Source organism: Thunnus albacares, chromosome 3 (genome assembly GCF_914725855.1).
Source record: "Thunnus albacares chromosome 3, fThuAlb1.1, whole genome shotgun sequence".
NCBI classification, from domain to species: domain Eukaryota; kingdom Metazoa; phylum Chordata; class Actinopteri; order Scombriformes; family Scombridae; genus Thunnus; species Thunnus albacares.
The window spans coordinates 33,192,066-33,305,875 of NC_058108.1; the positions used below are offsets into that span (position 1 = coordinate 33,192,066).

The 113,810-nt window shown below is 40.3% G+C and overlaps 5 protein-coding genes and 3 long non-coding RNA genes across 17 annotated transcripts; 5 read left to right on the forward strand and 3 right to left on the reverse strand.

Annotated features, from left to right (window-relative positions):
- The first annotated feature begins 1,030 nt into the window (after positions 1-1,030).
- atpv0e2 (ATPase H+ transporting V0 subunit e2) lies at positions 1,031-11,314 on the forward strand. Of its 2 annotated transcripts, XM_044340983.1 has the most exons (5): positions 1,031-1,265; positions 2,961-3,008; positions 6,566-6,664; positions 7,328-7,343; positions 7,735-11,314. In XM_044340983.1, exons 1-3 carry the CDS (start codon positions 1,162-1,164, stop codon positions 6,657-6,659), a joined length of 246 nt encoding a protein of 81 aa, XP_044196918.1. In that variant the 5' UTR covers positions 1,031-1,161; the 3' UTR covers positions 6,660-6,664; positions 7,328-7,343; positions 7,735-11,314. The 2 variants fall into 2 exon arrangements, with proteins under 2 accessions (XP_044196918.1, XP_044196911.1); XM_044340976.1 differs by lacking the exon at positions 7,328-7,343 and having other exon boundaries at positions 1,033-1,265.
- A 129-nt stretch (positions 11,315-11,443) lies between these two features.
- On the reverse strand, positions 11,444-17,284 carry LOC122973526. Of its 2 annotated transcripts, XR_006400064.1 has the most exons (5): positions 17,046-17,284; positions 14,148-14,334; positions 13,016-13,094; positions 12,633-12,696; positions 11,444-12,491 (listed from the first exon to the last, which is right to left on the reverse strand). It is a non-coding gene; the product is annotated as an uncharacterized LOC122973526 (long non-coding RNA). The 2 variants fall into 2 exon arrangements; XR_006400062.1 differs by having other exon boundaries at positions 13,016-14,334.
- A 1,812-nt stretch (positions 17,285-19,096) lies between these two features.
- Positions 19,097-48,576, forward strand: LOC122972971 (CREB3 regulatory factor-like). Of its 7 annotated transcripts, XM_044340429.1 has the most exons (12): positions 19,097-19,212; positions 19,768-19,938; positions 23,611-23,811; positions 26,337-26,418; positions 26,538-26,601; positions 26,736-26,852; positions 27,649-28,471; positions 34,962-35,135; positions 35,907-36,096; positions 40,622-40,695; positions 45,769-45,897; positions 46,250-48,576. In XM_044340429.1, exons 5-12 carry the CDS (start codon positions 26,593-26,595, stop codon positions 46,363-46,365), a joined length of 1,632 nt encoding a protein of 543 aa, XP_044196364.1. In that variant the 5' UTR covers positions 19,097-19,212; positions 19,768-19,938; positions 23,611-23,811; positions 26,337-26,418; positions 26,538-26,592; the 3' UTR covers positions 46,366-48,576. The 7 variants fall into 7 exon arrangements, with proteins under 7 accessions (XP_044196364.1, XP_044196351.1, XP_044196383.1 ...); XM_044340416.1 differs by lacking the exon at positions 23,611-23,811; XM_044340448.1 differs by lacking the exon at positions 23,611-23,811 and having other exon boundaries at positions 26,541-26,601.
- An 8,357-nt stretch (positions 48,577-56,933) lies between these two features.
- On the reverse strand, positions 56,934-73,590 carry LOC122972959 (ectonucleoside triphosphate diphosphohydrolase 7-like). 2 transcript variants are annotated; one of them, XM_044340394.1, is made up of 14 exons: positions 73,370-73,587; positions 72,562-72,652; positions 72,260-72,439; positions 70,714-70,919; positions 67,972-68,122; positions 67,690-67,793; positions 67,459-67,518; positions 67,215-67,363; positions 66,971-67,137; positions 66,260-66,461; positions 65,886-66,005; positions 65,657-65,742; positions 62,769-62,930; positions 56,934-61,671 (listed from the first exon to the last, which is right to left on the reverse strand). In XM_044340394.1, the coding sequence occupies exons 2-14, from the start codon at positions 72,567-72,569 to the stop codon at positions 61,455-61,457; spliced, it is 1,812 nt and encodes a 603-aa protein (XP_044196329.1). In that variant the 5' UTR covers positions 72,570-72,652; positions 73,370-73,587; the 3' UTR covers positions 56,934-61,454. The 2 variants fall into 2 exon arrangements, with proteins under 2 accessions (XP_044196329.1, XP_044196338.1); XM_044340403.1 differs by lacking the exons at positions 56,934-61,671; positions 62,769-62,930 and adding an exon at positions 62,944-65,124 and having other exon boundaries at positions 73,370-73,590.
- Positions 73,591-75,806: 2,216 nt separating this feature from the next.
- On the forward strand, positions 75,807-86,345 carry LOC122973119 (mitoferrin-2-like). Its single transcript, XM_044340490.1, has 4 exons — positions 75,807-76,332; positions 80,761-80,989; positions 81,190-81,246; positions 81,986-86,345. Exons 1-4 carry the CDS (start codon positions 75,991-75,993, stop codon positions 82,585-82,587), a joined length of 1,230 nt encoding a protein of 409 aa, XP_044196425.1. The 5' UTR covers positions 75,807-75,990; the 3' UTR covers positions 82,588-86,345.
- A 4,550-nt stretch (positions 86,346-90,895) lies between these two features.
- On the forward strand, positions 90,896-102,617 carry LOC122973594. The gene is made up of 2 exons (XR_006400093.1): positions 90,896-90,941; positions 102,489-102,617. It is a non-coding gene; the product is annotated as an uncharacterized LOC122973594 (long non-coding RNA).
- Positions 93,266-98,580, forward strand: LOC122973565. Its single transcript, XR_006400084.1, has 3 exons — positions 93,266-93,601; positions 95,690-95,774; positions 97,589-98,580. It is a non-coding gene; the product is annotated as an uncharacterized LOC122973565 (long non-coding RNA).
- Positions 100,090-103,418, reverse strand: LOC122973135 (homeobox protein Nkx-2.5-like). Its single transcript, XM_044340491.1, has 2 exons — positions 102,509-103,418; positions 100,090-101,103 (listed from the first exon to the last, which is right to left on the reverse strand). The coding sequence occupies exons 1-2, from the start codon at positions 102,954-102,956 to the stop codon at positions 100,463-100,465; spliced, it is 1,089 nt and encodes a 362-aa protein (XP_044196426.1). The 5' UTR covers positions 102,957-103,418; the 3' UTR covers positions 100,090-100,462.
- Positions 103,419-113,810: the final 10,392 nt, after the last annotated feature.

Consider the following 113,810-nt stretch of genomic DNA (forward strand, 5'->3'; position numbering starts at 1 on the left):
ATTTGAGTTCTTTTCTGTGATATGAGAATGTTAACTTTATGAAACACAGGATTTGAGTTTTTGTCTGAGATATGTAAATATTAACTTGTATTTCTCTCCACAAGCTATTTGGACTCTTAGGGAGAGATGAGCCACTAGGTCTCCTGGCACTCACCCTTACCATTTAGTGATGTAGAGGGACAGCTGTAGGACCTGTAGTCCATTCTGCTCATCCTATTCAGTCAGTTGTTTACGGGATGTAATGAAGTTTAATTATATAAAATGGTGTAATCCTTGTAACTTTGTGCAACATTAATCACGTCATGTTTTTTGTAATATGTATATTTTAATTTTCGTGCCCTTTGTAAAATGTTTGAGAAAATGAAGACTGTGATAATTAGTCATGTGACTCAGATGTATTTATCACACCTGTGAGTACTCAGCAGTTGTACTGAGCGAACCTGAAGAAGCTACAGGCGAAACCCGTTGTTCGCTCTTAATAAAGTCACAGTAAAGTCATTACAGTGCAAGGTGGTTAATTTTGATTTTCACCTTTATATGTTACTGCGACCGACCAGCACCTGTCTGAAAATACTGGCTGTGCATGAGGAGTTCTGTCCCTTTAATATATATCAGTCTTAATGTTGTGTTATTGTGAACTATCCAAATCGTTGGACTAATTGTACTTGATGCTTTGGCAACATTGTTCTTGAAACCTTCAAGCCAATTAAGCCTCACTGAATTGAATTGAATTTAATTTAATAAAACTGAATTGAATTGAAATGACTTGGTTAGAGTTAAGGTAAGAATATCAGGGTCAGAGCCAATCAGAGGCAGAGGTAGGGGCGATTAAAAGACAAAAATAACGCAATAACATCAAAAGATGATGGATCAAAGTATTTGAAATGAAGATGAGGAAAAAAAACAAAAACACTAGCCTGCAATCCGCTGGCACGAGCACCCGTCCAATCCCTCCTGCTGTAATACTGAAAGGCAGCCTGCTGCACCAATCAGAAACAGCTATCTCCCGAGCCTTGACCAATCACGTACCGCGTCAGTTTAGTTGGGCGGGGACATAGTGGAAGCGACGGGCTGGCTCAGCAGCCATTGATGCGCTTTATCTCGAACAGGACAAATCGAGATTAATTCCTTCATATCTGCGGTTTTCTGCGGACTGGAGCCATGGTGTCTCACTCTCTCGCCCTGCCGATGATCTGCTTCACCACGCTGTGGGCGCTGGTGGGGGTCGTTGCTCCGTTTTTAGTGCCCAAAGGACCCAACCGGGGGTAGGTGGACAAGCTACCGTTAATTGGCTGCAATTAACGGCGACGATTTGGTGTTTGCTCTCATTTTATACACTTATAGCCAAATGCAGATACTAGACGACTTATTTATTATTCAAAGTCAGTCTGTAGTCGGTCGTATAGCGGCTCCACAAACACACGAGTGTCCGCTGCTCATGTGATGGGAGGCCGCCGTGCGCGTCATCCTGCGTCCACCCCATCCATCCTTTAGCCTACATACAGCAGCAGTAAGGTTAAAAGGTCAAATCTATAAGAAATAAACATGAAAAGATCATTAAGACTCCAGTGCGGGGATACATTTGTTGTATTGGGTGTTAAAATGTCCAAATTGTGAGTCCTGTACTACGTGGGAATAACAGTGATGCTGAGTCCGTTATCACAGGCAGCTCACAGGCAGTCAAGCTTTTAGATAACAGTCAGGTTAATTAATTCATTTAATCAGAAGTGCCTGTCTCAAGTAAACTAGTAATGAGATACTAGTAAATTTCTTGTAATATTTGTTTTGTGAGACACTTCCTCTAGATGCTTTATTTCAGAGGGAAATATTGTGTCTTTTACCACACTGCATTTGTTTTGATAACCGGAGTTTCCAATTGCTTTCTAGATTAAATTTGTTGCATTATCAATTTGGAAAGCAGATTATACTATTATACGTGCATTGTTTTATGTTGTGATATTGATATACAGGTATTGTGATACAGTAATTTTTCTGAAAATCTAATCGCAAAACTGTTAATGGACGCAACAATCACAGTAATGTAAGTTTTTGGCTTATTCATTAAAGTAAGTACTAGCAATCCAATGATTAGTTGATCAACAGGAAATGACTCTGCAACTATTCCAATAATCGATTAATCGTCTCAGTCGTTTTTCAAGCTAGGATGCCAAATGTTGTCTGGTTTCACCTCCTCAAATGTGAGGTTTTGCTGCTCTTCTTTGTATAAATGTCAGTAATTTGAATATCTTTGGGTTTTGGACTGTTGGTTGGACTAAACAAGCAAACTCAAAACGCATTTTTTACTATTTTTTAACATTTTACAGACGGAATGATTAATCAAGAGAATAATTGGCAGATTAATTGGTAATAAAAATAGCTAATAGTTAGTTGCAGCCCCAGTAAATACCTGAAAAATCAAGGTACCTCGTCACATTCAGGCAACAGTTCTTTAAATGCAATATTTCCATAAACTGGTCCTGCTGAATAATTTGCAACGTTGCCCTCAAATGCCTCACACAACCAATGATATAAGGGATAACTACCTTGGTATAAATGACATTTGGTGAAAAATGTGGTGCATTGCTTCTTTAAATTAGGCGTGAGACATGTAGACTAAATAATAAGTAAACTAATATTAACTATCATGGCACTATCTTCATACAAGTATGTATTGATGTTCATTAAAGTATTCAAAAGGCAAACAGAAACTCAATTAATTCCATTGAGTTAAATGGTTTTTTCTAATGTTTTATTCAAACAAAATCATATATTTCCTGAACAATATGTTTTATTAAGTATATGAGATCTGATGAACTTAAGTCATGAGAACTGTGAACACTATATCTCAATATTAATAATGTTGTTATGATACGAGATGATTGATTGTTATATTGAATTGCTGTTGTGTATGTTTGGACAGAGCTGTGTGATTGTGACTCTCTATCTGCTCTCTTTGACAGTGTGATCGTCACCAGTCTGATCCTCACAGCTGTCTGCTGCTACCTGTTGTGAGTATAAACTCTTATTCTCTTCATCTGTGGTGTAAAGCTGTTGTTGTTGCTGTCGTGAACCTGTAGCTTTGATTATTGCTGCTCAACGATACAAAACGCCACAAGTTCAGAGCGTTTCCTCTGTCCGTTATGAATCAATGTAGTTTTTCCACTGCTTTTGTATAAAATGGAAGCGTATAGCGGTTACAAGCTGTGCTCCAGCTGGTTTCTACAAATGTTCCTCACAGTTCAGTAACTATGCATGATAGAAATGATAAGGGAAGATCAAGAACAAGTCACATGGCTTGAAGAAAGCCGAAAAATTAGAATTTAACAGCCGAGAGACATGAGACGGAGGCCTGAGAAAATGAAATAGTTTCTTGCAAGACAACATTCAGAGGAGAGAGAGAGACATTGCTGGAGAGTTACTCCATTAAATAACGTCAATCCTGAAGAATCTCCAAGATTTCAAACAAGACTCTTGCACATTTCCAAGTGGATGTTGGAAGAGACATGAAGGAAAAATGAAAACTAGTTGCAGATGCTAATCAGAGGCGAAGACTGCGACATCCTCGCAAGCTCAAGGCCAGACTGTCAGCAAGGCGGAGGACCATAAATTACAAACCAACATCATGGTGACAAAACAGAGAAAGAAACAACTAAAAGACTAAATTACAGATCAGAACAGTTGATCCTGGAGAAATCATATCCAGTTTAATTCATTACCAGAAGGCAGTCTGAGGATCATGAGCCGCTCGGATCGGTAGTTAACGCTTGAGGTCCAATGGGCTCATCAAGCCTTGACACAAAAAGTCTGGTGTTAATACAATTTGCAATTTAAAATCAAATAAATGGCCTGAGAAACTCCAACCAGACTTTCTTTAAACATGACAGGTGGTAATGGTGGTGGAGGAATACAGAGTACTTAAGGAGAAAGGAGTTTATTTCCAGGATTTGCATAGAACAGATGAAGAACGAGGAAGAGCACTAAACCTCAGGCAGAGAGGAACCCAGAACTGAGAGATGTGATAATGAGGGGTTAAGCAGGACAGTCAGTGACATGATGATGCCTGATCACAGAAGAGGTAGGCTTAATAAACACCTAAACGGTTTCCTAACTAATCCATGAAGATACTTTGGGTATACGTGTGTCTTCACAGAAAAAACTGACCACTGTGCTATAAACAATCAGTCTTCAGTGAACACTAATACAACCAATTTCTTGGGAAAATACTAAAACATATCCTGGACATTCTGTATCTTGGAAAAAGGATGTGCATAATGGGTTATATTTTCACCACTAGATGGAGCCCCAACTCAAATGATGATGATTGGATTGATTTTACTGCGTAGGATATATAGAAAAGGAAGGATTACTTAATTGAGACCCTTAGGGCGACACAGTTGATGAATTGATAAAATCACTTGTTATATCAGACCACGCTTTTATGTAACACACATTCTGGCCCTATCAACATACCTTTCAGTTGTTCCTTTGTAGCTCCTTTCTAGTGTCTTTCATGTTGTGTATGAGTTCTTTTTCTTGCTGTGTCAATTTTATGTTCCTTTAAATACTAATAAAGTCATAATAGATCAATAACAAGCTGTGTGAACATCCAGGTATCTGCAGGTCTTGGAAAGTCTTAAAAAACATTGAATTTACGTCCCTCAAAAAAAGGCCTTCGAAGGTATTAAAATCTGAATTTCATTTACAAGATTCTTGAATATTTTTTCAGCCATTAAACTATGAGTGAGACTGGTGGGACAGTGGATTGAGCTGCAGGAAGCTGTTAAATCCTTTTTTGTGGTGTTTCAGTCAGACCTGTAGAAAACACTGTCACTACTGCTAGCTACAGTAACTAGGAAGCTCATCCACTCAGACTGGGCGAGTGTAAAATTAAGCAAAAAAATTCTATTTTTTTTTTAAATTGTTTAATCCATAGTTTTTCATGTGATTAACTATATTACAAGGAATTATTGTTATATACAGATGAGAAGAACAGACAGCAATGTGATACATGTTAACAGATTCATGCACTGTACAAATAATTGCAGGCTTTGTTGTCATGACTGGTTTTCTATCATTCTTTGACCAGTATGTCAGCGAAAAAAGCATTTAATTACATTCTATGTGGTGTTAAATATGTCTTAATTCTCATTTGGTGAACACTGTAGAAGCCCTATAACATGCATCATATTTCATCAATATTACTGCTGCTACTTCAACTGATACAATTATGACAACAAATGTTGCTTTTCTTATTACTATTACTTGTGTTGGTGTGCAATCTTGTTAAAGGAAAACCAGTACCACCAGTATTTTACAATCTGGGTGCTGATTTAATGAACTTTAACCAATTACTGAGTAGTATCACTCCTACAGATTCTCCGGTCGCAATTAAAATATCCAACAAAATGTGATAATTATTGCTGACATCTTTGTCTTTGTCTACACACCCACCTTATGCACTACTCAAACTAGCTTTATTCCAGAAATCTCCCTGTGCTGAGTTTGTGGTTCTAGACAACAAAGACAAGGAATTAACAAACATGAAATATAACAAAATGATGAGTAAAAGACATCAATCAGGCAATCAATAAGTTCAACCCATAATGTAGTAATGTCTCTTTAGTGTGGGGCATTAGCATTTAGCATTTAGCCTATTAATTAGCTTGAATTAACACACAAATAATCAGATTAGCTTTCATTAACAAACGTATACCATATACTACATCAAGCTAGCATGTCGGTTGCTATCAGCTACTAGCTGAGTCATCACTGCTAAAAGCATGAATCAAAACACTAAAATGAACCCTTCTGACCATCAGTAAATAAAGAAACAGGTCAAAGCATTTGCAATTTTCTGAACAGAAGAAAAAAGCATTTATTCATGGCTAATGCCAATGAAGGCCACAGCACAATGGGCCAAAACTTTACCTGAAAAACACATGGAGCAGGTGATCCAAAGGTGCTATTTAGGTGGCTGATGATTTGTCTAACTTAAACTCCACTAAATATACAAGGAACTCATCATTTCTACACTTACTTGTTGTCATTTTAGTTAATACCTATACCTATAGATACTGTATATTAGCATTGTATTCACTTCCATGACTGTAGAGATCGTGGACATGAGTGCTCCAGTGGAAACTGTTTTACTAGAGAGTCCAAAGGAGCCAAGGAACTCTTGGCCTTAAAAATGCTTGATTTATCCATCTACATTACTTTTCGTCGTCAGTGTGTGACTTCTCCAGGTCAGCCTGCAAGTTGAACTCAGATGTAGCTTTGCATTGCAATCGCCAAGCATCAATAAATTGATGTTCACCTTTAGACCTCCTTTTGTAGTTAGTTGAGTCTATGGACTTGTTATAAATATGTTTTCTTGTGTAGTGTTCTTGTCTTCTATCTCTACATCGATAGTGAATAATATTAGGATAACTTTTTGAAATATTGTCCCAAACTACAGCAACAAAATCTGATTTAATTTTTAAAAGGATATTAATAATAGAATGTGACTATATATTAACATAACAGATCATTCTTGTTGATAACCTTTCCCTCTCTGTCTCCTCAGTTGGTTGATAGCGATTCTGGCGCAGGCCAACCCTCTGTTCGGCCCTCAACTGAAGAATGAAACTATATGGTACCTGCGCTACTTCTGGGAGTAAACAAGGTGAGGTTTGTCAGAATAAAACTTAACGATACAAACTGTGATCTAAATGTAAACAAAAGAGGCAGAAGCCAACGTCTGTGTGGCCATCACTGAGGTACTTTCTCTGTAACCAGTAGTTGAATTGGGTTCACAACACGGAGAAAGCTTGATAGTGTGTAGCAGTGTCCCAGAACCACTCACTTTTTTACACGTACCTATTGAGTTTGATTAACATAGACAAACCTGACTTACTGTCACATTCCCTACACTAGACAATGTAACATAATTTATTCTTTTTATGTCATTTTTAGTGCTGATTAAGGTTTGTTTACATCAGCAATACCAGGCCCGTACTTTAAATTATGATGACAATAATAAAACTAAATGCTAATTTTACTTAAATGTGTAGAATTTTAAAATGTCAGTCTTTGGTGCCCCCCAGTGGTTATATAATCACATAAAAATTCTACACATAGCGGCTTTAAACTCTTACTTTATGTGTCTGGAAAGACCTTAAATCCTAATTGGACCTTTAAGGTGAGGTTCGAACTAAAATAATACTAGCAGCTATTTCACAAAAAAGGGGAGCAAATAGTAAGAAAAAAATGCAGATATTTTAAAGATAATGAGAAACCATTTTATTTTTGTGTTTTTCATATTCTGCTTGCTGCTCTGCACCAACAGTTTCTGCTCTTTCACGGTACGTACTGTACTTGACTGTTTGCAAATCAAAAACAGCTCCATTTGTCTCTCTCAGACTGCAGTGGAAAAAGAATGCGTGCCACTAACTCAGGCGTGAATATTTATCAACCCCATGAAAAGAAATGAGCTCAATGATATGCAAAAATCACTGAGCTTTTCACTTTTGTGAATTTTCAAAGGTGTGTTTGCCCCGAGCCCCTGATGCTTTTGTACCACACAGTACTCTGAGCTTTCTGAAAGGGGCTTCTGTTTGCATTCACAAATGTGCTTTTTCTCATTTTTTCTTTTACCCTCACAGCCGATGGTCAATGTTCACGGTCAAGAAAATTTAAGATAATTCTGCCTATGCTGAAATTCACTTTCTCTTTCTCTCTTTCCATTTGTTTCAGGACTACGTGACGTGATGCCTCTCATCATTCCTATCCCCTGGTTTGGTGGACTTAATTTCAACGTAATGCCTAACCATTAAACACACCCACACCCACACACACACACCTCCAATCTGCATAATTTATGGAACATTTCATATGTGGCAGTTTTTTTGTAACTCAAAAGTCAGTGTCGGTTTTCTTTGCAACCTTACAGAATATTAAGAATCATGCCGAGTATCTGGAATTTAAGATTTAGATTTTATTAAGACATGTGTTGTGGGTTTTAAAATGTGTAACTGAACGCAGTGCACGCAGTTTCAAGTTATATGTGGCAGGATTTATGATCAAATCAAAAATGATGAAAACATTGAGTGTTCTTTTTATGTTCAATGATTACCAGTGAAACCATGACATTATCTGTTAGGAGTAGATATTAATCTCCCATCTTTGAAATGTGCAATCCTTCAGTACTTTAGTTTACTCCGTGTTTGTTTACATTTTTTTTTTTTTGGTTTTGTGTTGCTGTCTTCAGGGAACATACATTTTTAAGTGTTTGTATTTATTTTGGTCCGCAGACACTGATGTAAGCTCATTGTAATTACATCAGTGTCCACACGGTCTTGTTATATAACTGTTATTATCTGTGATGTAATCGTGTGTGTGTGCGTGAGTGCGCGTGTGTGTGTGTGAAGAGTTCATTACTGTGAGTGCTTGGACCGAGGCCATGAGAATCTCCCAAAACCGTAGAAGTGAAGAGCGATTCCCTCCACTTTAGACCACTTCAGCATGAAACTCCCTCCCACATTCCCCTCATGCTCTACACCGTGGAGGTCCTCGTTGCCATGGTGATCTCATCGCCCAATTCAGTCCTTTACCACTCAACCCCTTTTGATGAGAGCTCGCCCATTCTTGCCTGCTCGGGTACAGATGTACTGTAGGTTGTACAGTGGGGATATGCTTTTGGATTGAAGATGTTGATAGATTTGGAGTTAATGTCAAGTATCTTTTAAATTTTACCATTTTTATTCCCCCCCCCAAAAAATGATGCTTCAGGACACAATCAAAATATTAGTTTCAAATCCCAAAAGTGCGGTGATTCAAATGAAGACTAATCATTGTAGTAAATAACTGTGACTGGGCTGGACTGTTGTTACAGTCATAGCTGAGCTTCCCTGTATTGTGCAGTACATTGTGTTAATCTGTGCACATGCGTTTGAGTGTGGGGGAAGGTAATGTCTTTTCATATTGACTTCACCTGGAAAGGTCAGTTGCCAGACGTCATGGTTATCTCTGTGGACCGCTGTGGCCTCCGTCAGAGCGACAGGTGTTGCTGATCACAAACAGTAGTTCCATCACCCTGTCTGTCACTGAAATGCCATTGGCTTAGCAGTCTGAAAGCACAATGATGATGCTTGGGCAATGTTTTCAAGGCCAGAAATTTCGTTAATCTCTTGAAAGTGTTGGACAGGAAGTCGCCAACACTGCCAAAGTTAGAGGTTCTTCTTGGGTACCAATGAACACCCACATAATAAAGTGTTACGTTCCTTCCACCTTCTAAGATAAACCGAACTTGCCTCGAAAAAGTAACCTGTTTCATCATTAACAACTTTTTTTTTTTTTTTAAATCTGCCTTGAATAAGATGCTGGTTTGACACACATGCGTCCTCCCGATTCATCAGAGAGCATTTAGTCTCAGCTGCCAGCCACTACCACAACTATACCTCCCTCCTCCACTTCTAATCTCCAACCCTGAGAACCTCCCCCCTCCCCCCACTCCTCCCTCGCACTCTCCCTCCCCGCCCTCCTTTCTAAAACCACTTTGCTTCAGCCAAAAAGAATCAAAATCAATATACAGCTACTTTTTAGAAAGACCAAATTGCGTTGTATCTTTTCCTCCAGCCCTCTTCGGTAGTTGTGGTAGTGGCACGCAGATTCACACCCTGTGTACTCTGTTACACAAATGGGGACGCATGTTAAAAAGGATGTGATCACACCTACAAAGTCAGTTTTTCCATCCGAGAAAAGCATTGTGATATTAAATTTGACTTTGACCAATTTCAAGTGAACCAGAGCTTGTAAACAGAAGTCACAAGGTCTCACTTATTGGACAGTTTTGGTATTCGATCAACCTGCCAGGTTAGAGATGTTGGTGTTGGCGGAGAGTCAAAATAAATCTGATACCAAGTCTTGTAACTTAAGCTCAGTGTTGTGTTTTCCTCTCTTGTGTTCATACCAGAATACATGAGGAAAAAGCTCAATATGAGCATCAGTCCACACAGTGGTTTTGCTCTCACTTCAGGCTATGCAATCATTTACTGCTTGCTATTAGATGTACCCATAAATCATTTTGTTTTGGGTTTGTTTCCTGTAGTTGGTTTGAATTATACCCATGATTCAATAATAAGGCTTGCCCGATTGCCTGGAGCAAGTAAAACGCCACATTGGGCTAGTAAATCTCACTAGTAACTCACTTGCTCGATCAGGCAAGTGGTAAAAACAAAAACTGAAAAAATAATAGTATAAAAAATGTTTCAATCATTTTTTTTTCCATCATCGTGGTATCATTAATTATGTTCTCGTTCTCTGGCACACAGCTGAGCCCCCTCCTCTTGCAGGCATTGGAGAATATTGCCGTGCACCATTGGTCAATCAAGGATCGAGTAGGCTAGTAGTGTGATGCGTGAAACAAAAAACATCCCTCAGGATCGTGTGAGCACTGTCAAATAGAGGAACCAGTGGTGCATGTCATTTTTAAATGCTTTCCAGAAATATTAAAGAGAGAAATCAAGAAGCTTGGAGGTAAAGAAATGAGCCTAAAAAATGTATTTGCCGTCATGTTAGGGAGTCCGTTCCATTATTTGAAAGAAACTGGGCTGATCTGAGGAATTGAGTATTCAGTGAAGTATAGGGGATGGGTCATACCATTGCTTTATAGAGTGTCATAGCATTGCTTCACATCTATGACACTCTGTGTCCTTGTTCTGTTTCATTTACTTAAATAAAGATTAAACATGACAATTAACTTTAGTCTTTGTTGTTATTTGATAACCACTACTAAATAAAACCATTTGTATAGGCGCAAGTAAAAACTGCCTTCAAGCAAATAGATTTCTAACCCAGTTGAACCCTGACATTCCCAATCCAACTCAAAATGAAACGTGCTATAGTTTGCAAAAGTCACATTTTTCAGTGTCATTGAACCATCGGGCAGCAAATGGCATTGTTCTCAGTTCTTAGTAATCCAAACAAACTGAGGCAGTGAACACTCCACCCTAATCCCTTCCAAACATGCCCTAAAATGACAAATTCTTGGTTTTATTTTCCTTTTCTGATTTTTCTGTGTTCAGTTATTTTAATAACTGTCTGCAGTTTATCCATTAAATATTCCTGGCACCATAGATGGAGATGGGGATAGATTTTTTTTTTTTTTTTTAGTGTGGTAAGAGTCACCATGGTAACAAAAGTCCTAATCACAGATTTAATTGTTGGTGAGGATGAGATTGTACATGTAACCTTGTATTAGTGTAAAGTAAATGCTTCTATGTGAGTGGCATTGTATGTGAAACACTGAATAAAAAAAACATTTTGTCTCATACAATCCTGCTACGCTGTTGACATTATTAACATTCTTCCGGAGCAAACTGGAATGCATGTTTCAATTGAAAATGAATGAACACCCCATAAAATGATCCTTTCTGGTGAACATCAGTGGTATGGAGAAGGTTTATTGGAGGTTAACTGTATCACTTAGAGTCCAAATGAGAACATTTTAAATGGTGGTAAAAAAAAAGGAAAAATTGTTGACCTTCCTGACGTATCCCTGTTGATTTTAGAAAGACAGAGAGGCCGCTGGTGAAGGACTAAGTTACCTTGGCAATCAAGGACAAGGTCAACGTCCTCACACGAGACATGGATGATTCATACATACTTCTGTCAGGTGCAGGCATTTAGCTGAAACTTTTCCTAAGGAAAACCTAACAGGACTAAAGGCTGGTTTATATTCCGTCAGAACTGCTTGTTGGATGGTCAAATAGCTTCGGAAACTTCCTCCCCCTTTCCTGTGATTGACTTCCTGTACTTTTTGAAACCAACGATTCAACATGAACACCCACTTCATGCTGTGCAAAGGTGAGAAAGAAGAAAAGGTTTTAACTTCTCTCCCAAGCTCTCTTTTTTCATTCTTGACACAACTATTTCTGTCATTTTTCACATGGAAAACCAAGTGCAACACTATAAATGCCTTCTATGAGAATATTTACATGATGTTGCATCGGCTTTTCACTCTGCCTTCGAGTGTGGCGCTTCAGAACAGCTATAAAAACATTTGATTTCTGACATTATAAGACATCATGTCATATAAACTATTCTTTTTGAGCATAACCTGGCCCTAACAGTCTACAGCCATGCTATTGGCCTCTGTGAGGCTATACTTGAGTTACATGTTCACATCAGCATGCGAACATACTCACAATGATAATGCTAGCATCATGTTTAGGTATAATGTTTACCATCTTCACCAATTAGCACTAAATACAAAGTAGAGACAAGGCTAATGGGAATGTCAACAGTTTTGCAGTTGTCTGGTTTTAAACTAAACTATTGAACAAAATTAATTTTGACTATACCTTTTGACCAGATGATGGTGCTAGATGTCATTAAGTTATTATAATTCATGAATGTGTGCACCAATTTTCACAGCATCTAATCTAATAGTTCCATCTAATAGTTGTTGAGATATTTCAGCAAAGAGCTCAAAAATCAACCTCATGGTGACACTAGAAGAAAAGTCAGAGAAAAAGAGAAAAAGTCATTAGAATACATGGTCTGGGAACCATGAATGTGCAAACCAAATTTTGTGCCATCCTGTCAGATAGATGTTGCAATATATTACAGTACAAGTGAAAACTTTGACCTACTGGTGGCACTGGAGTAAAAGTCAGTGGATCACGTGTCGTCGTGTCCTCTGGAGAGCTTGAATATCTGTTGTAAATTTCAGGGCAATCCATCTCGTAGTCAAGATATTTCACTCTGAACCACAAATGTCAACTTCATGGTGGCGCCAGAGGAAAGATCAGAGGATCACCAAAGGCAGTAGGGTTCATGCTCTGGGGACCATGAATGTCAATGTACAAAATATCATGGCAATCTAACTAATAGTTGTCGAGACATTTCAGTCTGTGGACTGAAAAGTGGTGGACCGACTGACATTGCCATCCCAATAGCTGTGCCATTAGCATGGTTAAAAATCCAAGACTGCATAAGGGACCATTTAAAATGTTTGGCCAAAATATTTACTCACTTGTCAAATTGAGGAATGAGCTTTAGGAAGCTTTTCCCTCAATAAATCAACTTCCTTTCAAAGTGGAAAGCTGGAAGAGCTGGATAGAAAAATACTGAAAGGTAAGACACCTTTACCTGCTCGTAAAAAAGTTGATTTGCTCTTAAAGACTGCTCTTATAGCTCATAATCTGTGCATATATTCGTCATTAAATTTGACTACTTTCATTGCAAACAAAAAATGATTTCACATTTGTTCAGAATTTTGTCAAGGCAGAAAAGCAGAAAAGACTCACAAACATCATTTACACCTCAAGATCTCTACTGAAACTTGTCATATTAAAAAAAGAGGAACTGATTTGCACACAAATTTAAATACATCAAATTTGGAAATAGAATTCCATTGCAGGGTTTATAGACTCCCCCATCATAACTGACCGTATGGTATCTAACAAGAACACATTGTCACTATTGTGAAACACTAGAAACCAGGCCCAAACAATATAATCAGAGGGGACTCCCTAAAAACTTGGTATTTCACCTGGCAGCAGTGTTTTATGTCCTCCGTCACAAAGAGTGTTGTTTGCCTGATGCACGTTCTCGATGGCTCTCATTGGGTCGTCTTGTCACTTTTTGGATAAGCTAGCAAAACCGTAATGTAAAAAATTGTTCATCTTCGCCTTAACCCCAAGATTAAACCTACAGGAGAACTCACCTCTAATTGTAACTTCAAACTGAGATAATTTATGTTTTTTTGTGATCATTGATTTACGAAAATACACTTAGATTTTTGTTCCCACGTGTGAGGCTTGTTGACAAAGGAAACCTTTTAACATTAAGTTAGCTTGTTAACAGTTCGCTAATGTTAGCTAGCCAGTAAATTTCATCCAATATTTTCATGGCACATGATTGATTTACGAAGATACACTTGGATTTTTGCTCCTCCACGTGAGGCTTGTTTACAAAGGAAACCTTTTAACGTAAAGTTAGCTTGTTAACAGTTAGCTAACGTTAGCTAGCCAGTAAATTTCATCCAATATTTTCATGGCACATGATGTGGGGGACATGTTATGACGATCTAATGTTAGCGTCACTGGATAGTGCAAATTAAAAGTAGTAACCTACATTATTTGTACAAAACTAATGTTACTCACCCTGCATCATGGAAAACTCATAAACGTGCACTCAGAGCACATGCTGAGACGGTTGCGGAGCTCGCCGAAGCATGCACTGCGACATTCTGCAAAGCCACACCCATCCAGGTGAAATACCAAGTTTTTAGGGAGTCCCATAATCAAAGCTGCAGTTCTGGACCTGAAGTTCCAGTCCAACCTGCACCACCTACAGACAAGAAAAGTAGGAGCAGCAATTCAGACCTACAGAGTTAAAGATGCAAATGTGCACAGTGGACAAGCAAAGAAAGTAAGAAGTATGGATACTGTACCTGCAACACACAACCATTTGTACTGAGCCTGTGGTTAGCATTAAGGTGTTTTATATAATTACTCTTATTTCATTACCATCTAGGAGGACAAACATCCATCTATAATTTACAGCTGCAAATGAGTGAGTGATGGTGCGGCACGGCAGCCTCACTATGAATGCACACTAATGAGTAAACAACCCATTAATTCTACATGACATTTTAAAAAAGACACACTTTTTAGAGAGACATAATGGATTATGCTAGCCTCTAGTCACACGGGAGGAAGAAAGATGATAAAGTGATAACACTGTTATATTCATCCAGTGTTTGTATGATCTATCCAAGCCTTGACCCACATTTCTGTTAGATGAATGCCAAATTAATATACACTGTTCAATGACACACACAAACAGCCTACAGGCCAACACATATGGGCTTTACGATGGACAGACTCAGATGAACACAAACACCACACAGCTTATCCTCTGTAATATTCATAAATGGGGCTTAATGTTCTCATGCGTCATGTCAACCTACTTTACTCCAGCAGTGCATTAAGATTTAACTATCCTTATGCAAACAGCTATATGAGCTGGCCTAAATAACATTGCTATAGATGGCTGTTTCTATTCATCACAAGGGAGCAGCTGCAAGACTGTTGATGCATATTTTAATCCGTCTTCATGCTGCCAAAACAATTTAATGTAAACATTTTTGATAAGGATTCCTCACATTTGGTTATTGAAGGATTGCGAGTAAGATATAAACATAAATGCAAATATTTATTATCATTAACTACTAGGAGTGGGCAATATGGATAAAATAATTTATGATGGTATACTGAATTTTATATTACAGTATCAATATACAGGTATGTCATTATATGTATGTTTTCTGGGAAATTAAGTGTCTGTTTTGGCTCACTCAGCAAATATACCTGACAATTCGAAATACTTGGCAAATACAACCAGATATTGAAGAGGTAACTACGATGAGTATAAATGGTATGACTTAAGAAAGATATATTGAAGTTTAGATGAGATAAAAGACTCAAGTGTATGTAAAAATAGATAATACTTGATAATAAGGGTACAAATAATATACTTAAGGATCATTTCATGCTTTAATTGACAGCTTTTATACCCACAGTTGCTGTAGGTATAAAAGCTGTGTGGGTCTTAAAGCATGATACAACCTGATCATCCGTCTAGTGTTGCTAGCTTGTAAATGTGGCATAAAGATCGTTGGGTCATGCAGCAACATGTAGATGTTTGCATCTGACTGCAAGTTTGATCAAAGAAAAAAGCAGCTTCATAGAGGCTCATCAAACACATCGGTGTAAAATAACTGGAATTCAGCTATCAGATTTATAACTGAACATTAAATTAAGTGCCTGCTGTAGCCATGCCTTTATAAACATATGAACACTGAATTACTTCAAACATATATCTTGGATTCCTGTACTACAATTTTAGTCTAAATTAAAATTAACTAAATCAATTATTATAATTGATATATTTAAAGTCTGCTCTATATTTAAAGTAAAAGTACCATTACAGCGATGTAAAAATACTCCATTACAAGTAAAAGTCCTGCATGAAAAGTCCTCCTGAAGTAATAGTACTCATTTTGTCCCTCTGACTGATATATTATTATATATGACATCATTAGATTATCAATACTGAATCATCAGTGTTAGAGCAGCATGTTACTGTTGTAGCTGCTGGAGGTGGAGCTAGTTTCAACTACTTTATATACAGTTAGCTAGTTTAGTCCAGTGGTTCCCAACCTAGGGGTCGGGGCCCCTCCAAAGGGTCAGCAGATAAATCTGAGGGGTTGTGAGATGATTAATGGGAGAGGAAAGAAGAAAAAACAAAGTTCTGATACACAAATCTGTTTTCAGTTTTTGGACTTTTTCTCTGGTCTTTGATTTTTGGTGAAATATTGGATCATTTGGACATTTATTGAAATGAAAGCATGTGAGAAGTTTAGAGGGAAAAATCACGATTTGGTGCAGCTGTTAACAACTCATAGACATGTGAAATGTGACCCCGACTACACACTGCTTTTTGTAAGACGTCAAAAGAAAGAAAGGTTGGAAACCACTGGTTTCATCTTTAACAATGTGTTGTATTTTAAAAGCTTGTTATATTATCCATTGTGTCAAATCTTCATCTGAAAAGTAACTAAAGCTGTCAAATAAATGTAGTGGAGTGGAAGTATCAAGTAGCATCACATGGAAATACTCAATAAAGTACAAGTACCCCAAAATTGTACTTGAGTAAATGTACTTAGTTACTTTCCACCACTCGTGTCCACTTTAAAACTGATAGTTTGAGCTAACCCTAACCCTGAATGTTACATTGCTTTTTTCATATAATCAACTTTATGGTCATTTTGGAGGCTGCTTTGATTTAAATGGTCCACTGAGAAGAGTTTCTAATATTTTGTTCACCCCACTTTTACCAATGAGTCACTTTTATTCATCACAATGAAAAGTTTGCTTCTTCAGGTGCTTCACACAGGAAGAGTAGAGTAGCTGTGCAGCGGCTGCTGTGTTGTGGTAAAGCCGCTGTGGAGGCCGTCCTGCCGGCTCGGCTCAGTGTTAAACATGTCGGTAACTTACGGAGGGGGAGCGGTTTGAACGGGGGTCGGAGCCCTACTGGGGTCACCAGGTTCATACAGTCCTCCCGGTGTCCTTAAGCGACAGGTCGAGTGACCCCGCCCCTCTGACGAAGCCGCGGCGTAGATACAAACCATATCCGTTTTCACTGGTTTCAAAATAAGTCAAGTTACCAACGATGAGCTAAAACACCGGAAATGCGATGATGTGCTCTTCGCAATAAAAGAGGAGCGGTCCAAGGTGTCAGGACTTTATAAAATACACAAGATAAATCACATCATAGACATAGACATCATATTTACAAGAGTAGATATGATTTCCTACATTTGGTATCATTAGTTTAATTCATATTATAAAAACACAATTGTTATGACGCCTCTTTGGATCAGGTTTTCAGGATTACTACATTATGTTTTTTTATATTGTTCAAAGAGTTAAGGTGAGGTTTTGGTCATGATTTACCATCATTTTAAACAAATTAATGGTCTCTTTGGTTCCATTTTAATCCTAAATTGCTATAAAATGAGGCTCATTCAATTATTTCTGACAGCAAGGCTACTCTGTATGCCAGTACGTCATTTACAAACATTCTGACAACCAACCAGTAACGTTTCTAATGAAGTAAGGATGAGGACTGTGATATAATATAAATGTTACATTATTAAATTACATTGTATTTACATAATTCTATAACGTTACTGTAATGTTGCGGAACAGTATCCATGAGAACTGGTTATTTTGCAACCACAGAGCAATGTTGTCACAACACCGCCTGTTGGAAAAGTACAACGTTGGCATTACGTAATGTGTTTGTAGGGTAAACACTGAAAGTAATGATAGACTGATTGTAACCACAGTCATCAATATTTCAATACTCAAATTGTTGTTATTTGTAACCGATACCGTACCATACATAGCCTATAAAAAACATACATTTCCAAATGGATCTTTCTGCAATTTAGCAGTTTTCAAATACTATTTCAAGTGTAAAATAACTTTTAAATGCATCTTTTTTATCGTAGCCTGTGCTGATGGAAGATACAGTATGTGGTGGAAGGTGGTATGTATAGTGTATGTATGATGGGAAAACTAATAAAAAATATCCTTTAAAGAAAAAGAAACCAAATAAGGAGTGGAGCAAATAAAACACTGAAGATTAATATTAGACTCAAATATTTTTTTAATATTATTACTGAGTTTATAGTAGTGTATGGTGCAGAACAGCAAAAAAAGCCTAGAGCTTACAAATAATTTCCTTATTGGGATCACTTAACACAAATTGCTAAAACATTCTTACAAACAATCATTTGTATCAGCAACATTGTAATTTACACAATGATGGAAAGTAACTAAGGACATTTACTCAATTACTGTACTTAAGTACAATTTTGAGGTATTTGTACCTTGTACTACACTTGAGTATTTCCATGTGATGCTACTTTATACTTCCACTCCACCACATTTCAGAGGGAAATATTGTACTTTCTACTCCACTACATTTATTTGACAGCTTTAGTTACTTTTCAGATGAAGATTTGACACAATGGATAATATAACAAGCTTTTAAAATACAATTTCCTCTCCCATTAATCATCTCACGACCCCTCAGATTTATCTGCTGACCCTTTGGAGGGGCCCCGACCCCTAGGTTGAGACCCACTGGATTAAACTAGCTAACTGTATATAAAGTAGTTGAAACTAGCTCCACCTCCAGCAGCTACAACAGTAACATGGTGCTCTAACACTGATGCTTCACTATTAATAATCTAATGATGTCACATATAATAATATATCAGTCAGAGGAACCAAACCACTACTTTTACTGCAATACTTTATCTACATCAAGCTCATAATACTTATACTTTTACTTAAGTAGGATTTTTCATGCAGGACTTTTACTTGTAATGAAGTATTTTTACATTGTTGTATTAGTATTTTTACTGAAGTAAAGGATTTGAGTACTTCCACCTTAAATATACATAATATTCAACATTTCAAGTCTTTTCCTTAACGCTTCTTTTATTTTGAACCCCCGGCCAGAAGTCACATACACTAATCTCTGGAGATTGACAGTTTCTCTGCGGGATTATTCGTGATCTCAAGTGCCCCCCAATCCACCGATGAGAGCTGCAACTGTTTTTACAGCTGACACACTTCCCATTTCGACCAGGTCAGTCACTCACAACTCCTTTATCTACCTTTACGCTCCGCTCAGCCCTGAAATATGTAGCTAACCCTAACCGCGTAAACAACAACAACACTGACTCACAACAACAACAACAAAGAGGAACCATAACACATCCAGCCGCGCGGATCCACGCCCTCCTTGTCTATTTGCATTGTAATCTCTCTATCGACCCAGAAAAGTGGTTTTTAAACCGCGGCGTCGGTTGTTAAAGTGTCTTGTTTTGTGCGCCCCGCGGAACGGCACCATGTCCAACAAGGAGGAGGGAGGGGGGGCGCTGTACACGCTTGCAAAACTTTATTAATAAAAGGAATTAGCTTCAGGGGACAGATGACTGGTTTTATTCTCCCACCCTCTCATCTCCAAAACGGTAGGCTTGTGCACCAATGGAGGGGAAGGAGAGACAGGAGGAGGAGGAGGTGGTGGAGGAGGAGAGGGGGGTGTTTAACAGTCCTAAAAACCATCGTTTCTGTCCAGTTTATCCGCCATACAGGCCAGCGCGATACTACTGTAAACTAACTTCCTGCATGTGGGCTTTAGGTGAAACGGGATTTCTGGGCTGAGCGGCCGCTGCTGCTGCTGTCCATGCGCGCTCCCTCTCCTCCTCTCCGTGGATGGTGCGTAATAATATCATCTGGAGAGGCCGAGGCCGACATTTTACCCCGGTCCGGAGGAGCCTTAACTCCGAGGGGACATCCGAGGACACATAAGGTAAAAAAAAGCCTACCTCACAGCCTTCACACAAAGCAAATAAATGCACATTTACATCAAGTTCAACGACTGAGAAGTTACTGACAAACAGGGGGGGACATGCAGATGGAATATATGTAGGCTTTTCACGGTCTTCTAAGAAAAACATGGCCACTTTCACATGGATTTACATACAGTAAATGCATGTGCATGGCACTGGAGTACACTTTGGATGTTTTAATTGCACCCTTTTCCAAATATTATTCATCAGATGTAAGCTTTAATCCTATTCGCCAATATCTGTAACGTGTGTATTTTAAAACTTGTAGCTTAATTACATTTCTACAGCCCTTCTTTCATGATAGGAAATCATACAAATACTTATTATGAGATTTTTTCATATATTTACCAAAAATTCTTGCGCACACTTTGGCTGATAAAATTGCGTCCGCTGTATTTTTTTTTTTTTTTACTTGAAATGTATACACTTTATAGCTTTCTGCTTCTAAAGCCTGGATTTTAATATATACCGAGTACAGTAGGCCTAAATGACTTGCCTGGGCCTGTAACATTACCTACCTCACCACCACTCGGCAGCAGCACCTGCAGGTGGACAAACAGCAGCCAAAACTTGTTGTGTGATTTAAGCTTCTCTAACTTTACACAAGTCCGAGGCTGTGTACACAGAGAACAGACTTTTTTATATCTGCATGTGGCTGCAGCTGTTAAAACGCTGAAGCCGACCCACATGCTCAGAAATCGGCCGTATTAACAATTAATATTGGACATCCGGTGGCACTGCCAGCTGCGCCCCATTTTTATTGTTGTCTGTGCGCTGAAAGGATCCCTGTTGTCTGGGCTGGAGACTCTGCGACGCGCGTTCGGCTGGTGTGTTTTTTTTTTTTTGTGGGGTAGGAGTTTATGCTTTATATTTTTTAATAAATAAGATTGCATTTAATGTGAATGTGCAGTTTGAGATAGGAGAGCGGGTCTGGATGTGGGAAGCGCGGCTCTTCGGCTCGCCGTGCCATGCGGGACACTGGCTGCCACCATGGCACCTCTTCCCTGCTCTGGCTCTCTGTGTGCTGCTGCTGCTGCCGCCGCCGCTGCTGCTGCCGCTGCTGCTGCTGCTGTTGTTCTGTCCAGCTGTGCGGACACACAGCACCGTCATGTCCCATCAGCTCTGTTGCACCGATCGCTTCGTCGGTAGATTTTTTACAGGTTTTTTTTCCGGGGGAGAGTTTGTGGACGCGCACCGGAGGGACAGAGAGAGAGCGAGGCGAAGGGGCGGCAGACCGGGCCACTTTGGCTCTCCATCGTTACGGGAAACGGAGCTCCAAGGACACGGAGAGGAGAGACTAGGGGCGCATCCATGTCGTTTATGGTCTTTGATCTTTTTTTTTTTTTTCTTCCTACGCTTGGATTGAAGTTTTTTTTCTATTAAATTTAATTAGAAGAGAAAGGGAGATTCCCCAGGCGAGACGAAGCTTTGTCCGCCGCTCAGATTTTGGGGGCTTTAATTTGGCAAATTGGCTTCCCAGACAGCCAGACCGTCCCCCCCCCCCTCCTCCACCACCCCCCCCACACCCCCCCCTCCTCCCCCTCCAACCCCCATCCCCCCGCTCTCTCCCGTCTCCTCCGCGCTGTTTTCGGTCACACTCTCTGCCATCACAGCCTCTTTATGGACTCATTTTACTATTTACGCCACCATTCTCGTATCTCCGTGCGTAACCTCCATCCATCCATCCGTTGCCGAGCTGTTTCTCTGTCATACTGGAGGGCTCTTTTTCCCTTTTTCCTTTTTTTTTTTTTCCTGAAGAGGCCTCCAGCTGCTAAAGGTTCATTGTCTGGTCAGACTGCTCATGCTCTAAATATGCCTCATGGTCCGCTGTCATAATGACTTGCTGAAACTCTCAGATGTGTGTGTGTTTGGCACATGTTTGGGTTGAAGGAGCTGCGCGTTAAAACATCCATAGTCATCCTGACATGCATTTATTTTAAAAGTTATTATAGTGAAACAGATTTTTACTGGGAAACAAGTGATACAGTATGGAACAAAACACCTACCGTAAGGTTATTATTAAAACATTAACTTAGGAAGCATAATAACTCACTTTTATACATGTTTTACCACCATATGTATGAACAATATTTCCACCCAAAACATGTTGTAATACCGTGAAAGTTAGTCGATTATTCAATTTGCAACTTTTTTGATAATTGATGATACGTTTAAGTCCATTTTTTCAGGCAAAAACTCTCAACATTGTCTAGTTCCAGCTTCTCAGTTGTGAAGAATTGCTGCATCTCTTTGTCTTGATTCAGTAAACTGAATATATTTATTAATAATTGAAGCTGTTGGTCAGACAAACAAGCAGTTTAAAGATGTCACCTTGGGCTTTAGGGAGTTGGGAATTTTTTTTTAACCATTTTTGGACATTTTATAGATCAAACAATGAATCAGTCATTGGAGAAAATAAACAGCATCTTAATCAGTCATAAAATAACTATAGCAGTGTTTTGCTAGGATACATTATGACATGATACGAATACATTTGATTATCCTGCCCTGTGTTACATAACAAGCTGCTGCAAGGATACGGGGTCGTTTTTTTTTATTTCTCATTTTCTGTGCCCGCACAGTGTTGGGGGGGGGATAATTGCTCCTGTGTATTACTAATATATTCTAATACAAAAGTCATGTGTGTGTTTGTGTACGGCTGGAAGTCGCCTGCGTTGTCGTAAGGTTGACATTTCTGTTGATTTGTGTTGTATAACAAGAGAAAGTAAGGTATAGCATGCACAGACTGCACTACATGTAGCACGTGTTTTGTTCTGTCAGTATGTATATGGGGGGGGGGGGGGGGGGGGGGTAGTTGTTACATAAACCGCAGTAGCGTTGGCATCCGCTTTGCTTGAGAAGTCTTGTTTACAAAAGCATAAACGGATCGTTATCTGAAGGTAAAGCCGACGGTTATTGGTGGTTATTGACCCACATGGCGTTTGCGACGGAGCAATTTCCTTTGTTTCCCTGTCGCCTTACCATGAACTCCTGCCTGTCAAGAGTGTGGTTATGAGCACAGAGACCTTTGGACCGACTTCTATGTTGAACCAACACACCAATAAACAATCGCGGGGTTTGTTATTCCACGGAGAGATACGCCTGACTCCTATATCAGCCGGAATATGACCAAATATAAATAATAATCCGCGAGCGCGTCGTGTAAATTTACCTTGTATCAACAGCAAATACCTAGAAGAGCACTGTAGCCAAACAAAGCAGATTAAAGGGAAAGGGTGAGAGTACGTCATTGAGGTGAATGAGTTTGCATATGTGTGTCGTCCTGATTTGAAGTATGAAACATAATATAATATAGCTGCATGAATGTGGCTCCTTCTCGGACAGAGTTGAAACTTATACGGCACTAAAAGTCACCGGGATTTATCTTATTTGCAACTAAAAGAGTCATTTGTGTCATATTTTGAGCAACTGTCGGTACAAGCGGACAAAGGCGTAACCCTCGTGCGTTCTCACAGAGTTTGTGCTACTGCTGTAAATTAAAGATAAAAAAAAAAAAAAAAAAAGTATATTCTTTGTGTGTTTGTAGCTTGCTGGGATTATTCCGTTCATTCCACTAGTTTGTTATCTACTTCAAAACGCTGTATGTGTCTGATAAGTGTTTGTGTACACAGTATGTCGGTAGCTGGCTGCCTCAGTGTGCCAAATACCAGTTTTCCATGTGGCGTGCCAAGGCAGTGTCATAACCGCCCAGCCAATCCTCATTTCCTCATTCTTGTGTGCCTGAGGTCAATCCACAGAGAATGTGTTATGGCATTGTTCTCGAATCACTGAACCCGGGTCAGTGTGAGCTGCTTTCTCCTGGTTTCCTACAGGTACTGAACAGTAGGTCTGCATTGTTTCTGCAGTGGTGTGTGTTTGTGTGTGTGTGTGTGTGAGAGTGTGTGTTGCTCGGTGTTTCATCATGCCCCCCCCCCCCCCACCCCCCCACCCCCCCCCCGTCTGAAAGAAGCTTGGTCTGATCAGTACTTTGCATTGTGGCCTCCTCTTGTCTGAGGAAGAATCGGGAGTTTTAGTTTCACACGCATTAGCTGATGCGGAGCGGCTCGGCGGGCAGAAACGATCTGATTGGTTGAGTTTAACCGTATTAGGCGGAGTCAGAGAAGCAGTTTTTTTTTTTTAGAGGACGAGTTAGCTAGGTTAAAGGATAAAGCTGACTGTGTTTTGCTTGTTGTGAAATAAAATCCCATTAAAAAAAAAAGACCAAAACCAACAAAGAATTGTTCTACTAATAAGTTTCCAAAGCCTGATACATCTTATCCCTCCGTTCCACAGAGCTCCATTGTGTTCTAAAAACGATTAAAAACACATCAGTCACACCGCTGCACTGGGTGATATGTTCCTTCAACACCATGAAAACACACACTGTAGTTTATTTTGACTCAATGCCACACACACACACACACACACACACACACCGTCCTGCTGCCGGAAATACCCACAAGAGCACAAGAGCACCAAACGTGGATTCATCCACCGCTGAAAATAGTCCTTGAAAAATGCAGTTTTTCTTCCTGTTTGAGCAACATTTGCTGAAAACTATAAAATCTCTGAACCTTGTTTAAAAATTAAACAATATATTTTTGAAAGATTTAGGTCTTCAGTAGGAGCTACGACTGCAATTAATCTTCCAATTTTCTCGATGAATCATTTTGTTTATAAAATGTTACTTCTTAGAGCTCATGGTGGCGACTTCAAAGGTCAACAGTCCAAAATCTAAAGATAGTCACTTTACTATCATGTATGACACGTAACACCTTCAAATCGACACAGCTCTAGTAGGAACCAGTGTTTTTTGATAATCGAATAACCGTTGTAGTCATTTTTTTAAGCAAAAAAACTAAAAGATTTTCTGGTTGCAGCTTCTCAGATGTGAGGATTTTTATGGTTTTCTTTGTCTTCTGTGAGGTTAAAACTGCATATATTTGGGTGTTGGACTGATGGTTGGGCTGTGGGATATTAAAAAGGGCATTTTTCACTATTTTCTGACATATCATAGACAAAACGACTAATTGAAAAACATTGGACGGATTAATTGATAATGAAAATAATCATTTGTTGCAGCCCCAAACGTCACAGACAGGATACAGAAATCAGAGTTTGTTTTGGTCTTTTCATTGGATTTGTTGACAATGAGAAAAATATAGAATAATTAGATCCTTATCATGTAAAACTGTGTTGTAAAGAAGGAATTAGGTCAAAATATGAACATAATAACTTCTCTTGTTCATTCATGACCCTGGCTAGCATGATAAGCTAACAGTGCTAACTTCAGCTCGTCAGCTCTGCTAACCTAGCTAGCTTAGTACATTTTCCAGGTATTAGCCTCCTCCTCCTCCTCCTCCTCCTCATCTCCTGGCCTTTACTCACTGAACTCTTCTTGCTTCTCCCAGTGAGCTTTTAACTCGATCAGTTAGATGATTTCTGCCTCTGAGAGGTGTTAAACTTTCGCTCTAATTCATCTTTCACTATTTCAGCTCATTTATTTCTTCATTTCCTCCTGCATATGTTGTGTAATCTTTAACAAATTAACATCAGAGATATCGTTTGATGCAGCTTGTGATACTAACAGCGCATAGTACCGAAATAACAAATGCTTGTTGGTGATTATCTACATGTTCATCTACAAATGCTACACAAATACTTTGCTGCTACGCCTTTATCTGGTGCATGAAAGCTTTTTGCATTTGCTGTTTTAAATACTCATTGTTGGCAGGTTTTTTTTTTTTTTTCTTAGGAAGTGATATGTCCTACATTTTCTGGCAGTTTCACTGTGTTTTTTTTTTCTTTTCATGTGGAATGAATAGATGTATTAATAGAAAAACTAGCCGGCTAATGTGACCAACAATAGCCAGCACATCTGAGCAGATAAAAAAGATATAAATGTTTTAACTTCATAGACAGGAAAATGCAAGGAAAAAAAAAAAAAACACATCACAACAAAAGAAGATTCACAACAGATTACAGAGTTGAAAGGTTTTTTTTCTGAAAGGTTTCAAAAAAAAAAAAAAAAGCGCACCAATCTGAGAAAGACTCACAGGTTTGTTATTATAAAATGACACATTTAAAGCCTGTGTTTTTCCTTCGTTTCTGTTGTCAGCTCTTCTTATTGTGCAGACCAAACAAACTGAATATGAAAACAATATACTGTAACTGTTAAACTCTGGCAGTGTCCACTTTATACTTAAGCGTGACACAAATACACATTACGTCCTCATACAGTACATCTTAAAGCTGTAACGATGTGTTTGCTTACTGTATAATTTGCGTTGTGGCCTCTGTTGAACCCGTGTCTGATTTCCTGCTTCCCCGTACCTGCTTTGTTTTTTTCCTCCTCCAGTCGGGGAGGCCGAGAGCTGCAGGCAGGGCTGCGTCATGTGAAAAGGGCTCGACCTCTTGACCCTTTCAACTCTCAACTTAAGGTAACTCGCCTCCTCTTCTCTTATGAACTCTCCTCTCCCGTCTCCTCCTATGTCACGTCTCAATGTTCTGATTTGAGCTTGGTTGTGTTTTTTTTTTTTTTTTTTTTTCTTTTTTGCAGCAGAACTCACTTGACTGACGTTGTGACCGCGGACTGACACCCTCCCGCCTCGGGCATGCCTCAGGTAAAGTAGGAACACCGCGCAAACTGAAGCGGCTCTCACCCATCACCTATCAGTGATCCTGCTTGTGGTAGATTTGTATCTGACTCTGTGTGTGTGTGTGTGTGTGTGTGTGTGTTTCCTCTCCCCCTCCTCAGCCGGGTATGAATGGGATGGAGCCGGCATTTGGCGAGGCCTACGGGGGCCACAGGGGTCTGCTGAGCCCCTACCCTCTGGCCATGTCGCCACAAGGGGGCAGGACCGAGTACGACCAGGTGAGGCGACATGATGTAGAGAGACGCGAATTCGATTGGGAAGTTATAGCGGCTCATGATGAGGCTTCTCCAAGGGCTTTGAAAATCCTTGTAAATGTTTGTTGGTTTGAAAACAATAAAATAAGGTTGTTTTTTTTATGGGAAATGAGTGGATGACCTTTAAAGTGATTTTCTTTTTTATTAAATTTTAAATTAAAAAATATGCCTCAGCCTTCTGAGAGTTGTCGCTCAACCCCGAGATCAACACACCTCCTTTTAGAACTACTTCCTCACAATAATGAACAACAATAAAGGTCTGCGTTATGTCTAGATTGTGGAAGTTAGTGAAGCAGAAGTGGGTTTTTTTTTTTTTTGCAGTTGATTGCATTCACCTGGCATCTCAGGTGCATATGGGGAAAAATTGTCTGTAGTTGTAGAAGAGGTTGCGCAAACACCTGATAAATTGCTTCATGTGGTGTCACTTGAGGGTTGGGGGGGTTAGATTGAATTTGAGTTGCATTGTGGATAATGTAGGTGCCAGGTTTGCCAGGCATGGGATGAAAAAGATGATATCTGTAGTTCTGCTGCATCGATATTGATGCGCCAAGTCGTTGGAGGCTTCTACACATGATTCTGTCTTGGCTAGTCTGTCTTTGTATGGTGTAAATAATTCAAAATTGATAATAATATTAAGTTAAATACTTGATATAATTAATAATATTCTTATCAGAGTTTAAAATGTTGTCCAGAACAATGAGGATAATTACTGAGGATCCCCCCCCCCCCCCCACTTAAACATATCTCTGGCCTCTTTTAGAGCGTGCTCCTCATGCTGGGCTCCCCGGCATCGCCAAGGAAACGGCCCTTTGAGTTGCTAAGCGACCTGGTGGACGACGGCGGCTTCGGCGAGGACCTGCACCCGGAGCGCTGGGATGTTTCGGCGCTGGACGAGATGGCTCGCTACACCAAGCTGGGCCTTGGTGTAGGGGGGGAGCTGCTGGCCTGCTCGGAGGAGGCCGTCCTGATGGGCCGCTGGGGGAGGAGCCGGGAGGAGGAGCAGCAGGAGGAGGAAGAGGAGGAGGAGAGGAGGAGGAAGAGCAGCAAAGCGCCGACATCGCACACAGCACCTCCCGTCACCCAGGAGGTCCAGGCCACCGCTGCAGGGAGGCAGGAGGGGCATATCTGCGTTACCACGACAACCGAGAGGGAGTTGAGTGTCGCGGGAAGAGCGGCGGGGGGAGGACAGGATGGGGGGATGTCGAGGGAGCGTACCGTGGAGGTGTATCAGGTGGCACAGGAGGAAGAGGAGGTGGTGACGGCGGCGGCAGCGGCGGCGGCGGGTTTGGCTCTGGAGCACTGCAGCGAGGAGCACAACTACTCCCTGAGCCAAGGCGGGGAGCTGGGAGCGGGGGCCGGTCACAACTCCCAGACAGAGGAGGTGCAGGTGGGGGAGACTCAGCAGGAGGTGCGGGACAGGCAGGAGAGCCAGGCCAAGGGGTCTGAGCTGGAGTTGGAGGAAAAGGACGAGGAGCTGGAGGAAGAGGAGGAGGAGGATGACGAAGAGGACGAAGGGGAGGAGGAAGGAGCGGAGGAGACGGCGGTGGAAGCTGAACTCTCCAGTTCCTCGGAAACTGAATGTGGTGAGTTCTGCTTTCAGTTTGTCCGTATCTGTGTGGCGAGGACATCTCAGCTCATCACAGCTCTGCCAGCAGCCTGTCTGCCCACACGGAAACCATTTTAATCTGTCTCGGGTCCAGACGAGACCTCAGACCGCCTTGTACATCTTGGTTGGCTGAGTAGAGGCACATAAATACCAAAGTTGCGGGTGTAATTCCCGGACAACATACCGCTTCATTGGCTACAGTTTTACTGTTCTGAAATGGCTTTGAGGGTTGGAGCCTCTTCATCCATTCAAATACCATCTGTAACAGCCACACACTGTCTTTCTTAAGTGAGGGGGTGGGGTTGTAGTTTAACATGCTAAATAGAGTATGAAAGTTGGAACAGATTGTTAAACAACCGTCGCAGTAGAACTAGATTTTAAAGAAGCTTCAAAAGCTGCACAGACAAGCACAAACATTCAGCCGGTGGCTCATGATCAAAAACATTTCTGTCTTTGCCTCGTTATTTCAAGGGTTGGGAACCGAAAACCGGTTCCAAATTATAGCCAAATCCACAACGCCAAAACCAGGTACCTGTTAAAAGATTTGAATTTCGGTGCTGCTTATCAGTTCCTGAACACAGTGACCCTTTATTGTTGCAAACAAAGGCCACATATCTGCCAGGACCTGTTTACGTCACGCATCAACACAACAGCGTGTTGATTTGTTTTTTTTTTTTTAGATAGGAACATGCACGGCTAATGTCACAAAGATGGAGCGCAGTAAACACTCCAAAAATGTGGCTTCACTTCATCAAAAGGAAACAACAAGGCAAAGTGCGACGCATGTGGGAAGCTAATTAGCAGTAAGTCAAGTAACACATCAGATTTGACCAAAACATTTAAGGCAGCACGGCGTCGATCTCAAAGAATGTTCAGCGTTTGATGTCTTGCGGTCTCTTAGCCCGAGTGTGTCATCAGCCAGCGTTAGCACCTCGCTAGCACCTCTAGCAGAGCCAGGAATAACAAGCCACAACACACCGTTTCTCTTTGGCAATAAAGGGAAACATAACCAAAGAGAAAACTAAGGAGTGTTAAATACCACAGCATCAACAAGAATATATGTGTTGACTGTGGATCATAAGTTTTTATTGTATGTATTTACTTTGTGAATGTTCAGTGAAAAAGACTTTGAATTTATTTATTTTGATGAAACAATAAAAGTCAAAGTAAGATATATATATAACCGGAATAAGCAGAGTCAGAATCAGTGAAATTCAAACAATACCCAACCCTAATTATTTCTTTACACCTCATTTATCTCTCCTTCACAACTATCGTGGGTTGACAGTATTATCTAGCTATGATCCCTACTCACTGTACTATACAGTCAGATGCTGCATAGAAAAAATAATAATAAATTGTTGCAAAATCAAATCTTGAAGATGACTGGGACGTCCTTTTGAACTTGTGGTCTCTGACACATACATAGAACCACAATGTTTGTTTTTATTCTCACTGGGTGTTGGTCTCTCTTGTCCCACGTCTTGACTGTCAGATATTAAAATAAAGGAAAAAATGTTAAAAATAAATCAGTGAATAACAGACACTCTGCATCTTTTCATGCTAATTTAATAAAGTTCAACTGAACTCATGTTTAGGACGGTTAACATGTAGTAAAGCTGTGACTTATCGGCTCAGCTATATACTGACAAACTTATTGTATTGCCCACATTTGTACCACAAACACAGTCTACAGTGAATTCTAAATTTATGTAATTTTTATAGTAAAAAATATTTAGACATTTGTAATTGGCCTTTGAATCTTTATATGAATCAAAACAGTCACAATGACCAATAAAAATCAGGTGATACATACACTCACCAATCACTTTATTAGGAACACCTGTGCAATATAACGCCCCTCTCATGTATGTTATTAATGGCGTGGACAAAATATTAGGAACACTTTTCAATATAATGCACTCCAGTACACCACCACCACCGCCCACTATGACCTCAATAATAAACATAAAGCAGAATTATCACCTTTCTGACAATATCAACAAAAACTTAAAACGTATAAGCTTCGTAAAAGTAGAATTAAAGCAGAGCTGTTGTATCGGATTGCATTAGATTGTGCAGGTGTTCCTAATAAAGTGCAGGATGAGTGTACATGTCATACATGATGATGAAATAAACTTCAGTACTTGATGAAAAAATACTGAAAATGTTAAACAAAATGCAAGATATATCATAGATTTCCAGTATCTACACCATATAAGACTTAAACCGTATTTAACTAAAGGGGAATTCCGTCAATTTTCGACGACATCACCTGTGAAAACGGTAAACTGTCTTCTGTGAGAAAATAACCTCGATGATTGTTTGGTAATGGAGTCAACAGATTCACAGAAACAGAAAGCCTGTGTTGTAAACTGAAGGTGTGGAGTTGATGGAGGTGGGCGTTTACCAGGCAGGAAGGGTCTAATGAAAGACGCTATTGAGTTGCATTATGGGAAGTGTAGGATCCAGCATTTTTGGACCTTGATTCATACCGGAGAGAACAAAGAGTCTGGATTTTTCGGCTTCTGCTGCTTTGATTTTGACCATTCTTTTCCTCCACAACTTACAATACAATAATAAATATTAGATGTTTTAATAGATATAGAAGCTGCTGGTTGCTGTGAGCTTAGAGCAGCAGCTAAACATGAAAAATTCACAAGGTCATTTCTTGTCCAGACTACAGGACATGAAATATAAACATGTATATTAGATAACATACATGCAAACTGACTTCACTTCAGATTACCATCTTTTTCCCAGGCCCTTTCTCCCTCTGAACGTCCTCGCGTTAGATAAACAAATCTCAGGCGTCTTGTTGCAAGGTAATGGAGAGGTCGCTGGCTCGCTCTCAAAGACAGGTCCTGGGTCATATTTCGACCGTCGCGAGACACCATTGTTGCCCTCCATTGTTGTGGCAATGTGTGTGTGTATGTGTGTGTTTGCATGGTCGAGCAATTCTTACCATTTGCCCCTGGCGATCATAAAGAGCTGCATGATGGATGGAAAAGTGTGTGTGTGTGTGTGTGTGTGTATATAAAACGGAGAGCTGTGGAGCAAAAGATCGAGTTGAGGGGAGAGTACAGACAATGGCGCTATCTGCAGACCACTGGACCAGACGACATGATGTTACATAAGCCATCTGTGTGTGTGTGTGTGTGTGTGTGTGTGTGTGTGTGTGGACTGGCCAGCCCCTGGTTAATGGCAAGGATAGGACTTCATGGTGATTAACTTTCAGTCTGATTTAATCCTGCTAGAAATTATTATTTCCATTATTGCGCTGTGTCCTTTTTATTTATTTTTTTAAATATTTTGAACTCAGCTCTGATGGATTTGAAGAAGCATCTCTTCTCTCCTCTCCTGCTGCTGGAGCTTTTTGCATGTTGTATTATTTATGATGCCATTATTCATGGCTCCGTGCGCCTGTGGCTAATCTTCTGTGACGTCTGTGCGCTCGTGTAGGTGTCTGTGGCTCTGAAACAGCATACATGCACACAGTTTGAGCCGGGTGGTGGCTTTGTTATTAGGACATACAGCATGTGTTTGTGGATTAGGGTTCTCAGCATGATTTCATGCCAGGCATATGTAAACATTAATACCTGTCAGTTATGATTAAGGTTCAATCTTCTTATTAAGTTGCAGGGTATTTTTCTTCCATGAAATATCTTATGTGTGGCTGTCAATGTTGCCCACCTCCATAGGGATGGATGAGATTCTGTTTTCTTCATAGTATATTAATAAAATGGCTTTGAGATTACTGCATCATTGGTTGTCAATGGGAGGCTGAGATACAACATCTGGACCAGATTACACTGAAGAATTGTTATTTCTTTCTTTATACAAATGGAGACTGTATATTTTGAGTATTTTATTTTTAAAACGCAGGTTCTCGTGCTTTTAAACTCCCCCTCCGCTCAAAAATGTGTTTTTTTTTCTTCTTCTTGTTCCTTCACTTTGATGTTTGAGCTTCACCGTTACAGGATGATGTATGTTTGACACTAGAAGGCTGTTTTGATCTGCTGAAGAAAGAACGTTTCTCTGTGCTCACCTGAAAATCTCAGTTCATGGCAGGTACCTACTAGCAGGATTTGTGACATCACAAGTAGTTTGAAGCCAATCGTGGCCCAGTATTCAACTTACACGAATGTGATGTGGAAGCTTGAAGCCTCCAGTGCACAAACACTGACAATGGACTTTTCAATGAGGGAGGAGATATCGTATGTCAAACAGTTAAACATTTAAACACTGTTTAAAATATTTGCATATTCATAGATAGATTTTTTTAATGAGGGAGGAGGAGTAATGTCATTTTAAGCATTTTTAACTAGTTAACTGAGCTTTTTTGTGGAAAAACCATGTTAAACACACTTTATTAGTAATGTGTAGAAATGACAAAGTAGAATATTTTTCATATAATATAAAACATGTCTGCTGGGGCTCTTTAAATTTCTGCCATGCTAAGAATACATTTTTGGAAAAATAGTAAGGATCTGTAATTTTTTTGGCAGGAAAACGCTAGATTTTTAAGATACTGAATATTGGCAGATTTTGTTCAAAAATATGAGTAGTTAACTCCCAGTTTGTTGGACTCAAACTGTGCTGCTGAAATGACAAAGCTTTCTGCAGATGAAACCGAAAACTGTGCACCAGAGTATCTCTGCTGTGATAAATTTGAAGGAGATAAAAAAGGCTACGTTACCCACGATATCTTAAACTGTGCAAATGTTATGAAATGTGCTATCTACAGGTCTATCGGAGTTTAAACAAACTTTTGGACAGTTCAGGAGTTTTGTCAGTTACATGTGTAGTTTCACATAATTCCATGTACGCAGTGCACTTCACTGTGGAATGAAAACAGAAGATAATATCAGACAAGATAAGAGAAACAGAGCAAAACAGTAAACTGCTGACAAAAAGCTGTTTGAGGATGAGAGTCACAGGGTTGAGTCACAGTACCTTTTACTTTTTAGTCACACTGATGTTGGTCCACTTGGATTTTCTATATTTCTGTTATTGTCAGCAAATCTCAAGTGCAGAGCCAAACCAACAATGAATTGATCATGTGTATGTATCCAAAGCCTGATATACCCTATTTCTCTGCGCCATAGACCTCCATTGTTGTCCAAGAACATCAGTACAAAGTAAAGAAAGCAAGAGGTTGGGATATGTAGCTCAACAAGCTAGTGAAGCTGTGAATGGAACCGTGTTACTCAGGAGTATCTGCCTTAAACAGAACTACTCTCCAGAGACTGAAAACGTGATCACTGCTTTTAGACTTTGGAGCCGTTTCTAAACAAACTAGCGTGACCAAACTCTTTGTGGTGAAGGAACATGCCACCCACTTCAGCGGTGTGGCTAACTGACAACAACGGAGGTCTATGTCACAGAGGAATAAGCTTTGGATACAAACAAAATACTTGTTAGCAGATGAGTTCATTGCTGGTTTGGCTCTGACCATGAGATTTGTTGACAATAACAACAATAACTAACCCTAAACCTAATAACCCTAACCCTAATAACCTAACCCTAACCCTAATAACCCTAACCCTAACCCTAATAACCCTAATAACCCTAATAACCCTAACCCTAACCCTAATAACCCTAACCCTAACCCTAATAACCCTAACCCTAACCCTAACCCTAATAACCCTAACCCTAACCATAATAACCCTAACCCTAACCCTAATAACCCTAACCCTAACCCTAACCATAATAACCCTAACCCTAATAACCCTAACCCTAACCCTAACCCTAACCCTAATAACCCTAACCCTAACCCTAATAACCCTAACCCTAACCCTAACCCTAACCATAATAACCCTAACCCTAACCCTAATAACCCTAACCCTAACCCTAACCCTAACCCTAATAACCCTAACCCTAACCCTAATAACCTCACCCTAACCCTAATAACCCTAACCCTAACCCTAACCCTCACCAGACATATCCTTTACCATAACTGTTTGTCACCCTAATGTTTTGCTGGGCTCCCAACAAATTTGTCCAACACTTTTGCTTCTTGAGAATGTACTGTGAGAAGTAATCGCTGGATTTCCATTAATTTTTTTTCGGGTTAATTAGAATTCCAGGAGAATGAATCCTAATGATTTTCACCCTCAAGCCAAAATTATTTTTTGCCCCAATAGTGGTGAAGATCTAAAAATAGTAAAGTTGTCTCTATTTTTCATTTATCCAACTGTTTGGTTTTCTAGTACCAGGCTGTACCAGGCTTCTAGTATAGATATAGACTCTTAGTCTTGTGTCATTGATTGCCCATGTTTCAAATTTCTCATCAGCTATTTTCACATCAGTCGTCATATCAGCATGGATGTCAAATTTCTAGTTGATTGCTGGGATGCTTGTTAGACAACTGCAAAGCCTTTACATTACTTGCATAAGGGCACAAATTCAAAATCCTGTGTGTGTGTGTGTGTGTGTGTGTGTGTGTGTGTGTTTCGTACCTCCAGAGGTGGAGGCAGAACCAGCGAGGCAGCCGGGTGAGCGGCCGTCAAAACGGCGCTGTTTCTGGGAGTACAGACGCGCTCGAGAGTCGGCAACAAAGAAGAAGCTGGGCGGAGACGTCCACTGGTCTCTGTCCTGGAGCTCCAGCACTCTGCCCAGCACACTGTACCGCAGAGAGGGTGAGAACATCCACATCATTTATTTAGTAAAAATGTTTGTATACAGTTGTTTTTTTTTGTTTTTTTTTTGACTGTTGGCTCAACAGAATAAATAAATGGACACTCTGACTAAGAAATGAAATAAAATGATGTGGTAATTACAGCCTGAATCACACAAAGAAGTGAAAGTGGAAACGAAAGTGTAAAGATCGACTACACGAGAGCCTTTTAACAGCAGGAGTCATTAAAATGACATTCACACTGCAGCTGAAAGTGTCCCATTTCTTTTCTCTCATGTGACACAAATCGGACCCTCAGGCATGTGCCCTACATACAACTTTTATGTCAAAATCTGAATTTTTCAGCATTTCCCTGATTAGTAAATCTTGCGTCAGGCACAACTTTGGCTGTGCTGCAGTTTGGCAGCCTGCAGTACAGTCCAATCCATTGCAGTTCATTAATGTAACCCGATAAAACAAAATCACAAACCACTGCCTCAATAATTACCATTCAACAGTGTCATGTATATATATCTTCTGATATTTCACTGTCATATTAAAACCTTGGAAGCCAATTTTGTGGCTTCACTATCCAGAAAAATCTTGTGAGTCATTTTAACAGAACAAGGCTTATTTCTTGCTTTGGAAGATTTGTGATCTGTTTGAGCACAGCATGAGTTAGGAATTATGAACACACTGCTGGGCTCGTGGATGTTAAAAAGATTGAACCCAAAGAGGATTGAAAGACTCTTACAGGAAGGTATTAATTTATTCTGATTCTTGTTCTGTCCAGGCAAAAAAGGGCGCCGCAAAGCCCGCAAGACGGACGCCAGCGACCTGACGCCAAACCCCCAGAAGCTCCACAACATCGGGGAGCAACTGCAGAAGCTCAACGCTGCCATCGATGGCATGGGTCCAGTCAACGACCTGCCCGCCGTGGCCCGAGCCCGGTCCCGCAAGGAGAAGAACAAGCTAGCCTCCAGGTATCAGACTCCACTTACTGCCCTCCTACGTCTTCTGTGCCGAGTCAGAGCCCCGGAGACTTTGTGTATTGATTTATTTGGCACGAGCGGGCATTCGGAGAGGTTTTCAGTATTTGTTAATCATTTGCAGAAAGAAATGGAAGAAGAGACCTTCAGGGCTCTGTGGTTTGGTATCTGCAGTCTTTAGCCTTGTCAAGACCGGATTAGATAGTTGACCTTCTAATACTGTTTCTGGAGGACAGAAAATGAAAAAAACCTCACCGATCTCAGTAGAATTTAAAGGAAAAATTCACTTCTGTGAATACGATGATTTCTTGAAACTAAGCTCACCTATGTAGTAGAAATGTGCAGTTATTCTTGGAATTGGTGCCCTATGACTAGATGAAACTGTGAAAAAGGCTGTGGATTCCCTATACCACTCTTAAGGGGGATTCCTACAACAACCAGAATGCATTGCGTGCGTCTCATCCAATGAGCTTCCATTGAGCTACTCATGGTGTGTTGAGGGCCAGATTAGCACCAAAGACAAAGTTAGTGCAGCATTATATCTCTTTACTGAGGCTTATTTTCATTTACAAAATGTTTTTCCTCATGGAGTCTGGATATATTGAAACGCTGTGCAAGCAAACAGTTTCTTTTACCTTTTTTTGGATGACGATGAGCCGGACCAGAATGTGGTCAAAGCTGAATTCAGTCAAAGTTTCAGGTTGTAACACACAGTCGATGTTGCTCTGTTCTGTATTCAGAGTCGGCAAAGTCCGATATAATATTTTGAAAGAAAACAAAGTCATGTTTACCAAAGTTTGTTCCAGTTTTCTGTTCTTTTCCCATCCTCTCTGACGATCCTATCATCACCGTGCAGGCACCGGTCGATGCTACAAGGCTACCCCAGCTGCAACGCCTCTATTTCAGTTGCAGCTGTACTGTAGCTCCAATGGTCGCTTTCTACTCCATAATCTGTTTTGTCTGATTCCACAGCACGATATTCGGCCTCATGAGTTGTGATGGTGGCGCCACATCTCTGCTCTGACATTATTTTATAAAGCTAGTTGTTTGTTTTTGTTAGTGTTATCATGGAGAAACTCAGCAGCTGAAGTCAGGCTGTAACGTCGCTCTGGTGGTCGCTTTCCTCTCCCAGACTCTAGTTTCATGATACGAGGCTGAATATCATGCTGATGAATCAGACAACAGTTTTCTTCCAAATATGCCGGTATGATATTTTGGTGACGGCTTTTCCCCATCGCTAGCGTAGCATGGGATGGGAGTGTTTTGGGAGAGCCACGTTTTACCATCCTTGAAGGCACCGCTACAGAAAATGTGGAAACATAGTTTGTAGTCTAAGGCAGATCTCCAAAGTCCACCGGATGACGGGTTTTGCATCACATGGTGGCAAATGAGCTCTGGGTGCAGGCAACATGGAGGGAAGTTACACATTGTTGGTTGAAAATCGGCAAAGTTTCTCTTTAAGGCATCCATTGATTTGACTCGATGGAAAGTCATAAAATATGAGGAAATGTGTGTCTTTTCAAACATCTTGCATCTTTATTTTGAAGTGTCGGGAAGCATTTGATTTCAACTCTCTCCAAGTGGAACACATGGTACAATTAAAACTCAACCCTTGAGGAAACTGCTGTAACAAGCTTTCATACTTTTTTGAATTCACATTTTAACTCATTTAAAAGACATCCCTGAGGATGATATACACAACACAATTTATTTGAAAATGTAGGTCACAAGTGTATTTTTGTGTTGACTGCCCTTTTTTTTTTTTTTTTTTTTTTTTTTTAATGAGTATACATCGGACACTACTATGATAAAAAAAAGAAGGATGGAAGGAAGCGGAAGAAAACAACAGAGGAGATGTGATGGAGAAGCGCAGGATGAGAGGATGAATGGGAGGAAATCAGGGCAGGATTGAAGAGGCACACAAGGAGTTAGATGAGGAGGGAGAGGGTCATGTAAAGTTCATCTGCGGAGGGAGGGAGGGAGGGAGGGAGGGAGGGAGGGGGAGAATTCAGAGGAAAGGACATTGTTACAGGCAGTTTAAAGAGGAGGGGGACAGTGGGAATATCTTATTATTCCAAACATACTGTATATTAAACACAACACAAACACATCATCAGATAGAAAGTTTGGGGGAAGATAAATGAAATTCTGGAGGACGCGATGGTGAAAGTTTTCTGTTAAAATCGCTGTGTACTGTTTGGTGTGACTGAGTTCATGTTTTAATTTAATATGCAGGAATTTCATCTGTGAAGATTCATTTCTTTTTACATTGTCATACTTGTGGCAGGCTGGGACCCCGGTCAGAGTTAGCAGTGGGACTATCCTGACCGCCTCTGAACTCTCCCTCTCATTCTTTTTCACAATAATTGTTAAAAACAGCCTGCCCGGGGCGTTCAGGCGGCGCAGAGGACAAACACTCGCCCAGTTCCCCCGCCTGGAGCTTGGTCGTACACTCCAACAAACACAGTTAATGGTGGAAAGATCATGTCCTGGCCACTGACCTAGTGACATATTTTCTTTAGATAAACTTTAAAATACATTGTTGCTCAAAACAAGGACTGTGGATTTTGGCCCCTATCATGTACATTGTTAGTGCAAAACTTGTTTCAGGTCATTTGGGCTCCTGACTGTTGGACAGACTTGAACAAATGTGAACCTACCCTTTAATTTGAAGTTGTTGAATTTAATTGTCTGTCAGAGTCCCCAACGGAATTGTCGAATTGCCATTTTTAAACATTTTCCTCTGCAACATTGTTCACAGCACATGATAACCAGTGAAACTGCTGTGCGCCTGCTGAGCCATTATATTCTTAAAGACACAGTAACCACCCATCATGTGATTGGCTGCTTGGGTGGTCTCAAAAATCGGTAAAGCCTTAGGTTTGGATACACTTCTGAGTATCTTAACGACAACCCATAGTGCCCTTTTTCTAAAACCATCCAAGCACCGAAAGCTTTTAATTGGCTCCGCAGGTCTTCATTGGGGTTATTTTTGGTATTGCAGTAGGGACTGTTAGGAAAACTCTGTACTGATGTTGTGTTCAGAGGCTTGTGGGTCTAAATTATGATGATTAGGGGCAGCTAGATTGTTGTATGGTTGTCTATATCCTCTCCAATCAGCAGGGACTGTGGTACAAAAACACGTCTGACACATAATCCGACCTCTCAACATGCAGAGAAACAAAAAAGAAATATTCTGTCCACCACCACTGACCTCCAAGTGTTTTGTATCCTAAAGTTTCATTCAGCTGACTCACAGATACAAGAAAAGAAAAGAAAAGAGGAGAAATTCTCTGCACGCTGTTCAGAATAGTTCCCATGAGATGCATTAGTATTTAATGTGTATTGATTGATTCATTCTCTGCTGCTTTATTACAACTCCAAATACTGAGAAACCAAACCGGCCGTATCCCCTTGGAGTCATAGTGTCAAATGGTACTGGAGGAGTGGAGTGACGAGGGATGATTGCAGTCTTTCTTCCACACAGTTTGGAAATACACCGATCAGCCATAAAACCACTTGCCTAATATTGTGGTCCCCCTTATGCCATCAAAACAGCTCTGATCAGTCAATGCATGGACTCCAAAAGACCTCTGAAGGTGTCCTCTGGTATCTGGCACCAAGACGTTAGCAGCAGATCCTTTAAGTCCTGTAAGTTGTGAGGTGGGGCCTCCGTAGATCGGACTTATTTTTCCACCACATCCCACAGATGCTCAGTCGGATTGAGATCAGGGGAATTCGGAGTCCAAGGCAATGACCTTGAACTCTTTGTCATGGTCCTCAAACAATTCCTGGACAATTTTTGCAGAACATGTGATTCATCAGACCAGCCCACCTTCTTCCTTTGCTCCAAGGTTCAGCCGTCCAATGCTCACGTGCCCATTGTAGGCACTTCCGGCGGAGGAAAGTGGTCAGCATGGGCACTCTGACCGGTCTATGACTATGCAGTCCCATACGCAGAAAGCTGTAATGCACTGTGTGTTCTGACACCTGTCTATCACAGCCAGCATTAACTTTTCTCAGCAATTTGTGCTACAGTAGCTCTTCTGTGGGATCGGGCCAGATGGGCTAGTTTTTGCTTCCCATGTGCATCAGTGAGCCTTTGGTGCCCATGACCCTGTCGCAGGTTCACCAGTTGTCCTTCCTTGGAACACTTTTGGTAGACATTGACCACTGCATACCGGGAAGACCCCACAAGACCTGCCATCACAATTTGGCCCTTGTTAAAATGACTCAGATCCTTACGCTTGCCCATTTTTCCTGCTTCCATTACATCAGCTTTAAGAACTGACTGTTTACTCGCTGCCTAATGTATCCCACCCCTTGACAGGTGCCATTTTAACGAGATAATCAATGTTATTCACTTTGGCTGATCAGTGTACATCCTCCACCATCGCCATCCAGCTGGTCTCAGTTTGAGCCAGCTGACTCAGTAACAGGGTCATGTGGAGAATGGAAATACCAGAGCAGAGTATCCTGTTCCAGAGGATGATAACGCTGTATTTTCCTCTGTTTGCAGGGCCTGCCGGCTGAAGAAGAAGGCCCAGCACGAAGCCAACAAGATCAAGCTGTGGGGGCTCAACCAGGAGTATGGTCAGTACTGCAGACTGGACACATACTGTCATATAGGAACACCTCATAACTCTTCTTCTGGTGATTTTCATTTTTCAGCTTGAATTGAAGGATTGGGTTCCAATTAGTTTTTTTTTACCTTGCAGCAAGGATTTCTAAAATATGACAGATTCAGTGTTATCACAGAGATTATGCATTATGCATTTTTACATTTGCATTTTTTTCCCAGCAGTGTAGTATATGTGAGTTGTGTCACCTTGCTTGAAATAAGTCGCATCCCCTCTAACATCAGAAGAAATGATTACACTTTTATGAAATGAATCATTAACCTTCATGGAAAATGATCAGTGGCGCTTCATAACACAGCAAGAGCATAAAGTATATTGAATAAATCAGGTTCTTTTTATCCCTCTCATCTTGTAACTTGATTGATCATGAGACAAGATGTGTCGGATTCAGCTCAACGACTGACAATCACGTTGTTCATTTATCAGAGCAGCACCGTGCCGACAGTCACCACGTTGGGGAACAGTAAACCCTTCATCTTTTGAGAGGGAAAAGTAGAGGCAACCAGTATCATCCTCCCTAACCAATGTCATGAGGAAATCCCTGATCAGTAAATAATAATACTGTAGACTCTATCATCACATAGCAATACTAGCTATTCTATTCTTCACCCTCATCCTGTTAACCCATAACTGCCAAATTTTAGGTTAACCTGGCAACCAAAACCTACCAGTCACCGGTGTGAATGTCCAAACCTGTCTGCTCCCAGCCAGACCTGCCAACCCAAAGCCATCTGATTATCCCCAAAAGCACTTGTTTTTATTTGAGCAATTTCCTGTTCCCCACAGAAAACTGGAAATTAGTTGATTAGACTAACTTGATGCAGACTCTCTTGGATAAGATTCGTGTCCAGCTGGTGACAATTGAACTAACTTCAGCCTGATGTTTGACGGGCAGCGCTCCTTGTGCTTCTCTGCTTGTGCAGTGATTTTTTTTTTTTTTCCCCTCGCACATCCCAAACGGATAGTGACTGATTTAGCCGTTTGCCACTACTGTCCTGAGACATGCTGTTCTGATTATTAACGCCATGTGAACATCCAATGTGTTTGATCAACCGCTGTCATCTCCTGAGCTGACTCAGACAGATCTTGAAGCATCTCCTCTCATTATCAATTTAGATGGCAGTTAATGTTACATTTCATAAAAGTGTAATAATTCTTCTGCCGTTAACAGGGGTTCTCTTTATTTCATGTGAGATGGTATCCAACGATTATAATACACTGTGGAATCGTACAAAAAGCTACTGTTAAGCTTTGGAAATGAATCTTATTTAGACTTATAATTTATTTATCAGGAATCAGATGTCTTTGGCAGAAGACCAGCTGTGTTAATGGGGTTTCCAATACCAGGTTTACATGTTTTATTTGACTGATCATGGATCATGAATCAGTCATGGAGGATAAAATCACAACAAAGCCTAATGGTTTATTTCCACGTTGGTGATCCAACATACAACAAGGCATCACAACACACCAGTTAGATACAAACACCTCAAACCTCTCTTTAAAATAAAATACATTTTAAAAAATCATGTAAGGGCTGCAAAAAACAATTATTTTCATTATTGATTAATCTGCAGGGGTTTTTTTTCAATTAATTGGTTGATTGTTAGTAATTTGTCAGTAAATAGTACAAAAATGCCTGTTATAACTCCCCAGAGTCAAAGGTGATGTTCAGTTAGTTCGATATTCAGTTTAATGTCATGTATGACAAAGAAAAGCATTAAATCTTCACATTTGAGAAGCTCAAATCAGCAGATTTCTTGTATTTTCTTTCTTAAAAAATTACTAAAACGATTATCAGAATAGTTGCCGGTTAATGTTCTGTTTATAGATGAATCAACTAATCATTGCAGCTCTAAATCATGCTACATATTTCTTAGAAACCATCTTTTCAAGGCCATAGAAATCAAGTTACTGCAGAAAGCTGGTAGTTACAGGCTTACTGAAGGGCATATTGTATAAACACACCGATTGAGGAAAAAGCTGAGCCGGGTGACTTCACCTTGCTCATAATCAACACCTCATCTCTGCCAAATCTAGCAGCCCAGTCCTGTCTGCTCCTCCTCCTCCTCCTCGTCTCCTCTACTGGTGTGGTTCTTTGAATTAAACCTCAAACCAGCATCCAACTTCCTTTGTCCTTTTTCTCTTCCTCTCATTTTTTTTAACATTCCGATCATTCCTGATCCTGGCCCGGCATTTCATTGCGAGGGTTTTATTTGTGGCTCCCGTGAATTTTTGTTCTCCTGGCAGGAAGCCAAAACACATAAGGCTTACCCTCACACATCCCCTCGCTTCCTCTCTCCCTCCTCTCCTCCTTCCCTCCTGGGACTCTTTCTTCTTCTTTTTTTTCATCTTCTCTCATTCACTTGCTCTGTCCGTCCTCTATCACTGTAATTTGCATCTATACAAAACGCGCTTTACAGCAGATTCAACAGGAGACTTCAAACTAGAAGGACTTTGGCGCCATGCCAGTACTGCCAACTCTGGCTATAATTACAGTGTGTGTGAGAAAGTTTTGGGGTGTCAAACAAAAAAAGAAAGAAAGGTGGCGTCAAACTCACTGTGGTCCTTCACTTGCACACCTGTCAAGATCAATGCTGGACCAAAGAGGAATCAAATGCATGAGGTGTGTCACTTCTGTTGGTCCTTTTATTAAAAGGACCAGTGTGTAAGATTTAGTGGGATCTATTGGCAGAAATGGAATATAATATTCATAAGTATGTTTTTATAAGCGTATAATCACCTGAAAATAAGAATCGTTGTGTTTTCGTTACTTTAGAATGAGCCCTTTATATCTACACAGGGAGCGGGTCCTCTTCCATGGAGCCCGCAATGTTGCACCGCCATGTTTCTAGAGTAGCCCAGAGTGGACAAACCAAACACTGGCTCTAGAGAGGGCCCTTCGCATTTTTCTGCAAGTTTCGCTGCCACTGTAGGTTCTCCTACACGCTACTAAATGCCACTAAATCCTACACAATGGTCCTCTAAATGTTTGGTCACATTTCTCTGCTTAAGAGAGTTAACGTTATTTTTTTGTCAGGTCAAAAAGGTTGCTAAATATTCTTTCTTGTTGTGTGTTAGGTGTGAAAGAAAAGCTACAGTAAATTACAGAAAAAAGACGTAAGATAAGGTTCAGGTGACGTTAGCCTGTTGGAGAAGCTAACATTTGTGTTAGCAATGCTATAAAGCCAAACAGATTGTTAATATTATGTATCCACTGGAATGAAACTGAAAATATAAACGTTATGTGCTGTTAGCGACAGTGTTTGATTTTAGCGACCTACAGTACAGGTCAAAAGTTCTCCCTTGAAGGAGAAAGTGTGTCCAAACTTTTGACTGTTACTGTATGTTTGCCTTAACTCATATTCCTTTAAAACCTACAATTAAGAAAATAAAAAACATCATTTTCCAGTATTTTTTCCCTCTCAGGGTAATAGCACATAAGCTGACTGTTTAATGTTTGCATAAATTTGGATGCTAATGTCAAAATACTAATGTTAGCTACAAAGGTCTTTATAAAAGTCTGAAAATACAGCCCAGTATACCTGGAAATGTCTCTTTGTGTGGCTAATTTCTAATGTAGCATAATGTTTTACACAGAAGATACTGTTACTTTCACATTCTGAGCAAAAATTTATTTGATTAACCATAAAAGAAGTAGCCTGTTAGCTTAGATACGTTTGTGGCAGAAAAGGAAGTGACGCACCTCACGTCTGTCGACCCTTCTCTCTTCCCATCTCTCTTGTCTTGTACTACATACTAGAATAATGTACGCCAGCAGGAATTTTATTTAGCCAGGGGAGCTGTGGTGTCTCTTTCAGGAACATGCACTCTCATCATCCAAAACTGGAAGCTAACCGGAGCAGTTGGCAATTAATGGTCTTGCTCAAATGCTGCTTTTTTTTTTTTTTTTTACTCACTTCACCTAAGTTAATCCTGCTTTCTGACCACAAACCCACTTCTCTAAACTTAAGGCCACCGCTGCCATCATTTAACTGTCACTACTCTTATTGCACAGTTTCGACATGACTTAAGTTGACTTAAGTTCCTCTTCCTTTTCCTCTACATTCCCTTTTGCTCTTAAAAACAAACATCACATGAAGCTGTTGACTTATTCTTGGACCAGGCAGTGTGTTTTGTTCTTTATTTTGTAAGTTCTTGTGGAGCTGATTGTGTTTAAACAGACATGTTTGACAAGTTTGGTTTATCTTATTAACCGAGTAAAGGTTTTTTTTTTTTATGTTCCTCAAAGTATTAATAAAAATATGTAATTGCGATAATTTTAACTGATGATGTAATTGCGATATGATTGCAACATTAGAGGGAATGATGATTTTTACATCATTGTTCTCATTTTCATTGAAAAACATATTTAAATGATTATGGTGTGATTTTTGCAGGGATCTGCACCAAACAAAGATGTTCATATTGCGATTTGTATAAAAATTTTGATCTATTGTTCAGCCCTAACTGGTATCAAAACAGATGATACCTGCACCCACACATAGTTCCTGGTATGTTGCTGTGGCGCTGCTCTCTACAAGCTGAAACCTTCAATCTGTGACTTCTCAGCAGGTGTTTTCCCTCAGCTTTGAAGTTTAACCAGAAAACTGCTTCTTCTGGTGTCAGTAGGGCTGCAACTAATGATTATTTTCATTAGTTATTAATCTGCCAATTAGTTTCTCGATTAATCGATTAGTTTTTTTGCCCAAAAAATGTCAGAAAACGGTGAAAAATGTTTCCCAGAGCCCAAGGTGACATCCTCAAATGTCCTCTCTCGTCCCGACCAACAACCCAAAGATATTTAGTTCGCTATCATAGAGGAATCTGCACTAAAGAAACCATAAAATATTTACATTTGAGAAACTGGAATCAGAGAATTTTCCTTTTAAAAATGACTCAAAACGATTAATAGTTAATAGTTGGCAACTAATCGATTATTGGACTAATCGTTGCAGCTCTATGTCTCAGCGCTCTGTTCTTTATTACTGATTTAAATTTTTGAATGGTTGTTTTTGTTGCACAGAAAACCTGTTGGGAGCTCTGCTGCGGATCAAGGAGGTGATCCGACAGAGAGTGGAGAGCAGCGAGGAAGAGGACACGGACGAGCGAGGGATGACCCAACGCCTGGAAGACATCCTTCGAGAGTCCAGCGGTGAGAAATTTTAAAGTGAAGACACCCCAAATCACTCTTGTCAACGGCTGCGAAGCTTAATGCTAACATGTCAGCTGTCAACATGTCAAGTTCTTAATCTTGTCACTATTTGTGTTTTTTTTTTTCTATTGATGCTCATATAAACTAATTTGTGACAAAGCAACATTACAATCAATAAAACATCGTCTTTGTTAGGTTTTTATGTCTTTAATCTTAAGAATTTGATATAATCTGCTATGTTTACCCTCACATTTTGTTTTGATTTTCACTGAAAGAGCTATTTCTGTCTTCTCTGTGTCTCCACTTTTTTTTTTTTTTTTTTTTTCCTAATGTATTTCCATGACAACTGCAGGCCCTTTAGTTGCCGGGCGGACCAAAGACTTTGTGCAGAGGATTTTGGCGGCCAGCGCGGACGGTCAGAGCCAGCGCAAAGAGCCCCCGCAGGGAGGAGACGAGGCAGCGGGCTAAACTCACCCGGCGTCCCCCTTCTTCCTCTCCTCTCCCCCATCTCCCACGCCCTCCTCCCCCTCCTAGCACCACCGACCTGACGGGGGCTTCTCCACGCCACACGGCCTCCGCACTCTCTCTCACAGCTTCCAAGTAAGAGCAAAGAGGTGAAGTAGAGGTGGAGAGGATGTGAAAGAAGAGGAGGAGGAGGAGGAGGAGGAGGAAGGAGGAGGAAGGAGTAGCCTAAACAAAATGGGAGTAAATTGCCACCCTGTTCCTGATCCTCTCTTGTTGGCCCTCCAAACAGCAGTCCTCTTCACTGCTCTGTCTCTGCAGGCTGCACCACAACCACCACCAGGCCAGAGCTGCTGCTGCTGCTGCTGACGTCTCTGTATTCTGTGTTCTGTCTGTGTGTGCGTGTGTGTGCGTGTGTGTGTGCGCGCGTATGTGTGCGTGTGTTGGACATGTAACATACTGTATGAGCGTGTATAGTGTTCCTCTCTCCCTCTGTGTGCTGTATTTGTATCCCATTGTGCCTATGAATAGACATTGCACTGTTTTGTAGATGGTCGTAGTTGTCGGCAGGGGACCGGTAGTGAGCCGAGGGCGAGGGGGCATTTGAGGATAGAGGAAGCGCTAAAATAAGGAAGTGGGAGGAGCCCAGGCCTGGAAAACAAAGAAGCGGGTGTATGTTTTTTGTTTTTTTTTTTTTATTTGGCTGGGCTCCTATAGAAGCACTGCATACCATTTGGATTGCATCGGCATCTGAAATATCAGTAAGCGCTGTGACACACAGCAAGAGATGGAGTCCTAATGCCAGGCCAGCTGTTAATGGAAACAACAGCATGCTTGTTGTGGAAAAGTCCTTGGAGCTTTAATACCCCCCCTCCACCCCCCACTCCCCCTTCCTCCCGCCCTCCCTTCCTCTTTAACACCCCTTCACCCCCATCAAAATGTAAGCAAAGTCAAAACCGAAAGAGAAAACTGCACCTTAATTCAAACTGACCAAAGATAACTGATACTGCTGAACCACTGGGACACCAAAACCTCTCACTGCTTCAGATGCTGCCAACCATTAACACGTCATTTTGTTTTGGGAAATGAGGGATAAGAAACACTCTTGATTGTTGTCATGTTTACCAGCATGCATCCTTTAAAGGATGACGTTACTGAAACGGACTTTTCACCTTAAATGCACTACCATTGTGGATCTGTGAGATTGCGGTTTGACACACACAGGAAATGACTGACAGTTCATAATTCGGTCAGCCTTTTAGCTCTGCAGCCTGGTGCTCCTTTAGCTTATCTGCAGTGGCTTTTATTTTTACCCACAAAAGGGAAGTGTCCTCAATGCCTTCCCCAAGCCCTCTCCTCAACCCCTGACTTGATTATGTAGCGCACCTTCCTGAATTGCAATGAGAAATAGAGAAAAAACACTTGTAGATCTAGAAAGCAAATAAGTTTAATTTGTTTTTTTGTTTTTTTTTTTTTTTATATTATTTTGTTGTTATCTGACAATGCCACAGCCCACATAGTGGGCGTCAGTCTTGAGAGTTTTGAAATCTGCCTTTCTTCTGTGGTCTTTGCTGAAGCTGTAGACCAACCTGTCCAAGGTCTCTAAATGTTGTTGGACATAAAAAAAAAAAAAAAAAAACATCAAGGACCCTTTGATTTGCACTGTGGTAAGAGCAACTAAGCACCTTCGAAGAGGGCGTCAGATCCTCCAAAAGAAAAAAAAAAAAAAAAAAGACTCTTGGCACCTTTTTCTAAGGACAGATATTGATTGAGAGACTTGTCGTGGGCGCTCGGCGCTTTGTGACCAACTGGTGGTCTCGGTTTGTCTCAGTATGGTGCTACTGTATGATGAGAAAGAAATAAAAAAAGCAATGCAAACCTGAGCGGAGGCATCAGGCAGTAACTGCTGACTGGGTTTTGGCTTGCGAGCATGTTCTGTTGTAATAGGCAGTTTGTTTGCATAATGACGCCTTTCTGAAGTGCCTGGAGCTTAAAGCCACAGGGACCTGTGTTATTATGCCTGATCTTAAAACCCTATTACAAAGTAAAACGTAACCCATGACTACTGCTCTGAGCCCGGCCTCACTTGACTTTACATGGAAGAATAAAAAAGTGCAGGCCTGTGTCAGGTCCCATCACATGTTCAGCCAAAAAAAAAAAAAAAAAAAAAAAAAAGTCAGCCAAAATATTTTCCTTTCCAGATTAAAACCTATACATGGAAACAGTAGCTGGCACCGGTTTCTGTGAACATCATCTCTGGGAAATATAAGTAGAGGAGCGGCTGTTAGCTAAGCAGTCCCCCCTTTTGTTTTCCAACCTTGATGAGCTCCCGTCTGGGCTGCGTTCCAAAGCTGCTGCTCTATAACACACTGCTCCTCTCCTATGGAAACTCAATTTCCTGTCTCAACCAGGAAAGGAGCAGTTAACCTTTTAACTCTTCGCCTCCTTGAGGTCTCGCTCGTGGTCATTTTGAAAGCTGTGGATTAGGGACGTGCATTTCTAACAATCAGGCCGCATCTCGATGCATTGCCGACCATCCGATACATTAAAAATACATATGAAGCAACCACCAATATGATACGATTCACCCCTGTTGCAGTGCGGTGCGATTTGATTCACACACAATGCGATTCAAGGCGATGCAAAAGAACGATGCTATGCAATTCAATGTGGTACAGAGAGTTTGATTTCATTTCTTCAGCATTCAGCAAATCATAAATTAACTTCAAAAGTGCCATTTTTACTTTACATATTTGTTTCTCTAGTACTGCAACTCAGTAAGCATCTCCTCTGTCTCCAGTTTACATGCATATGCTCCTCGACTCAAACAGTTACTGTCAAAATAGTTTCATAATCCACTTACTCCGACGTGTGGAACAATAATTGTAGAGCGCGAGTTCCAATCTGGGACGTTTTTGGCAGCGCGCCACTTAGCTTTAGCATGCTAGCGCGCTTGAGAAACAGTTTATAGAGGAGGAATCAATCTAAATATCACATTATTGGTCACAAATTATTGGTCACATTGCTAAATAATAAAGGAATAGGGCCTCTACTTATAATTATATATTAATAAATCGGATTTTACTGATGCAAAGATCTTAGAAACAATGCATTGTGAGTTCATCTCAAATTGCATCCAGTGCACACTTTTTTTTTTTTTAATCAAGGCAATTGCATCGTGAATGTTTATGCCGGTGCACCGATGCAGTGAATCTTTCCATCCTTACTGTGGATACAAGAGTTCAGGGTGTTTTTGTCTCGCCCCTGTTTTAGTTTCTGTATCCTTTTGATTTCTGGGAAATGTTTCTCATGGTCGTATAGTACTGTACTGTAAACAGCGGATTCCTGTTGCTCAGCTGGAAAGGTTTCATCATGGAGCTCTGCAGCTGGTGAACAGAGCTCTACAGCTCTGATGCCAAAGACTGATAGTCTGTGGCGTTGCAAGAAAAGATTCCTGATGCAGCAGCAGGAGATCCTGATGTCACTGAGGCTCACCACAGAAACCTGGTCCGCCTGGTCAGAGTTTCTGTGTGATAATTTTACTGTAAAAAAAAAAAAAAAGACTGATGATCGAGGACAAGGTCATTGAAGCCAGTAGAAGAAAACCCTTCTGTCTGTTTGGTTAAAGGTGCACTCTGCACTGGTTCTGCTGCTGAGAAGTGCGTTCCTCCCTCCTCCCACTTCTCCCGAGCCTTGGGAAGCTGACGACGCTGCCAGCAGAGTCACAGGATCTCATGCTGGCAGCGGCTTCCTTCACATGCCCTCATGCAACAACAAACAAAAAGAGAGGAGGCCGCAGAAAACAACTGTACAAATCACAAAAGTTTAAAAGGTTGGACAGCCCATCTGTCACGTTGGAGGACGGCGAGGTCTTTGGGTTTATGGAGGGATTCCACTTTGAATGCACAAGTTTGTCCTGATGTTTTTCTTCCTCCAAAGAGGTGTTACGTAACACAAAACACCATCTGCTGTGTACATTCATCTATATGCCAAAAACTGAACTGATGAGAAAACTGTTGTAACACAGTGAATTCTTGCCACAGATTCAAACAACAAACAAGACGTAGCATCTTTCCTCTTTTAAAAAAAAAAAAACAACAACATTTTGACATTTTTTGTATCACGGCATATCCCTTTAACTGTAAAGCTTTAATGGGGAGTGGCCAGTCTTGGCAAGGCCACTTGTCTCTGCTCACATTCCTGACTCAGTTTCCCAGAAAGTGTCTGTTTATGTGTACCTGGAAACAGGAGGCAGATATGTGGGGTAAACCTGAATGACCCAAAGATTTCTGCTGTTTGATCATGTTTCTGTAGCTGTTTGCAGGACGGTCATGACAGGGAGAGCTCAGCCCGGGTCAAGAGAGGAACAGCCAGGATTTAAAGACTACAGCCCTGGTGCTCTCAGCTTACAGATTTAGCCAGCTCTGACCTAATATGGACAATGACTTTGCATAAACTGGACAATTTCTATCTGAGTTACTTCCTCACTGGGTGTCACCGTCTGCCAGAGAGAGAGACAGAGAGAGAGAGAGAGCGAGAGAGAGAGAGAGAAGTAAACAGTCATGAAACTTGTCTGACACTGATGTGCTTTTCTGAGAAAGAGAAAGTTTCAAATTGACCTTTGTCCTCACAGTGAAAGCTGAGTCCACCTCAGCTGTTAAGGGTGTTTTTGAAACTCCTAAGAGCAAATGTACACAGACAGGGGAGACTGAGCTCAAGTTCCTCAGATGTCTAATGTATTAGTAGGGCTGCTAATGAAGAAATCTGTCTTTATTTTAATTCATTTAAGTCTGGTAACATTTGGCTGCAGCCTGTAAGACTCTGCTGTGCACCAGCCTTCTTCCATAATTGACTGTCGTGCTGAAACCAGTAGTCGAATAACTGATTAACCCCTGATGTTCACCGAACGCAGCTGTGTTGCGTTCTGTCATAGCTATGGTTGCCTCCCACGGAAACCTGGTTCTGAATTGGGTCTAAAATGTTAAGAATTTTAATTTTTATTGAGTTTAAATAGTAAGTTTGCTGTTGTAAACATTACTTTTGCTGCTCTGGAAATAATAGTTCTGAATTTACTCTTTTTTAAAACAATATATTTTTAAAAAAACAATTCTTTAGTAATGAAAAAGAACCGATAATAGTAGTAATATTGATAAAATCCTAAATATATCCATCCTGAGTTGTAGCCGTGTGCCGATGTCCACTGGACCTGAGTGAAGCAGCAGTTCACATCTATAAAACAGTAAAATTCACTTGTGAATGTGTATAAATGCTGATATTTATTATCAATCAACATGACTTTAATATTTAAAGGAGTAGTTCCTCATTTTGGGAAATACTTTATTAATGAGAGTGAGATGAAAAGTTTGATACCACTCTCATTTTGGTCCGTTAAATTTTAAGCTACAGGCAGCAGCTAGCTTAGCGTAGCTTAGCATAAAGACTGGAAACAGCTAGCTTAGCTCTGTCCGAAAGTTAAAAAAAAAACTGCACCTACCAGCAACATTTAAAGCTCACTAATTAACACGTTTTAATTAATCATTTCTTGAAGAATAAAAATGACACCTTGTGGTTTTACAAGGGATTATGTGCGAGAGTTTGTCATGGAAACAGTGTGTGTGTGTGTGTGTGTGTTTGTGTGTGTGTGTGTGTGCTGAATAACAAACTGCTTGAAGATGCTCTGCTTTAAAAACCTTCCAGCGGACGTTTGAAACGCGACGAGGGCGTGACACCGGACATCTGGGGTTAATCAGTCGTCAGTAAATTAATCAACAACTAATTTGGTTGATTAACTGTTGGAAGTTTAGCAAGCAAAAATACCAAACACTCACTGCTTCCAGCCTCTGCTAAGTTTGAATTTGCTGCTTTTTCTCTATTTTGTATCATAATAAATAGAATATCCTTTGTTTTTGGACTGTTGGTCAGACAAAGCAAGCAGTCTGAAAACCTCAACTTGAGCTCTGAGAACTTGTTATAAACGTTTTATAGACTAAATGATGAATTGGTAGATGAATTGATTATTAAAGCTGGCAAGGTTTGAGGTTCAACAGCTACCCGTGTCAAATCCTGCCTTGCCCGGAAACATTTCCCTCCATTTCTGCCATGCGTGCCGGCATGCTTGGGTTTAAATGTCCAAATTCTAAAATTATCCCTGTTTAGAAAACACTAAGTCAAGGTGGACAAATGGAGTAGTAGTGACATACACCTTTTATGTGACTGCAGTGGGTTTTTGGACCAGGCATGGAGGTGTTGTGGACCGGCGGGCTGAATAGACCCATCAGTAAGCCTACACTGGTGGGACGCTGCTGACCTCCGGGTGCCCGTCCCCACTCTGCTCCAGCGCTCGCATTGTTGGAGACACTCAGGCTTCTCCTGTTTCAAAGGCGACAGGCCTCCGGGCAGAGGAGGCTGAGGGAAACAGCACTTAGCCGGGGCCTCGGAGTAGTTTATCCAAAACCTTTTAATCCCCCTCCACCTCCACCTCCACCTCCACCTCCACCTCGGCCCCCTGTCACATTCTGGCAGTTGCAGAGGAGGGCTTCAGTTGAATTGCTGCCCCTTGCTGTGGCTGCCTGCATCTCGATGCCCCTGTCTAGTTTGTCACTGACCTGGAAACCTCCTTCTGGGAAGGAGCCAGATAGGGGGGGCGGGGGGGGGTGTCAGTTTAGACCTGTGGGTCCACGTGGAGTTTTTCTTATCAGTGAAGCTGAGGTGGAGATAGCTGGCTGAAGCTAGCTCCAGTTTGTGCCTCTCATATTTTATCACTACATTCAAATCACAGAGCTAAGCATCTTTCATCCTGATACATAAATCTGTGGCGATCTTTCAAAAAGCCCAGAAGATTATTTAAAGACCGTGAAAGTTTTATTATTATCTTATTCAGCTACATGTGATGACACTTTTTGTTTTGTTTTGACAATCTGATCAAACTGCACCCACAGAGTCCTGAAGAAGCAGATTAACTGAGTTTTTCAGTGTTAAACTCAACTCATGAGGTTTTCATGTTAAAGAGAAATACTCAATATTTAAATCTTAGTTTTTTTTATAAACACTCAACACTATTTTAAAGGTATTTCTAGGATCTTTAAAGAATCTTTGCAGATCAAAAAATCCAAATTTTAACCTGTTTCCCAAGTTGCACCTCTAACTAATCCAAAAAAAAAAAAAGCCGGAAGTGACACATCTTGATTATTCTCTATATTGCAAGAAAAATATGAACATGTTATGTATGAAAATGTAAAATAATGAGAAACTGTAGGGATGCAACGATCCAATCAGTGGATAGGAATCAGCACTGATACCGGCATCCACCAGGTGTGAGCGAACCGCAGTTCCTTCGTTGGTGTAATTAGGAAACTCAGTACTATCAGTATCATTCATTCTTTGAATCAGTTTTTAGTTTCCACAGCGATGTCTGGCCTCATGTTTCCTCCCATAAACATAATTCCAGTTAGTTCCAGTAAGTGAAGTTTACATATTTTGGATTTAGGAGAAAGAGAGTTAAGATAAAGTCATCCTTAGGAAATAGCATTAATGTTGATAAATGCACCTAATAAAACATTTTAATCTTATTGATGCTTCATACAAACTAAGGAAGCATATATATATATATAATATCACTTTTGGCAAACGTCTTTGTTTAGATTTGGAAATAGAGCCCCAACTTGGGAAATGGGATGATTCTGTTATCTTCAAAACTGTGTAGGAAGAGTTGTTGACCTTTTAAAACACCCTCTTTTTGAAGGGTGGTCGGCCTATATTAAAACCGTTTTTTACTATTTTTGACCCTTTGCAATAAATTTGGAAGTTCAAGTACAGGGATGCTATATTTTTTAAAGTTTAAAGGAGTAGTTTGACATTTTGGGAAATAATCTACAACTCTAATCACTAATTTATATGTTATATCTCAGTCGTATCTATCAACACGTATATTAAAAGTATATATTTAAGTAACTTTTCTTTGTACTAGCAGTCTGTTAAAGTTCTCCACAGTGTCCCGCAGAGGTTAAACAACCTCCTTAGTTTTTTGAAACATGGCCAGTGATGTGAAATACAGATGCTCAGCTCTGTGTCTTAAATGTACCGAAAATATAAGAGATGCAGCTAAGACACACCTTGTGGCTTTAACCAAAACCGAGTCAGTCGTTTCTGTCGAGATCGATGATAAGTCGAGATCAAAGACCCGGTTGTGGATGTGAGCAGGAAATGTTGGAAGGGGGGGGTGGGGGGGGGGGGATGGGGGGGGGAAACATGCTATCTGATTAGAAAAGAAAAGGTAGTTTGTTATCCAACAAAGACATCCTGTGGAGAGAGAGAGAGAGAGAGAGAGAAAAAAAAAAGACTTGACTAATCACATCCTTGATGGTTCTTTAATCTCTCTGAAAACATGCTGAATGATGGGAGGAAAGGAAAACCAAGAGACTAGCAAACATTCCACAATGCCATGTCATATAATGTACAGCAACCCTCCCCCTGACTTCTCTCCCCCCAACCCCACCTCCCTCCCTCCCTCTTCCCTTTTCCTCCCCCTCCTCACCCTCCCCCCCCTCCTCCTCCTCCTCTTCCTCCTCTTCCTCCCTCCGTCTGTCTTTCAGTAACCCAGTAATCACAATACTTCAGTAATACTTTGGACCTGTTAACACATTAACACATCTTTATGTACAGCTCCTTCGTCAGTAAGTAACCTTTAAGAAAATAGTACAAAAAAACGAAACAAAAAAAACAAAAAAAAAAAAAATACAAGAAGTGCCGTACAAATAGAAGCCTAATATTTTTTGTTTTGGTTTTGTGTGAGTGTACTGTAAACCTGTATAATGTATATTTTAATATTTATATGCAGCTGTTGTATTAAAGTATATTTTTAAAATAAAAAAATGTGTCTGTGTTCCTTTTTAATGTATAATTAAGTAGAGATGGAGCTAATTGAATGTTATCAAAATCAGCCTTTTTAAGTCATTCTCTAACTAAGAAAGTTGTTAATTGTTCCTTGAAAATTTTAACGAGGGTTATCTGTGAAGCAGCAAGGTGACACTGAGGCTAATTAAAGGTGTTGCTTTCTCTGTTTTGTTTTTTTTTTTGTTCGTTTCACCTTGTCGCACCATGTGGTAACAGGAGTAAAAGATTTTGCATTTCCTTTGTTGGGGGGGGGGGGGGGGTCACCTGGTTCTTAAACGCCTCACAGCACCACCACCAGGTCACACGAGGTTCCAGCATCAGTTCATGAAAGTAGCTTTGTAACTATAACTTCATCTCGGAGGAATGAAGGCAAAACTAGCAGTTTGTGAGTTTTGGCATGTACTGGCAATGATTGTTTTACACGTTGGCAAAGACTCTCACCGCAGCATCCAACTCATACCAGGTTTGTGTACACAAGTGCCAACTGCCCATCAGTCTCCTCCTTTAGCTCTTGTAGTATTTAAGCCCTCAGTGTTGTCTTACAGAGGGAGACTGGCAGCTGTTATACTTGCAGTTTGTGGATTATTGGTGACACCAATCAAAATCTCATCAAATGTCTAATCCCACATTTTATTTTAACTCACCAAACCTGATTTAAAGGTTCCACCTACTTTAAATGGCATCAAACTATACAGATAGTTCTCTATTTGTCTCTGAAATAGTCCCTATAGTGGCAGAAATCTCAAGGTGTCAGTACGCTTGAAAGTAACAAGTTTGTACAATTTGTTTTTCAAGCCACGCACGAAGGCAAAAGTGTTTCTAGCTCCTCCGAAACAGGGGTTGAGATGTAAATGAATCATACAAACGGGGGATAACGGTGCTCTGTTGTTCACATGACAGAAGACAGAAGAAAATGTGTAAAGAATGAAAAAAGATAGCTTGAGGGAGAAGTTCAAACACCGCTTAGTTTCTCACCTCAGCACAGCTGGAAAAACACAGCGTGAGGTGAGTGTTTGTCAGGATTGTCGGTTTTTTTGGAAAGTTACAGACGTTGTTGGATGCAAGGGTAGAAAGGTGTTTAGGGGAAGGGGGGAGGAGGGGGGTTTCAGGTGCTGCTCAGCTCCTCCGACAAGCATCCTGGCCTTATAAAATATAAACTATCTGCATGGTTGCATACTGCTAGAGGTAAGAGAGAAAATACCTCATCTCTATCCTAATATCTAAACACAGCCACTTCTAAACAAGTCATATTACTGATGCTGACTTTAAGAGAGATCAATCTTGCCATAGAGTCTATTTTGTGGCTTTCAATCATAATACATGATCTTCATCAGCAGTCTGAGTATGCCTAGTTGTTATGGAGCTCCAGATTCAAAGGGCTTCTCATTCATGTTGTGTCATAAAGCTGAGATCATGTCATATGATCTGGAAAAGCTCCAGAATAACTACTAAATGGATGTTTCCACCAAGAACCCACCAGTTTCTACCCTCTAATCTTCTTACAGGTGGAAGCAGTTGATTGATAGGGGGTGTACAGGCTGCTGTATGCCTGTAAGACAGTGCAGAGGGCATACACGCCTCAAAGTGCTGCACCCATTTCATTAGTCAGCCAGCAAACAATCCTGCCTGCACTGAAATACAACATAAGCAGCACACAGAACTGACAAGACGAGGAAAACTGATTTTCATTGAAAAAGATTTATTGGATTAGAATTGTTTCTATTCACATTGATGTCATAGGTCCCGTAATTAAGAACATAGAAGTCAAGTTTTCCCCCCTTGAGTGAATTATTGTTCAACATTGCACAATGCCCAGCTCTGCAAAGAAACACTCACAACGATTGGTCCTTCGTCAGAAATCGAAACATCAGAGGAAAAAAAAAAGCAGAAATCTTTAAAATCCATGTCAGGATGAATCAGAAACAGCTGCACAGTTTTTTTTTTTTTGATCCTTTTCTTTCTCTCGGGTATGTGAAGGAATCAGAAATAAAACAGAAATTACTCTGTCAGCGATCAAATTTCAGACCTTTTTGTCTGCTCCCTCAGAAGCTCCTGTTACAGAGAGTTCAGGATCAGCGAGTAGAAAAGTATTTTTTGAAGTACAGATGAGGGGAGACACAGGTTACAAACACAGGCTGACAGTTTGACAAGGACGTGTCAGGATTCATCTGTGTCAGGGTGAAAGAAAAGGAGAACGTAGGTGTGTATCGAACACGTTTAGTACACTTGGAATCACATTATTAAACCGTAGAAAGCTTTCAAACAGTACGGCTTACAAAACAGCATTACTTTTTAAAACAATGGAGTCCTCATCATTCAGTTTGATGAATCATGTCTCAGACTTCCTGAAAAGCAATAAAAATTAATAGCTCATTTATCATTTCGGACATAAAAATCTCCCACTGTGGGATCGACACATTATTCAACTTCTCAGGAAGTTTCATCAGGTGCTACTCAGACACACATTAGAATCAACACTGTCGTCATTGTTAGCACATAATACAACACCAAGAAAAAAACAAAACAGCGGCTGTAAAAACAGAATAAAACAACCTTTTTTTTTTTTTTCTCAGGGAAGGGTTTTTTCTTCCCTCAAAAATGGCTTTAAAAGAGTTCATTTTGATGTTTCATACATTTTAAAGGTGACATATAATGCACATTTTCAGATCTATATTTTTTAGTATGGGGCTCTACTGGAATATCTTTGCATGATTTACAGTTCAAAAACTCCTTATTTATCTTTTACTGGTCCTTTATGCAGCCCCTCAGTTCAGCCTCTGTCTGAAACAGGCCGTTTTATTTAAGGCGCCCCTTCGTCCATCAGGAGACTCCTGCCAGCTCCGGAGCGTGGTTGTAATATCAGAACTGGATATCAGACGTTTCTTTTATAACAGTGGTCTATGAGGATAATGCTTTTTGGGCCACGGGGGATTTTTTTTCGCTGCAATACCACAAGTGGCCACTGGGCAAAGTTGGCTATGCTCCAGAGGCTACATCAACAACCATGAAACAAACTACTTTTTCTCGTCCTTCGCTTGAAATGTCAACTTCTCAAATACATCTGTACATGTTCGAGCAAATACGATCTGAAATATGAGAGTGAATGACGCAACAACATGTTGTTGCTATACAACCCTAGCAACAAAGGCTAGGAAACAGATGACTGTTTATGGGCATGCACAACAAGCTAACGTCGGGTAAAAAAAAAAACATTGCAAACGAAGCGCCCAGAGCAGGTTGAAGCCCTGGATTTTGACTTGCAAGGAGTATTTCTATGTTTAACATAGACATCTGACATTATAACAGTTTATAAATAACAGAAAAGCACAAACAGCATAATATGGTCCCTTTAAGGTGTTTTTTTCCACATTTTACTACGACTGGCCTTTTCATGGAGTTACTGCGATGAGAAATCAGCCTCCAGGGTCTTTGCTTTCACCGCCTTCATCCAAACACTGAGCAGATCTGTCAGCTTATTCCAGCTAAATTGCCTCTCGGCTCTGTCTTTTCTCTGATAGAAATCTGTGCTGGACGGGGGTCTTGGCAAGACAACAGTGGCATTCAAGTATCAAAGCACAATCTGAGGCCAGAGCTCTGTGGCTGACATCATCGGTCTGCAGGATTGCTTTCGAGGAAATCATCCCATCAGGGATGAATAGAGGTGTAGATGAAACACTATCTTTGAAGGCAGAAAAGTACCGCTACACTCATGACAATAACCCACCGTGATATCACCTCACACTGAGGTGCAAGGCTAAATCACTTTTTGGGGTGTGAACATTTCAGCTGCTAGATGGTGGTTTTGTAGCTGGTGTTTCGTCACCGACATTTTATTTTAATTTGGGGTGAAAGAAAATCAGTTCCCGACGGAGTCACAGCTCCTTCACGTTTGCTCTCCTTGCACACGGCGATGTCACGTTCAAATCTGTTACCCGTCGCCAGATGATACTACAGAGTCACATACATGTTAAAGGGAAGTACACACTTTGCTATAAAGGAACTGATCTGGACGCACAAGAGATGTAGGAGGACGTACAGGGAAGCATGGGAAATTATACGTTTGACAAATAATGATATATTTTCGCTATAACCAGCCTTTGTGTCAATTTAAGGTTGTTTTTTTTTAGTTATTTCAGATTCTTACCAGTAATTAAGCAGCAAAGGTAAAGTTTGTCCTAAGGGTGGCGCCAGAGGAAAGGCCGTGTTGTTACCTGAATCAAAATTTATCCTCTGAACGGTGGCCATTTTAGGTCATATCAGCTTGTCAGGTTCAGCTCTGCTTTATCGGTCTTGATTAAACTTTCCTCGGTCTACGTTGGGCTTCGTCCAACTTAAAACTGAATTCTGCAGAGACACTGAAGTCATAAAAGATAATATATTTTTATCTTGTGTGCCCAAGTTATTATCTTGTTTGCACAAGATTTAAAAAACTATATCTTTCAGGATGCTAACGTTTAGCATGCTAACAGTCCCATTTAGAGCTGCAACATTTAGTCTATTAAGTATTATACTATCATTTTTTTTCACTTACTATTTTATACTTATCATTTTTCAGGCAAAAATGCCGAAAATTCTCATGTCAAGATTTGCTGCTTTTGTTTGTCATATATGACAGTAAACTGAATCTATTTGAGTTTTGGACTGTTTGTCGGACTAAACCTTGAGCTAATGGGGAATAATAACACATTTTAATACTGAAAATTCATAGACTAAGCAATTAATCAATTAATCATGAAAATAATCAGCAGATTAATCGATAATGAAAATAATCGTTAGTTTCAGCCCTAGTCTGATTACAGTCTTACAGCCTATCCGAATGCTGAAATGCTAACGTTAGCATGCTAACGTTTAGCATGTTAATATGTGTACAGCTGGCATCATAACAAGACAATGTTTGGTATGTAATGTGACGTCACATATTAGTCGATCATGTCATATCAGGAGTTACTGTAATTACCAGGTTTTCAACTTCTAAAAAGGTTTTCCATCAAAATTACAATTAACTTTTTTCTTTCCTGAGAGCTGTGATATATGCAACGTGGCACCAAATAATATGGAAGTGCCTGAAAAGGAAACAAATAAAGTCCATCACTCAAGGTAATTAAACCAAAATGTAATGGAGAAAGTGCTGTCTTGTCATTATTTGTAACCTTCACACGACCAACGCTGCAAACATACAACCGTCATGAGTTGACCGTTAACCTTGCAAGTCATATAAAATATCAAATCTCCTCTACCATCCGTCAACACGGCATGAGTGTAACATGCTAACACTAGCATGGTAGCCTGGACTTAATCAGAGAGTACAGCTGAGGCTGATTTACAGGATTAGTTTTAGAGATATCCTGTCATGAACTAAAGTGTTGGACAGGTGGAAATTTAGTGGCGCGAGATGAAACAGAGGATCACCAAAGAACACTGAGGTTCATTCTGTGATGTTGAATGTCTGTGCCGACTTCAATGGCGGCTGCATTGATTGAATTGCAGTTGAAATGTTTCGTCTTGGACAGCGCAGATGAACACAGCCTTCAATAAAGCCACACAAATAGCGCGTGTTAAATCGCCTGCTCTCACATGAATAATTCTTCACGGAGAGAAAAAAATATGAATCCTAATACGATCACAGGTGAAGGAGTTCCATCGCCATCATGTTGATTCAGACAGCTTCTCCTCAATAGATGTTACAAGCTCTTAAAAGTCTTCAACAGACCGTATTCCTATTCCGAACTTACCACCTTTTGGAGTGACGCCAAATTCAGGTTCACCGTACACGTCTCTGGATCTCAGAAGATAGAAAACTACTGATAGTGGTTTAATCCTGTTATGACAAGTTGATTCTTTTCTTCTAAAGTTGTCTTGAAAAGAACATGAACTCATAGAACAAGTTTCCAGTCTGAGCTCTGGGCTTTGTGTTTAAAGCTGCACGATCAAAGAGTACACAGAGGAGTTTGTTTTCAGGCTCATTAAACTGTCTGTACCGTGATGTTATTCCATGCAAAGCCTCTCGGGTCTTCCAATAATTCCTCCTTAGCCAACTCACACCCTTAGCCTGTGAGAAGGATCTTCATCTGTCCTCCATGTTCAAATACTTTAGCTTTATTGTTGTGGTTTAGATACAGTAAGTCAAACGTGTCTCGGAGGTCGTGAGAACATCTGGAGAAAAAGACCCTGCATGGTTATCGTGGATGTTGTGGTCGCGGCTCTCAGGGGAGGAGAGCCTCTCCCTCCTCCACCCAGAGGAGGTTCAGGGCCTCGGCCTGCCGCAGCTCGCGCTGGTGGATCCTCCGCAAGCGCAGGATGTAGAGCAGGATGGCCAGCACCACTACCAGGATGCAGAGAGAGAACAGGTGGTGGTTGTAGACGAAGGAGGAGCGCAGCCAGCTGGGGTGGTTCTGCCGCAACGTTTCCTGCTGCAGGTCCCTAGAGACGACACGAGAGGCAGGAAGCCACATGAACAGACTGGCTGACACGTGTTTTATGCAAGGAAAAAAATGAACCTTAACCTTACTGATGAACATAAAAATACCGACAGATTTCTGTATGTGTGGAACCTATCCTTTCCTCCATTTAAAAAACAAACATATATGCATTTTCTGTGATGCTCCGAGGCAAAAACGACCATCAGAGATCTGAAAATGGATCAGAGATTTCATGTCAAAGCAAGATTCGGAGAAACTGGTGCATGCTTTTGTGTTTGGCAGGTTGGATTACTGTAATGGACTTTTCTCAGGTCTCTGTAAGAAAGCAGTCAGACAGATCCAGTCCTAACAAAGACTAAAAGAAAGTAGTTCTTAAATCACTACAAAGGCTGCCAACGTGTCAAAGAATTGACTTTAAAATATTACTGCTTGGTCATAAATCTCTGCATGGTTCATGTCAGATCACCTCATACAGTATGAAGCTTCCAGAGCTCTCACGTCAGCTGCTTCTGCTCTACTTGCAGCTCTTTAAATGCACACTAACCATGGTGAGGCTGCTTTTAGCCTTTTATGCTGCTCACATCTGGAACAAACTACCTGAAGATCTCAGAGCGGAGTCTAAACTGAAGACTCATCAATTTGTCATGACTTTTAATTACACTTTAAAAAAAGGTGCATTTCATGATTTTTATCCTTCACGCTGCCTTTTTAATGCTCTTTTTTATCTAATTTTACTTGCTTCCTTTGTTCTTGTTTTTATTTTTATTGTTGTTGCTCCTGTTCTTATATTCTTTTGCATCATGTAAAGTTTGAATTTCTTTGTATACAAAATGTGCCAGGTCATCTTCTTCATTGGAGTCATAACTGCATGTGACCAGCCATATCCAGACTGTTTTTGGGAACATACCATCGAGCATTTGTTCTATGATAGGATATGGAGGGATATTATGTTTTCTTTCATTATGTCAGACTTAATGTCTTCCTCTGAGAAACTGCTCATATTGTTTTTACCTGAAGGTAAAAAAGGTTTCAGTGTTATGAGCTGACTGATAATGAGCTTTATCACAGATGTTTTCCTTGTCTGTGTGTTGGAGTTACCTGAGAGGCAGGAAGCGGGTTTTGTACAGGATGGCTCCCAGAGTCCACTGGACCTCCTTGTCATAAACCAGTTTAACCGTTTTCAGACTCGGGTAGTCGCTGGGGAACCGGAAACCAGAGTGCAACACCTCGTACATCCAGGCCGACTTGAAGCACTGATTCCTGAGTTCACGGGAAGAAGGTAATCAGTCAGGAAGAGATAAATACACTGCAACTACTGATAATTTTCATCATCAATTAATCTTTTGAAACAGTGAAAAATGCCCATCGCAGTCTCCTAGAGCCCAGTGTAACACTTTGAAATGTCCTGTTTTGTCCAAACCAACAATATTAAATATTCAAATATTCAACTGACTATAATAGAAGAGCAAGAGAGCACATCTGAGAACCTGAAACCATCAAATATTTTACATTTTTGATTAAATTATCCTTAAACGACGATTATCACAGTAGTTGTGGATTAATTTTCTAAATCGACTAATATTTGCAGCTCTAAAAGGGACAGTAAATATCAGCTAGTTGCACAGCTGCACCTCCAGCTGTTTCACAGCTGCAGTTCCAGTCCAACCTGCACCATCTACAGGCAAGAAAAGTAGCAGCAGATGTAGACTCGTCAATGTACACCTCTAAGTATTAACTTCGGCAAATTTGACACCCATAACAGCAGTCTTTTCTTTTTTAAAACTGGTTTTTGTGTGAGAGTTCGACCTTTTTAATTTAAAACTTGCAAAGGATTAAAACTGGAGGATATATTATGCAGAGTAACTCTGCAGAATGACATCATGACTCCTCTTTCTTCCATGAAAGACGACCTGGTTACTTTGAAGAGGGAAGTTAAAAGCAAATTATTAATGTAGTGCTGAATATTAACTCTAACCAGGCTTGAATAATCTTTCAGTGCGCATAATAAGCAGCCCGGAACAGTTGATTGTCAAAGAGATGATACTACGTCTCAAAAAGACTGGAAAACTAGAGCGGTGTTTCTTCTCAGCAGCAGAACAAACCCTGCTGATGAAACTTAACGAAGAATATAAAGGAATCATCACCAAAAAGGGCAATCCTGCTGTAATAAAGAAGGCGAGGGAGATGGCTTGGCAAAACACTGCTGACATATTAAATGCGTAAATGTTACAGGAATATTTAGACAGACAGTGGTGACCTAAAGGTTAAAAAAAGCAAGCTTGTAATCAGAAGGTTGTCAGTTCAATCCTCCAGACCAGCAGGATGATACTTATTGTTAATAAATGAACATCCAGATCACTGACTGTGGCTGTATTATCAGTGGGCTAAATAACATCAGACGTATGTTTAAAATGATGGAGAACCAACTTACCATTACCAACTACATAATCATCTACTCTTTGACACATTTTCTCTTTCGCAGGATGTCCGTTCAATTTACAAGCGTCATCGAAAGTTAGAAATGAAGAAGTTGGAGATAAAGAAGCTGGAGAAGGATATAAGTATACATCTAAATTAAGCAGAGGGTCATGGTTTGGACTTTATTTGAATTTCATTTTGTCTTCGCAGCTTGAACAGTGGTTCTGTTTCCACTCGTCTGATATTCTTTTTCCTCTTTCACACATAGTTCCTGGTAAATTACTGGGGTAACCCTTCAGGCACCGCTAGTGATTTTCACTAATCACACATGCAGCTACGTTCAGGAGCATTTCCGTCTTGCTCCTTTCTGTCAACAGAGGAAGAAGGCGAAACTCAGATCAAACTGTCAACTTAGGCAGTCCTGATCAAATATGAACCAAGATTATGTTACTGCATCGTCTATTTCTCACCTCAAATGTTTCCAGAAACATATTTTAGTGTATTGTTCAACTGTAATATGAGAATGTTTGTGACACAGCCGCCATGTTGAAAACAGACGAGCCCAAACCAAGCACTGCCCGACTCGCGGTACGTCACCCACACGTCATGTCTTGTGATTGGTTCGCTCGTCAGACAGATGTAACCCTTTATGTGCTTGTCCCTGCACAACACTATCATACCGGCCTTTTCCTTGAAATGTTTCTAGGTCTTAAAGGTGGGAAATTGGCGGCACAGATTTCCCGGAATATAAATCCCTGCTCCCATTCACACATGAACCCATGCAGGAAATGTTCCTGGACATTTCAGGGATAAACTGCATGTATGAAAGGGACTTTTGACACAAACAAAGCTTGACAGTTACTTCTGAGGTATAAATGACCTTTATTACTGAGCAGGGTAATGTGACGTCACTTAAATTAGTCACTCTTATCAAATAAGTCAGGCTTTTCCTTTATCCGCCTTGATGGAATACCAGCGAGGTGTCCAACTGGTCTGATCATAACAGAACTGCTCCCCCTTGTGGAGACTCTGCAGTCTGCAACAGAGTAGGTAAAAGAGCCAGTTCCATGCTGTTTCACATCTAAAACAAACCCTTAACTTGCTATAAGCATTAAATAATACACTAATAGGTATATATTAACCTTTGCAAGGCTTTCAATAAATAAACTATTCTACTTTAAAGTAACAATCTGCATCCAAGTTTCTGTTAATAATTGACAGATTTGCGACTGTTTATCACTGATTCCTACGACAGAACAATATTTAAATCTACTGTATTCATTCAAGCCTGCATATTTGTTTTTCCAGCAAGTATCTGATAGCTTCCTTGAAAAATCTCTGGCACACAAGAGGTGATACACTCTCAGAAAGTACCACAGTGTGTGTGTTTTGCTTGTAATTAACAGGAGAGCAACTTAGTGACAACCATCATAACCGGACAGAGAAAGAAACCACCGCCTACATAAACCCACAGAAAACACAATATACTTCATTCATACACTGCTAAATGATGAAGACACTAGTTCAGGATGAAGACAAGTGAAGAGGAGAGAGAGAGAGAAACTTACTTGAGTCTGCTGATGTCGGCCTGTTGAGAGAACAGCTTGTTGTCCAGACGTTGTTTCAGTGTCGACCACTTGGTGGAGCAGTAGTCCTGAAGACCAAAACCAAAACCGGACACAAACTGTAAACTTTCCATCAACAACAAAATACAAAAAAAAATCCTGATTCTCAGCCCAGTAAGTTACATCAGAGACTAAATATATATATATATATCAGAGGCGTGTTTGTGGTTACCGCAGCGAATCGGGAGTACTTCTCGCTGTCGTACTGTCCTCCTATCCTCAGCACGTCCTCCATACAGTAAAAAAACTCTGAGAAGCCGTAGAACTCGCTGTTGCTGAAGTTGATGGGAGCCTGGAGAAGCATTAAAAGTTATTTTCTGGTATTTCTGCTTCATGGGGCAGCTGGCAGAAGTGAGAGCTACAGTATTTATTGGTTTAAGTAAACGTAAAGGGATGCCACAGTTAGCTTAGACTCATTTTTTAAAATCTGTAGATGTTACAGAAGCATCCACCCACATTTGACTTAATCTATCACAAACACATTAACCAGATGAGTGATGACATCAAGGTTCAGTCACAGGTGAAGCGGTTGAAACGAGCCGTTACCTGGTAGACGCCTCCGGGTGACATGGTGCCGTTGTGGAGACCCAGGAAGGGTCGTACGGCCCCCTGACACCGAGCCCAGTCGCCAAGACCCCTCAGGTACAGGGTGCGGTTGTCACGGACAACCGTGTCTGACAGACCGATCGGCAGACACGGGTCCAGGTACGGCTTGTCCTCGCTCAGGCCCGTCTGTGTGGTTAGAAACCTGGACGAGAGGGGACATGAAACAATACGTTACTTACATTTTAAGCACACAGTTATAAAAACTAAAAAAAAAACTAACTCTGCGCTGAATCAGTAGATACACAAATGGGTAAAATTATGTGCATGTAATTGCTGAAATTAATGGATTTAACAGCATAAAATGTATCACATCCAACATTAGCATATTTTAAAGATATATATTAGAATAATAGTTGATAAGTAATGGATTGTGGCCACTAAACTACATTCTACATTAAGAACCATCTGGATGGATTTTACAGTACATATGCTGGATTTGGCAAACACAGCTAAAGCATTCAGTTTCTCACAGTGACAGGTGTTGGAAGGAGAAAAAGGTTCATGGAAAATTTTTACCGTTTTCAGTAGAGCTAAAAAAAAAAAAAAATCTTTGACATGAGAAATAAAGGATGCAACAGGGCCTCCAGTACGTGTTGAATACCGCTAATAATCCTAAATAGACATGCATATATGTCTTGTGTGTGTCTGAACCTGTTCTTGGCCAGTGTGTTGTTGACCAGCTGGTCCTCATAACGCTGTCTGGCCATGTTTCCTCCGAAGCCGAGGAAGGTGGTGACGTAGACTCTGTACACGTGTTGCGTGTGCTCCACGTCGCAGCCCAGGTTAAACTCGGCAAGAACGCTCTTCCCCGCCTCCTCCTAAAAACACCACGAGATGTTAAAACTCCTGCAGACCAGACCGGCTGTCAGTCAAAACCAACGAGACATTTCCTTACTTCTTGTGGTGAGTTGAAGGTGATGGCGCTTGGCACCTCATAGGCGATCTGCAGTGAAGCTCCACCCATATCTATGATGCCCACAGTGCGCCGCCTGCTGATTGGCTGCTGGTTCTGTGACCCTGTCGTCACCTCGACTGTGGCGTCCTCTGAGAAACGTTAAAAGGAATGATTTTGAGTATTTCACATCTGAAGAAACCTGAACACATCGTCAAACAAACATTAGTTACACTTTCACACTCACCCTCGTCAGCGTGATCAAAGCGGCCCAACACGAAGTTAATGCCAATCCATGCATAGACTCCTTCAGGGTTCAGCAGCAGCAGAAACATGTCCGATGGAAACACACAGAAAGCAGGCAAGCAGCAGTTAGAATGACTGCCACGGTTAATGTTGCATTCCTTTAATTCAGTAAATAAATACTCAAAAACAGTAACAGTCAGAAACACCACAGAAAGCAAGCAAGTCCTCTCACCTTCCTGCTTCCCAGAGATGACCTCAGCATGTGACTGGGAAAACAGGAAGTCGAACTCCAGGGGAACATCAGTGACCAGGTCCTCCAAGATGGCTGCTTGCTGGCTATACACAGAGAAGTACAGAGTTTTTCTGATTATCAGCTTCTCAAATGTGAAGATTTACTGATTGTCGTGCATGATAGTAGACTGAATAATTTTGGTTTTGGACTGTTGGTGGGACAAAACAAGACATTTGAAGATGTTAAAAATGTACAATAACATTAATCATTGTTTGGTTTTACCTCTCTGGCAGCAGCCTCATGCCAGCGGTGCAGAGGATGTAGAGCGGCGTCTCCTTGTGTTTGTTTTTTGGGACGTGAGCAGCGGCGAAGCTGAGGAGAGGATGGAGGTAGTCGCTGGCCTGCGTTGGTGTCTTCGCCAGGGTGGAGATACCTGAGACAACCGAGATAATGACGTTATTGCATGTTTGTTTTCACGAGACATTTAATTATGGAGATATAACTGAAATGAAAAGAGGAATCTCTTCAAAGTAGAATCAAAGCTAGGGGGGCAGACACCCTCTCTATGTTTAAGAGTAGGCTTATAGTTAGGGCCGACCAGGCTCACCTTGAACCAGCCCTTAGTTATGCTGCTATAGGCCTAGACTGCTGGGGGACTTCCCATGATGCACTGAGCTCCTCTCTCACACATTTGTTACTTCTAGGCTGGATTATTGCAATTCCTTATTATCAGGCTGCTCTAACAAGTCTCTAAAGACTCTCCAGCTGGTCCAGAACGCAGCTGCACATGTTCTGACTAAAACTAGAAAAAGAGATCACATTTCTCCCATTTTAGCTTCGCTACATTGGCTTCCTGTAAAATCTAGAATAGAATTTAAAATCCTTCTCCTAACTTACAAAGCCCTTAATAGTCAGGCACCATCATATCTTGAAGAGCTCATAGTACCGTATTACCCCACTAGAACACTGCGCTCCCAGTATGCAGGCTTACTGGTGGTCCCTACAGTCTTTAAAAGTAGAATGGGAGGCAGAGCCTTCAGCTATCAGGCTCCTCTCTTGTGGAACCATCTTCCAGATTCAGTCTGGGGTGCAGACACCCTCTCTATGTTTAAGAGTAGGCTTAAAACTTTCCTTTTTGATAAAGCTTATAGTTAGGGCCGACCAGGCTCACCTTGGATCAGCCCTTAGTTATGCTGCTATAGGCCTAGACTGCTGGGGGACTTCCCATGATGCACTGAGCTCATCTCTCCTCCTCCTCCTCTCCATCTGCATGCATTCATGTAACACCAATGCAAGTCACTAACTTGGCCTCTGAGTTGTTTGTGCTTTTTCATCTCGCAGCAAACCCTGGGTTGCAGGCCTTCGCAGTCCTTTTGGCGTCCTTCCCTGGCTATTGCTACTTATTGTTATTGTTATGATTGTTGTTATTCTGCTCCCCCTCCCCTTCTCCCTCTTTCTTTCACTCTCTCTCAACCCAAGCGGTCAAGGCAGATGGCAGCCCACCAAAAGCCGGGTTCAGCTTGAGGTTTCTTCCCGTCAAAGGGGAGTTTTTCCTTACCGCTGTCGCCAAGTGTTTGCTCATGGGGGGATTTGTAGGGTCTCTGTAAATTAAAGAGGACGGTCTTGACCTGCTCTATGTGAAAAGTGACCTGAGATGACTTTTGTTGTGATTTGGCGCTATATAAATAAAAATTGATTGATTGAAATACTGTCAAGATGTGACGAGACTGAGAAAGACGTCACCCTGAAATGTCAGACTAGGTGTCAATAAAGGTCATAAAAAGATAACAGCACATTTCATTCAAACTGTCACCTCATTTATCTCTCTTGATCTCATGCAGAAAATTCATCCGTGTATTTATGTTTCTAATGATGTTTGTTCTTTATTTTAAGACTAATACTCATGGTTGTGATATGTCAACAACAGTGTCAGTCATGTAAACACTACAAAAGTTCTTCCATAAAATATTTTACAGTACGTCCCGGGGTTCAAAGTGCCACGTAGCCTTTTACTGTTGTCCCTGGAAGCAAACCCAGTGTATCTAATCAGTCTGCTGTGACTCACTGCTGGTCTGACTGATTCAAAGAGCAAGTTTACTGTAGAGAGGAAAAACAGCTGCGGAGTAATCTCTTCTGTTATCATACCTTCTAGTATTTTTTTTTCCATTTTCCATGTATGTTCTTTCTTATCTCTTTCACACACACACACACACACACTCTGTCTTTCACTGTGTGTGTCCCTTTGGCTTTGAGCCCGAAGGGACACACACACAATGATAAGCAATGATCCTCAAGCTGGCACCAAACTGTTTAACAACAACCAGTGAGTTCTGACTAACTGTCTGTGTCTCAATGGCTCCATTGTGAAGTCCCACAATAATAAAAAAACAAAAACAGCCATGGTTTACAGAGAAATCTCAACTTTGCTGCATCAACACTGCACATATATTTAGGGCGATAAGTTTGTTGAAATTATTACAAATACTGAAATTAAATAAATATAGGCCTAGTAACAATTGCTTCTTCGGTCGTGGTTACGTCTTGATCAAAAACTGCTTCGTTTTCTGTCCCAGAACGAGTCTGACAATTCTTTTCATGATTGATTAACCTGCAGATCATTTTCTCTATCGACTGATTAATTATTTTGTCTATAAAATGTCAGAAAACAGAGGAAAATGCCTGTTATGATTACTTAGAGATGTCTTGTTTACTGTCATGGATGACACATAAAAGCTTCAGGTCTTCACATTTATTGAGAAGCTGTAACAAGTAAATGTTTGGCATTTATACTCAAAAAAAAAAAAGACAAAATTTGATTATCAAAAAATATTTGGGGATTCATTTTCTATCGACCAATCGTTGCATCTCTACAGCTCTCTCTGCCTATTGGTTCGTTTGTGTGCAAGACAGCAACAATTTACAGCAAGGATGAGTCTTTAAAATCTAACGTACTTTAACTAGAAAGCACCAACAGGCTCGACAGTGTCATAGAAAACAAAAAACGTAACGTGACAAACTCCTCACCGGGTTTGATCTTCTTGACGACCGGTTTGCGGTCATGGTCCCTCATCTGTCTGATGTCCAGCAGGGTGTGGGGGTTCCCGTTGTGGGGGGGCCAGTAGTAAACGAAGACCCGTGAGCCGCTGCTGCCACAGTCCACCACGATCCCATAATTCAAGGCAGGGTTGAGGACATCGGTGGACTCCATGGACTCCACGATGGAGAGATACCTGGAGGAGAACAAACACAGACACGTTATGACACAGCTGTCAGTGTTTATATACTGGGATACTATATCTTATATATACTGTATATCGTATTCAGGCTTTTTTTTTATTGTTATTCAAAGATGTTACACCTCCATACATCTTCTCTCTCCCACTAATATCATTCTTGAAAATCAAAGTGTACACAGTCATTGTTAAAGGTTTGGATGCCCACACAAAATATTCATCATTATGTAAGATGTTTTGGATAAAATCCTTGAGCAAACAGTAGATATAAACCATCTGAAATGCCAGCAGGTCTCAGAGTGATTGCACACATCTCAGTTTTCATATGAGAGGATGAGAAATATCCTCTCTCCAGTTCATCTCTCCTCTATCGAAAAGGACGTTATGATTAAAACTACCTTGTACTCATACAGATTTTCTCTGCATCTCTATCAGTCCTCGTTTGCTGATGAAAGCACCTGCAGTCAGTCTCACAAACTGAGTTCAGCTAAGTTTGAGCTGTCTGACTTCAGAACGTTTATTAGTGATAACTATTCTCACAAAGCTGGTTATCAGCTGTTTACTGAGCATTTTCCAGTCAAGCTGTGGACACGTCAGGTTTACGCAACAGAAGGAAGTGGGGTTTGTAGTGAATAGCCAATCAGATACAACATAAAAAATAAAAAAAGAGAAGCTTAGTTAAAATTAGGGCTGCAACTAACGATTCTTTTAATTATCCATTAATCAGTTAATCTGGGAAATGTGAACAAATAATGAAAAAAATGGCATTCACAATTTTAAGGCAACGACAGATCCTAAAATATAGAAGATAATCAATTTATCGTCATATATGGCAAGGAAAGACAGCAAATAGTCACATTAAAGAAGCTGGAACTCTCAAATATTTGGCATTTTTGCTTGAAAATTGACTGAAAGGGTTAACTGACTATCAAAATAGCTGCCAATTAATCGACTAATTGTTGCAGCTCTAGTTGTTTGGTCTATAAAGTGACAGAAAATAGTGAAAAATGCCCTTCAAAGTTTCCCAGAACACAAGGTGATATCTTCAAATGTCTCGTTTTGTCCAGCCAACAGCAAAACCCAAAAATATGCAGTTTACAGTGGTAAAAAAACAGAAAAAAGCAGCAAATAATTGACAATTTCTCTTGAAAAATGACTCAAATGATTAATCAATTATATCAAAATAGTTGCTGATGAATTAAAAAACCTCAGTTAAGACCACAAACACTAATATATACTAAAATGACAGTTGGGTCTAGTCCAGTTAGAATAAACATAAACATCGTGTGTGTGTGTCCAGCTCTCATCTCCAGCAGTAAGTACATCCGTTCACTCACTTGTTGAAGTGGCCGCCGGGTCGTCGCTGGCTGCCCCACAGCTGCCTCTGGTAGGTTCCCAGGAGAAGGAGGGCGGAGGTGATGAAGAGCAGCAGGAGCAGCCTCTGTCTGGGAGCACAGCCCAGAGACAGCAGGGACACGCTGCAGTACCAGGAGGCCGGCAGGCAGGACAAAGTGATCCTGTAGACCAGGGAAGGAAAAACAGCCAAAAACTATATAGTAAACATATATTATTACGTGTAAATCTGAACTCACGCATTATGGTGATAACTTTCTAACAGATGCTGATATCAGTTTATTACCTTGCCATATGTCCACGTTGGCAAAAGTACAAAACGTCACAGTCGTCACCTCATGGTGCCAGGATCCTGTCCAGAGTTGGAGGCTGGTTTTCTGTGTGAAGGCAAGATTAAAAAAAAAAAAGCTATAAAGTCTATTTACGATGTCGTCTTAAATTAAAGCTGTTGAACAGAACACAAAAACACAGAGCTTTTAATAACTTAACAAGCCTTCTCTGTGTTAGGACAAGACTTTGGGACAAGAAGGACTGATTACATCAAGAAAAACCTGTTTCAACGTTCATTTGGGCATCTGACATGAACAATTGTGAACCCGTCCTTTAAAAAAAAAAAAGTGACCTGATTTGTTTAGTGATTTATGTAACTTAGCCAGTGAGATCAATAAATGACTCTGATCTATCAGTTGATACAATGACCTTACTGTAGGTTCCTCTATTTCCCTTGTTACACTATCATAATATGTTCAAATAGTCCAGTGATATTTCAGTGGCATTCCTCTAGTCTAAAAATACTGTAGCCTACAATTTAGCACTACTCTTCCTAGCATTACTGTTTTTTTCCATACAAGCTACAATAAGAGTGGATTATCTCGCAGTTATATAACTATAAAACTGTTGCATAAAAACAGAGTAGCTGGATACAGGACAAATATATTACACGTATTTTCCACATTAGCTCCAACGGCAGCTAGTATTGTAGCTTTTAGTTAAGCTACTCGTCAGTTACAAACCGGCTAACGGTAACGGTACGTTAATATATGAACTGCTGATAACCGTAGTGTGTCCATATGCTACATCTCATATAAACTTACCTATCGAAGCCTCTCCGCCGCCATGACAGCTGTGTCCGTACGTTACATGTGTTGTTCCTTCGGTAGAAACGATAATTAAGTATCTTCTTCTCTCACTATATTTGAGGAAGATTATTTTAAAAGAAGACGACGAGGCGATAAGGAGGAAGTGACCACAAGATCTATGGAAAGAAAGATCATGCATCTTCCGGTCGGCATACGTGATTGCGTCATCAAATACGTAGCTGACGTGGAGTTGAACTGCTGCATTCAAGCGCTGTAGGAAAAATGACAACACGTGTGAAATACCCGGCAAGGTAGTGGCTGGGGATGGGGGAACAATATCATACGCTAGTCTACTTCCGTTATGTTTTGTTTTATATAAATAGAGCTGAAAGGATTATCGATTAATCAATTAGTCAGTGAAAAGAAAAATAATCGGCAACAAGAAAAACCCGTTTCAGTATTCATTTGGGCACCTGACAGACTTCAAAAATTATGAACCCGTCCTTGAAGTATCACTTGAGGGCAACCAATGCCACCATGTGGAGAAATCTGCAAATGCTGTCAACGCCAGCTTCTCTAGTTTATGATTGTTACTAGCCCCTCAATTCAGGTCGACCACGTGACCTGATAATGGCTTTTTTATGAGTGAAGAATGAGAAATCGATATATCAATGAAACATAGATTAATTTGTTGTTAAAAAGAGGATTTTTCCTCAGTCTTATTGCACTGTAGCCCTATTGTCAAACTTGGGTTAGAGTTTCAGGACATGGAGCAGTGAATAATCTGATCATATATTGAATAGAAATTATAAAAACACACTAGATTAGTATCTGTCAACGAGTCAATCACTTTATTTGTCCCCAAAGGACAACTGGTTGTGCAGCAGTGAAACAGAAACACAATATGAAAACACAAGCACACAACACGATATAAATAGCCTATAAAATAGACACGGTCTGTAAGACAACCCAGCAAAATGGCTTTATTTAAGACAGCTGGTTAAGTTTTATGTCGTCCAGCCTTAGATGTCATTGTTTTATACATCATTTACAGAATTATTTCTTACATTTCTTGTAGGCCTATGTCTTCTTCATACTTCTCTTACTGCCAAACAGAACAAATGGTCTAAATGTCAGGCCTACAGCACAATCACTAGCACTCAAATGAGTAAATCTGTCTGTTTTGTGCACTGGCAATGTTAAATTTGTGTTTAATTACACTGAACGGTGGACTTTAGCTGATGTGAGGCATTCATATTTATCTGGTTTTCAGGCACTTCCGTTTATTAAGTGACAGGTCGGACATATGAAAGCAGAAGTGAAAAACTCGCAATTGCATTAACTCAGATAGAAAGGCAGCATAAACTTGGACAGGATGACTTGGGTAATTTAATTGCTCATTTGGTGAATAAGTGAACACTTTTTTTGGAGGAATTTTAATTCAATAACATGTGTAGCGGGCAATTTAAAGGACATTTACGTTTTGTCCTCATTGAATAGCCTATTCCATATTTTGATACTATCTAAAGACAGTGATTGCACAAATTGGCAAACTACTTGTCTCAATGTCCTCATACCAAGTATTTTACGACATAGGCCTAATGTTTAAACCAGTAGCAAGTAAGAGTACATAAGTAGGCCAATTAGCTGCAAAATGTAGTTAAAGTATTGCAGTAAAAGTAGTGGTTTGGTCCCTCTGACTAATATATTATTATATATGACATCATTTGATTATTAATACTGAAGCATCAGTGTGTAAGCAGCATGTCACTGTTGTAGCTGCTGGAGGTTGAGTCTAGTGGTTCCCAACCTAGGGGTCGGGCCCCTCCTAAGGTTCACCAGAGAAATCTGAAGGGTCGTGAGATGATTAATGGGAGAGGAAAGAAGAAAAAACAAAGTTCTGATACACAAATCTGTTTTCAATTTGGGGAATTTTTCTCTGGTCTTTGATTTTTGGTAAAATATTGAATCATTTGAATATTTATTGAAATGAAACAATGTGAGAGGTTTAGAGGGAAAAATCACTATTAGTTGGAAACTACTGGTTTCATCTTTAACAATGTGTTGTATTTTAAAAGCTTGTTATATTATCCATTGTGTCAAATCCTCATCTGAAAAGTAACTAAAGCTGTTAAATAAATGTAGTGGAGTGGAAGTATAAAGCAGCATAAAATGGAAACACTCAATAAAGTACAAGTACCCTTAAAATTGTACTTAAGTACAGTAATTGAGTAAATGTACTTGGTTACTCTGCAGGTTAAAACGCTTCCCGTAAATCCACGTGATTCCCTAAATTACAAAATCGTCGCTGACGCCGGACTTCCTATCACTTCACTTGCCCGCCTCATTTTAAGACCGAATTGACCAATTGCAAGAGCTTTGAATGATTGACAGTCGGATTATCGAATCACCTGCTAGCTTTTAACATGACTCACTGGACAAACCCACCGATGTCCCACCCAGCTTTGACTCCCGGTTCCCGGACTCTGCAGCTACCTGCCCGCCACGCAGTAGCAGCCACCCATCAAAGAGTCAGTCCGGTCGGCTGGGACTCCAATTAAACTGCCGGGAAGACTACACGGACAGGCGGGTCACCAGAGTAGTCGATCTGAACAAGCTTGTCTGATTACATTTGCATGGAAGCGGACGGTTTCGTGTCCCGGCGAACGTCCGTGGAAACACCGGGCGTCGACAGCCGCGTTACAGGAGCTACAGCCGGCGCAGAGATCCGATGGCTGGGTGGCAGGCTCATGGGCGCCTCCGGAGGATTTGTTGGGGCTCTTTCGCCGAGAATGTCAGGGGAGCAGGACTTTGCCCCGGTGTTGCATCGAGCAACTCAGGAGACCTCGACCTCTGCTGAGCCAGAAATAGACTATGAAGGGCTGCCTCAGGGAGCCGCCACCAGCACACACATGCTGGCAGGAGCCGTGGCTGGAATCATGGAGCACTGCCTTATGTACCCCATCGATTGTGTCAAGGTATCAGGGCATAAAAAAACACAACATACCGCTTTGTTTGAAACATATTCAGGCCCAGTTTCTGTCACAGGAAACGCAGCCACTGGTTGCATAAAACCTCCAGCTAACCTAGGCCTGAAAACAAGCCTGAGCTCGGTTAGGCTACAAGCTAACAGGAGTAACCTTTCTATCAGAGGTCAGTTAACTAACTAATGTTACTTAAACAGCTAACATCGCAACACGCGGTGGTCAAAGTGAAAATGTACACACGAGTGGGTTTGTATACCTCATTTCAGTTTAATTTTGCTATATATTACTGTAATCATGTGTATATAACGTTTGCGTCTCCTCTCGCTAACTTACATAAACTAGCATACTAGCTAAAGCGGCAGTTGCCCTTTTTAGCTATCATGCATCCATTATCGGACACCTATTTATTTAACATTTTTCTCCTGTTTCGCTATCAAGTGGAATGATAAACTATACATATCATCACGATGTTGTCTTTAAATAGTCCGTGGGGCCACATATGCCACATTTTGTAACCCAACAGAAGTTGTTTTCAGCTCTTATTCAATTGGTTATGGACACGTATCACTCACAGTTGATAGGGACATTATTGCTAATATTTGTGTTATTCTTAGCCCCAGGCCTTTGATGCTTGCACTTTTGTAAACAAATAAATGTAAGGGGATATTAGTAAAACAGGCCAGAAGAATCATTATCAAGAATTTAGCATTAGCTGTGTGACAATGGAAACAGTGTTTCCTCGGACCAAGTAAATCAGCATAGGCGTTATAAACAACAGTGTTAGTCTGCGGTTTGTTTATTATCGTAGATAAGTCACTGATAAATTAACGTGGAGACAAAACTACCAGAGCACATCTTGTGAGAAAGTTCATTGTCAAGAGGTAGAAGTGGGTAATAATTAACACAAGTGGGTCATCAGTCTCTAAATCAACAGGGAAACAGCCCAGATGAATTAATTATTGGAAATGAAACACTTTGGCAGAAGGATGTATAGTAATATTACAGCTGTTTTTAACAATCAGGCATGCATTAATTGTAAACCATGACATAACTAGTCTTGCTCTTACCTAGCTACATAAATCCCTGTTAAGGTAAATACTTCTTTCCAACAGTGGACTCCGTTATATTCATTATTAACCCTGTTAATACTGATTTGCCTGCTAAAGAGTGTTTTGAACTTGATACTCGACTACATAACTACACTATATGTGAAGACCATGTTAAAAGTTTGACAGCTGTGTCTGGGATCCGTCTGAAACAGATCTCTGTAATCTGACCGTAACCCCCTCGGTGGTCACGACTCTATATTCCAGTTACACATTACAACCATCACTAACCAGGATTATGTAATGCTCTTAAACTGGGAAAGAGACAAACGTAAGCATGTGCAGAATATCAGTATGCATACAAAATTCACTTTATTTAGATTGTGGTGTTGATGGATACTATTTTGCACCACACAACAAATTGAGGCACTACTTATAAGTGATAGCAATCATTAAAAAAAAAAAAAAAAAAAAAAAGCATTTGTATACAGTGGTGAGAAAAGGAGCGTCCTCTGAAAGCAAAAAGATCTCAAGGGGGAAAAAAAGTTTTGCTTATGTTTATTGGTTTATGTTTATCATTTCCTGTTGAACAAAAAGCAAAAGAACATTAATTTCCTGTCCAAAACTGCAAAAGCATGCTCTCAAGATACAATACAGACAAGGAAGTTTTAGTTTGGAATTGCGACACAACTTCTCCTATTCTGCTGCTGGTTTTATCAAATGAGAAACTTATTTTTTTTAGGGGCTTGAATATGAACAACTCTCCTCAGACCATATCGTTGATTCAGCTACTCGATCCCAAACCAAACCAAAGTTGTGGACATGAAGATGATCCGGACTGTTATGTTCCTCCATATTGTATCAGAGAGATAAAGAAGGTGCAGTTCTCAGTGGTTTCATTGTGCAGCGTTTTCAATCATACAAAGCTCTTGTTTACAACAAATTCCTTGATGATGAGGTTTTCCGATTCATAGCGTTTTTTGTTTTTTTTTGGCAGAACAATTGACCCCCGGTCACCTGATTGGCAACATCAGTTTCTATTGCAAAGCATTGCATCAGACACATATCATGAACAGTAGATTTGCGTCTGAAAATATCATTCTGACTCTCCGGGACAGAGTCACTCATAAATACAAGTAAAAGATGCTGATTATTCTTATTTGGCATATTATAAGAGGCATAAATCTTCATTATCAACGGTCACACAGTGATTATAACTTATATAACTTAATTCCATTGGTAGATATGTGACGGCCAGGAAGGATCATTTTATGTTGAAGCAGCTTTCCAAACACAAATTGTTGACGTCTGTTCCTCATTCTTATGAAGCTTTGAGCAAAAGTTAAGCTCGACTCGAGACTAAACCAGCACCCTGCAATCTACTCTCAAGTAATACTCCCACAGGTTACAAAATATCTCTAAACCAACAAGAAAGCATTTTTTTTTTCAGTGGAGTACTGAAAAGGAAAAACTTGGCTATTTTTTTTTAATGTTTCTGTCCCTCTGTGATCTATATTGTTTCAGCCACACATTCAAAGTAGAAGGAGGAAATGAATTAAGGGTTTTTTTTGTTGTTTTTTTTTTAGCTCAAGGAAATCAGTTTGGTTTTTACGGCAATGTTCTGCGGACAGCTTCCTCTTCACTGAGGTTTGTTTTCACAATCTTGAGTTTCCTGTTGCAGTCAAAGCAGGTTGCTCAATGTTTTTTATCTACTAGTGTGAACGGCGCTTCGGTTCATCTATTTCCTCATCGCGCGCACACACACTCATCCGAAGCTTATAACACTAAGCCATAAAGACCCGTCTCACAGGTCTGTTTTGACTGAAAGTTTCATTTCCTTCGCACTCTCGTGATCACACCCGACGGTGTTGTCGAGTACATCGCTACGGCGCTAACCGAGAACATCAACCGCTGGATGTGATCAGAAAGATTTCCAGCTGGTTTTAAGTTGCTTCTCTCATCAGGAGGAGTTGAGAGTGTTTCATTAGGTCCAGATGCTATTCAAACATTTAATGAGGCTCAAAAGCTGCTTATATAATTTAGAGACAGAGCCTATATAACTTTAAATAAATACAGATATCAGCGTGTATTAGACAGCATATACGCTGATGCTGATGTATGAGGTATAGGCCAGAAATATGAGCGGGGCTGTAATGCATAGCAGCATGTGTCACATGAGTGAGTGACTTTATGGTGATCGCCTTATCAGCTGTTGTTTGTACTCATGATTTCTCTGACAAATCCAGCTTTAAAATAGGACCAGGTGGGTTTTTTTTGTGTGTTTTAATTAGCGTACTTCCCCACTTATCCAAATAAGGTACATGGATCTGTCAGGAGACTGGACAGTGAGTGTCTAGTAAGTCATTTGGATTGTTTCAGACTGGCTTCCCCCCCCCCGACCCCCCAGTATCAAAGCTCTCTACATTCACAGCAGCCATAGTGGGATAATGGAGGTCATCTATTGTTTTTTTTTCCTCCACTGACACCTGATTCTTTTTGGTTTTGGTGAAACTGTCTCAGTCTGTGTTGCTTTTGGATTAAACAATCTTACCAGGCTCCAAAAACTGAAAGAAAAGGGGGGAAAAACACCAACCTAGACTTGAATGCACTGCTCATATTGTGGATGACTGTGCACATTCCAACAGAGTTATAATTTCCCAGAAGCACACAAGAGCGGGAATTTCCATTAAAGCCTCCAGGAGGCAGACGCGCTCCCCCTACTCTGCTGTCAATATTTACCCTTGAGGGGAGGGTGTCGACTACGACGATTCACTTATTGCATGTGAGGAAAAATTTCAGGATTGCGCCATCTTTGTCTGGAGTTTTGTTCATTCCTCTGGTGTTCTGTCACTTTTAGTCAGCCGTGCGCAGTGCTGCTTATCTATGAGCAATGCGAGTGTCAGACTCGAGTGTTTTGATTTGCACCGCTTCCTAGCTAAACGCAGCACTCAGTCCTGTGTTGGGGTTTGTGGTCGGCGACTTGAATGCAGTTGTTTCTATCTGATTTTCTTTTTTTTTTTTAAAGTCGGAGGTGCCGTCACCTTAAATGAACTAGAGATGAATTCGGTGTGATTGAGACAACAATCTCTTGTGGTTAAAAACATAATAATCACAATTTATTGATATCTTTCTATTGTAACAGTGAATATTAGAAACATCTCTCAATAGGTCTCTTAGTAAATGTTTGCACTTTGTTCTTAATCAATCGTGGTTGTTATTATATTGTCAGGACAGTTGACACCTTGTCCACTGAGCTGATATTTGCCTCCATATTTCAGTTATGCTGACAGTATAAATAATTGTCAGCATTTTAAGTTGCTTGTACACATCAAATACATCAAATAATCAGGATTGTTTGTTCATCTCAACTTAGACTCGCATGCAGAGCCTGCATCCTGAGCCCGGAGCGCGCTACCGCAACGTGATGGACGCCCTGCGGCAGATCGTGCGGACTGAGGGCGTGTGGCGGCCGATCAGAGGCGTGAACGTGCTGGCGGTGGGGGCGGGACCCGCCCACGCTCTCTACTTCGCCTGCTATGAAAAGATCAAGTTCTCCCTCAGCGACGCAATCCACCCCGGCACCAACAGCCACTTTGCAAACGGTAAATCTTACTTTCCATTCATGATGCTTAAATTTTGTTGTAACTTACTTTATTAAAATATTAATCCAACCTATTGAATAAAGAAATGAATGAAAAGAGAGGGACAAATGGATGGATGGGATCAAACTAAAGGCTAAAAAAAAAAACCACTTCCTCTCTGTGGCTTTAACTTCCTCTCTGCTATTCTCTGTGTTCTTCAGGAGTGGCGGGCTGCATGGCCACAGTGCTCCACGACGCCATCATGAACCCAGCTGAAGGTAAAACAACCTTTGAGCTTATGTCAGCTCACCTGACACACACACACACACACACACACACACACACACACACACACACACACACACACACACACACACACACACACACACACTAGTCGCAGTTCTATTTATAGACGTTCTCAACCTCCCTTTTAAAGACCATTACAGAAAATCCCCCTTATGTGCACTTCTATTGTCAGAGCACATGGTGGAGCCACAGACTCATCCGTGTGACTGGAAGAACTGTGAACTGCAACCCAAATGTTGCTACACCAAACACACCAGTCTATTAATCACATAAATACATTGAAATATACAGAATAAGTACAGTAGAGGAAGATGATTGATGGATAATAAGAAGAGCAGCACACTATAATGAACTGAGGCATCTTATTTAATGGGTCTAATTGTGGCAACATGCTTTCCCCCCCTGATATTAAAGACTTAAGCTTTGTGTTAGCTTTGCTTATTAATTATTAATTGATGACTAATTGTTTTCAGTTGTTGTTCAATTGTTTTTGTAATGTGTTCTTTCCTGTATCACTGTCAACATAGATTGTATTAAGAAACAGTTGTTTTTTTGTTTTTTTGAGAGGGTGTTTTGCCTCTCGGATACCTACCCACTTCCTCTCCAGTGTTCCTGCCGCCCTCCCAGTTCCTCTTTTCAGTCACCGGTCTGGATCTTAGCGTGTGAAATATAGTCTTGTTAATTCCTTCTCTATTTTTTTTTCACGTCCAGTTATGAAACAACGTATGCAGATGTTCAACTCACCTTATCGAGGCGTGCTTGACTGTATGGGCTCCATGTTGAGGCACGAGGGTTTGGCGGCTTTCTACCGCAGCTACACCACCCAGCTGACCATGAACGTGCCATTCCAGGCACTCCACTTCATGACCTACGAGTACCTCCAGGAGCTCCTCAACCCCCACAGACAGTACAACCCTTCCTCTCACGTCGTGTCAGGCGCACTGGCGGGAGCCCTGGCCGCCGCCGCCACCACACCCCTCGACGTCTGCAAGACCCTCCTCAACACGCAGGAGGCTCAAGCTATTCACGTGATCCAAGCCGAGGCAGCGACGGCAGCCGGAGCGGTCGGAGCAGCAGCAGCAGCCGCCGCCTCGTCGCCCGGCAGCCGCCACATCTCTGGTCTGGGCGAGGCTTTTCGGACGGTGTACAGGATGGGAGGCGTGCCGGCCTTCTTCAAGGGCGTCCAAGCCCGTGTCATTTACCAGATGCCCTCCACAGCCATCAGCTGGTCCGTCTACGAGTTCTTCAAATACATCATCACCAAGCGCCAGCACGAGAAACGGCTGCGCGGAGACCGTGATGGAGACAAGTAAACACCTAGCAACGGGATCGGGTATCAACAACACAAAGGTTTATTGCACCTTACCAATTACTGGTATCGGTATTGATTTCCAGGCATCAGAAGCTCTAGAATTTTATATTCGTTGAGTGAAAAAAAATCATCTTTTCATCTTGTTTACTGAGATCAATTAAACGCGGTCGGTTCTAGTTCATAGCAGGTGAGGACAAGTACAGTTATTAGGATACAACTTGTCTTGAATACTTCTACACGAGACATGGGGGTTGAAGAAATGTCAAACTATACCCATCGGTAAGAAAAGGGTCTGCTTCGGGTTCCCTGAACTCACCCCTACTGAATTCTGATGCTTTAACTACAGTTCTTACAGTGTTACACTTGACAAACTGCTTTCAAAAAGCATATTATTTAAGGAAGATAACATATTGTTAAGTCTATTTGAATTCAGCCCTTTTTGAACCATGAAATTCTCACTTCCCTTCGACCACCTACAGAGCAGTTTAGAAGCATTTGGACTGTTTTGTCTCCAGCACTTGAAGACGCTTTGTCTATGAGGTTTTAAGTGCTGACTTGAAGCTTTAGTTTGACTGTTTATTCACATCTTAGAAACTGTAACTGTAGATGTAGCATTTTTATACATCCCCCCCCCCCTTAAGGATATATAAAGGGCTAAGAGTCCTCTACGGTTGACCCAATATGGATGAGGAAAACCCTCAAGTACCCTTAAATTTGAAAGTCAGCACTTTAACCTCAAAGTCGCTGTTTCATTTCAAGTCCAGTGTGTCGGAGCCAAATCTAAAATCTTTCCAAATACTCAAGAACTGCACTGTAAACTGGTTCAACACCCCCCCCCCCCCCCCCCACCCCCCATCCCTCCTATCTTAACTGCACATTGCACTTCTGGAAAGTATTACTACCATATTGCCTGCTGACCACAGGGGGGCGCACTGCTCAACCTTCAAACTTATAACTGGTGGACAAATAGCTATTACATCAAGGGAGAGGCATGAGGTTACAGAATCCTTATCAAGATCAGTTTTTGAATACTTGTGCTGGTGTTCAGTAACATTTCTCTCAGAGCAAGAAAGAAACATTTTAAGATCATTTGTTTTTTTTTTTAAGTAAAAACAAGAAATTTGATTAAATACATAAAGTTCCTCCATAATCCATCAGCCCTGTGAGACTTGAGGAACACATAGCCTGTAAGTTATCTCCTCATGTGTTGTTGTTTTTTTTTTTTTTTTTTTTTTTTTTTGGAAAGTCAGAATTAGTTTTGGATTGAAAATACTCAATTATACAACACCTGAGTGGAAAATGAGTGAGTGAGTGTGTGTGAGAGTGAGTGAGAGAGAGAGAGAGAGAGAGAGTGTGTGTGTGTGTGTGTGTGTGTTACAGTGGTCGAGTGAATGGTAATTCAGTTTCATAGCATTCAGCAGCGACTCTGACCAGATTTGATCACAACAAAGCCTCACTGTGCAATAAACCGTTTGTATTGTCCTTCAAAGGAAAAACACACAGTTACACAAAGTACATTTCTGCTCAAATGAAAATTTTAGGGGCGTTTTCAGACCTTTTTTTCGTCCGGTTGAATCAGGCCCCCATGGTGTGGTTTCTTTGGGCAGATTCGAACACAGCAATCGTACTCGGACGCCAACCAAAACAACTGTACCGAAACCCTTTTGAGGAAGTGGTCTAATTTCGTCAGTCCCAGACTAACTCTGGAGCGGTTGGTTTGCTGTGGGGGGATGTGATCCGACAGTGATCTGACCCGTCTACTAGGCTGGAAGCTGCAGATGAGCAAAAATAATAATAGTTGCTAGCAGCTAGTCGGAGAATGAACTGAGGTCTGGACTAGCTCATAAAAAAAAAAAAAAGTGCACTGCATTTTTGTATTTGGCAGATAAGACCTTCTTCCTGTGTTTATGTTCTCACATATCTGACCAATGAGCAGCTTCCAGTGATGCATTTTGGTTCACTTGGATTTAACTCTGTGTTTTAAAAGAAACCGAACAAAAAGGGGGGGAAGCAAGCACGGATTCGGACCAGAACAAACGAGCTATAGGTTTGAAAACGCCCTCAGTCAGTAAGATTTCTTTTGAAGGACAAAATAAAAAGAGGAAACAGTTTCATGTTGTTCCTTAAGTATCTTTTCACTAGCCAAGCGCTTTAAAACCCACGCACACAATGAAGGCTGCACATCGTCTCTGGATAAGAGTCATTAGAGTGGCGAACGTATCACCGATAGGCTTATAGATTGATGCTGGTAGATTCATTTTTTTTTTTTGTTCTAAAACAATATATCCATCATATGGAAGATGCCACATGCCGCACTCTGAAACCCTCAGTGCTAGCAAAACTAATGCTACGCCTTTTAAAAAGTAAGAGTCCTTGGTTGGCAAAACTGGAAATGTTAATATTTCCAACATAAAAGTATTTTTCCATAGTCCATATGTAGGGGTTTTTTGGAACAAGAATCATTTATTACAAACAATTAAAAAAAGGCAAGAGTGTTCATCTTTAGACAATCACTTTTTTTGTTTAGTTTTATTTTGTTCTCTTAAAACCGCACAGCATCCTAGCACCTAATAGCAACTTCGTGTAATACTTAGGGTGGAAAAAGCAACTCTGACAGTGAAACAAGTGGAGAGAATAAAGTTCTTACTACACATGCCTTCAGTTAGCCGCCATACATCCAACGCACAACTACTACAAAGAAATCCTCATATATATAGATAGAATAATGTGTTTTTGAAGCCATAAAACAGGAAAAAATTGTATATAATATATCTAAATATGGGTAACTATACAGACGGGCTACAAATTAATGGTAAAACCAACATAAAGTGTTTTAGTAAGGCCACCAGAACAGCTTTAATGTGCTTTGGCATTGGTTCTACACCATTCTTCCCTCATTTGGTGTTTTGATGATGATGATGATGATGGTGGAGAGCGCTGTCTTACACATCAGTCCAAAAATCTCCCCGTAGGTGTTCAATGATGTCTTTCCCATAGATCTAAATGCAGATGTCGCTGTTCCTATTGAAACACTAGCCAGTTGAGCTGTCTTTGTGACTGAAGCTCCCGCCATCCGTGCCACAACGGTGAACCCGCTTTCAAAGTCCAATCATGCTACAGAGCACGATCGGGTGTTAATTACTTATTTGTACCATGCGGTATATCTATCTGTGTGGAAGCATCTGCATTCCTTAATGTTTCTCCGCTCATTTGTTTCCGGTTTTTCCTTTTTTAATTTGTCACCCGTCTGTAGATAAAACCCAAAATCTAACCAGCTAAGTTTTGAAGTTAACTTGTATGTTGAACTATATAAATATCAGAAGTGTACAAGTTTTATCAAGACCACGCTGTTAAAAAAAAAAAAAAATGCAGGTTTTTGTAGAAAGCGCACAAAATACTCATCTGGAAAGTAGCAAAAAAAAAAAGGAAAAACCTGGATTACTTCATATTCAGACAAGACCATATGTGTGAGGAAAAAAAATGAAATGGGGGGGTTAAAGGTATTTAAAAATGTTTGTAGGAGTGTTCCTCGTGTTATGCCAAGTTTCAAGATTGGGAAACCAAAGACTGAGCAATAGAGAGAAAACAGGAGAGGAACTGGTGGTCTGTCAGATGACGACACTAATGTGAAATGCTTGAGCACTGTTTGAAAGCGACACCTGTATTTTGTGAATTGTAAATAAAACTCGCTAAGGCAGCTCCTCGCAGAAGCAGGGTCTTCTCTTGGTGCTGACTCTCCAAGCGCTGAGAGAACTTAAACTGGTCCTCTTGTCTTACTTTTTCTAACCCTCCTTTCTTTCAGCAGGTTGTACAGTTAAAAAAAAAAAATTTCAGTGATACTTTTGTCCGAAGTACAGTAGTGTTCATTCGGGATTTCTGCCATTAGACAACATCTTTTGTGGGGACATAATGTGCTTTTTTTGGATTTTCTGTAATTTACAATCAGTGTAATGTTGGATATTCATGTTAAAGTTCCAAAACTTAAAGAAAATGTTTGTAAAAATGCTCCACTCTCATTTTGTGGATCAGTTTCGGGCTCTACCATATACAGATAGATCCAGAAAGTTTATATTTTAAGTAAAGAATGAGAAAAAGGAGTGAAATCCGGTTTGTTTACATAGCATATAGAAGCTTCCTGAAGCTGACCAATCAGAACAGCTCGTTGGGAGGGGGACCTCAAAGAGCTAAAACGGCCTGTTTCAGACAGAGGCTGAACTGAGGGGCTGCATAAAGGGTCAGTAGAAGATAAATAAGGAGTTTTTCTTTACTGTAAATCATGCAAACATTACTCTAGTAGAGCCCCAGTGTAAAAATATAGACCTGGAAATGTGCATGATATAGGTCCCCTTTAACTAACAAAACATCAGAGTGGGTTTTAACTTTTAATTTTCAGTGATATAAGTGAGATCTGGCTGCAGCAGGATGTTTCACAACAGTTGGCAATGTAAGTTTAAAACAACAACAAAAAAAGATGTTTTATCTCAGAGGAAGTTTACTTATTAGCTTGCAGTTATTTATTTTATGACAATAAAAGCTTGGAACAAGGCAGGACAAACAGTTTATGAATCCCAAACATTTGATCCGGTTGTAGTTAGAAAATGGCAAAAGTCACAAAATGAGCAGGTGTTGTAATGTACAGACACAGAGCCTGCAGCGTGAGGAAGACGAGTACAGTGCAGGTGTCCCAAACAACAACCAGCAGCTGCTAACACAAATCAAAACTAATAGGATTTATGGCCAAAACTACAAGAGGATAAAAAAAATTTCATACAGTTTTAAAAGTAAGTGGACACTCAGACATCCCACAGCTGTACGTGATGAGATTAACATGCATGAGTTTTAATCTGATGCTGTAACAGTCTCCACTATTCTGAGAGATCTTTCTGACAGATTTTGATGCCTGGCTGCAGAGGTTTACTCCCATTCAGCCTAATGTTGGGCAATCCCGGCTCTGTGTTCCCGCTTAACTCGATTTGGTAGCCGAGGTTGGAAAAACCTGTCCGTATACTTTTGCCATATTTAGTAGCTGATGACCTTTTGACAAGAGAAACTCGCCGCAGCGGTTCAGTGTCTCGATCAAGTGGGGAATAATGATCGATCTACGATGGAAACTACAGAGAGCCGGAGAAGACATGGGTAAAGATTTCATTTTTTATTATGATTATTTCATAGTGCTGAAACAATTAAATGGTTGTTCAAGCGTTCAGCTGGCAGAATATTAATGGACAACAATTTTTATAATTAATTTGTCACTTATGATGCTGAAATACCAAATTTTCACAGGTTCCAGCTTCTCCAGTGTGAGGATTTGCTGCTACTATTTTATATTATTGTGAATTGAATATCATTGGGGGGTTTTCACTTTTTGGACATTTTATAGACTGTATAATTAATCACTTAATTAAAAAAAAAAACAATTTAAAAACATACATTAATTGCAGCCCTGATATTTTGATTTCCCTTGATTCCCTTGACATAATAACCACCACAAAAGTGTTAAATTACCTTCTGATCCCAGTATTACAATTTCATGATTTCACATCAGTTTCATGAACAAACTTACTAACTTGCTGCATTTACAAAATAATAATTGTGTGTCCTCTCAGGCCTCCCGTACATTCGTTGTCCACTGCAGGTGTCTGTAAAGCTTGAAGACCCCCTCTAGACATGTTTTAATAATAAGTGTTGAATAATAATTTGTGTCTAATGTGATTTTTCCACAAAAAAAGTTAAATTATCTCCTTGATCCTTATAATTACATCTACTCCTCATTAAAAAATCCAGAATCTATGTCTATGTTCTTCATTTCATAAGTTTAAGTGCTTCATATAAAATGTCTTCTACTTCACGGAAAAGTCCGTTCTCATTGTTTGTACGCTGGAGGCTTCAAGTTTCCACATCACACTTGTGTAAGTTGCATACTGGACCACGATTGGCTCCAAACTACTTGTGATGTCATAAATCATACTCGAAGATATGCACATTAACCTTTTGATCTGAGGTGAGCGCGGAGAAACTTTCAGCAGATGAACATTAAAACAGCTTTCTAGCGTCAAACTCTGCACATACATCATTCTGCACACTGAAGCGCAAACATCCAACTGAAGAAAAACACATTTCTGAGAGGGGACGGGGACTTAAAGCCTCCATGCTGCCTCGTTGAAAGCTGACAGGCCAGGACACCACAGAGAGACACAAGACTGACGGAAAGCACCACCTCCACCTTCCCTCTGCGGAGGATCCTGTTTCACTCGAGGCCCCGGGTTTGTTGTCATTCCCCCGCGGCCTACAAGCTAAAATGTTGTCTTTCATGTCTCCCGTCTCACTTTACCCCCTGCCATCCTTTTCCTTCCTCTGTTGTTCTTTTCCAGTTCCAGCGTTGGCGCTCTGAAACGTAAGGTGATCCATTCCGTCGGACAGGAAGGTCTCGGCACGTGAGGTCAGGCCCCTCGTCTGGAGGCCGCACGGCAGCAGCTCTTGGTCAGAGCCAAGGTCAACGTCAGGCGTGTGCGTGCGGATGAAATACAAAGACAAATGAGGTGATGGAAACCTGAGTCACATTCTGTAAATCCCTCAGATGGTCACCCATGAGAACGTATGTTTAGCTGGAAAAAAGACAAGAGGAAGAGGTTGTGCCTGAGAAACAACCAACACGCTACCTGCCGTGCTCTCGGGGGTTTTGATAAATGGTGTGTCTCTGGTGTTTAAATGTGGGATGAGTTTCTAATCTCTCCATCGGTGATGCTCCGCCTGCAGGTCACACAAATATAGACGATAACAGCACTTCATATAGCTATAAGGATTAGTATAAACAGCATTCATCATAATTCAGTTTGGTAATGTGGCATGTCGTAGTGTTAGTTCTCCCACGTGCCTGCTGCTTTATAAAGTGCCATGTTTTACAGTTGGACTACTCCAGAGGAATACACCCTGAAACCCACCACGATGATGAATGTATGTTCCCATGCCGTGATGTATTACCCTCCAGACAATGTAAAGCCGCTTTAACTGAATGCTAACTTTTTCCTGGTGTGGTTTGAATTGTTCATGTTAACTAAAAGAAAGGCTACGACTGGCTTTGACTTCTCATAAAAGAGTTTTTAAAATGATTTTTGTCTTTTAGTCTCCTGAGCTAAGCAGGTTTTTGCAAGGTCTGACCAACACTTTGATCCAGAGCAAAATATCAACAATCAGTGACGATGTTCTTTACAAAATACAGTGTAAATATTCATGGTCCCCAGAAGATGGATCCTAATGATGTTTGTGACCCCCCTGACCTTTCGTTTAGCACCACCATCAGGCCAAAAATATCCATTTGCACACAAGATATCTCTAATTATCTGAAGACAATCAAGTTTGCTGAGCCCACTCACGCTCTCCAGAGGATTGACCCTTTTGATTTTGGACAAAAATTATTACAATTCATCCTGTAGGGAACCAAATTTCATGGTGAGCCGTTGAGACCAAATCAACGCTGGTGTCCAGATGTTCTACCTGATACGTAAAGAGAGAGGAAGAGGAAAAGTCAAAGATTCTTAAAACCACTTAAAGTTTAATAACAATCCATCTAATTTTTGTCGAGGTATTTCTGTTTGGACCAAAGTGGAGTATATATATATCGTCATTAGCCGTGATTTAGCATGGCTAAAAATCATCTGTATGTAATATGCAGCCCCCTCATGCTGTATTTCGGGGAGTGATAAATATTGCGGCCTCTAGGGGAGTTAAGATTATTAACCTTGATAAGTTTGTGGCTTTCTTTGTGTTTTGTTAATACAAATATGTAGAATTAAGTAAAAATCCTGGTAAGACTTCTACTAAAAAACTCACCACTAGCTGAACCAAAAGTGGTCCATCTGATATAAGATATTTGGCTCACATGTCACCAGAAAGGTACATTTAATTTTGAAGAATAGAACAAAGTAAGGTTAATAATTCATCTGTTTACCAGGGACATACACACTATATTTTATCAGATGTAGCTCTTTGTATACAGGAGAACCTGATCTATGTGTACTGACCTGATACAGATTACAGGACGCTACAGTGCTGATCAGCTTGAGAACAAATCAAACCAAGTGAGGAAGATGTTTAAGCACGAATCTGGGAATAATTGTATAGAATCAACTAAATCAAAACCAACAAATCAAAAGAATTGGCTTGTTTTTCTGCTCTTTATATCTGTAGATAACAGTGGCATTCATAGCTCTAATTTATTATATATGATAATATAAGATCATATTTATAATATATTGTTCCAGTTGGTCATAAGGTGAGAAATCAGATAAAAACAAGTATATAAAAAAAGACCTCTGTATGATTGTCCAGCTTCTCCCAGCTTGTGAACTGGATATTGTGTTAAAACACAATGGGTAGTCGTGACCTCAGGTTGAATGAGAGGTTGAAGAAGCAGTGGTATCAGAGTTGTTGATCCAATCTTAACAACACTTGAGAAAATTGCACATAATAACCATTTTAAAGAGAGGAAAACAAAAAAAAAAAACGCCTTCATCAGAGGTAAGATGTGACATAAAAAAAAAAAATCTAGGCCCTTAAGTTGGTGGTTAAAGAATCAAAAGATTGTATTGAGTACGGGATAATACACCACCAACAACAACAAAAAAAATACACCAATGCGTGTGCAGTCTTGCGTTCCTCAGGATCTTCATGTACGCATTAGCCCATATTTATTAAAGGATTTTTATTCTTAACCACCCACTTGAATGCCTGGAGTTGAATGTTTTATACCACACCCTGCGTGTGAATGAAGGCATATTTTTTCTGTTTCTCTCCCCTCCGGGAGCACCAGTGAGTGTAGGGAAACATCACAGATGAGAAGTTTCTCCTTATTACCAGTTTTGAGTGACGTACATCTTTTTCATGATATGCCTTTATGTTTCCCAGTATAACCCCCCCCCCCCCCCCCTCAGCTTTCTACTGTCATTGATCACCTTTATCAGCTTGGAGAGCTTTACTGAAGAGCACCTGGTTTTCCGCTGCTGTTGGAAGCGAAAACGTTGCCCAGCTTTTCCCAGCTGGAGAAGGGTTTAAATGAATGATTCTAATGATTTTTTTTTTTTTTTTTTTTTAGTGAGACGCACTCAGCAATTTATGTGTGTTATTGTAAACCCTGACAGTTTAGGATAAATCTTTGCGGTTAGCGCTGCATAAACACCGTATACTCTTGTATCTTCCCAGAAACATAACGTTTTTGACCCAGAAAGCTGCACCAGTGAACGGATAAATGTGGATCACAGGATAAATATTTAGATATCTCGGACTGATGGACGAGCTGAAGCCGTTCTCTTGGCCGGCCTTCCTCCCGTCTCCCACCCCCGGGACACGGGAAACCAGTTAAAAAGACATTTCCAAACATCCATGTCCATTGCAAAATCTATTACGCTGACGTCAGGAAGCATTAAATGTGAGCTGACTGAGAAGACACTGTGCAGCCTCTGAAGAGCACTTACACACTAAAGCTTGTAGGTGTCAGATTTTCAATTGGTGGATATCTCATTGTAGAGCCAAACTCCCACAGGCTGTGATCACAGATATCAACACAGTATGGTTGATATAGTTTAACAGATGTAGATTGTACCGACTATTTATAGCCTAGCGTATATTAAGTGGCAACGATGTCTTTTAAATTTGACTGTTTATTAGTGTAGTTCAGTATTTTATATTCAAGGTGAAGGAAACAGCGACAGGCTACTAAGGTCTACCGCCACAGTAGTCGTCCTGTGAGGCTTTAATACTCGCTACGCTTCAGAAAACCAAATCATCGGATGGATGAAAAATGGTGGATAAACCGTCGGCCATTTTAGGACTCAGCTTGTCAGGATCAGCTGTAGCCTCGTTCAGTGGTTCTCAAACTTTCAAGGAACCCTAAACTGACACAAGCTAGACCACAAACCCCCTCCTCCCCCCATCTAATGAGATTTTGTCCCAGGGTCCCCCATCTAATAAGATTTTTGCTTTTAGATGCTTAATAGTGACGCATTCTGTCATTGTGTTACTTATGGATGGAGTTATAGTGAAAATAAATGATTCTCCTTTTTGCTGGGGAACCACTGGCCTAGTTTGTCAAACTCCTCTTACTGTTACTCAGTCTAAGCTGTATTTTGTCTAGTTTTTTCAAAAGACATTTGTACCACCCGCTCCTATCTCTTTTGTGGAGCAGTTTATTGTCCGACATAGGAGGTTAAATAAAACTAAACGATCCAACACAGCTAATAAGCTACATTAGCTTTATTCCATTTTGGACTCTCCGGTTCTCCGTTCCCATCAAAGTCAGCACAGTTAAGGCAGTTTGCTATCCGTCAACGGGATGAATTAGCATGTCAAAGATCACTCAAGTACAAATTGACCGAAAACTGCAAGTAAATCCAATGACTTCGGTGATTTCATTGACATTATTGATTTTTGGCGCAAAATTTAGCCGCTGTGACCAGGCCTTAAAGGTGCCCTGTGTGGTGTTTTCATGTGAGCAAATAAAAGTTATATTTACATGCATTGTGGGTATACTTGATGACGTTCCTTCCTCCTAAAACATGTTAAAATACTCAGTATGAGTGTACTCACTGTATACACTTGAGGCTTATTAATCATTAGTTATGATGTCACAAATCCTGCTGGGAGCTACACGCCTTAAACTCAGATTTCAGTGAGCAGACAGAGAAACTTTCCTCCTTCGCCAGATAAATTTAAACAGCCTTCTAGTGTGAAAGGCTGCGTATACAGTATATTATTGTGCACAGTGAAGTGGGTGGGTGGGGACTTTAAGTATTTTAAATCCTGCATTGTTTACATCCACAGTTACTAGCTTACAGTCTTTCTTCCTCACTGTGTTTGCTGTTGCGTTGCTGTGTTTCCTGTAGATCACTTTGGATAGTGTGAAAGCACCGGCAGGGACTGTATATTGTGTTATCGAGGCAAACGAAACACGGACCAGCTTGTAAAATAAAACTGCTTCATAGCACTACTACTGGTCAGAAACTCCACTCGCCGCCTTTAAGGTAGGTCCTACTTTATATCTTCTGTATCAGTTTTGGGTTAACAGATTCCTGAATTCATTGTGTTTAATGAAACCACCAGCAAATCTGGGATTAGATGATATTCCAACATTGAAAAACTGTACATTTTGCACAAAGAAGGGGGAGGTTAAAGGGGGGCAGCAGCTCATATTTGCTTCAGAGCCCCCCTGCAGGTTAATCCGGCCATGTAGTAGTGGTAGCAGTAGTTGCAGCTGCAGCAGTGGTAATAGTAGCAATAATCATGGCAGTAGGATGAGGTGTAACTGCAGTGGCGCTGTTAGTAGTAGCTGTAGTAGTAGTAGGAGCAGTAATAATGGTAGTAATACATGTTGTGAGGCCTCTGCTGTAAGTTCAGATCACTCTGCTATAAGTTGTGTGAATGCAGCCTGTCCGGGCCTGCCAGTAGCCGATGGGCGGAGCGTTGCTTTTATAATGACCAATGGTAAGAGCTGTGTGAGTGGAAGAAGCAGCAGATACAGAACCTTCTGCAACAACATGCGGGTGTTATGACAGAAACAGAGAGCGAGCCAAGAAACACTCTCCAAACTGATAATGATACAGGCGAGTCGGTAGGGAGACGAGAAACATTTACACATGAAAGACAGGTTTCTTTATTAGACTAAATAGAGTACTTGAGTAATCTCAACGTTAAAATAAAGCATTAGTATCTGGTAGGAGGTTAGTGTTGGAGTAAAGCTGTTTTTCTATCACTACTTTAAAGGGACGTAATATATATTTTAATAGGTTTGATGTTTAAAGTCTCAGTTTGATCATTTTTTTAATACTGAAAAATACAACATCAGATGTTTAGGATATGATAATCATATTGTATGCAAAGCTAAAATGCTTTAACCCTTTAAACATTTATATTTAAGAGAATATGTGAGGTCGTATTTCTATATATTGAAAGGAAATCGGGCGTTTGGGGTTACGTACTTCTCTAAAAATGGAAACACAAGCTCTTCACAATGTTGGGAACACTTCAGTTCAGTGTTAGCGATAAAAAAAATGAAGTGTGGTGACTTAACTTTATACTCTACAAACAGCTTATTGTATTTAAATTAAATTAAATTTGCTACTAAATGTAGATACACATGAAATTTAGTCCAAATCTTCTCACATTATATGTAATATTTCTGTATTTTAATTGTATTATACATATATTTCTTATGTATTATAAGGGTATTCATGATTATTATAAAAGTGGATTAAAATATATTTTAAATTCACACACAGTTCATTCTGGTACAAAAAGATGTGCTTACATACATTAGTAGAGCCTACTATGTACATTGTTAGTAAATCAGAAATAACACACTTTAAGTACATTAATCATAAGTGCACATGGACGTTAACTAAATATACTGAAATTAACTGGCTTTAGTGTACTTTTTTAAAAAATTTGGAGTAATTTCCCCACAATTACAAGTTTTTACCACATTTACCACAGTGCTCCAGTCACTGTAATAAAATAAACGACCTAACTTAACAACCTAATTAAAACTATATAAAGTTTAGTGTTATGATTTCTGTATTTATTTCACCAGGTGTTTGGTTGTAATGTGGATTTAAACCTGCAGCAGCTCTTCTCACTTATAGAATATATTTTACGTGTTTTTTATTGTAAATTTTGTCTTTCTTTTTTTATATTTTATTTAGGAATACTTCATTTTGTGTTTATTTGTTACTGTTATGCAACACAACACTAAAGCACATCCCTTATATGTGCAAGCTGACTTGGCAATAAACCTGATTCTGATTCTGGATAACAGGTTCAGATGTATAAATCTGGAAAACATTGCTCTCAAAAATATAACATACTGGTGCAATTTGATTTCTGACTTCTTTTTTTCTTTCTGTCTTTCTGTCTTTATTTTTAACCTTAAAACACTCATATAATAATATCAGGAAGCATTTTTTTTAATTTGTCATCAAAGAAAAGCAATTTTTTGTCTGTTTTTCATTATCAGTGTTTATAATGTGTGTGATCTTTGTGTCAATGTTTTTCGTGCAAAATTCCACTGAATTTACACAGAACACTCTTCATCTGAGCATCTGCTATTCCCACAGTATATCAGCATGGCCAGATTTACCACCGTGGTGTCCAAAGTGTGTTCCCACAAGCCCAGAGCACCAATGTAGGAACAAACCAAAGGTAAAACAAGGAAAAATGATCGCTATGATCTGTTTATTGATCATTATGGTCCCTGTGTAGATCCATTTTGTTCTTCATGTCGGAAGTTTTGGTGAGACTAAAAGAAAATGTTAAGAAATCTCTGAAAATCATAATAAAAATGAGGGGAAATCCAGAGAGTCAGGCTGCAACACAGATCAGCTGCAGCAATGATGTTAGGGGTGAGGGACCTTTTAAATAAAACACTCTGTGGTCTGTGGCTGAATTAATCAAACCATGTGTCTACAGTATATCAGTGTTTTACTCTCTAAAGTATGATCCTGCATACAATCAAACACTTACACACTCTCCAAACTTGAAATTTAACTCAGAAAGGGCATTTAAGGGCAGATATAAATAAAGTGTTTTAACAAATCAGATTAAAACTTAGTCATATCAGTACACACCCACACACACAGCATACTGTATACAGAGTGATGACTGCTGTCTGTTTGAGTGGGCAGAGTCAGAAAGCAGCTGTAGCCTTTGGCTGTAAACACATCAGCAATGAACTAACTGATGACAATGACACAAGTTTGTGTGAGTAAGTGTGTGTACTGTGTGTGTGAGTAAGTGTGTGTGTGTATGTGGGTAGGGATGATGGCCTTAAGGCATCCTGTTGCACGCATTACCACCATTAATTTAGATATGAGTAGTGTTATTAGGGGAGCTATGCATTGGCAGGAGGAACAATAGTTCACAGAATTACAACTTCTCATGTAGGAAATAGTAGTTTTTATACCTATACTACTGTATTATTATAAGTAATGTAACCAAGTACATTTACCCAAGTGCAAATTTGAGGTATTTATACTTGTATGTTCCGATTTCAAAGGAAAATATTGCATTTTTCCACTGCATTTATTTGAAAACTATATTTACATGTAAATTTGGACTTTTTAACCTACAAAACTTATGACCAGTTTATCCTTATATAAAACCTTGAACTGTAAAATGCTGCTAACATGTTTATGCATCAGTTATAATAATGCAATTGTATTGTATATAATAATATAACTGACAAGGGTCATTTAGCTGTATAATGAGTATACTTTAATTTTTGATACTTCGATTTTGAATGCTGAATATTTACTTGCAATGGAGTATTTTTGCAGTTTGATATGACTACTTTTATTGGAGTGATGAATCTCAATATTTCTTCCATCACTGATTATTTGGTGGTAATGGTAGAAGGAGCAATCCTAGTAGAAACTGTGGTAATAACAGTACCAGTACTAGTTAAAGTAGCATTAACATTACTACCAGGACTTCAGGATGTTTAAGTTAAAGTTTACTGGTGAAACTGACATTAAGAGGATGGACAAACATAACAGAAGTGCCTGTAAAATTACATGTAATTCATTATAACTGCAACAAATATTAGCTCGTTGAGAAAATTGTATTTTCGACTTTTTCAGGTAATTTTTGAGGTTGTGGTTTGAAATAAAAGATGTAATGTGTTATTTTGAGGTTTGACCAAGAAGACATTACTACTACTACTACTACTACTACTACTATTATTATTATTATTATTATTATTATTATTATTATTATTATTATTATTATTATTATTATTATGGCTGTATCGGGACCTAGCAGGTAGCGATGTTTACCTGACAGACGCCTCTCTGTCTCGTCTTTATTTGCATTCATCAGTCTCTGTCCTGCGGCCGGGCAGCACCTCTGGGCGCACAGCTTATCAGCTCTCTGTTTACTTCTCAATTAATCCTCATTAGTAAGGAGGAGGCATTAGGCTGCACCGATGGAATTACTTTTAACTGTTTTGTCCCAAACAGGAGATCAGTTGGTTTAACAGCTCAGACTGACAGATCTCAATCTGAGGCAGAGAGACTCGCCGTCTGGCGCTGAGAGGAGCCGGAGAGACGCAGCGATCTCTGCGATAACAGCGATATTTATGCATGGATATTTGTTCTATCGGATCTCAATAAATCAAGTTTTCTTTAAGATTAATTACGCAGACTTTAATTCGATTGAGAAAAACAAAACGCCAACTTGTGCGTAAAATCGGTATTGAATTATTAATAGAGTTAAAGACCATGACATAGACGTTTATTTTGAAGATAATTATATTTTAAAATATTAAATCTGGGGAATCTCTACATTTCTTAACTGTTAATCATATTGACTAACTGTTAAACTTTTATCCGGCTCTGCTCCACTTTTACGCAGAGACCTGGATCAGAATAAACGAGGTCTGGTGTTTCAGTAGGAGATTTTATAGTCAATATGGCTGCTGTTTGTTCTCAGTTTTAGCCGCTGTCTCACATTAGGACATGAGTGTGGGTATAATTATACAAGAATGGGTTTGGGGAAACAACTGTTCTCAGGCTAGAGGAACAATTACGCGCACGGAAAAACAGCAATTGATGCCATCCCCTCCCTAATTTTCACACAACTCCCATAATGTTTATATTCTGAAGACTTATACCAGTAAATAAGTTGGCAGGTTTCTGTCCTGTAAATGTGAGTGTAGTCTGAAATTAATCCATGGGTGCGTTTTTTTTTAGCCCCCGTTTGTGCGTAATGGCTAATTAACTGCTCCAATTAAGCTGTACGACCTTAAACAACAAAGAAAAGAATAATTATTTCCTCCTAAACATCACATGCAGTCATTTTTTTAAAAAAAAACCAAACCTGTAGACCTATTGTCGATTTTTTTTTTCCAATTAATGGATTGATGTCAGGAAATAGTGAAAACACTAGAACCCAAGGTGACATTTTTTGTCCAAAAAATAAAATAAAAATATTGAGCTTAAAATGAATTCAAACCGAGAAAAATCCCCAAATTATCACATTTGAGAATCTGGAACAAAATAAAATGTAACAGTGTTGCGTAACAAAATGCAAAAATAAACTTATCTGATCAACTGAGCTTCAACACTAAACCAAATTTTTGAGCTGAAAACGAAACCTCATCGGGGCAGATTTAATAAATCACTGTCATTTCCAGAGAGATGATTTATAACCAAGAGCTGCAGCACTGAACTCTGAATCTGAGCAGAAGTATTTCTATTATATTATATTTCTGTCAGGACTTTACTTTCCACAGCGGTGCGTAAAAAGGAGGAGTTTTTGCGACCTTTTGACACTTTGATCCTGTAAACTCAACTGTTATCTTCCAGTTTTTCTGAGATATTTGTGACGTTTCCTCCTAAATATTTATTCCAGGATCACTGCAGTAGTTTTTTAGTTCAGGATTAGACTGTTACCTGTGAGAATAATTCCGGTCTGGACTGAAATAACACCCTTATACTGACATAATAGGCGACAGGACACGAACCTCGCCCCCCCCTCCCTCTCTCTCTTTCTCACCGGGCTCCCCCTTAAAATTCTCCATTTTCTCCATCGGGATAAATGGTGAAACTTGTAGCAATAATACCCCCTTCTTTCACACAAACGCCTCCCCGCTGCCATCACCTCCAGCCCCGGCTGCCCCTGAAGCCTCGCGGCTGGGGATCTCGGAGAGCTTTTCTCCGCGAACACAAAAAGCCTCCTAAAGGGGAACAAAAGTGACCACATTTTTCCTCCATGTCCCCTTCTCCGCGCAGAATAACCCGCTGCCTGTCCCTCAAATGGGAATATTAGGACGTCAATCTCACGGCCCCTGTGCGCTTTTGTCTTTGCTGAGTGCCCGGCTCTGCCTACCACACACCTTTTGTCCGACAATCCAATAAGCCATTATTGCCGGTCTCTAGCCCGGCTGCAGCTCGCTCTTCGGGGGTATTTTAGGTGCTTAATCGCGTCCTTTAAAGGACCTCAAATGGAGAATAACTTCCTCCTTTCACGTCGCCTGGCACCGGGACAAAGAGTTCCTGTGGCCTGGCCTCCTCCAGCAACTCTCCTCTTTATATGTTTATTAGTAAAAATTGCCACCGTGCATCTGATTCACTTCTGGGTACAGTGACCCCCACATGACATGATGAATATGTAGATGATTATTATTATTATTATTATTATTATTATTATTATTAATTCTGTTATTATTTAGAGGAGAAATGTTTTAGTTCTGTGATGAATTCTCAACAGCAAACTCAAAGTTTTACAGAAAAAAAATGTTTTTGTTTTTTTTTACCCGGATACAGAATCAAACGCACCTTTTCTCATTTCTCTGATTTATTTGAATAGATGTGAAATAGACTAAAACAATTCTCTGTTTAACAAAAAAAAAAAAAAAACCCAAAACAATTAAAGCAATTCATTCTCTCCATAGCCTAAAATATACCATGTTAAAAACAAACATTTAAAAAAAACCCCAAATCATCTGTTTTGAGTTCAAAAGGGAGAAATGCGCAAACCTATGCGTAATCCCCCCTCTGTGCTTCAGTCTCACGGTGCCAAACTAAAGCACCGGCAATTATTGGACCACAATAATGTCACCCAAGCTGTGACTGTTCAGATGCATCTGTGTGTGTGTACGTTCAGCTTTTTACGCACACTAATATCGGATATACTAGACTTGGAGTAGCCCGAAATCTGTGTCATCTCAACTGACAGGTGAATCCAAACTTACATCCATTATATAAGAAATACTGTTTTCTGGGCCGTTTTGACCAAGTTAACACACACTTCTAAAAGGTTGCGGGTTGACCAAAATGAAAGAGCTCCATTAAAAAAAAAAAAAAAAAGACACTAGTTCTGTTCTGGTGAGGCTACCAAGCCCGGATCCCCTGCAGGGAGCCCTGGCAGGGTGTGACCGCTGTCCCTTGATGTGTTTGGGTCTGTGGCGAGCCGCTGAGGCCGCTGACGTTTCCCAAGTTCATGTTCATGAAGGCGTTAGGGGTGCTGGACGGTGGAAAGGAGGGGATGCTGGTGTACGTGCAGCTGTAGTTGGTGTTGTAAGCGGGGCTGTTGTATGTATAGGCCGGATATCCGTTATAACTGTACGGGTTGGATCCGTACGGAGCAGCGGTGGCGTAGCTCTGTGCGCCGCCCAGACACGGCTTCCCATCTCGGACCAGCACCGGCACGGCGACGCGCCGCGGCGGGGGAGGATGGTGCTGCCCCGCGGCCTCCAGCGACTTGTCCTGCCGCTGGCGTTTGCACTTGTAGCGCCGGTTCTGGAACCAGATCTTCACTTGGTTCGAGGTGAGTTTCAGGGTGGTCGCCAGGTGCTCCCTCTCAGGGGCGGACAGGTAGCGCTGCTGCTTGAAACGCCGCTCCAGCTCGAAGACCTGCGCCTGGGAGAAGAGGACTCTGGGTCTCCGCCGGCTCCTCTGCTTCTGCGCCGGCCTCTCCGAGTCACCCTGCCCGCCCTCCGCTGCCTCCTCCCTGGACACCAGCCCGCAGCTCTCTGGGCAGGTTAGAAAGTCAGATAAGAGGCGTCAATATCTCTTGACTCAAATCATGAAATGTTTTATGTCATCCTGTGCAAAAAAAAAAAAAAAAAAAAGAAGATCCACATAATGCCAATTTTCGTAAAGTCCACACCCATCCGAGGTCGGTCACACTGTTTTAGAGTTTTGAACTGCAGCCACAAGACTTTTACACTAAACACTCAACTTTTCTATTCCAAAAAAATGTGTCACTGCAACAGTGAAACATGCTACCTTTTCCTTTTTTTACCTCTGAAATTCCTTATAAAACTGAAAAAAGTTTTTAACTAGAGTGCAACTTAGAAAGCAACATAAATTCCACAACAAAAAAACATCAAATTATAATAAAAATCAGAGTAAAAAATATAAAACAACACGAGGCTGATACATAAAGTGGAAAAAATCTCTCTTTTGTGTAAAATACAGACAGTTTTTAAGGTAAAGTTGCTCCAATCAGCTGCAAACAGAATTTTTCTTCAAACTGTTTACATCTAAAGCAGAATCATATGGACCCTGTGAGGCCGCGGTGTTTGACTGTGACTGTGTTTATTAGCTCTACTTCGCGGTGTCATTTCTTTTTTTTTACAAGCCTCTTTAAACTAATTGCCGGTTTATGGTCCACACATCATAACAGACTCCGCACAGCTGAACCACTAGAAAGTGTTTGACATTTCCAGACTTTACTGGATTCGTCTCAGGCTCTGGTCGCGGTAATACTGACTTCCACCATTTGATAGCTCTTTATTAGGATAATATCTGGTGTCTGGAGATGGAAGAGAGCCGTGAACGGGCCTCTGAGGTCAAGTCATGTCCTGCACAGATTAGAGTTTTATAAATATCTATAAAAGCAGGCTCTGTTTTAACTTTATCAAACGAGGATTTTATTTTAGTTTCTCCACTTTTAGACAACTTATGTTTTTGTTATTTCATCTTTGAGGTCGCTGAGTGATCAAATAATCAAGTTATAATTAAAAAAAAAAAGAGATAATGAGCTGCAGGATTATTTTTAAAGCACACAAAACATATTTTCTTTCTCCAGTTGGCTCACATTGTGTTTAAAGCTTAAATATCTATATCTATATATTCCGTTTTTATTTGTTTAGTGTACAACACTAAACTATTTAGTGCGAGTAACATTTCTACAATTCCGCCGTGACAGACGTCTGTTGTTTTTGTGGCCGAACATGCAAATCATTCTCTAGCTAGTGGAAATAAGAGATTTAACATTCAAAACAGCTGCTCGTATTTGTAATTTATCTTGTTCCATTTAGTCATTTTGTTTTTCCTTTTTAAAACGCTACTATTGATAATACGGTAATAATTATTATGTCCTTTGTTGCCTTTTGTTTGGCCTTTACAGTAGCAGCTTGTGCTTCAACTCACTGCTCTCTTGCTCCTCCAGCTCGGCGGCCTCCAGCTTGGCTCCCTGTAGGCTGGGGTGGACGTACATATCCGGGGACAGGCTCGTCTCACCGCGGTCCTCCTCCCGCACCGCCAGCGCACTGAGGTAAGCCAGGTTGTCTTCTCCCTCCGAGTAGGAAGGGCTGTCCCGGGCCCCGGCCAGCATGCAGGACGGCGGGGTTTGATAATGCTGCTGCTGCTGCTGCTGCTGCTGCTGGGGAGATCCAGCCAAGTGCTGCTGGGTGTGGGCCCGGTGCTGGTGCTCCAGAGACCCGGACTGTTGTTGCTGCTGCTGCTGCTGCTGCTGCTGCTGCTCCAGCTTGAGAATATCCTTGACAGAAAACGGCGTGGAGGTGAGCGGGCTCTGCAGCATCATGTCATCCAGCTCCTGCTCTGCAGCATCAAGGAAATGAATCCCGCCGAGTAACATGCACACCCCTTCTCCTTTCCCCACTCTTTCTCTAACAAATAATTGAGCCTAATAGCCCCTTCTTTGGTAATTGGAGATGCGTTAAGCCGCTGGAATCCTTCATCGCAGTAAATCGCACGAAAACATAGGTATTCGTCCCGGGTTTGTCCATGCAGGTCTCCTCTCTGACAGATATAATGTCGGCCTTTGTAAGTTTGGACCGGGGCGAAGGAGCGCCTCTGCCTCCTCTGATGTCAGGGGGAGGGGTGTGTGTGAAATGGAAAGTCCGTGTGGGCTGGAAGGGAAGCATTTGGAGAGCGAGAGTCAGAGAGAGGGAGAGAAGGTGGGGCGTACGTCACGTGTGTTCACGTACTGGTTTTGTTTTCGGACTTGTGTGTGTGTGTGTGTGTGTGAATATGGTGGACAGGGAAATGTACTGACACCACTGTATTTATCCTGAACTTCTCGCCATTCGCCTCAGCGACATTTTTTACGCACACATTTAGCAACTGGAAGCACGATGTTCTTGATTACAGTTGTATTTCTATAGCTTTCACTTTGCTTCCTGGTGTTTTGAAAGATAATTCTAGTAGTTTTCATCATTCCACAGTCGCTGGGTACGATGGGGTCCTCGTGTTGGTTCGTGCGTAAATCTTGGAGAGACGCACGGTGCTGCGCAGCCGGTGGCACGTCAAGGTCAACGGTCAGGTCAAGGGACAATAAAGTGAGAAGGAACCCTGCAGTTTACTTAACGCCTCAGTGGTTCATAAAATGTTAACAAGGTTAATGTTATCCACAATCTCTCATCATGACGCAAAGCAACCACTGTGATATACTGTGGTATACTGGCGGAGGGTTTGTGTGTAATGGTTTATCAGTGAAAATAAGATATTGAAGTAAGAATGTTGCCATGAAAACTAACCAGAACCTGGATTTCAATGTAGAGATTTAAGTTTAAGAGACGTTGTAACGTTTTGCGCTCAAATTGGCCTGAATTCATTAAACAGAAGGTTGGATATTGTCAAATTATAACACCCTCCCCTCCCAAAACCAAACACATCAGCTAGATAAACCAGTGTCCAGCATGTAAAAGATGCTTTCATATTTCCAGTAAATCATTCATTTGTTGAGTAAACCCCTCTGCAGGCCGCTTCCACCTGTTGCTCCTTGATAGCGAGACATCTTACGTCGGTTTGTTCAAACTTCCCAAAACTAATGTTGATTTAAAAAAAAAATCCCAGCGGAAATCTATAAACTTCTAAAGACCTTAAATACTTCAGACTGAAATATAAGGAGATGGTTGAGATCAAATACTGCAGAAAACATCTAGAAATCCCCCTTTTTACGCAACAGTTTATTGGACACATTGGTATGACTACTTCAGTTTTGAATATATTACTCATTCAGTAGACTACACAGTCAATAAAGCGTCTAACTCTCTTGTCTCCTCAAAACTCCAACATGCAAAGTTTAATTTTACCCTCCTGTACTGTATTCTCCCCGCTGTCGGTGTCTCTGCGTCCTCTTTATCGCGGGTGTTGTATTAATAACCGCCCTGGGCCGATAAGCAGGGCCCCCCGGGGCAATTAAAATTCCTCCAGGAAAACTGACCGACGTTTTTAGCCCGGCCTAATCTACTCCTATCAGCTCCCCTTTCCGTTTTGCAGCGGGACCCTTCGGCCCCTGTCAGCCCGCTGCCTCTGCTTACTCCTGCGGGTTTTTTCCTACCCGGACACACGGCAGGTGGACCGGTGCCTTGCTGCTGGGCTCAGAGGCAGAAGATGGAGGTAACAACATGCACCAGTGTTAATAAAGAAAATACTGCTTATTAAAACATGAAATACTCACAGTGACATTTCACATTTATATAATTCTATCCTGCTTTTTAAACATTTTAAAATCTCTGTCTGGTTAATGACTACATTTGATAAACCAATTTAATTCTACAGGGATATGTCATTATTATATTATTGATGAGGATGTTGAGGAAGGCCTGGCTTGGGTGTCAAAGATTGTGATTGGTCTTGGCTTTAAATTATGCATCTATATACTCTGTGGAGTAATTTGATACTAACTTAACTAAATATTAGATAAAAAGACGTTTTCAGAACAAAAACATCAATAAGTGAAGCTTCATTCTGACCTCCCATTACAGTTGATATTGTGTATAATGTATCTGATGGAGGTTCCTCTGTTACACAAACCACCCTGACATCAAATGAAGTGTCTGATATTCTTTCATACGCCAAACTTTTCCATCACTGAGGAAATATATCCTCCTTAAGAAGCTTTAAAGCTTTATTATAGAGGACAATGTGCTTTTTTTTAAAGGAGGATATACTGTGCTGAAGTTGAAAAATGTTCAGAAATTGTACCAGAGAAGAGTTTGAATGTGTTGTGGTGTTTTAAAGGTCACTGCAGACACCAAATACATCTCAGCGTCTTTATTCGAGACGGTTTTCTCAACAAAGAAAAACATAACTTTAATGTTTCTCCCAGATTTTTTATTCTTGTCAGTGTGTAAAAGCCTCTATAAGAGCATTTGGACCAAGTTGGTCCACTAAAACTCTCAACCCAATTGCTGAAATTGTTTTTTATCCTGAAGCTCCATCATTCATTTCTGTCATTTATCTTCCTTCAGTCTCGTAATGAACTTGAGTAATGACAGTTTCATGCTCTTTTATTCTGTTTCAAACAATATAGACGTTTAGAGTATCGTAAAAAATGTTCTCTCAGTCTTTCAAACACAGCTACATTATTTTCTTCATATTAAAAAAAACGTGCATAAACTGGACTCTGTCCAGAGTGTCGTGGGAAGTGAGAATGAGAACTTTTTATTTGGCTTTTTTGGCATAATTCAAGTATTCAGTAGACTCAGCGATGTTGTTATAGTGATTGGCACAGCCCCAAAGTTTTGTGAGCTGGAAGGAAATTTGGAGATTTCACGACATTTGTGCACTGATGTAAAGATTTTGACAAATTATACATTTAGGGATTTGGGGGCGGGGGGGGGGGGGACGGTACTACAGATTTTGGGTCCACTAGAGATTTTTAGGTAAACAAAAATCACAAAATATGGGAGTGTTTTTTTCTTTTTTATTGCACTTTTATATTTAAAGAGTAAAGTACCATAACAGACACTGCTGGATGAATGATATTGATGTTATAATTCTCATGTTGTAGCTCAAGTTTGCAAGTTATAAACTTCATTGCAACTCTAAATCAAAAAAGAGAAAACTGAACCCTGCACGGGGCCCCTCGCAGACCTTTAGCGGGGTCCCCCCCCTCCGCTGTGTCCACTGTGTGTGTGTGTAACCCAGCAGATAGTAAATATCCTGATGTTCAGCTCTATCTATGGAGCTACAAACACACAGATATACTGTATGTGTGCTTGTCCCTGTAGACTCCCCGGCGACACTCTTCAATTCACGCTATATCATCATCAGCGCGTCCCTCGTAAAAAAGTGCCAAACAAGGCAAGATAGTGTTTAGACTGGTACACCGCCGCCTCCATTTACTTTAAATAAGCATTAAATCCAACGACGCCAAGGCTGAGCGCCGTGTTTTCTGTGTGTCAAATGGGGCCAACGCTCTGTGGCAGCTATTGGAAAGAAAATAAAACAGTTTTTAAAGTTAAAAGTTGTTAAAGTGAAGTGATTGGACGTTTTTGGTTTTTGTTGGATGGATTTTCTAGGACAAGGTTTCCAAAGTGGGGTTCAGGGAACTCCTGGGCTCCTTAAAGGATTTCAACACTGTAATACATTTAAAAGCTGGTTCAGCTTAGAAACACAAGTTCCCCTTTTGCCTTAGAAATAGGAGTTAGTTGAATTTAAAGGACAGGTTCACAACTTAAATAGGTTTTTCTTGCTGTAATTGTTCCTTCTGTTCATACTGTGCTTTCAGTGTAAGTGATGGTGGACAAAATCCACAGTCCTTCTATATTTAAAACTTTATCTGAAGCTAATATGAGGATTCAGACGTCCAAATGAGTCAAATCAAGTCGATTTCTTTTAAATTTACAACCTTTTTAGTGCCAAATTTCCTCTTTTTGATACTATCCTTCCACTGCAGCTCAGCTGGGAAACACAAAGAAGAAATTTGTACTAAACAGACTTTAATTTTGGAAGATATCCAAATGATTTGACTCATTTGGACAGCTGAAGCCTCACATAATAACATTTTAAATGTATCTTCACACAAAACGATGACTGTGGATTTTGTCTCCCATGATTTACATTGAAAACACATTAGAGATGGTCAGTAATGGTCAGTACGAACAGGAGGAATGATTACAACAAGAAAAACATGTGTCAATGATCATTTGGCCACCTGACTGTTGGTTTAACAGACTTGGAAATTTGCGAACTTGTCCTTTAATTTGAAGAATTAGTTCAAAATTAATCACTGAATCAACTCAACTAGAGATAAGAAGTTTAATAAACTGAAGGTACAGTCAGGTAAGGTCAGTCAGTTTTCTATTTACATTGTGTTTGAAGAGTCGGTTCTTTATTTGTCACAAAACTCCTATAGCTGTTGCTGCTGCTGCTGTTGGAGCCATTTCATGTTTGCACTGTTTTCATTATTATGAAAACAAACAATCATGACTTATCCTATCACGTATTAAAGACACACGATGAGTTTCCATCACATATGTTTTTTCTTCAAAAAAGAGCTGTCTCCAGAGAGTTTTAACTCTGAAACAATGCAGTCTGATAATCTGCTGCTTGTCTCTTTAAGAACTTAACGAGTTAAAATCTCAGCAGATAATTTATTCATCTCATCATTTTAAGTCAAAAGACTTCAAGTCACGTGAACTCATGTTTAAATTCTTAAATGGTCTGAAAATGAAAACTAGAAAATTTCAGTTGAATTACCTTGAAATTAATAAAACTTCAGTTAATTACAAAAGATAAGTTGACGCCACTAACTTCCTGTCTGATGTCTGATCTCAGTTAAAATTCATAACTTGTATGTTACTACAACTTGTGAACAAGAGCAGACTGTGTAGATTATGGGGGGTGTGCCCGAATACATATGCATTATTCAGAGAAGCACAAATAGTGGGTTTTATACGAATATTTGTTTCATACAAATATTTAAAAAATTATTTGTTGGTTGTGTTCCCCAGAGATAAAGCTGAGCTACTGACACAAGCAAAGTGCTCCCAACCTGTTATGTAACACTTAAATTTTCTAAAATTAAAAGTGTCATAAATACAAAAACAGGATTTTTAAGCCTCTTTCCACTTTTATTCGAATACAAATACAGATACAAATAATTTTGCTGCCTCAACAAATACAGATACAAATACAAATACTGGGATCTCTGCACATCCCTAGTAGAGTAATGTTACTTTAACCAAAATAACTTCATGTTAAACCCTTAAAAAATGAACCAAAACTTGCAGCATAGTCATCTGAATTCAATGACGATGCAATTTCAAAGCAATATTAAAAATATTCAGCTGCCACTTTCAGTAAAGGTCAACAGAGATTTCCATGAGAACATGTTGACATATTGACACCATTCATTTTCATTTTCATGATGCTTTGAGATGAAAACTTCCTGGTTTGTTGCCTGCAATGACATGAAGGCATAAAAAAGACAGTTTAACAATTTGTGTCATTAAAATGTCTCCAAAAGTCTTGGATGTTAAAGTGTACTGATTTTATTACTCTGCCTCCAAATCCTGCAGCTTTATGGAGGATTACAGATTTATGATGCTTGATTACTTCAAGATAACCTCATCAGGTAACACTTCACTTTCAATCCCCCTATTTATCATTTATAATCAATATATAAACATTTAATAAAGGGTTTATAACACACTATAATGTAGTTGTATTGTAAGCAAGATATAAGGTCATTTTAAAGTGTTTACTAATGCATAGTGTTCAAACTTCTAATGTAAAGATATATTTTATGTTATTACAACTGTCCACAGGAGGAGTTATAGTTATACATTAACACTTATATCTGCTTACAACTACATCATAATGTGTTATAAACCATTTATTAACTGTTTATATACTGATTATTGGTGATAAATGGTGTCAGTGTCTAAACACAACCATAAAAAGTGTAATAATGCTGTAATTACTACCAGCAGGTATTCTACTGTAAGATCAGATATTTTGGTTGTCACTGAATATTTCACTCATCTGTTCAGTATCAACATTTCCGCAACTATGTTTGCATTTAATTAACATTTTCTCATTATGTTGAGAGAAAACATCACTCAGTCAGCATTATGTTTCCAGCAGATTGTATTTTCTGTTGCAATTTAGTCAAATATGAAAGTGAAGATGAGAAAGTTTACACAAATCATGCCAATCCATGTCTGTGTCTGACTGGAAACTGTAAAGATAATCTAACTTTTCTGACTTGTACAAAGCTTTTTCAGCCTTTTTTTAACACCTTGTTTTAGTTTTTATACACATTGAACACTTGAAGAAGCTCAGATGGGTGACAAGTGAAGTTAGCTGGTGAAGAAACTGGAACATCTAACAGCTAAAACACCAGATACTTTCTCTGGACTTGACGGAGTCCAAATTAGATCTAAAACGTGAGTCAACATGTGTGAACCTCAGGGATCCTGACTGGGACCTCTGATGTTTCGTCATCATGCTTGAATCCATGCAGGGAAGATAATAGATAATATTCCCCCAACAAAAATGCAGAGTGTGACTCAGTGTTATTAACATCCATCAAGAGGAGGGAGGTTAGTACAACCTGACTGGTGCTGACAGACCTGGAAGGAAGACTGTGACCTTTCCGGAGCTTCTGTATGAACCTTTATCTTCCACACAAACAAAGAGATAAGTCTGTGGAAATGTCAGAGAAGATTTAGCAGAATCTTGAAAGGTTAAATTACTTTAATAATTTTGTTTTCATAATAGATAAAACTTTAACAATAAAAAGGGGACCTATGACTCTTTGGCTTTTGTTATTATTATTATTATGATTAAATCTTGGTATTGTATAAGACACATGGGGACTAGTATCATTGGCAAAATCTTCACTTTACACAGCGCTGAGTTCAAAACTTAACCTCTTTTTGTTTCTCACGGGAAACCATTAATCTTCCTATAAGATCACTGTGATATTCCTCCAAGGAGTTAGTTATATAACATTATACAACATTCCTTTGATAACTTCAGGGACATCTACATTTAATTTTGTTTGTCTGGCTCGAATTTTATCTGCATGAATCTTCAACTGTAAGACGAATAAGATTTGAAGTAAAAATTATAAGAACAATTCAGGTAATTATGTATATTATGAGTGTCCTGATGGTATTTCTCTCTCCTTTTGTGTGTTCGTGTGTGTGTGTGTGTGTGTGTGTGTGTGTGTGTGTGTGTGTGTGTGTGTTATGGGTGGCGGTAACAATAGGAAATGCTACACCTCTTGTCTGCTGTCATTTGCGGCCCAACGGAGGCGCCAGGCGGCTCTGGATGGTTGGATGGAGAGAGAGGGGAGATAATCTCGGCCATCCGCTTCAGTACGTGTGTGTGTGTGTGCGTGCGCGTTTGTGTGTGTGCGTGTGTGCGCGCGTGTGTGTGTGTGGTTTGATGTGTTTGCAGGCAGCAGACAGTTTTGATGGTTTTCAGGAGGTCAGATGTGATGTGTGAAGCGAGCAGCTGAAACACACTTTATCAGGCTGTTAAACGTTAAAGAGAAAGAAAACACACTTCTAATGTGTAAATAGTCCGTTTAAATTATAGCCTCGGTTTTATAATAAGTGAGCAGTTTAGTCTTTACAGCGACAAACAGAAAACAGAACAACATGACTGATCATTAAATAAGCTACTCAGGCTGTGATTTTATTGTCACACAAAACTCCATGTAAATTATATCAACAACGTTCATATGTAAAGGCGGAATTTTAAAATGTAAAAAACGAAAAATGATTCCAATAAAGTTCCGGAGTGAAAAAATAACCAAGAAAGTCTTCAATTTAGAATCTGTACTATTGAATATATGCTTTATAAATTACATCTATGACACGAATAAACAGGAAAAACATGGACTGAACGTAGAAATGAAGAAAATCTGAAAATTCAAAGTGAATATTCAGGACGTGTTTCATCTGTTCTCTTCTATTCTACTGACATTTTTTCCCGTGATGAAAACTGGTATCAGCAGATTTTTATGTTTTTAGTCAATTTATTATTCATGATTTTTTCCCCTCATATGAGAAACACATTCTCTAAAATTTGGCAACATTAAAAAAGTCTGTTTTTAAGCTGATAGTTTCTGACGAACATGACTGTTGCTCCAACAAACACATTTATAAATCTATTCATTAATAGTTATCCAAAGATCCCGCCAGTCTGATTAAATTTACTCTACAATAACTGACCTTTTTTTCCAGATCACTTGTTCGTTCAAACGTTATGCTCAAATTGTTTTTTTCATAAATAAATCCATGCTTTAATGTTTCATTTGGCAGTGAAACTCTAGCTGACAATATTTCAAACAAAAGCACTTTTAGATTTTTATTACGGCAGAAACTTTCTCTCCAACTTGTAATATTTCATTTATTCAAGATGACAATGAGCTCTGATGGAAACAATAAAACACATCTAATTACCTGCGGGCCAAAATGTGAATCATTATTTTCTTTTATAGGCGCATTAATAATTTGTTTACACAAGTAAATACACACATAACCAAACAAACAAATAATAATAATAAGTGTATCGCCGGCAGAGTGGATTTGAATCTCTGCTGATCTTTTCTTGTGCGTAAAAGTTTCGCGCGTCTCGCCGCCTGCAGCTTAAAGGCTATCCGTGCGCGCGTGTGTGTGCTCGCGCGCGCGCGTGTGTTTAGATAACAGAGGCCTACAGCCAGTAATAGCTCCATTAAGCAGAGTGGGAAGACGCTATCTCAGTGATCCGTAACGTCTATGTCCGCCCGGCAGGACGCAACCAGCGGCCACACACCAAAAAAAAAAAAAAAAAAAAAATGCGGCCCAGTTTCCAAAATAACACCTGGATTAATCCTGACAATTGGAAATAATTTCTAAGACAATTTGAGAGATATTTAAAAAAAAAAATCCCTCCACATTTACGTCCAATTATGAGTGAAAACAATTAAGAAGTTAAAGAAAATGCGCATGTTTTTCACCAAAAGCGCCAAAAAAAAAAAAAAAATCACATTTTCACATCACATTGTGAGTTTACACGTCAGGCCTCTTCTCTGCTGATGTATTTTGGCCCTCATTCAGAGCTCCGAGTCGTTAAAAGTGTTGGACAGGCCTCTATATCTCTCACGCACAACCCCAAATACACCGCATGACGCAACCGGCTCTGTTTATGAACCCGCCCGGCCTGCTGTATAAATTGTGGCGTTGAATGGTTTACCTAATGGGACTTCTGTTTCTCGTTTTCTGTCACCCGCCACGCCAGACTCCGCTGACAAACGACCGACTTTTACCGGCAGAGGAATTCCTGATTTATGTGGGAAATGAAATGAGAGCGAAACGTTTTTTTTTTTTTTTTTTCCTCCCTTTCTTAACCATGCAAATAAAGTAAATGATCTCCACCCCGCGACCATTAAGCCCGGGAGATTTGTATATAAACGCGCCAGGAGAGAGAGAGAGAGAGAGAGAGGAGGCAATGTCTTCCAATTTGATGGATGTGTGTTTTGTTATTTTGTTTCTCATATTGTAGCGCGATGAAGGAGGAATAAACTTGAACTGGATGCCGGGAGTGAGACCCGCCGCCCAGTATATCGACTCCTAAAGCCTCCACTTCCATTGTTATTACTGCGGAGGAAACAAGTTGTTACAGCCACGGCGCTCTGATTTATGACCGTGTTGTTTCTCAACTCAAGTTGAAATTTCCAGAGACGCTTGTTGGTTTAATTTGATGAGAAAACCATGCAGAGTGAGAGGCGCGTCTCCAGAAAATAAAAGAACAAGCTTTTAAAGCTCTTATGTCTTATCACACCGCGGGGATTAATTTTCTCAGAGCTTTCGAGGAGTGAGGCAATTTTATGATGAATAATTTCCCCAGATAAACTCAGGCTATGTGATGACTCCTCCCGTCTACTCTGAGCAGTCTGTCTGTCTGTCTGTGTATAAACTGGGGGGCATTAGTGCCTCCAGGGGGGAGGAGGGAGGAGGGAGGGGGGGGGGGGACAGACCACTCCATCACAGCGCAGACAGTCCGGATTCCCCCTCCTGCACCATTAGAGCCCCTTCACCCTTTTTTTTTTTCCTCTCACAGAGCGTCTCCTTTATCAGCTCTCTATCTCCTAAACAGCGTCCAGCCTGGCTGCTTTACAACCTGCGGAGGGTTTCGACCATCAATCACCGCGGGCTGAGCTCTGCCAGGCCCGGCTAGAGTCCCTGTCTCTCTGCCCGGGTGTCAGGATGCTCCTCCTCCGCTGCTGCTGCCGCGTCTTTATAGATATTCTTGATATTTAATATGAATTGTATTTGTAAGGATATTAGTTGCAGTAACACCTGAAAATTTATACTATATTTTAACCCTGAAACGCGCTCAGGAATAAAAGAGACTTTGTAGGTTTTTGAGAAAATTAAATAAAATGATTGAAAAAGTTGAGTTGAGTTACTTTTACGAACTCAAAACAATTTTTTTTTGCTGAAATAATTGCATGTAAGTTTTGTATTTACAGGCGTTGGGCTACAGAAGCGCGCTGATTATAGATTTCCATTCAACATTATGTTTTGTGAGATTTAAACTCGTCCCAGGAGGACAATAGAGTTGCGCCTCTTTAAGGCCAAAGAAGAAGAAAAAAGAAAAACTTTAAAAGCCACTCTCGCCGTGTGTATGTAAAAAGTTAAACACAGGCTGCTGAAACGCATTTGTGCTTTTTCTTCTTCTTCTTTTTTTAAAAAAAAAAAAA

What these genes read in the sequence shown, in the direction of transcription:
- atpv0e2 (XM_044340983.1), top strand. Translation starts at nt 1,162, where the DNA reads ATGGTGTCTCACTCTCTCGCCCTGCCGATGATCTGCTTCACCACGCTG. An exon ending in CCCAAAGGACCCAACCGGGG is followed by an intron (nt 1,266 to 2,960) that starts GTAGGTGGACAA and finishes TCTCTTTGACAG; the next exon opens with TGTGATCGTCACCAGTCTGA. An exon ending in GCTGTCTGCTGCTACCTGTT is followed by an intron (nt 3,009 to 6,565) that starts GTGAGTATAAAC and finishes CTGTCTCCTCAG; the next exon opens with TTGGTTGATAGCGATTCTGG.
- LOC122972971 (XM_044340429.1), top strand. An exon ending in GGGGCTCAACCAGGAGTATG is followed by an intron (nt 40,696 to 45,768) that starts GTCAGTACTGCA and finishes TTTGTTGCACAG; the next exon opens with AAAACCTGTTGGGAGCTCTG. An exon ending in CATCCTTCGAGAGTCCAGCG is followed by an intron (nt 45,898 to 46,249) that starts GTGAGAAATTTT and finishes TGACAACTGCAG; the next exon opens with GCCCTTTAGTTGCCGGGCGG.
- LOC122972959 (XM_044340394.1), bottom strand. An exon ending in CGTCAAGAAGATCAAACCCG is followed by an intron (nt 68,123 to 70,713) that starts GTGAGGAGTTTG and finishes CGGTTGTCTCAG; the next exon opens with GTATCTCCACCCTGGCGAAG. An exon ending in AACACACTGGCCAAGAACAG is followed by an intron (nt 66,462 to 66,970) that starts GTTCAGACACAC and finishes CCTCTCGTCCAG; the next exon opens with GTTTCTAACCACACAGACGG.
- LOC122973119 (XM_044340490.1), top strand. Translation starts at nt 75,991, where the DNA reads ATGGAAGCGGACGGTTTCGTGTCCCGGCGAACGTCCGTGGAAACACCG. An exon ending in CAACAGCCACTTTGCAAACG is followed by an intron (nt 80,990 to 81,189) that starts GTAAATCTTACT and finishes TGTGTTCTTCAG; the next exon opens with GAGTGGCGGGCTGCATGGCC. An exon ending in CATCATGAACCCAGCTGAAG is followed by an intron (nt 81,247 to 81,985) that starts GTAAAACAACCT and finishes TTTCACGTCCAG; the next exon opens with TTATGAAACAACGTATGCAG.
- LOC122973135 (XM_044340491.1), bottom strand. Translation starts at nt 102,956, where the DNA reads ATGTTACTCGGCGGGATTCATTTCCTTGATGCTGCAGAGCAGGAGCTG. An exon ending in GCTGGAGGAGCAAGAGAGCA is followed by an intron (nt 101,104 to 102,508) that starts GTGAGTTGAAGC and finishes TAACCTGCCCAG; the next exon opens with AGAGCTGCGGGCTGGTGTCC.